Source organism: Schistocerca gregaria, chromosome 2, assembly GCF_023897955.1.
Source record: "Schistocerca gregaria isolate iqSchGreg1 chromosome 2, iqSchGreg1.2, whole genome shotgun sequence".
In the NCBI taxonomy this organism is placed as follows: Eukaryota; Metazoa; Arthropoda; class Insecta; order Orthoptera; family Acrididae; genus Schistocerca; species Schistocerca gregaria.
In genome coordinates this window covers 390,535,600-390,679,778 of record NC_064921.1, presented here as the reverse complement: position 1 = coordinate 390,679,778, position 144,179 = coordinate 390,535,600, and the positions used below count along the sequence as shown (strand labels likewise).

The 144,179-nt window shown below is 40.4% G+C and overlaps 1 protein-coding gene, 1 non-coding gene and 1 pseudogene across 6 annotated transcripts; all 3 read left to right on the top strand.

Moving 5' to 3' along the window:
• The first annotated feature begins 33,791 nt into the window (after positions 1-33,791).
• LOC126321429 (zinc finger protein 37-like) lies at positions 33,792-104,811 on the top strand. 5 transcript variants are annotated; one of them, XM_049994184.1, is made up of 7 exons: positions 33,792-33,846; positions 34,232-34,345; positions 35,792-35,874; positions 41,173-41,698; positions 68,033-68,251; positions 91,615-92,904; positions 103,468-104,811. In XM_049994184.1, the coding sequence occupies exons 3-7, from the start codon at positions 35,810-35,812 to the stop codon at positions 103,912-103,914; spliced, it is 2,547 nt and encodes an 848-aa protein (XP_049850141.1). In that variant the 5' UTR covers positions 33,792-33,846; positions 34,232-34,345; positions 35,792-35,809; the 3' UTR covers positions 103,915-104,811. The 5 variants fall into 5 exon arrangements, with proteins under 5 accessions (XP_049850141.1, XP_049850140.1, XP_049850142.1 ...); XM_049994185.1 differs by lacking the exon at positions 33,792-33,846 and adding an exon at positions 34,046-34,138; XM_049994183.1 differs by lacking the exon at positions 33,792-33,846 and having other exon boundaries at positions 34,044-34,345.
• LOC126337502 (U6 spliceosomal RNA) lies at positions 88,248-88,354 on the top strand. The gene has a single exon (XR_007565079.1). It is a non-coding gene; the product is annotated as a U6 spliceosomal RNA (small nuclear RNA).
• A 39,029-nt stretch (positions 104,812-143,840) lies between the features above and the next one.
• LOC126337314 (5S ribosomal RNA) lies at positions 143,841-143,958 on the top strand (annotated as a pseudogene).
• Positions 143,959-144,179: the final 221 nt, after the last annotated feature.

The window sequence follows — 144,179 nt, the reverse complement described above, 5'->3', positions numbered from 1 at the left end:
GGCCGTACACCTCTGGTGATCGTCGAGGGGACACTGAATAGTGCATGGTACATCCAAACCTGTCATCGAACCCATCGTTCTACCATTCCTAGACCGGCAAGGGAACTTGCTGTTCCAACAAGACAATGCACGTCCGCATGTATCCCGTGCCACCCAACGTGCTCTAGAAGGTGTAAGTCAACTACCCTGGCCAGCAAGATCTCCGGATTTGTCCCCCATTGAGCATGTTTGGGACTGGATGAAGCGTTGTCTCACGCGGTCTGCACGTCCAGCACCAACGCTGGTCCAACTGAGGCGCCAGGTGGAAATGGCATGGCAAGCCGTTCCACAGGACTACATCCAGCATCTCTACAATCGTCTCCATGGGAGAATAGCAGCCTGCATTGCTGCGAAAGGTGGATATACACTGTACTAGTGCCGACATTGTGCATGCTCTGTTGCCTGTGTCTATGTGCCTGTGGTTCTGTCAGTGTGATCATGTGATGTATCTGACCCCAGGAATGTGTCAATAAAGTTTCCCCTTCCTGGGACAATGAATTCACGGTGTTCTTATTTCAATTTTCAGGAGTGTATTTTCCCTTGAAAACAAATCTTGATATTTTGAAATATTTGGATGACACTTTTCCCATTCTTAGTGTTATGGCAACCTTGCCTTAAGATTTTTCTCAAGAACACGTATTATGAATTTTTCTTGGCGATTATAAAACTGTTCTCTTGTATTATTGCTTGATTTTTAATTCTAAAGTAATATTCCGATTTCTTATATCAGAGATGGTATCAAATAACCTCACTTTCACCGAGCAGTAGAAGACTAAGTGATTAACTGACAATCTACCTAATGTAGACACAAGTAGATTTGATGATAACATTCACTTTTGTTTTATTTCACTGATGTCCAGTGCCAGTCGATCTTCAGGGCCTTCATTAAAAGTATTTATTTTCAGAAATAGCACTATTCTGACATGAATACTACTAACAATAAGGGAAAGAGGCGCTCTACCAACTATTTAAGGTCATCTCACATAGGACGTCAGTGGTACTAAATGGAGTGGAAAGGAAGGCATACTGAGCACTGAAATTGAGGTTACATTATACCATCCATTATACAAAAATCTGAAATACAGTATCATAGTTAAGGAACTAGTAACAGTAGAATTTACTGATGCCAAAGCTAAATTAATAAGGATTGTTTTGACAAAGACTGCATGGTAAATTTTAAATATTGGTGAAAAATGAAATAATAGGAAAAATGACATCTGAACATTTGAAAACATTGACATTTACATGCCAAAGAAAATATGTACATTTAAACACATAAGATAATATTTATGTGTCAATATAAGGGCATTTTATTTTATCCATAATGTTTCTTTATTTCCAAGCCCCAAATAATTTTAAAAATTATATATATTTCCCCTTCTGTAGAGCGTTTTCTCGTTTTCTCCTGTTAAAAACAGTTATTTAATGACAATTGTTTCATCAAGTTGCATTATTATCTTTGCACAGTGTATGTAGGTTCTTTACTTGACTAGCTCTTGTAAAACCTAAACTATTTTCCACATTAACATATTTGACCTTTTAAGTGAAAAAACGTTCAGAATGACAAAAACAAGGAAATCTGTAAAATAAAGGTCTTAATAATTGTAATCAGTTTTGCCTCGACTGCTACTTCAGTTATGCTTTATCATATAGATCGGAACACATCTATCTTTTGCAGCTGAATGCTTAATTTCTGCTACTAAACACTTTTTGCTTATTCATGAAAGACTTCATCAATAGTCTATAATATAAAGAAAGTTATTTAACTACACATATTTAGATATGGTTGTGTTGTTTAATAATTACATTCCATTTCTCCTTTTTATATATCCATGTGTTCTTCTGTATGTACCAGATGCACACGAAAAGAACAGAATATTTATTCACCTTTAATAAATCATTTAAAGTTTATATACACTATTCTTACATGGATCATTACCTAATTATATTACAAGAAGGATTTCATGTACATTACTACTTTAGGGAAGCAATGATTGCAAATGTAATCTGTGAATAATAACAATCTCCATATGGCAGACTGGTAACTTTATAAAATATAACGATTTATGTCTTTGTATATTCCCATATCAAAATTCTGAGTCTTCCATTATATGTTCTTCAAGTTCCATGACTGTATAAGAAACTATGCTTTATACACATTTTGTAGTTATGTTTTTAAATTTACTAAGGCGCACTAGTTGAGTATTTTGGATAGTTTGAAAAAATATTTGAAACCAAGATAATTATAGCTGTTGTCGATCTTTGCTAGCCTGGCTTGTCAATTATATGTCTGTTTCGTGTGTTATGGTGGTGTATAGACATTCTGAGGTCAAAGTTGTTCAGGTTTCCTTTGGTGTATATCTAGCAAATATAAATAAATGAACTAAGCACTGTCATAATATTCGATTCCTTGAAGCGGTTTCTAAGTAATTCTCAGGATGTGAGTTTCATAATGCAGCTGATAGCGTTTTTTTAGCATTTATATGAAGTCTTAAACACAGGTGACTTCACTCATAACAATATTCCATGTGTCAGATGGGAACTGAAGAAAGAGAAGGATGTATATTGTAGGAGAATATTACTAATACAGCCTCTCAGCTTATGCAGGAGACATTTCACACGTGAGAAAGTTAGTATAATTTTTCTTCATGTATATCCTAGGTAAGACTTTGATCAATACAGCATCCCAGAAGTTTCACTGATTTCTTTTTCTGTTAGAGAGTCATTAAATTAAATACAATATTTCCCAGTTTGCTACTATTTGTTAGTAATGCATTAGAAAAATGAGCAGGTACACCTGAAATGAGCAGGTAAACCTAATTGTTGTTACTGCTACATTCAGTTGTAATTCATTCAACATGGCATTCTGAGCAGTTAATGTGGTGTTGTCTGTATACAATGTAGCCTGATAGGCAATATAGAAGGCAGCTTGTTTAGATATAAATTGATGGGAAAAATTCACAACACAAAAAAGAAAATTAATGTAGAGTGATAAAATTTCTGGACAACATTTGTCTAGGTAACATGTTTAAGTGATTAACAATGCAAAATCACAGGTTAATGTAAGTGTGAAATAAGACTTTGCAAATGTGAAACAATGGTACATTAATAACAGGCAAGCAAGCAAACATGCCTGAATTCTGTTGTGCAGATGCCAGACATGAGTTTGTCGGATAGAGTTTCGTGCCTGTTGCGCTTGCTATGTCAGTACAGGGATGGTTCATACTGTCTGTCGATGATGCTGGAGTAGCCGTCTAATTATGTCCCCTATGTGATCGACTGGAGACGGATCTGGTCATTGAGCAGATCCAGGCAACATGCCAACACTCTGTAGAGCATGTTGGGTTACAACAGCAGTATCTAGGAGAGCATTGTACCATTCGAAAATACCCTCTGGAATGTATTTCATGAATCACCAGATTGACAAACTAATTAGCAGTCATGGTGAATGGGATAACCAAGAGAGTGACCATAACTCAAGGCGTAGGTCCGTACCAGATCGGGTTGATGGAGGAGATAGAGAAAATCCAAAGAAGAGCGGCGCGTTTCGTCACAGGATAATTTGGTAACCGTGATAGCGATACGGAGATGTTTAACAAACTCAAGTGGCAGACTGCAAGAGTGGCGCTCTGCATCGCGGTGTAGCTTGCTCGCCAGGTTTCGAGAGGGTGCGTTTCTGGATGAGGTATCGAATATATTGCTTCCCCCTACTTATACCTCCCGTGGAGATCACGAATGTAAAATTAGAGATATTCGAGCGCGCACCGAGGCTTTCAGACAGTCGTTCTTCCTGTGTACCATACGCGACTGGAACAGGAAAGGGAGGTAATGACAGTGGCACGTAACGTGCCCTCCGCCATACACCGTTGGGTGGCTTGCGGAGTATAAATGTAGATGTAGATGTAGGTCCAGTGTGCCTATAAAGTGGACAGGTGGGCTGGAAACCCACAAATGACCTCCTCGTAACCAACACACAGCCATCACTGGCACTGAGACAGAACCACTTTCATCAGGAAACACAACAGACCTCCAACCTGCCCTCCAATGAGCTCTCGCTTGACGTCACTGAAGTCGCAAAATGCGGTGGTTTGGGGTTAATGGAATGCATGCTACAGAGCGTCTGGCTCCAAGCTGTCCTTGAAGTAACTAATTTGGAACAGTTTGTTGTGTCATTGTGGTTCCAACTGCTGCTCAAATTGCTGCTACAGAGCCATATATGTAACACAATGGTATCCCCCTCGTTAACCCGCATCTCGTGGTCGTGCGGTAGCGTTCTCGCTTCCCACGCCGGGGTCCCGGATTCGATTCCCGGCGGGGTCAGGGATTTTCTCTGCCTCGTGATGGCTGGGTGTTGTGTGATGTCCTTAGGCTAGTTAGGTTTAAGTAGTTCTAAGTTCTAGGGGACTGATGGCCATAGATGTTAAGTCCCATTGTGCTCAGAGCCATTTGAACCATTTATCCCCCTCGTTAGTGACATATGGTCGTCTGGGGCCTGGTGTTCTTGCGACCACAGAGTCTTGTGACCACTTCTCCCAGCAATCAGGTACAGTGGCTACAATCTGGCCTTGTCTTTCTCCAGTATTGCTGTAGAAACGTCCAGCTTCTTGTAGCCCTATTATACTACTTCGTTCAAACTCAGTGAGGTGTTGATAATCGCGTCATTGTAGCCTTAAAGGCATTCTTGACTGACATCAACTGTACACGCCCAATTTCAAAGGTAACTAACGCTCACGAGCTTTATAGCATGTATTTAAAGCAAATGTGGCACGAAATTTGAAAAGACATCATCACTTAGATGAAGAAATACGCCTACCAATTTCAGTTTACGTCACGTAGCTCCTTCTTGGGTGTGAGATTTTTTTAGTCATGGAATAATAAACAGAAATGGTCTAAGAATGGAGCCCTGTGACACTCCTTTTTTTAACAAGTAAATTACCTGATTTTTGGTTACATACATACAATAAATGTTTCCTATTGCTTAGGTATGAGTGCAGTAGGAGGAGAGGATTCTCCCCTTTTTCAAAGTACTGTAACTTTGTAATTATGATACTGTAGGACACTATGTCAAAGACTTTTCCTAAATACAGTAGCGTTGTACAGTTTATTGACTTACAGTTGCAGCATTTATATATTGTTGTTATAATGTCCTCAATTACATGCATAGTACATATAAAGCCAATGCTTACAAGAAGATATTAGGCTGCTGTATTCAAAGCCTAGTTTATCTCTGTTATTTTAGAGATTCTTGCAACATGTGAAATGGATTGGTAATCATTACGTTATACTGTGCCACCTTTCTCACAGACAGGCTTTTTTATGAATATTTTACTTACTATTTTTGTAAGGGCACTATTATATTTTTCCTTATGTGCTTGATGAAAACATCAGAAAAGCCACATTGACTTTCTGTCTGGGATTTACCTAGCTTAGCTATTGCTTACTGACTGGTCTGAAGTTACATGAGTCCATTGGAAACATTCCATTGCTTTATTGTTAATAGTGACAGTAGTGCTTCTGCGTTGCTCACATCATCACTGATTTTTGTTCCTAATATATAATTGATAAAAACTGTATTAAATATATCAGATTGATTTCTAATATTTTAGTCTTTTTTGCCAGTTTATTTCAGTATTGTTGACTTCCTATAATTGCTTTATTTTTGTTTATATATACATCATTGGCTTTGCAGTTTACTGGCTTTATTGCAGATATTTAGAGATTTTTATGATTGTGTATTCATTCTTATCTGTTATGTTCTGTTGTGGCCTGTCGTAATATAGGAGCATCAATATCTTACATTATTTAGTTGAGGTATATACCGTTGTTTTTTGCTTTAGAATGCTTTCAGTGTTCCTTGTAATACCTAATTAGGACACATTTCTTTAAAGATTTCAATTACCTTACAGTTAAACTATATTTTTATTTTGTTTAACTTGTGTTTATTTATGGAACAGAATTATCTTCACTGAAAAGTATCTGATTTATGATTCAGAGGAACTCTAAACTACAGCCCTTCATTTTCAGAAAAACTAATTTAATTGTATTAAATTGACATCTGCTCAACTGGAAATTACAGACAATGTTACCCAGACATGTGATCAGACTGGTGGGCTTGTCATTATGCAGTAAAATTTTTGTGACCTTAATGCATTATGTAAATAACTTACAGTTCTACTTCTAAGCTTAATTTCTATATTTATGTCACCAAATATTATTACTCTGCAATTTTTATTAATAAGGAATACACAAAATGGCACATAATAATGTACCAAAACCAATTCACACACAAGATTAACATCTCCTTAAAGAGAGACAGCACAGTACAATGCAAATAAGAAAGATAAATACAATAATTCAGGAATATATTAAATAATGTGTAACAGCTGCAACCCTAAAAATATCAGGATGACTGTAACAAGTTTTAATATCACATACATATAATGTCACTGAAGAGTAAATATTCCCATTCCACATATCCAGGGTATATAAAAAAAAATTCACCACCACAGTGGCAAACATGGAAATCTTCTGTCATAAGTACAAAGGAGGGAATGTGCACTCTACAGGAGTATCCCCACTTTGCTCTCATCCTCTACAGCTTCCATGATCTCTCAGTGACCCCTGCAACATGTGAGTAAGACTGTATACAGAGCACTGCAATATATGTTATGTGCAGTGAAATGTTTAAATGTGACCTATCAATCAGAAGTCTGTAGTATTTCCATCTAGTACATACAGATAAACTATAGCACATGAAGTTGAAAGTGAATGTAAGCGTAAGAAAAACAACCACATATTTGTAAATAGATCATTTAAATGAGCTGCCACCCCTCGCTACAGAACTGTTATCAAAACATACCACACAGCAGAGTGAAGCAGGACATATTATCATTACTATTTTGTTGGTGCTAATATATGAAGGGCTTAATTCAATAGTGGTAGAAGTCAATTTTCGTTCATTTTGCGATACAGAGTCCTAAAGTTAAATGAGCACTGAAAAATATGGAGTTGAGATACCAGAAATATTCAAGCATATGGTTTCTTGCTAGAGATGAACCTTTCTTTCTGTTTGTTTGGATCATTAATTTCAGAAGCATTATAGGCAGAAAAGTGGAGGTAATGGACTTGTACCACTATTGAAATAAGCCCTTCATACACCGACTCACTCTAAGGTTAGTCTCTGCATTTAGTTTTGTCCAACAAGGTTTAATAAAACAGATATACTGTGTTTTAAGTTAGTAAGTAGTTTACAGAATATCTTTTCTTTTATACAGGAAAAGGAAAACTATGTGATACCTTCACAAAACTCTCCATAGCTTTGAAGATCACTAATAGAATTCTCATATTAACCATTAGTCTCAGACCTGGTAATGAGTTTATTCAGTTTTTTTCTCATTAATGTATCCACAAGGCTAATTTGTTTAAATAACTGCTGTTTTCGAAGGGAAAGTGAGACATGGTCAGAAATTATAAAACCCTTCTGGGAGTGCTGGACTCTTTAAGCAAGATGAAAATGTAATGAGTAAGAGTATAGCAGAATACTGGAGAAGTGGCAGAAGCTTAAGGAAAATAGCTGATGAATATGATGTTCTAAAAACAGCGTTGGGAAACTGGGTAACTTAAAAATTTAATAAGAAATATGGAGATCAGCAAGTTTTAAGTTAGGAATATAAAGAATTACTAGTAGAAGGGATGCCTAGGCCTTGCCACAGTAGTAACACCGGTCACCACCAGATCACCAAAGTTAAGCTCTGTCGGGCTGGGCTAGCAATTGGATGGGTGACCATCCAGCCTGTCAAGCACTGTTGGCAAGCAGGGTGCACTCATCTCTTGTGAGGCCAACTGAAGACCTACTTGACTGACGAATAGCGGCTCTGGTCTCGTAAACTGACACATGGCTGGGAGAGTGGTGTACTGACTATATCCAGTGACGCCTGTGATCTGGGGATGACACGGCGGCCGGTCGATACCATTGGGCCTTTCAAGGCCTGTTCAGACGGAGTTTAGTTTTTTAGTAAAAGGGATTTTAAAGTGTGCACAATGGGGGTTTCCCCTTTAAAGTGGTGATCTGAGTATTTGATGAAAACTTTTCTTGATCGGCGTAGACATCATGTCTGCAAGTTCAAGGATAACAGACCTGTGGCTGATATCCTAATCTCAAAAAATTTCGTCCATCTGAAAATGTAAATAGGTAAATGGCTGTTATTGTTGAAATAAATCTGTAAAACTTTGTATATGATAGCCTACAAAACCCATATTCTACTTACTGTTCTCTGTAGTGTTAATTTCCTGCAAGAGGGAGAAAAGCAAAATCTCTGTCCCACTTCACTCCAAGAAGAGCCATGTTTGATAGATCTAAATAAAATATTCAACTACAATAAATGGAATGTTCCCTGATATATATGATAAAGCATATATAAGATAACTACTAAGACCACAGAATAGAACAAAACTAAGAACAGACTATTATAATAAGAATAAATATGGCAAGAAAACATTAGTTACCAATATTAACAGATAACCCCACACTTCCCCCCCCCCCCCCCATGTCAACACTTTTTTTCCAAGTATCCTTGACACTGATGTTCCATTCCATTTATGGTCTGTGTGAATAGCGCCATTTGAAATACAATATGGAATGTTTTGTTATTCTGCACCGTAAGTTCAGCATGAACTGACTTTTAAACATTGGCACTAGAAATGGTTAAAGAAGTTTGTACCCCATTAGACTCTGTCTTCGCTATAATCAGGAAATGGTACCACACCTTTAAATTGGGGTGAATATATCGTTTCAGTTCCATTTTATCTAGCATATTAATGTAACATATCACTTGGCATTATGTTTTAATATGTATCACGAAATCGGCATTATTGACATCGACTCACACTGGATGGTGTGGAACAAAATATAAACATAAAACACTCCACAATTCATTTCAAATGGTCACATTCATACTCGTATAGGTCATTAGGAGAATGGTATATCAATGCCAAGGTCCATTAGACAGAATTCCTAGTAGAACATGAGACTGCAGAGCCATATGAAGAGATGGAGTGCTGCTTGCTAGGCAAAGTAAATGGTATGGAACATAAATTTCTGGAGTACAGGGTGGGCTCACGTGTCAGACCTTTGAACTGTTCGTTACAAAAATGAGCAAAACTTGAATGGTCTACTGAATGTCTGATGGCGTTTGATACTTTAAAGTGAGAATTGACCTTGGAGCCCGTTCTGACATTCTCTGTTTCTGGAAAGGAATATATTATATTTTGTGATGCAAGTAATATGGCCCTTCAGGTACCCCTAGGGCGGGATATATATGGGTAAGAGCATCCTGCAGTATATGTATCATCACAGTTGAACAAAGCAGAGCAAAAAAATTCCAAAACTGAGAAGGAGGATTTAGCAGTAACCTATGGTATTATCTACTTCCGCTGTTATCCACATGGCCGAAGGTTGACAGTAGTGATGGATCACACTACTCTCAAATAGTTATTAGGACTGAAGGACCTATGCAGCAGATTAACAATGTGGGCACTCTGAGTGGGTAAATTCGATTATGAGGCAACACACAAGCTGGGGAAAAAGCATGGTAAAGCTGACAGTTTGCCATTGGGCAGGAGCGTTATTGAATGGTGAAAGGCTCAAACTGCTTATCTATCAACAATTCAATTGGCAACCTCAGTTTGTGATGCATGATGGCTTGCTGTGCAGAAAAACACTGTAGATTATGATTGGTCGTACCTACTGGTTTCTGGAACAAAATCTTGGCACAATCCCATGACCATATGTTGTCAGGTCATGGCGGGTGCAGAACAATTGATAGACAAATTGATGACAAATTTTGATAGAGGACTAGAAAACGAGATATCGAACAATATGTCAGGAAATGTGAACTTGTGCTAAGCGAGCTGATCGAAGCCACTAATCGATTCCATTACAGTGTCATCTGGAAGCATCTAAAACATTTGAAATGCTTGGGATGGACACATTAGGACCATTTAATAAAACACCAACATGAAATAAATACTTATTAACTATAATTGAACATTTCTCGTGTTATATAGTAATGACTGCAATTTCTGACCAAAAAGAGAGTATAGTTGCTCAAGCATAACAAAATAATTGGTTGCTCACATTTGGCATTCTGGACATATTAATTACAGACCAGTGTATCAGTTTCATGTCTGACTTGATGAAGCAGTTGTGTCGATTGCTCCGAATTCGCAAGATACAAGAAGGCATCTTCCACCCACAAGTCAGTGGGAGAACAGAGAAGGTTCATCACATGAGTTTGAAGATGTTGAGCTATTATGTGATCAGCAATCATGAAAATTGGGATGTATATTTAAATTTTGTAACTGTTGCATGTAACGCTGAAGTTCATATGGCTACCAGTGCTTCGCCATATAAGATAATACATTGGAGAAAAATGCCTTCATCTTTTGAAGTGATTAAGCTAAAGTTTGAATCCGATGTCGAATTAGTAAAAATGTTTGCTAAGAAATTACACTGTTTCTTAAGAAATTACAAGACATTTGGCAACAAGCAAATGTGAAGGCCTTAGAACAAGAGGAGATACAACAATGTTAAGGGAAGTTACGACAATACAGTGTAGGCCAAAAGGTATTAGTAACGAATTCATGTACAGTCTTAGACATAAAAACTGACTGCTGGCCAGCCGCCACAGAGACTAAGTCTGAGTCGTTCACTTAAGGTGGCCAATAAAACCAACTGCCCCTGACAAAGGTTAAGTCTGGCCATCTGCACAATGTGGCAACACTGTAAGATGCATAAGTGTCAGGAGGAAATGCTATCTACTTTCGAGATGTTGCCGTGCTGTGTGAGCCTATGGTCTAATGGTAATCGTTATGCAGTCTAAACTTACAGTCGGGTGTTTGCGTCCCACCTTTTTTTTTTCCTTACCACTATTCGACCGTTGTCTAAAGATATGAGTCTGATTGAACATAAAAGACAATTTGCTTTACATTCTACCCACCAGTAACAACAAATACTTCCAGAAACATATCCACATGACAGCTGGCAGATGCATCACGACCAGAACAACTTTACGCTCGAGTGCTTCCTCGCACTGCAACGGATACCGACCATCAGCCAGACGCCACCCACTGCCTGAAATCGGGCACCGCCCAGGTGAACGCAGCTCGATGCTATCAGTGTAAGTATCAACTGGCATTTTCGAATTTGAAGTTCTAGTTATCATCTTGCATTGGATTTTGCATAACTGAAAATCATGAACTATGGTTAAGTGCTGTAAAATTTGATTGCAAAGGTAAAAACTGTAACATCTGTTACACAATATTTACTTTTGGTATAATAGAGGGGGAATGCAGAGGAGGCAGCTCAAAAGATTTGAACTGTGTGTGGAGTAAGTGCCTTTGGGAAAAATACGCCAGAAAAAGATATAAGATATTTTTGATTCAACAAAGATCGTTCTGGCATGAATGATTTTCCACATTAAGGAAGTCTCGACTACTGATATAAGTTAGCCATCTGCCGCCAAGCAGTGTGTCAGTAGTGCCCAAGCAACAGCATTACTGCATTTACTAGGCAGTCCTAAATTTTAATAACCGTTTAAATTTTGAGTCGAATTGTTTGTGCTCTCTGTAGATTAGTTCAGACGTTCTTTGCACAACAGTATTTAGCATGGATAGGGACTGCGACTGCTGTGTTTGGATGCGGGCTGAATTGGCATTCCTTCGCTCCCAGCTTCAGGCAGTGTTGGTTTCGGTCACACAGTTTGAGGCTGTTGCCAATGGGCATCACTGAGGGGGTCTGGACGAGGGCTTGTCGGGGATGGCCAGCTCGTCCCACACATCCCCCGATTGGACTATGACTGTGGGTGCCCAGGATACTGCCCACATTGAGGCTGACCCCTCAACTGTGGTAGAGTGGGAGGTCGTCTCGAGGTGTGGCAGGGGGAAAAAGACATTCCAGAGGGCTGAACGAAAGGCCTCTCCTGTTTGTCTGATGAACCGGTTTCAGGCTCTGTCTCCAGCTGATACTGATCTTTGACCGGACATGGCTGCTTGTCCTGTTCCAGCGCTTGTCTCTCAGTCTGCAAGATCCAGGTGGTCGCAGAGGGTGGGCTTACTGGTATTTTGCAGCTCCAACGTCAGGCATGTAATAGGACCTCTTAGGGATATGGCTGCAAGGGAGGGGAGTCATTCCCGATGGGGAGTCATTCCCGATGTGGAAAGGGTCCTTCCGGATGCCATGAAGGGTACAGGGTGTAGCCACCTGAAGGTGGTCGCTCATGTCAGCACCAATGACGTGTGTTGCTATGGGTCGGAGGAAATACCCTGAGGCTTCCTGCAGCTGGTGAAGACTGCTAGTCTCACTAGCGGGATGAAAGCAGAGCTCACCATCTGCATCATTGTAGACAGGACTGACTGCGGACCTTTGGTACAGAGCCGAGTGGAGGGTCTGAATCAGAGGCTGAGACGGTTCTGCGACTGTGTGGGCTGTAGATTCCTCGACTTGCGCCATAGGGTGGTGGGGTTTCGGGTTCTGCTGGATAGGTCAGGAGTCCACTACACATAGCATGGGGCTACACGGGTAGCAGGGGTTGTGTGGCGTGACCTGGGCGGTTTTTTGGTTAGATGGCCTCGGGCAAGTACAGAAAGGGCAACAGCCTCAAAGGGTGTGGGGCAAAGTCAAGAAATACGGGGACCAAGCAGCAATCGGTACTGTAATTGTAAACTGTCGAAGCTGCATTGGTAAAGTACCGGAACTTCAAGCGCTGATAGAAAGCACCGAAGCTGAAATCGTTATAGGTACGGAAAGCTGGCTAAAGCCAGAAATAAATTCTGCCGAAACGTTTACAAAGGCACAGACGGTGTTTAGAAAGGATAGATTGCATGCAACTGGTGGTGGCGTGTTTGTCGCTGTTAGTAATAGTTTACCCTGTAGTGAAATAAAAGTGGATAGTACCTGTGAATTGTTATGGGTGGAGGTTATACTCAACAACCGAGCTAGGCTAATAATTGGCTCCTTTTACCGACCTCCCGACTCAGCAGCATTAGTGGCAGAACAACTGAGAGAAAATCTGGAATGCATTTCACATAATATCAAGTGAATTTAGCAGGATAGTTCTGTGTCATCAAAGAAGTAACTCGTCGGTCAGAGAGTTGCCAAACTTTTTCTGCGTTGTTGGCAGGATACCAGCTGATGTGTTCTGTGAGTGACCTCGGAAGTGACTATAGCTTCGTCTCATACTTATGGGTGGCAAGAGCCGGAATATGATCATTATATGTCAATGTGCCTTTTTGAAATTGCTGTAACTGGGTTTAGGGGCTAGAGTGTAATTACTTGTAATACATCGAAGCACTGAGTGCAAACGAAACGTCACAAATTAGTAACTGTGGCAATTATTTTTACTGTCTTAATCGGAGCGAAACCTCGAAAGCATATTCACCAGACGCGATTTACAATTTTGGAGCTTCTCCTGTGGTTGAGTTGGCAACGTATCTTCGCTAGACAATTTCGCTATTGAGATCATTGTTATTGGCACACCTGCCAGAAGACAGGCATGACCTGGCTTCTTGTTGTCAGCTTTTCTGACGGATATTCTGCCGTTGCTCAAAACGTGAAGACTTAAAGTGAATTCGAATATGGCAGAAGTCCGAAGTTTCTATTCTTCCAACTCCAACATTCAAAAAATAGTTACAATAAGCGGCAGGAAAGCGCCTCTGAACCAACAATTAACGATGCAGTAATAATTAGTGGAATTTGACAAACTCCATCAGTCATCTGACAATTGCGAAAAACTACTCTTTTCATCTGCACAGCACCGCAGTATGAACTCAAGGGTTTCGTAGGATACCTATACTTTCGTTGTGATCGTTTTTAATGGTATTACAGGAGCAACAAAACCATCTGACTTGAAATATACTTTTCCAGCGGGATTTGAATCTTTGGCTACAGTTGCAGTAGCACATGCAGTGAGGTATCAAGAATGTGAGCATTCACTCATTGCTGTAGAGTAGGCAAGGGTAGAAGGAAGCAGGTTTCGCAAACAGTAAACGATGAAAATCACTGTAATTAACGCATAAAGTAACCATCTTGAAAACGGAAATTTTCGAAATCGCTGTCACTTGTTAAACATGAATTGTTCAGAAAGTTACAATATTATACCTAGTGAAATGATTAGGTTTATGCAACTCCAGTCCATCATAGACAACCCTGTATCGCCTCACATTATTTTGTGAGAAGGTTTCTATTTTCTTGGGGTTCAAATAGAGTGGACATTTCATCACTAGTTAATATTCTGATGATTAATGACATATACCAGTTCCAATTGCTCCATGGCACCGTGAGTAGAGTTGTCCGCACACTGTAGTCAGAGCCAAGATTATTTCATTCTCTTGATGACAAAGCGTCTGCTGCAACATAAACAAATCTCTGTGGTACTGATCACTGTTAATCGCTGCACCTGTCGCGAGCCGCGACAAGAGCACACTGTCTTTGCTAACGATATTTTGGAGTTAATACATCTTACTTGCTTAATGTAATATGTATTGTCCCTTTAAAGATGTGTTATTGTCAGTATTATTTTCAAGCGTAGGTAGATCCTCTTCACCACATCCTGCCTGGCACTCCCTTGTTTGTGCGTCTAAAGCTTAACAAGGTTATCAGCTCCTTTACACATGTTGAAAGAAACGAATGTAGAGGTAGACTATATTAGCTTCTATTTTAGTTCCATAGACCCAAAAATGAGGTGACTTTCATGGTTGTGGAATATGTCAGATAGAATATCACAAAAAACATAGAACATCTGAATATAATACTCACTTTCACAATAATTTGTCAGTAGATTGACTAAATATGTGAATACATTACAATAAACTGGAACAGCCAATATTCACAGAATTAATAAACTGCCAGAATGAAACATAGTTACGCACTTTCAATAACTTTATCATACATAAGATACCTAATCTTGACTGTTGTGACCATGTGCTGTCAAAACTGAAATCAAACAGACTTTTTACTTAAACTGATCTAACAGTCTCTGTAAGATCTGTAGAGTAGAAGGAGTTGCCCAACAAAAAGTCTTTCAAACTCTGTTTAAACTGTACTTTATCTGAAACCAAGTTTTTAATAGTTGATGGCAATTTATTAAAAATGTGTATTCCTGGCCATTACACCCTGTTTTGGACCAAGGTAAGTTATTTTAAGTCTTTAGGTATTTTGACCTTACTCCCAGTAATGACAATATGTATTGAGCTGTTGCCTGGAAATGGAGACATATGATTTGAAACAAATTTCATTAAGGAATAAATATACTAAGAAGCATTGGTTACAATACCCAGTTCCCTGAAAGGGTTTCTAGATCATGTTCCTGAATGTATACTAAAAATGAGTCTTATATCACGCTTTTGAATCTTAAAACTTTCGCTCAGCTAGAGGAGCTACCCACAAATATGATCCCATATGACACAATAGAATGAAAATGGCAAACATGCAAGTTTTTTATATTTATGCCTGCTACATCTGACGTCATTTGCATTGCAAATACAGACTAGATTAGGCAGTTAAGCATTTCTGTGGTATGTTCTTCCCAACTGAATTTATTATCGAGTTGAAATGCCAGAAATTTGATACTGTCAACTTCTATCTGCATGAAATCATATGTTGTACTCCAGCTGAAAGGGAATCTCTTACAAGTTTTGAACTGCATGTAGTGGATCTTTTAAAAGTTTAATGACAGTGAATTAGTTTTAAACCATTTATTAATGTCAGTGAAATTTTGATTGGCAGCCATTTCTGAATCTATACTTCACTTGCTATTTACTCCAATGTTTGTATCATGTGCAAAGATAGAAACCTTAGTATAGGCAATCTAACAGACGAGAGGTCATTAATGTAGACAAGAAAAAGCAACAAAGCCAAGATGAAACCTTGAGGAACACAGCATGCAATTAATTCCCAATCAGACATAGACAGGTTGCATACTCTATGGCTATTTTGCAACGAAACTCTGTTTCCTGTTAATTAGGGAAGACTCGATCCATTTTGTCTTTGACACCGTCATGTTCTAATTTATTTAAGAGAATGCTGTGATACACACAGTCAAAGACTTTTGACAGGCTGCAGAAAATGACAGAAGCCTTTAATTTGTTATCTAATGAATTAAGTTCATTCTCACTGTATGTATAAATAGTGTTTTCTATATTGAAATCCTTAAGGAACTAAAATTGCAACACATTGAGGAAGACATATACAAAGCGACACTCATTCACTCGCTCCCACCTCACCCATATTGTCTCAGAAGATCACTGCATCTGTCACACTTTAACACAGTGGAGAAAGGGTGAAAGGTGATACACATGGGATTAAACCAGAAGTAAAACCACACAAGAGCTAAAACAAAGGCACAGGGTAATGTGACAGATTGACCACTTAGAAAAAATTTTGGTGAGCCAGTCACCCTGCTAACACATTAACCACACTGAAATAAAATTTTAGTAAACAAGTTGGACAAATCACAGAACCTTAAATTTCTCACCACATTCATTTGAATGTTACGTAAAATAGAGGGTAGATCTGTCAGCAAATCTGCGACTGCCCTCTGGTCAGAAAATAAAACGCAGTGTAATAAAATGTTGCCCATAGGAATCTGTACATCACAAGCACCACACAATGGAGTTTTCTCTAGCTGGACCAAGAAGCCATGTGGCATGGGGCTGTGGTCTATGTGAAGATGAGCATGGAGGATCTCGTTTGATCAACGTCGCTGGAAAGAGGTGCGCCATGGACATGTTGTCAGCTTTACTAGCTAGAGCTTATTGTCTGTCACTTCCAGCCACTCACCCTCCCATCGAGGCAAGACTGTATCTCAAAAGTGAAGTGACAGCATGTTCGAGAATGGCACACCAAAATAGTTGAGGATCACGACATGCCTCCTTGGCTGTTACTTCTGCCCTTACATTCCTCGCAGTATCCATGTGCCCTTGTACCCAGTGGGGAGACGCCCCCTCCCACAATCACTGTAGTTGGAGCAGGGCATCCTGGATCTTCTGGGCTAGTTTATGTGCTGGTACAAGCGTTGTAGAAAGTGAAGAGCACCCAGAGAATCGGAACAGACAAGGAAATCAGCACTCGAAGAACAGCTCATCTGCTCGAGTGCCCAGAAGATAGCATATAATTCCACGCTGAAGACAGTAAAAATCGCGAGGCAGTTGGGCCATGAGGACACGACCAGGGAAATCAACGAGGCTACCAAATGCGTCCCACTCTTTCGGTCCATTCTGAAAGACAGTTGTAGAGTTGTGGTGCACAGTTAATATGTTCTTAAATAATATATTAAAAATTTGCTGGAGTACAGCCTCTCCTGTACTGCAACTAAATATAAAATTACACAGGGCCTCTGCAGTAACCAGGGTAATAGACAATTAAAAATCTCGATGTGGGGTTGTACTTGCTCCAGACCAAGCGATTCCAGCATACGCCATTAGCAGATCCCAAGAAGACTAGTTGCTCGTCGAAGATTGAAGAAAGGGCGTTCCAGAGACAGACGAGCAACAGTATGGTATGTGGGTGAATTCGGAATTGTGAAGGGCTTTCATGCCTGATGTGCCATGAGAAGTTGCCGTCATACTGTAACTGGTGGTTCACCGGTTGCAGCACAGAGACTGTGTATGGGTCTTGTTCTACAAGCACCACGCACGCCAGCCTAATCCCGTCATGGTGGACACAGCGTCGACGAACTTCATATAAGAACGTCTCGCTGATCCATGCACTGTGCACCTGTAATCTATCCACGAAAGCACAACAGGCCAATAAAACTGGGGCAAACACGCCCTGTCCACTTCCCAAGACCTGTGGTTAAGACACTTTAGGATGTCCAATGACTTCTGGGATTTGGCTTTCAAGTCCCACAGGTATGTCAACCATGACTATTTTGTGTAAAAAAAAATAAGGCCCAGAAACCTCACTGAGTCTTTAAAACACAGAACAGTGTCCATCATATGCAAAGCAGACAAATTAAAAATTTATCGAGAATGATTAAAATGAACACACACACATTTACCTGCAGAAAACTGGAAACCTGTACTAGCACCACACTCCTCTAAACTCTGGAATTGAAGCTACAACTGGCGAGTCGTTGTTACGACACTGGAGAAGGAACGGAAAACAGCAAAATTGTCCACAAATAAGAAGCATTGTACACGACTCTTCATTGTATACATGATACTGTTTGTGGTTATCCTCTTCAGTCTATAAGTGCACATATGTGCACCTTCGTTCGTAAGCTTCTGTCGCTGTCTGTTGCGTGTTTTGTGTACTGGTCACGGTCGGGTACCTTTGTGCTTTCAAATGACGCCGCTTGGAGCGCTCTTCTAGCAGTACTTCGTGAACTACACACATCAGAAGTTTGTTGTGAAAGAAGATGGCGGCCCGACAGCGTCGTAATGACAGTAACTAAATAATACCTAGAGCTATATGTGTTTATCCTCATTGTAGTGAGTGATAAGTGAAGTTGAAAGGCTGGAGAATTATCTGAAATGCAGCAAATGTGTGTTATTTTAATTTTCCTGTGCATTAAATGACGATGTTTCCATGGTACACGTCTGTGTACTCGGGTTCTTGGTGAGTACTTTTAGGATACATCGCTACTTCATAATATACTTGTTTTGCAGCTCATGTGCTAACTGATGAATAGATATCACGCATACTGAATGAAAGTGATGCAGAATGTTCAAATTCTGACTCTGTGGATGACTTATTTGCTGAAATGAATCAACAGCCTCCGATTTCTGACTCTGGATGTGATGCTAATAACGAAATTCAGTCTCAAAACATTGAAGATGTAATGAATGGCGGTGCTAAAAACCCACAAGAGGTTTGAGGTGGAGAGCTACTTGGTTAGTATCGCTATTCATTTTGATGAACAGTAGTTTTGTTAGTTTGTTTCTTTATTTGCAACAAAAATATGTAAAGTGTCACACAATTTTTTTTAAATGTTGGTTTGGTGCCAACCCATAATCTGTTCATTTCCATTTCAACATGCCTGAGATGGGCCCCTCTCCGGTAAACAAACAGTAATGTGATTCCAGTGGACCTAAAGGAGTACTGGAATCTTTCATGGAATACTTTCCAGCTGAATTTTGGGAGCCTGTGGTGTATCAGACAAACCAGAAATCGGTTCAGACTAGTTCATTTAGTTTGAAAACAAGAGCATCAGAAATTTTTGCGGTATGTTGGGATTGTAATTATCATGGGAACGTTTAAGATACCACAAGCAAAAATGTATTCGTCCAGGCTTATCTGCTTTCCTCTCATTACTGAGGCTATGCCCAGGGATCGATATTACAAACTGAAAAGTAATCTGCATTTTGTTGATAACCTAAGTGCTTGGGATCCTAATAATAAGTTGTGGAAAATTCAGCCACTTGTTGATGCAGTGAGAAAACAATGCTTAACATTGCCCAGAAATTCACATTTGAGTATTGATGAACAAATTATTCCTTTTTCTGGGAGGTGTGGTTTCACTCAGTATGTTCCTTCCAAGCCTAACCCACTGGGGCTAAAAAAAATTTGTTCTTGCTTCTAATGACGGACTGCTCCTGGATTTCTGTTTTTGTGTTGGTACTGTACCAGAAGATGATCCAAAGATCCTGGGTTTGGGAGGAGCTGTTGTCAAACTACTGTCAACAACTGTCCCTCAAGATGGCTCTCATGTAATTTACACAGATAGATTCTTTACACGTGTTAGATGTGCAGAAATGTTGGAGAAGAACATTTTACTGACAGGAACAGTTATGAGAAATAGAATTGGTTCACCTGCTTCAAAACTGAGCGATGATAAGTGCCTAAAAACGGTGAATGGAATGAGATTGCAAGGGAAGATGGCAAACTCTGTGTTGTCAAATGGAAAGACAATAAATGTGTGACATTACTTTCCTCTTGTACTGGTAGCAATCGTGTTGGCACATGTAAATGATGGGGCAGAAGATTAATGTCCCCCACCCAGCTGTAGTACAAGCATACAATCAAATGATGAGAGGTGATGGGGGAGGGTGATGGAGCCCCTTAGGAAAATAGCGGAAAGGTTGGGGAAGAAGGCCAGAGTTCACTCTGTCTGCTTGCCGTGGGGTTTCATCCAAGATGTGCAGGAGGCCCTACCGGCGGCGATAGAGAGCACTGGGTGCACCAGACTGCAAATTGTTGCTCATGTCAGCACCAATGACTCCTGCCGTCTGGGTTCAGAGGTCATCTTCAGTTCGTACAGGCGGTTGGCGGAATTGGTGAAGGCGGAAAGCCTCGCTCGCGGGGTGAAATCAGAGCTAACTATTTGTAGTATCGTTCCCAGAACCGATCGCGGTCCTCTGGTTTGGAGCCAAGTGGAAGGCTTAAACCAGAGACTCAGACGATTCTGTGGAGAGCTGGGGTGCAAATTTCTTGACCTCCGCTATCGGGTGGAGAAATGTAGGATCCCCCTGAATAGGTCAGGCGTGCACTACACGCCGGAAGCGGCTACAAGGGTAGTGGAGTATGTGTGGAGTGCACATGGGAGTTTTGTAGGTTAGAGAATTCCCTCCCTAGGCCCGACAAGACGCCTCCTGAGACACGGCAAGGTAGGAGTAGGCAAAATGCAACAGGGAATAACAATATTAATGTGCTAATAGTAAACTGCAGGAGCGTCTATAGAAAGGTCCCAGAACTGCCCTCATTAATAAACGGTCACAATGCCACATAGTACTAGGGACAGAAAGTTGGCTGAAACCAGACATAAACAGTAATGAAATCCTAAACTCAGATTGGAATGTATACCGCAGAGACAGGCTGGACAGTGAGGGGGGAGGCGGGTTTATAGCGATAAGAAGTGCAATAATATCTAAGGAAATTGATGGAGATCCGAATTGTGAAATGATTTGGGTGAAGGTCACGGTTAAAGCAGGCTCAGACATGGTAACTGGATGTCTCTATAGGCCCCTGGGCTCAGCAACTGTTGTGGCTCAGCACCTGAAGAATAATTTGGAAAATATTTCGAGTATATTTCCCCACCATGTTATAGTTCTGGGTGGAGATTTTAATTTGCCGGATATAGACTGGGAGACTCAAACGTTCATAACGGGTGGCAGGGACAAAGAATCCAGTGAAATATTTTAAGTACTTTATCTGAAAACTACCTTGAGCAGTTAAACAGAGAACCGACTGGTGGCGATAACATATTAGACCTTCTGGTGACAAACAGACCCGAACTATTTGAATCAGTTAATGCTGAACAGGGAATCAGCGATCATAAAGCGGTTGCTGCATCAATGATTTCAGCCGTAAATAGAAAAATTAAAAAAGGTAGGAAGATTTTTCTATTAAGCAAAAGTGACAAAAAGCAGATTACAGAGTGCCTGACGGCTCAACACAAAAGTTTTGTCTCAAGTACAGATAGTGTTGAGGATCAGTGGACAAAGTCCAAAACAATTGTACAATATGCGTTAGATGAGTATGTGCCAAGCAAGATCGTAAGAGATGGAAAAGAGCCACCGTGGTACAACAACCGAGTTAGAAAACTGCTGCCGAAGCAAAGGGAACTTCACAGCAAACATAAACATAGCCAAAGCCTTGCAGACAAACAAAAATTACGTGAAGCGAAATGTACTGTGAGGAGGGCTATGCGAGAGGCGTTCAATGAATTCGAAAGTAAAGTTCTATGTACTGACTTGGCAGAAAATCCTAAGAAATTTTGGTCCTATGTCAAAGCGGTAGGTGGATCAAAACAAAATGTCCAGACACTCTGTGATCAAAATGGTACTGAAACAGAGGATGACAGACTAAAGGCCGAAATACTAAATGTCTTCTTACAAAGCTGTTTCACCGAGGAAGACTGCACTGTGCTTCCTTCTGTAGATTGTCGCGCAGTTGACAAAATGTTACATATCGAAATAGACGACAGAGGGATAGAGAAACAATTAAAATCGCTCAATAGAGGAAAGGCCGCTGGTCCTGATGGGATACCAGTTCGATTTTACACAGAGTACGCAAAGGAACTTTCCCCCCTTTTTGCAGCTGTGTACCGTAGGTCTCTAGAAGAGCGAAGCGTTCCAGACGATTGGAAAAGGGCACAGGTCATCCCCGTTTTCAAGAGGGACGTCGAACAGATGTGCAAAACTATAGACTTATATCTCTAACGTCGATCAGCTGTAGAATTTTGGAACACGTATTATGTTAGAGTATAATGTCTTTTCTGGAGACTAGAAATCTACTCTGTAGGAATCAGCATGGGTTTCGAAAAAGACAGTCGTGTGAAACCCAGCTCGCGCTATTCGTCCACGAGACTCAGAGGGCCTTAGACACGGGTTCACAGGTAGATGCCCTGTTTCTTGACTTCCGCAAGGCGTTTGACACAGTTCCCCACAGTCGTTTAATGAACAAAGTAAGAGCATACGGACTATCAGATCATTTGTGTGATTGGATTGAGGAGTTCATAGATAACAGAACGCAGCATGTCATTCTCAATGGAGAGAAGTCTTCCGAAGTAAGAGTGATTTCAGGTGTGCTGCAGGGCAGTGTCGTAGGACCATTGCTATTCACAATATACATAAATGACCTGGTGGATGACATCGGAAGTCCACTGAGACTTTTTGAAGATGATGCTGTGGTGTATCGAGAGGTTGCAACAACGGAAAATTGTACTGAAATGCAGGAGGATCTGCAGCGAATTGACGCATGGTGCAGGGGATGGCAATTGAATCTGAATGTAGACAAGTGTAATGTGCTGCGAATACATAGAAAGATAGGTCCCTTATCATTTAGCTACAAAATAGCAGGTCAGCAACTGGAAGCAGTTAATTCCATAAATTATCTGGGAGTACGCACTAGGAGTGATTTAAAATGGAATGATCATATAAAGTTGATCATCGGTAAAGCAGATGCCAGACTGAGATTCATTGGAAGAATCCTAAGGAAATGCAATCCAAAAACAAAGGAAGTAGGTTACAGTACGCTTGTTCGCCCACTGTTTGAATACTGCTCAGCAGTGTGGGATCCGCACCAGATAGGGTTGATGGAAGAGATAGAGAAGATCCAACAGAGAGCAGTGCGCTTCATTACAGGATCATTTAGCAATCGCGAAAGCGTTACGGAGATGATAGATAAACTCCAGTGGAAGATTCTGCAGGAGAGACGCTCAGTAGCTCGGTACGGGCTTTTGGTAAAGTTTCGAGAACATACCTTCACCGAAGAGTCAAGCAGTATATTGCTCCCTCCTACATATATCTCGCGAAGAGACCATGAGGATAAAATCAGAGAGATTAGAGCCCACACAGAAGCATACCGAGAATCCTTCTTTCCACGTACAAGACGAGACTGGAATAGAAGGGAGAACCAATAGCGGTACTCAGGGTACCCTCCGCCACACACCGTCAGGTGGCTTGCGGAGTATGGATGTTGATGTAGATGTAGATGAGGTATAGATTTGTGTGACAGGTTGCTGGCTTATTATTATTCAAACAAAAAAATTTCGAGTAAGAATATTTAACCATTTTGTTGATGAGGTGGTTTTGAACTGTTGGTTGATATACAGAAGAGCTTGTGTGATTGCAGATTTGAATAAAAAGGATCAGATGCCTTTGATTGCCATGTCACTTATAAAATCTCAGGAACTGTGTACTATCAGTAAGCAGTCACTGGCACACACATAGTGCCATTGATGAAGAAAGTTCCACAGATGAGGAACACTTTACACCAATGCCAAAATACAGGAAAGTTCTAAGTCAACCAGTTTGTTAAGTAAGGTATGATCAATTAGGGCATTTTCCTGTATTTTGTGATGACAAGTTTACATCAAAATGCAGACTCGAATGTTGCAAATGAGGGACAAGAGTTAAATGCACCATGTTTCTTGACATATAATACAAAACAATCTGGAAGCAATAAAAAGTTGTGAAATACCTATTGCAAAATTTCTTATTGTAAATGAAATATGCAGATTGTACAAATACAACATACTGTAATTAATTTTACCTTGAAATACAGTAGGTTCCCATAAGAAAAGTTAAGAAATATGTCCATGACTGAAACCCGAGGTACACAAAGGTGTACCATCAATTTTCAAAAAATGAAAATTTTCTAAATTCAAAACACAACAATACGGTTCCTATGCAACCAAATAAACAAAAAAATTACTGGCATTTTCAAAATTTTTAATTAAACTTGGCACTGGGTCTGAAGAGGCTATGGCAAAGAGGGTAACAATTACACCACCACCCTGAGGGACACCGTTCTCCTGATCAAAATGATCTGATAGTGTCACCAACGTGGGACCTAAAAACCACTTAGATAGGAAATACCATATGAAGATGAAGATGGAGATTACCATAAAACCTCCTCATAAAGTTCCTCTAGAATATTGTGTCCAAGTAGTGCCATATGCCTTACTTACATCAAAGAAAATACAAAGACAGTGATGTTTACATAGTAAAGCCTGCTGAATGGCCACCTCTAGCAGGGTCAGGTTGTCGATAGTGGACCAAAATCTCCGGAATCCAAATTTTGAAAAGCTAAGGAATTTCCAGGTATCTAACAACCATGTCACATGACAGTTAATCATTCCGTCCATCGTTTTTCCGACAAAACTCATTAACGTGATGACCTGATAACTACTGAGACATGGGAGGTCCTTTCATGGTTTAAGGAGAAGGATCAAAATTTTCTCTCTAGAAAAGTTGGGAAAGTGACCTGTCAACTCTATCGAATTAAAACATCCAAGTAGGATTTCCTTTGATGCTATAGGCAGATGTCGAAGTGTGCAGTACCATATTTGGTCGTGACAGGGTGCAATATCACAAGTCTCAGAAGGTGCCGATTCCAGCTCCCACATGGAGAAAGGGTAGTTGTAAGACTCAGAACTGTTGGATCTGAAGTGCAGCTTATCATTCTCTACAGTCACACAGTAGCAGCAAAATGCCAGATCCTCACTGGCATTGATGGTAGTCTGTGCAAAATGCTTTGCCAACGTCTGAGTGATGTATTGGGTGTAGTATAGAGACACCCCTGTTTCAGCACTGTTGTTATTGGTAAACAACTGTGTGTACCAGAAATCCTCCTGATGGCTTCCCATACTTCTGTAGAACAAGAGGAGTGGTTGATGGAGTCCTGGAATGCTCGACAGAACCTTTTCTTCCACTCCTTAACTACGCATCAAGCCTTGGCTCTCTTGACCTGAAAGGTTGTGAAGTTGTCTGCTGTTGGTGTCAAAGAGCCACACACCTATACTGGGTTGTTGAGCGGCACTCACTGATCCACCAAGGTACAGGTTGCCTCCTAAGGTGACCTGACGACATTGAGATGAATAAGTTGTGGCATGATGGATAATTCCTGCAATGTGGTCCACCTATACCTGGACACTGTTGTGGTGTGCACCACATGACTGAATAGCGTCCAGTTAGTCCTGCCGACTATCCATTTTCGTGGATTCTGTTCAGGTAGTGCTCCCTCGAGTGATAAAGTTGGAGTAGAAAGTGATCACTGGAATGAGGGTCAACAATGACTTCCCACAGAGCACAGTCCGCTGGGGCTGGAAAGCAGAATGGGGGTTGAGAGTTACTCAGAAGCAGTGCAGAAATGGGAGGGAATACCTTTGTTGAGGATGCACAGCTTGGGAGACACCATGAGGTTTTCCAAAACCCGATCCCAGGAGCAAGCAGAGGTCGAGCCCCACAAGCATGATAGACACTGAAGTCTCCTAGTAGAAGAAATGGTCATGGGAGTTGTTCCACAAGATCTTTGAGAATCACAGAGTCTATTGCATCTTGCAGAGGTAAATACAGTGAACAAACAGTGAGCCTTGGACACACATGAAATTCAATTGTAACTGTGTGCAGGTCAGTAGCCAAGGAGAGAGCAGAGGAGTGGTGTGTGTTATTTACAAAAATAGTGATCCCTCCCTTGGCCCTTTCCCCTGTCAGGTCATCCTTGTGATAGAGCATATAGCCCCAAAATAGGGGAACATAAGACATTTTAAAATACGTTTTCTGCAAATACAAGAACAGGGAGTACTCCTGTGCAAGGAGTTTCATTTCTCCTTATGTGTCCTGAACCCATTAATGTTCCACTGTAGAATGGGGGCCACCTATGACATGGGTTCCACTTTCATCCTGACTTTCTGCGAGGGAGGAGAGTTTGAGATGAGTGGAGGCTAAGTCTTGGGACAAGATGACTTCCCAGTCTGACATCAAGGACCATTGCCTCTGAGAAGAGTCGAGAGAGGCATCAGAGGGGATAAAGTCGACAGTATCTGACTCTGTACCTCGTGTCTCCATCAGTGGGCATTCTTTGCCTTCGACTTTGATTTTTTATCTGAGAAGCTATTGAGCCACAACTGTGACACTGGACGGTGGACTAGACTGAATCTTTTGAGAGGCAGGGAGTCCCACTGTGTCAACAATCACAGTCTTTCCTGACAGTCAAGGAGGGACAGGGTGCAAAATAACTGCAGTAGCACAAGCCCATTGACAAATGCAGATACTAGTACTGTCACTAGGTACTTCCGTTTGTGAAGCAGCATTGGCTTTCTACACTGGATGTTTAAGAACTGAAGCACAGGAGGTCGCGAGTGATGGGGTCAACATGGCATTATATATCTTTTTGTCTTCACCATATGAGATGCACTTCGTTGTCTTAAGCTCTTGTATCTACTATTCTTCATGGTATACGCAGCAGTCCCAACTCTCAACAGGGTGAGCCACAGAGCGATTCACACACTTCAAAGGAGATGAACAAGCAACTCCTTTATGGATGGCCTTACCGCATTTTCCACATGTGGCTTATCCATGACACACAAGAATAGGATGAGCAGAGTACTGAAATTTTAAACAGCACATTGGGTTTGGGAGGTAACACCTCACACTTAGGCACAGGAAACCTTCCTTAACATGCTCAGGAAGTTTCGTGCTGCTGAATGTCAGGATGAAGGAGGTAGATTTTACGACATCGCCATTCACCCTCTTCATGATGTTTTGCATGTAGACTATACCTTTTCGGGCCTACTCGTTATTCAGTTTCTCCTTGAGAATGTCCAGCAGATCCCTGCATGTCACAACTCCTTTGCTGTAATTTAAGATGATGTGTAGCTCACTTCCGGTAGCATATTCCCCAAGGCACTGAAGCTTTTTGGAAGTTCTCAACTTGTTGGGAACTAAAAGTTTCTACTAACAGTGTCCCATTTGCCATTACACAATCACTTGACTGATTTTAAAGTTCCAGCAATACCCTCTAAGCTCTTTGAATATAAAACAGTGAAACTTCCTCAAAACTATCCTCTTTTTTTTTTTTTACTATTAAAGACACAGTCTGATTACCAGTATGCATTCTGTTACTGCACACAAAACTTTTGAAAGGGACTCCTGAATCAGGAGGACTGCCTATACGAACCCTCTTGTTTGACTGGGTGTTAGTACCTACAAGTGGCCAACCCTTTCTGTTGGGAGGCGGTGAGAATTTCGATGATTCCATCTTGGTCGCATAAGCAGCCCCACGTGCCTAGGTAAGCCTTATAGAACTGAGCTGTGGCAGGTTCCCCAGAGGCTGCCTGTTAATGACTGTTCCATCTCAACTGCCATGCATCTCATTGGTGTGCAGCACACCTTAAGACTGAAGGGTTTTATAGAGGTTTTCAGCAACCTCACAATCTGGGTGGTCAAGCCAAGATCGCCATTCCCTATAACATGCAACGTTCCACTGCCACACCACATGGTTGTCGCTGAAGCATGCCCAGAGCATACAGTGACAAAGAACTGGCTGCGCTTATTAATAGTCCCCAGTTCAGGAATCCCAGGGTTACCAAACCCATACCCAGGAAATTAAGGGGTCTGAGACCAGGTTTCTATAATATTTTCACTCAGAACTGTCCCATGCCATACTCTTAGTTGACCCTGTAGTGAAAAAGAAGTAGACCCTATTTACTCTCAAGAAAAGTGCAGTCGGAATATTGTGATAGGCTGATAATGAAAGTTATTGCAGCAATACCTTCAGGATCATAGGCGTTATTAGACTTGTTTTAGTTCCTAAAATAACGTATGGTTCATAACAAGTGTTAATTAGAGATGAACTGTAGAATTAGGAACCACAATAACTGGTGTTAAACTTGTGAGAATGACAATCTCTGTCTAGAGTTCTGAATGGGGTTTTATATTCTAGTGCAAAAGTCTGGAACAGATTCTCGTAGGCTTCAAGCAGCGAGCTGGAAATCCGACTCAGAAACAAACTAAACTACAAATCACTGGCAACACCCATAATTTCTAAGAGCATACTAAGTTTCAAACACGCCTAAAGCTGTAAAACTATTGTCTGTAACCTTTCAGGATTTGTATATTACAGAACTGAGATACCAATACTTTATCTGCCTTTCTGAATTCCTCCTTCAGTGCAGTATTACATAGCTCTGCATGTGTTGGGTGTGATTTCATGCAATGCTTGTTTCAAAGTGCAATACAGAATCTAGTTCCCTGTAGGGTCTTCCGGTTGCTAGGAATCTTAACTTCAGTGTAATTCGCTCATTTGGAGTAATTAGATGTGCATACTGAGAAACTATACATGTCCAAGAAACTAAACTTTTCAGACAATACAAAAAAACCACTCCAGGTCTTAAAATTATGCCGAAATTACCTGTTTCTTTTAATCTTTCGTGAAAATGAATGCAGAAGGATGAATGCCAATGCTCTGTAGGCAATCCTAATATGTTTTCTTGATGTTGTGTTAAAATTTATTGAGTGAACATAGGGGTTTGTAATAAATAAACATAAATCATTACTTAACTCATACTTTAGTGCTAATATGGACAAAAATCAAACAAATTATGGCTATTTTCGATTCTCATTGGCATACTCCACATATGGTACATTCTTTGACAGGTGTTGGCCAATTGTATGTATCAAAATAGAAGTTATTGGTGGTTTCTTCTTTTGGTGGGAATGGTAGAAATCGCCTTTGGTCGCGCATTTTCTTCTCATTCATTGGCACATGCCCTCAATAAACCTGACTTACAGGGCTTAGTGGAATTACTGTTTGATCAGCCAGTTGGAATGTGTGCTCTTCTGCCCCATCAATGAAGTGTTTAACTTCATAATTATGTTACATGAAAGTCATATTTGTTATTTCTATGTGTAGCCCTTCCTCGAGTTTCAATGGAAATCGCATTCTTTTGGCATGACTACAATCACCATTCCTTAAAATTTAGCACCTCTTCTGTTTCACTTCGAAATTCGTCTTAGTGCTGGATTCTATTATTAAAGCTGCATATTCTTTCAGCAAATATATCCTATCTGCCTTTCTGATTTTCCTTTTCACCATACTGAAGTCTTTACTGCAAGGAAGGTAAAATTGGCCTCTTATTGGAAAGTTATACATAATGAACTGAAATCTTCCCTGTGCCACAAGTATTTAAAAAAATCTCATCATTGTATGTTTTTTTTTATTTTGGCCTCCACAAGAGCCAGAGAACAAGTGAAGGTATTTAAAGTGTAGTCCAAGATTTTCATCCACATAATCAAAAAGAAGTGAACAGATGTAACTGGGGATTTTTGTGCAACTCCTTCATGATAGAGGTAGCACCTAGGTCTTCCATTCCACAGGCTTTCCACGTTAAAGACATTTACTGAAAGCTGTTGCAATTAAAATGCATGTTGTATCGGTCAGTGAGGAAACTGCAGGTTCTGCATAAAATCAAACAAGGGGCCTGCAGTTGTAGAATCAGTTTGTTTTCATTTTAACTGTATCTACTTCGTGAAGAATTTATCAGCACACTTCTTGTGCACTATTGCTGCCCTTTTAGTAGCATCATTCAGAGATGGACTTCTGATTTTTACACGGGGCACTTCAAATGTGCAACATGTGTCCACTTGTGGTTGCCCTGATTCTGAATTAAAATTTCTATGAAAAACTTAGCATAAAATTTTCCAACTTGGTGCTCTCTGTTCGCTTAGTTGTTATGCATTTCATCCATCAACTGGAAATATAATTATGTATTCAATTTGTGAGGGTACAGTATCCTCAAATGGCTATGTATTTCCTGTATGTTATGAAGTTTTCCATTGAGCATGTTGTAGCTGTGGCTACCAGTATAAGTTAATCTTTGCTCGTTGACAGTATGCTGGAGACCTGTTATTGTTGTTATATGAGTTTGTGGCAATTGGACTCTCAGCTAGGACAGAATCAGTTGAGCTTGGTTACTGCATTCGTTGCCACTGCTTGGTAACCATCTCAGTACTTTAATAGCACGTCCGTGGCACTATTGGTCATTACTTAGGCTTCAGTGTGGAAGCAATCGGTAGTAAGCTGTCGCATGTAGCTTGAAATGCGGAATGTTATGAAAAGTGTTAATGTTTACTGAGTGTTTGAATAAATTATAATTCCTGACCCCTTAATAATCGGTGTTCTTACTTGAAACAGTTATCATAGTATCGCTGTATGAATAATTTAATGATATTAGCTGTACAGAAAGTTGTTGGGAATGTAAGCAGAGGCTGTGACCTATTGTAGTGGGCATGGAGTAATATCGACAGAGGCATTATAAATTTAATTTAATGTTCTATATTATTATTATGTTCACTGTGATAATTAAACCTTACATTTTAAGCAATACTAAGTTTCAAATTATAACTCACCTGCAATCATAACCATGATGTTTTGGTAAAACTCTATTCCCTCTCCAAACTGTATATCGTTCATTTTTTACTCCTGCTCGTTTTATGGGTATATGTTACGGAAAAGCCACTTAATTCTTTCTTTTTCATTACTTCCTGACATTTGCTGCTAGCGTCACCACTGTCTGATATTTTACCACTAATGACAATTAAACCTAAGAGTAAGGTCGGTATTGCATTATCATATTTCTTTGACAAAGAAACAAAGAAAAATGATCATATATTTGTCAAATTTCTTTGAAAAAAGATCTTTGATGTGGCGCTAGAAAGGGGTAGTACACTGTCATCATATTTTTCGTCAAAGTTCAAGATGGCGGAAAGCTCAGTTGCATTGTTTATGCTACTGGAAAAGAAGCAGCAGAAAACAGTGAACATAAGTGGGTGTAACTATGGGTCTTGTGTTGAGATAGTAAAAGCATTCATCAAAATTTGTTACGAGAGCTGCAGGAGGAAGACATCAAGTCTTATTTAAATTACTCACGAATGGAAGAGAGTGCATTTTAGTATTTGCTCAGTGAAGTGACTCCTAATGTTCCACAGCAGAATACTCACTTGAGTAATGTTATATGTATAGAAGACACGTTCACCATGACATCGCGATTGCTTGCTACGGGAGAAAGGTACTCTAATGTACTTTACAGCACTCGAATACCATCATGCATATTAACCAAAATAATTCCAGAAATGTGTGAAATGATTTGTAAAGCACTGAAGGAGGCATATCTGAATATCAATAAATGTTAAATGCGCTACATGGGCACCTAGAACTATTTTTACCTTTGAATAATTTAATTAATAATATTAGTGTTCAAACCACAACAAAATTAATGGGAAGTACGCAACAGATGAAGAGGTTTTTAACTAGTGTGATTCAGAGTTCAAAAATAGACAAACAAGAATGGAAAGCTAAATTTTTATTTATTTTAAGAGGTGTCATCCTCTATTCCAGTTTGCTGAAAAGCTGCCTTGGTGTTTACCGATGTAGATATGTATGGTTGTAGCTGTGATTGTGGATTTGAAGTCACCTGCAACATATGTTTCCAGCACATGATTAATTGCATGCATTGTGCCCCTTGATCGCTCCTCTATCTTTGTCGAAGCAAGGTTATTATAAACAGCAGAAGGAACACACAAACTAAACTTTGCAGCCACATTTAGAAACCCATTACATACATCAAATAGCTGTAGAGGTCATTGCAAGCAGTTACATTTCACACAGCAGTAAAGAGATGACGAACGACTTTTCTAGTCAAATCTATGGTAAGGTCTTAGATTTCATCATATTTCTTTGGCGAAAGACAAGATTTGTCAAAGTTCCCTATTACACTATCAAATTTCTTTGACATATCAACCTTGGCATGGAAATATGATATTGTAATATTCTATTTGTTTACAACAGTGCTGAAAACTTCAAATTTTCAATTAAGGTTACAATGCCTGAATAACAATACAAAAATTTCCAGAACGTATGAGATTTCTCTATAATCTCATTGGGCTATATGTTTAAAGTACAAAATAAAAAAATGGAAATGTGGGCTTCCAATATTCCCATTCTATTGCTCTCCTTATACAAGTATTTTTCGTGTTATATTATTCATTATGAGCGTCAGATTTTTTTTCAAATCCATCCACAAATAGTTACACTAGTCATTGGAATCACTCTGCGACTCACTAAGTAAATGTATGTGAGAAAACTGTCTTCACTTAAGCTGCCACTGCTCATATAATTTCACTCAGCATTTCCTTTTGTTGCTTTTTTTTCAGCAAAACATATTCGAACACAAATTAGCCAGAAATTTCTTTTCTAGGTCGACTGATTGTGGGTGAGCAGTTACTTGGAACTTGTTTCGTGTGAAGACATCACGTGTCGTGATTTAATGCATGTACAGACTGTTGTGGAGGGGCTTCGCCTCCATGATACATTGTAAATGTCCCATGATGACAGATTTTTTCCAGGAGTGTTTTTTAACTAATGAGACCTGACATCTTAAAGTGAAAAATGATTTTGGTTTTACAATAACCGGACAAAGAAAAAATTACACTGTTCATAGTAAGAACATAAATTGATGAGACAATTTCCATTAAACTACTTTTGACTATGAAAAAGTCAGCTCTATTTAAGGGAAATAAAGTAGTTGTTATATGGTACTTAAAAACAAAATGTTTAAGTGGGTGTGGTAGGAAGGTTTTATGTGCTGCATTCTATATATTGTAGGTGTTTTTTTCGCTAATACATAAATACGGATGTTTTCAATTGTTCGCCTGACGCTTTCTATTTTATTCTTAACGACTTAGCATACAAACTTTGCAAAGAACATCGGTTATGAATATCAGTTTGGCTACTAATAAACTTTATCATTTTATTCCTAGGTTCTGAATTCTGATGTTATATTCCGACATTGTGTATTGAGGATAATATCTCAAAACCTCACTTTACTAACTAACTACTAAATAATTGAACGAAGGGAAGTGACTGTGTTGACGTTCTGTCTAATGTAAACACACCATAATTTGGCGGTGAGTAGCCTGCTGCTTCATTGATGTCTAGTGTGAGTTGACCATTTTTGTGTTATAGCTACTCTACAAGTCAATTCCCAGTTGACGGAGCGGAACTTCAAAACATTGCACAATGCATTTCAAAAGGCTTCATTCACAGGTTGTCAACGGGACTACTCGGTACATTAATGTGAAATTTTTCGGACAAAATATTAGAGATTGGCGTTTTTGCGGGGATCATGGCGTCGTCTGCTAACATAGGAATATGTGTTCACTTATGGAAAGGAAAATGCCTACACTGCTCATAAATGAGAACATAAAACTGACGACACAGTTGTCATTAAACGACCTTTCTTAATGCTGAGAAAGTCAGTTCTACCCGAAAAGAAAAATAAATTTGGTTTTGAAGTTAGTGGTTACTTAGAAAGAAATATAAATACAACGCACATGTAAAAAGACTCTGGCTTTATTCACGGACTCTATCTCATAACCTTATTTTCAATATTGGACACTGTGCTAATCAAAGTGAGATTGTTTTGATGTTTCGTGTAGTTCCAACACGACATGATCTGATGTCACGCCTCCCACCGTTCCCCTGTTAAGTCCAGTTTGATTCGGCTCTACAAAAAGAAAAGGTTCTTGTGGGTATGTGAAAGGCACTAGAATTGTCGAAAAAATTTAGCTAGCACGAAATATAAGTCCAAAGTTCTGACAATGAAATATTTTCAGCTTGTATGACATAAACAGTCTGAAAATTACTCTTTTATTACATCGCTTTTCTGATCAACGTTCATTAGCAAAGTTATCAACCGATAACGTGACGTTTGCTATGCTTGACTACGGGAGTAATGTCTTTGCTTTGTACAACTTGCCATGTAATCTTTGTGTATGAACAACTTAGAAAATCTACGAATAAAGAAACACTTTCGAATTAACTGTGATTATTGATTGTTACATATAGCTTTTACACTTTTATGCTCACGTTATAACGGTATTCCAATGGATTAATGAACATGCATTCTTCGTTCAGCCTATTACACTGAGCTCTGAAGCAGCGCAGCTCTAGATAGTGACCTTCTGAGCGCCATATTGTTTGTCCAGGGCTGGCAACTTCTGACTGCCTGTTTTTACTTGTTAAAATAAGGTATGTGAGTAACGAATAGATTGTTTTGTGTTACAATAGTTAGATTACTGCATGAGCGTATATGTTTTCCTGAACAAATAGTGTGATGCCAACATTTTGTCGTATCTGTACGAAAATAAGGCACACGGGCGTCCTGTAGTGTTCCTTATAAATTTTATAAAGTAATTATTAAATTACTAAATTTATTTTGTGCATACTCTTATAGTATGTAATCTTTGTTGAAACTCAAATGCCCCTCGGTTAGTATTAACAGTAGTGAATTTAAAAATATGCCAATATTGGATCATTAAAATGGATACACATTCTTCAGTGAATTCTTGCTTTAGTACTGAATGTGTAGGCGATACAAACAATATAAATTTCGTAATTTACTGAAATGTTGAAATACCAGTTTGACAGACAACTATTTAGATATGTGAAGACACTACATACTTCGATTTACCATTGCGCGAAACACTTCAAACGATTTACGTATGTTGCGCCAACTGTTGACATTTAAGTTCGTCGCATAACCTAAGTTGGTTTCTACGTTTAACGAGCTGGTTACGTAGTGTATTTTTCGGCCAGTAGACATAAAGTTCGCGCATTATGATTTATGTTATAGAGAATATATAGCATAATCGAGTTTTATGTTGGATATACAGGGTAATACCCAGAATTACATGGTTCAGAAACATCGCCAATTGAAAACACGAAGCTGTTGTAGATGTGTTGGTAACGAAAGCTTGTTGCAAGTTGTTGGCAGCCTGTATCAATTGTATATTGACAGTTGCTTGTGCCGAAACCATCACACAGCTTGTAAACAAGTATTTTATTGCATATAATAACGGTCATAGCGTGCAGAACAACCCAACAATCAAAAGGCGTTATCCAATCCCACACAGTAGTATCCTGTTAAAAGCAAATACTTCGTCGTTCAAAATCCTGTTGTGTTAATGTTACGCGAAAAAGCGATAGCTTTCGTTTTTGAAGTCATTTGTACATACTGAGCTGTAACATTTTAAAATACAATGCTGTCTTACCTTTGTGAACACTTATATAATTCTACAGTGCATGGTTCTGGCATTTCGCTCCATATTTCGAAATTAAGCCTGATTAAAATTTCGTCAGTAGTCTCCTTCAATAATATTAACTTTCATTTCCATTATGCTCCATGACATTAAATCCTGTCATTCAGTACTTTTTCAGTTTTTGCAATTAAAGCATCGAATATCGTCAAACGCTATTGTGACAGTTTAGTCAACTGATTAGTGACAAACCGTAATAGGCGTAATGTACACTTCGTTATTAGTTATTCACTGTCGCAAATCACAGTTGAGAAAAATGTACGCTTGTCTTTTCGAAATTTCACATTCAGTCAGGTATTTTAAAGAAACCGTATCCCATCTTTAAATTATGATTCTCCTGGATGAATTAGTGTATTTTCAATCACTTCATTATCCATAGGGCCTGCAGAAGTCCTCAATGGCATCTCCAGTGGAAACACAGCACGAAGATCAGGAACATCCTGGGTTCTCAATTTCATACAGGTATATAGTGCTTCATTAATTTAGAAGCATAATAAATGCTCTTTCTGAATAGATTTAGTCTTTGTTTATTGAGAAAGTTTGTTGGGAAGTATATCTGGATGCATTACAGAAGTGTACTATGGGAACTTCATTTAGTTATTGCTTTAATGATGAATGGTTCTCAATGTTGCACATCAACACCTGTAATATTTCTCCTAACCAGTTTAATGTTTGTGCTTCAGGTTGTGTGAGATGGTGCATTTTTTGAAATTAATGGAGGGGTGGCATGAAATGTAATGGTTACTGATTGGTTGTAAAGAGTGTGAGGATTATAGTATTGAATTGTATCATAAGCATGTTTCTTTTGCTTCTATTATTTGTAAAATGTAATTAATGTGTTTGGTTTTCTTAAGCTGTTATATTTTGTGGATCCGTTATGGTGATTAGTTGAACTTCCAATGTTACACCAATAAGCAGATGGACTAGGTAAGATGACATTTAGAAGGTTTTGGAAGATGGTGACTTTGAATTGTTAGAGGAAAATCACAACAGATTACATTCTTCATTGTTGTGACTACATCAACATTATTTGGCCTCAGAATTCAGGTTGCCTAGTGAGATGATGCAGGGAAAGATGCTTCCTGTGCATGAGAAGAGGAGGTTGATTTCTCTTCTGATCCTCCAAATTTAGATTTTTTTGTGCTTCACATATAGAAATGCCAAGACCATTCCTGAAATAGAGCTCAGTGCCTTCCTTTCTCCATTTACTCTCTCTGAAAGCTAATTTTCGGTTTCTTAAGACCTTAAAGAAAAGACTTTAAATTCACACAGCCTTCATTCGGCCCTTTCACAGTTAGTGTAATTTTGGATTTAAAAAAAGAAGGAAAAAATATTGCATCCAAAATGTAAATCAAATATTATAAATTTCTGGGAAAGTTTTTGGTGGTGCCAATTTGCTAAATTTGCATAAATATTAATAGGAATATTACAAGAGGGTTTAAAATAGTGATATTACCATTACCACAATGTAACGTTCACCCATCTTTACTTTTTGTGTAGAAATAATTAAAAGAAATAATGTTGCCAACTCTCTAGTGTGGGGCTGCTACTTTTATGATACTTCAGACGACGCAAACCTTCCTGTTTAATGGAACATGTGGACGATGGTTTGGTGCTACCATTTGCACTAAGTGATTATTTATAGTCCTGCACCCATACAAAACATAGATGTTTAAAGGTGTCTACAAAGAACATTGGCCACAAATCATCTTTAAATTTATAAATATCTTGCACCAGGCACACATAAATAATTATGTAATTATTTTAGTGAATGTAGGTTTTTTAGGAAGATGGGCTGGAACTATTTTCATTTGCACTATGTGTAAGAGTGATTACTTAAATGCTGGCACATTAGACAACTTTCTATTTCCAGCTGGTGGTTGCAAATTGTTATGTTTTGGTTTTAAAGTAAAATGTTACTCGCTGCATTCACATTTGTCGCATGTTGCCTTCTGCAATTCACAAGTCGCCTGGAGGACTGGCCCATTCCATTAGTATTTTTCTTACTTAGTTCTTAGTGCAACATCTACCACTGATATAATACTTTTGTGTTTTATTACTGCATATATATCTTTTTTTTTTAAGTACTTTATAGTCTCTCCAAAATTAGTTTAGGACTGACACTTCACCAGGAGCATGTGAAGGCATGGAACAGTGTTGCCACATCCTGCACAGAACGCACACGTAATCTTAAATTTCATTCAACTAACTCACACAGCGAAACTATTCATTTTATAACTCCACTGATATCATTCCCGTCACCATTTAATGAAGCATCATCTCCCCCACTGAAATTTCAAAAAAGTGTCATTCTCCCATGCTCTGCCCATGATGCTTTGTATATGTTTGATGGGTTTCTTCCAATCCTCAGTGTGGTGTTCTGGATGGCTTCTGTTGTAAGTGCTTAGACGGCAGAGAGGGTAAATTTGTTATTATTCCTGGCATTGCAACCTTTGATTTGGGGCACATATCAAGTCTGTTGGGTTGAAATGGCAGTGGTAAGGTGATAGTCTAATGGCTGTGAACCCATGTTTTTTTGCCAGTTCGTTGATTTCGTGGAGATGGATCTGTGGCCTATAGAGAGAGATTTTTTCCATAAGCTCGACCTTTCTAAGGTCATCACCTACATCAACATTAGGATGCTGAAGGCAGTCAATCATTTCCTCCTTTCTGTTTGCCATGGTAAGTGGCTTGTCAATAACAACTGAATGGTAAGCAGCATTACTTTGAAAAATTGTTGACTGTTTTCCAAGATTTGGTATCCTTGAACCACTTTGTAAATGTAGTGTGGTTCATTTCTTCAAGGTAATCTCCTGTTTTCTTTTATTTAAAAAGCAGGAGACTATTTGGGAGAAAACCTTGCAAGGTACCTACATGGAGAAGGAAAAAGTCCACTCCCCCCCCCTTGCCAGAAGGCATCTGTCCACCTCTGCTTGTCAGTCTGATCAGAACTGACCCAAGTTTCATCAAGCCACACCATTTCGATATTTATGCTACAGATGTCCCTTAAAAATCAGCATCACCATGCAGCTATATCCTCCCTTTCCGTCAACAGCTTACGGCCACAGAAGTTTCCGTAGTGAAAGCCAAGAATGTGTAAAACAGTGGACAAGGATGTGTGACTCCCTTGAAAAAGTCCTAGTCTGTAAGTATGAATAGTAACTTCCTGAGCATCAGATGTTCCTTCCCGCAATAATTAATATAAATGTAATGATGAATCTCAACGTCGCCAGATGAATAAATATTGGTAATCTGCTTCCAATATGACATTTTCCCCAGGTATGTTAGGTTTCTATGGTTCTTAAACTTCCTTTTCATTGTCAAAAAATTCTTTCCCAATATTCAAATAAATGTTTTTGCTTGTATTCAAGGCTGCAGCAGTTCTATCGTTCACTTTTGTATTGGAGAGCAGCAGGCTAACATTAAGTTTTTTATTCTCAAAGTAGGCACATAACGTGCAAACCATTTCTCTTGACTGCCCTCTTACGGCAATCCCTTGGCCAAGACAATGATGTCTAACTTTTCCACTTATAGTGTTCGACGAACTTCCTGTTGACTTCGTTCAGTAACAGAAGCAACAAATAAAAGAATAACTCCTACAACAGTAAAAACTCACACACAGAAAGCCATAGGAGACAACAATCACTCAGGAGAGCTACCTGCAGCAGCTGTCCACTGCAAGGAGAAAGTGTTGTGTGAACCAATGGTTTTGCAACTTTGGGGATTTGCCGCAGCTCCTGGTAGTGTGGTATTGGTGGAAAGTGGCCCGGGCCTGCCGCTTGGGTTCCCCCCCCCCCCCCCCCCCCCTACCACTTCTGTCCCTGCTATCAGTCCCATAATAATTTTGGATAGACTGCAGTGGTCCAAATACATGATGTGACCAATACAGATACAAGGCGATCTTACTGCCAACATATCGTTTACCATCTCAACTGCTCTGTTTCTAGACATTTGTCTGTGGATGTGAAAACTAAGGTTCTATGTAATTACTGTGTAAATTATGTTTTAAATTCAGGTTATGCAGTTTTCGCGAATCACTTTCTATTTGTGAAAGTTTATTGCACAGTTTTTGTTAATTTACTAAGCTGTTTGCAATCACTCTAAAACTTTTAGTTCCAAGCAAAGAAACATTCTTTGACAAACTTAGGCACTGTGTTTTCTTCCTATGATTCCTGTCTAAAATGTGGTAATGTCATATGGTGCTGACCTATGTGGTATGTGCACCAAATGCCAATAAAACAATTTCTCTGACAAAAAAAGGATAAACACCCAGAGGGACAGGAGAGTGAAAGGGAGATTCACATTTTTGAAAGTTATCCAGTTTTATTTCATAATGAAGACAAGACAAACTTAAATACAAGCACATTGCTGGTCCCTTGTCAGTAAAATGGTGCATCTTCTATCTACCTGGATATATGCACTGATTCAACTGTGGTAGATATATACAGCTATTGCACACTCTCCGGGGGTAGTTGTCTCACAAATGTTGCAGATGGTTCTTGATGCTCTTATATTGGGATGAAGTCAGTGACAACTTGTCCTGCATACATTGTTTGGGGACAGATAGGAACATCTTGCTGACCAAAGGAGTATCTCAACATTATGCTGGATGTTCATAGGCACATAAGCCATATGTTGAAAAAGGTTAACACTTGAAGATAATAGATGTTAGGGGGTAACACTGTGTCCCTCCAAACTTTGCCTAAAAGTATCCTCTTCCATGGTGCTGCTGTACTCACAGACTGTGATCTGAGGTAGTGCAGAAACAAGATTCATCATGGAAAATGGTACAGTACCACTCGGCAGCAGGCAATGCTTCTAGTCACGGTACTACAGTGGTGTTAATGACAGCCTACTCATGGGATGTTGATCCAGTAGGCTTGCTGGTCTTCAGTCAATGGGACGGGATGGTATGGGGTGTTGTTGTAAGCCATTGCTTGTGCTTGGATGGCAAGTGCAGACATGAAGGGGTTGCAATGTGGTTGGTGCCCACTGGGGCAATTTTCCCTTCATGTGGGCAGATTTGGTTGACAAGTACCTGGATGCCTTATGTGGTTTCCCCTTCCATCCCCCTTCAGTCAGACATGATGCCTCTTTCACATTCAAATATCTGCTGTTTGCATATTGCAAAATTTGCCCAGCTGGCCACAAGCAGTCTTAAAATGATGCCCCCCATTTGAAACTCTATTAAATGCTGGTTTCTTTATCTTAACAAGTGTGTGGTGTTCTCCATAATCCTCCAAAATTCTTGCTAACCATCTGACGCATTGCACACTCATCATATACTCTGCCAGATTCAGTTCTGCATTGCTAGATAATTGCATAGTGTGTACAATTTAGATGACCATTGTCAGAAATCTTGACATCACTAGATGCTGTGTAACTGTGCTGTGTCTGGTAATTATTGCTCTACCACGTGTCCTCTGCAGGAAAGGAAGTAAATAACATTGCTTATTTGTTACTGGGCCATATGATATGAGACAAATTCCTTAGTAAACAGCCTAGAACTTACAGTATATGTTAGCATCTCATTGTAAATGAAAATGTCCTGCTAAGAATTGATAGGAAAGGAACATTCTCTGCTTGACAAAAGTAACATGTTGATATTGTGATGTCTTGTTATTTGAACATACGTTTCCAAATTAAACTACTGCAGTGCACATTATTGTACCAATACTTGCAAATTGTCATTACTTCACATTCATTTTGTGCATATGCTTGTATGGTAAACGTTAAATTCACTCCACTCCTGTATTTCAGGTTAATTCAAGGAGATATCATGACACCAGATACAGAAAAAGAGCAAAACAATAGTTCAAAGACAACCCATTGTTTGATTTGCAATAGTCGTGTGGCAGTCTCCTCCAGGAACAGCTGCAATATTTTTCACAAGTACACAGTTACTTCCACAGAGAAACCAATATCGTATACTATTGGAACTGTTTTAGGGGTGGAGATGAGTGAGGACACAGTGCACAGTCATGTCATTTGTAAAAAGTGTTTCAAACTTTTTAATGAAATAGATGAAATAGAAGCAAGATTGGAGGAAGTGAAACTTGAAATAACAACAAATTATAACAAGACTTTGAAAATTCAGAGTGAAGCAGAAAAGGAAATTGTTCAGATAGTTGAGGAAGATGAGGAGAACCATAAGTTGCCCCTGGGATCAGAAGATGGAAATGTTGTGAAAGCAAAAGTTTTGCCTCGAGCTCGTAAAAAGGGACTACTTAAGAAAATGAAATCAAGTCACTTAATAAACAGTGAAGAAGAATATGAACAGCAAAAGGTATGTTATAGATGGTGATATAGAAATAATTGCTCAGTGAAAGCATTATAATCTTAAGATATGCCAAGGATTACTGTTAATTAAGGAAAAACTTCATTTTTAGAAACCCTAAAGTCTTGATGAAATTTTATTATTCACCACAGACTGTTTCATGTAGAATACATTGCGCACTTTACAACTAACAATTTAGCTCACCAGTCTCTCCCTACTATCATGTGTAAAGTCCTGTAACGTAAGCTATTGTTGTTTGTTATGTTAAAGCTTTTTTCTGTTACTGATGAATAATTGTCCAAACACAGGTAAGAGGTAAAGTTGAGAAGTTCCCATTGCACCAGTGAAGAAATGCACTTATTTTTTCCTGACACACTCCTTGTCTGTAACTGTTCTTGTGCATATTCCCTCCTTTAAAGTTTAGTGGTGAAAGTTTACTGAAATATTCGTCTACACTTTGTATGGCCCTCCCACTGGAAGGAGGCATTTTAACTAGGCTGCATATTGGGCACTGCCTTTTCAGCCATCGTCATTCGATAAGTGGCTACCCCACCACTTTTTACACATTGCGGCCACGTTTTAACTGTCCGTCACTTCCTAATGGATTGCCCATTTTTTAACTGTTTACGTTCCCGCTTGGATATGCCGTCTGAGTTATTGGCCACTTTAGCAAATGATGTTCAGGCTGGCGACCACATTTACTTTTTATCCTCTGAAGCAATATGCAAAGGCCATTTAATTTTTAGTTTTGGACCTCAGTTTCTGTATTGTGTATTTTTATCCCTTTTCCCATGTGCCTGTTTTTAGCTGTCTCTTGTTATGTCAATTGGGATTGATGTATAGTCGTTTTTTAACTCCTCTCTGTCTTCATGTTATATAGTTTTGACTTGGGCGCATATGACCCCAGTTGTTTTTGCCCTAAAGCAAAGCAAAACCAAAACCAAACTACACCTTGCATAACCTTCTTGTCTATGAACATTTTCCAGCCACAGGATTTTTTACATGTGAAAATCAGTGAAAATCTGAAGATTTAACATTTGATGTTAGGGCACAAGTTTGAACAATTCATCATCAAATAAGATTTCCCATTGCTGAAGTACATTTGTGCTCAGGTGCTATGATCTGATGACATGTGATTATTTCCTCTTCTTTTAACTTCTCCACCTTTTATACAGGGGTCAAAAAGATTTGAATATATTTCCCAATCAGTATGTCACCCTTTCATGGTAATCAATGAGAGGAATCCTTTTTGTATCCCAGATGAATAACCATCACTGTACTTGAGAATATATTGTAAAATTTCTAACCTGCTCGTGTTGCTAAAATACCTCAGTGTCACTTGATGTTGTGATGTCTCATCCTCTGAAATTGCTTTAGTTGGTAGTATCATAGTTCAATAAGAGCTGCAACATAATTGAATTAAGCTTGAAATTCTTTCCCCTTTCTGCAGATTAAAACACTCTTTAGTGATCAGCTCACACTGTCTTTTACATATTTCTATCTGTGTGTCAACAAGAATACCATCTTAGTCTTATCAGTCCTCTTTCATTAGAGATAATAATGCCAGTAAACCAAGTTAGTAACTATGTACAGTGGATTCTAGAGTGACAGTTTCTTCATAACACACTTCCATAATGGTGTCCTATCTACAAATGACACACCTTCACCCAAACATTATTTGAGGGAAGATGGACAATTACAAACAACTCCCTGAGATGGTCACTGGAGTTTTACTAGTGTACTACCACAGAAAAGTTATGTTGACTTCTGCATGTAGACTGTGCCAGATAAGTCTGTAAATTATTCACATTGGCTAATGGTTATCACTTGAATAATTAAGGTAAGTTTCACACTCAGAACTTCATGTGATAGTGAACACTAGCCATGAATTTTTTCATTAAGAAGTTAACATGATGAGATTTAACTACGGACATTGATATAGGGACGTTGGTTTAGTGATTATTAGGTCCAAATTCACACCTAGATGTTAACTTGATAATAACTTAGCGAGGACTGGTGACATATTGTCTAATGGTGGTATATGTAGACAAGTGTAAGAATTATTAGTGAAATTGGTAATTACATTTCACTTTACAGTGATGATAGTCAAATTGAATGGACCATCTCTGTCTTATCAGGCCTCTTCCTTCAGTATAATAATAGCAGTAAACCAAGTTAGTAACTACACACAATGGATTCTAGACAGTGACAGTTTCTTTGTAACATGCTTCCATAATGAAGTCCAAACTCGTATTGGACCAAGCAATAATTTTGTTTATTTATATGTTAGATAACTGTAAAAGTAATGATGTTTGATGTACTATCTGACTGATTCAATGCATACCTCCACAGTGGGTTTACAGAGTTCCAAGTAAATTTCTCAGATATCCAATTTTCCTAATTCTTAATTAGTACCTTATTTGGATAATCAGATGTACTAGCTGAATTAGAAAAATTTGAACTAGAGAAGTATGTTATAAGATTAAATAAGTTCAGATGATGAAAGTCTTTTCAGGTGGTTCAAAACTTAGGTTTCAAATAATTTGTTTGACGACTTCTTAGCATAAATAAAACTACTTATTGGAAACGGGGAAATTATAGTTTTAGAATGAGTTATGTCTTTTTGGAAATAAAACAGTGAGCTCTCAGTACTTTTTATGATCACATGAACTGTGGACATAATCAGTGATTTCTCTTAAATGAAAGCGTTTTCAAAAGGAACTTGAGTGGGTTTTGTTTGAATCAGTATAGCTCGACCAAACCACTGGTGATAGGTAAATCTTAATGAAAATCACCTAATGAAGAATTTTGATATTGTACATAATTATAGTACATCTGCTATTGATACATAAGATAAAAAGTTATTTAAGCAGTAATATTGCAGCAAATAGTTACCTCACTTTGCTACATATCGGTATCATTTTTACTGTTACTACTTTGTCTCTGTTGTGTAGTGAAGGACACGCATCTCATATACTGGAACAAAGCGGTGCACAAAATCATTTCATTCTATTTGACATGTTCTAGACATTGCTGAGAAATTCATTTTCCCTCTTGCCTTTGGTCAACATTTAACAAAGCTGGAATCTGTTTCGCATAAAATTGTCTTTCAGTTAATTCTTTTTGCTCGTTCTCATTTTATGGTTGTGGCATCAGGTAGTTTGTGCGCTTTTGATTGCCGGTCATTCACATTGTGCACTTTGTCAAAATTTCCCTCTGTTGAAGTTTTGAAATGTCTTGTGTGAGTAAGTGCAACCACATTTGAATTCAGCTACCCTTTTAACTTGAGGCAGTAGTCTCCTCGTAAACTTTCATCACAAACATTAGTGAATTCCTATGTGCGACAGACTGATAACGTATCAAGCTCAAATAATTACATGATGGTATTGCATCCTTTTCATTACTGTGCAGTGTTTTCCAACATTACGAAAACAAAATTTTATTACCATTAGCATAGCTGCAATGCCTTGTCGATAACTTTCTACACTTCTCTCTTATGAGGTACTTCTGTGATATTTGATTTTATTACTCCGCCATCTACAGAATCAGAACACTAGGAAATATAAAACATATTATAACAATTTTTGTTGGCTTGTGCTTTAATTTATACAAATACATCTGTTTCATAATTACACTGAACTGTGTTTCATTTTTCTTTGAACTGCTGCTTAAAATGTTCCATTTATTGTGCTTCCATAAAGCATACATTGAATTTTTACAGTTATATTAATGTTTGAAGATATCTAAAACATTATTACACAGTCAAGAGCACCCATATGATACTTTGTGTGTGTGTGGGGGGGGGGGGGAGGAGGAGAGTCGTGAGTATTATTATTTTGGAAGACAAATGGTGACTAGCAACTAGCCATTAAAACCACCCAGTTATGACTCTGTTAAATACCTGTGTAATGCCAAATTTGCAGTCATTTTCTTGAAAGAACATCACCTGTCTGCACTAATTTTTTCCTGTCCGTAAGAAATGGGGGGGGGGGGGAGGCAACCCCCCTTGCCCTTGTAATCAGTAGTCTAGTTAGTTATTTTCAAATTAATTGCTTTAGTTTTGAATGTGAATGTCTGTTATAAGAATATAGCTTCGTGTAGCTTTGAAAACATAAAACTGGCACGAAAAGCTGTTCTGAACCTAAGATATCTTGCACTCTTCTTCCCTTTTTTTAAACCGCTGTGATATTTGTGTTGTAACTGCATGCTGCCCCCCCCCCCCTCTCTCTCTCTCTCTCTCTCTCTCTCTCTCTCTCTCTCTCTCTCTCTCTCTCTCTCTCTCTCTCTGACAGACAGAGAGAGAGGGGGGGGGGCGGGGAGTACTTTATATATAGATGTTTTGTTAAATTGTCTATGCCTGTTGTTATTGTTGAAGGCCAATCATTGTGACATTAGATGCTTTAATGACCCAAAATAATGACCACAGTAGTATGGCAGCTAAATTGTACTTTCTGTAGGGTAATGACCATCAATGAAATAAATCATGTTTTTGTTTTTTGTCACGTCAGATGTACCATTTAATTCTGTGCTGGAACACGTTTACTTCTGTCACGGAGGGCACGTCTCGCTCATGTTGGCTTTATTTGATGTACACTGTATTTATCTGCTTCACAGATCTGACAGTATATTGAATGGCTACAAAATGATAGTACTCTTCTCTGCAGTATGCAGCTGTGCAACTGTTCTTAGAAGCACATTATGTCTCTTTGGTATAGTAATGTGTGTTTGTTTTTATTAAGTTACCAGTTTTTTAGTTTCTGTTCTATTTTCTCTTGGGTTCATTGAACTACTCAGAATAGAGGTTGACGATGGACTGTGTCACAAAAATGTCGCCTCCGCCCCAGGGGCCTCGCATATCTTTCGTGACTACATGCGTGGCCATCACAGAGCCCCAACCTTTGCTCTGCTACTTTCTTTTCCATGCTGCAAGTTTCTTTGTGCTGTTCTTCTTTCCTCTCCATCTTTCCATTAGATGATCTTCGCTACAAATGGACCATAAGAAAACTGTAAGTACAAGTTTTTCCAAATTTATCCACTAATGGCATATAAAAATATACAACCAACTAAAAACTTTGCATTTCTTATACTTCAACAAAACAAAGCAGATCATCATACATTGGAAACATTATTTAAAAATGGCACAGTACAAAGAGAAAACACACTTGAAAATGGGAATCGCTTCCCAAAATATGTCGTATAAAATATAAATAAAACAAAATCTTGACTGACTAGTAGCAGAAAAGTTATTTGTAAATAAACCCATTGTTTTCACAGTCGCAGGCTTAAAAAGGTTTATAATGGACAAAATCAGTTTTCTTAACTTCCAACCTTGTACAGCTTGTTGTTATTAATTATATGTTCCTCTTGTTGGGTTTGACATAATACTTCTCTTCTAAATTTTATGTAAGTGTGGATCATGCAGGAAAGGTCACCCAGCATGGAGTATACCCCACCTTTGTGCCTTTCTCTCTTTACGCTCTTCTTTCTTGCAATGGTACTATGCCCAAAACCCTGCACAGTACCCACTCTGTTGTGAGTAGGGGGGGGGGGGGGGGGGGAGATAATCATGTACCCACATGGTGGTAGCCTCTTGACCACACAGGGATCGTACTGTTGATGATGCCTGAGCTAGAAACTCCCCACACAAGCCAATGAGTATGAGCAGTGGTTTACTGGCCAGGTAACTTGCTGTGACTGAGTGGTGCCGGGGAGAGCCCCTGTTCTGAGTGGGTGGTACCATGGCAGAAGATTTGATTTGTCCTGTCAATAGAAAAAAATTAGTGGAAAAAATGTATATAGTCACTCATTTTTGTACAGTGGTGAGGAAGACTGCCATGAAGAGCATATCTAAGCCCCATATGTGGGTATGTGGCCGGGGGGGGGGGGGGGGGGGGGCATTTAAAGGCAATTTTTTAAATTTTTTTCTTGAGTAACTCTACTGTGGCTTCTGTCAAAAATGGTTGCCATTACAAAATTAAACTACATTAAATTATTTGCAAGAAAGGCCCTAGTCATTTTTTCTCTAGAACTGATAGTTTCCACATTACATTTGATGGAAGAATCACAGATTTTTTAAATAAATAGTGATTTAATGGTATAAAAGTAATGTTTAATGCCCATTAACTGAAAAATAGCAGAAAATCTACGTAAGTTGTTATGAAATAACATCTTTTCTTGATTAGATACGTTTAAAAAATAAACAATTGTATCATCATCATCATAATAACCATTAATTAGGGCTTTGGTTGGGTAGAGCAGTCCATCCTCCCCTTAGCTCTATCCTCACTCAGTCTGAGGTAGCAGGTTTTTGAGCCATTGTTGTCTCTCTAAATAAGTAGCCAAACAACTGTGATTAACAAGAAATGGTGGTGCAAAAATCATTATATAAAAACAGAAAATTAATATACCTTTAAATAGACTCTACAAAGAGTGCTGTTGCACAGCTTCTGTGGTGGCGACAGTAAGTTGAGGTCTGGGTTTGGTTTTGTTGATGCTTTTAAGTGTGTAGCATGCCAGATTTTATGCAGATCTTTCTGATATTCAGGTGCTTGGCAAATATCCAAAAGCATTTTCTCACCAGCCTGTGTGATCTTTTCTGCTGGGGTTAGCAATTTTACTGAACAGCTTAACCATTTCTCATTTGCTTTTGTTGTAAGTGGCAGAGATCACGTTATACCTGCTAAAAACATCTAGGAGGAGGAAGATTTCAGCAAAAGGAAGTTGTTGGAGTTTGTTTGAAAACAATTTGGATTCAACCTTGCCCCTACCATGCTCCATGAACTGTATAGGTCCTGAAAAAGTATTGAGTAAAATAGTAGACTTATTATGACAGTGGGGTGTCAGCAGATTTCTCTTATGTGCATCTCACTATAGTATCATCAGCATTGCCAGTGAAATTACTGTTTCTGTTCCCTTTGCTGTCAATTTATCACTGAGGATTTCTGTAGTACTAAGCCTGGTTCTGTTCTTTTGTTTGCAGGAAAATGCTCCTGCTGAACAGTTACAGTCGTGCTTTCATTAAAAATGAGGTTAGCTGAAATTTTTGGGAGGACTCTTCTGCTGTGCTTTTTTGTACCATTGACACCACCATAACCATGAAAAACCATAATTGCATTTTGTTCATAATGTTGAGTACATAGACTACACATTGATTACCAAGTATGGGAAACTGTGCCTATATTCCATTTCAAGTGACGAAAGAGGAAACCTCCATTTACTACATTGGTGCTCAGGTGTTCTTAGGTCATGAGTTGTCATTGTCCTCTGGAAAAGGTTCATAGAGAGATTATTTCTTTCCTTTCCTCATTCTCGCTTCGTTAGAAAAGGGCAACAGGAATATAGGTAATTTGTATTCTGTAAACTTTGCAATGTCACCAATCTTATGCAGATGCTTGTCTTTGGAAAATTGTCAGATGTTCTACAGCTTCTTTTTCACCGTGCACTTTGATGGCATTGTTCATATTAACCAAAGACAACAGCACCTTCTTCTTAGACAGTTTTATGTTGCCAAAATTACAACCAGTATATCTTTGGAAGGTTTTGTTACCAATTTCTAGCACTTGGTGACAATTTATTTTCAGGTATCCGATTATCCCTTTTGACAGACACAAGTGAATTCATTTCTGGAAAAGGTGGATGGACATTAAACCACTGGTAAATCTTTGCCCAGTCTTGTACATCCTTATTTCGTCGTGTTACCCGTAGATCAACGTCCTGCTTCCCACTTGAAAAAGTCACTTTGATAAACTCTTCTAATGATGAGCAGATGGCAGTTGCTCCAGGGGATCCTCCAACCTACTTTGCTAGAACTAAATCAGTTATGTCGCTTCCGTGTGTCAGACCACTCTTGATGGAGCACATCAGAGTCTGCTCTGTGGCTGTATCTGACCAAACCCCTGCCCAAGGGAAAGCAATTCGATTTAGAGTGAAATAGCCCTTATCTGAAAAATCCTTGGACACTTGGAAGGCTAGTTTTTAATGGTATTATATGTTGCACTTAAAGATGGGCAAATCTTATATATTGAAAAAGACCACTTGCATGAATGGTATCATTTAATTAACACTTGCAATACCAGGGGGGGGGGGGGGGGGGAGTACTTTTGAAAAGATTGATTACTACGCATATTTGTTAAAAAGTTTGTAAAAATTATCTGTTGCCTTTAATGAAGTCTTCTTCCAGATTCTGTGATTTACATTTTTCACTTAAGCTTAATCGGAAAATTTAAGTTTAAGGGAGGTGGTTATAAAGTCTGCCCCACTTGGTGGTAGATGTGACTTCCCACAATGGTCATCTTACTCAATAAATAATAGCGTTAAGTGACGTGGAACACATGGAAATTATATTTCTCCTGGTTGACAGCACCAATGATCTCAACAATTCTTCATTGTTTCTTGTTCCGTGGCACTTAGTCCAGTGTTAGATACAAATGTGATTGAAAATGTAATGACAGTCACTTACTGACAGATAACTATCACAGATTTTGGAAGAATCTGCAGATTCTCAAATTGGATTTGATGAAACTGACGCTGTAGTAAGTGAACCTGAAGAGAAATGTGTTGTGCGCGAGGATGTGGACAATGATAGAGTATCTACAGCTGCTGAAGATGAACTCTGAGCACCTGAAACTGATGAGAACACAGCTTGCAAGGTTAATGACAGATATATTACAAGCACTGGAAAAATGTATAGCTCCTAACATCGTCGCATTAGAATACGAGTAGCACAAAACATAGTGACACAAAGAGAAGCCATAAGAGACGAAGTCAAAGTAAGAACAAAAAGAGAATCATCTGAAAAGATTTTGTCTCCAGAAATTGTCAACATAATAAAGCATACCAACGAAGAGGCATTGAGGCAGAAATTACCCAAGACAGACAGACTTGAATTCATGGCATATATAGGGATACTTATTATTCTGGGGAAGGAAAATGACAGTATGTCATCTGTTATAGATTTATGGTCCTACACTTCAGGAAGGTTTGTTTATACTGCTAGCATAAGCCAAACCAGATTCCAGGAGCTTATTAAAATAGTAAGATTTGATGACAGAGAATCGCAAAGCGATTGCAGGAGATGTGATAAGTTTGCTGCAGTATGAGAAGTTTTTGGTAAAACAAATGAATTACTCCCAAACTATTATTCTGTTGGGATGCACACTGTTACTGATGAAATGTTGGCATTGTTCCGTGGCAGGTGTTCCTTAAGGATCTTCATGAAGAAAAAGAACCTGGTAAATACCATATACTTATACGCATGCTCACAGATGTAAAACCAGGTATGTTATCCGCATGGAGCCTTATGCTGGGAAAAGAAATGATGATACCAACAGTTAAATTCCACTGCAGCTGTGGTCAAATGTCTGGTGGTTCCTATACATAATTTAGGGTGAAATGTCACTACAGACAGATATTACACTTCAATTGTCTTGGCTGAAGATCTATGGAGGAATTGTAAACTAACTCTCATGGGAACATTACTGGCTAATAGGAAACATATACCTAAAGAACTGAAAGATATCTCAATACGAGAATTAGTAAACTGTCTTTCAGTGATACTAGTACTGAAAATATTACAATCTCAATTGTTTCTTATATCCCCCGCGAAAAGCCCAAAAAAAATCTGCTGTTTCTGTCATCTCAACATTTTCACCCTAAGGAGAAAACAGCTGTAAATTTATATCATAAAGAGACTAAAGGTGGCATTGACATTATAGATCAAATGGTGAGGAAATATTCAGCTAAGAGGGTGGCAAGAAAGTGGTCGCTGTCTGTTTTCTATACTCTTGTGGACATAGCAGTCATAAATAGTTACACACTATTTTTGTTGAACTTCCTGGACTGGAATAAGAAAAAAACCTAGTAAGTGATGACTTTTTCTTAAAGAACTGACACTTCAGCTCACAAAACCATGCATTGAAGAAAGGGCTACAAAAATTGTAGGACTGCCCAAGCCTGGAGTTTCAAGTATGGAGGGTATTCTCGGACAGAAAATCGAACAGAACTTCGGTGCAAAGGAAGCTCATGGAGGTAAAGGTAGATCTCTTTTGTGTGTTAGTGAAAGCTATTCAAAAGCAGAAAAGTACTACAAAGTGAACAAAACAACAACAACAACAACAACAACAATAATAATAATCTGCAACAATTGTAAGAGATACACATACACAGGAAAAATCTGTTGTATGCTCCAAGTGTGATGTAGATTCCAAAGGAAGTGGTGAATAATTCTTCTCGCAAAACTGTGTTATGTACCTAAGCTATCTGTATATTACCTCAAGTTTTTGTAATATTTTTTAAAATTATAGTGAAGTGTACTTCAATAGTACTATGAGTTTACTAGTAATTTTTATAAAGATAATTAGACTTAGTAAACTTAAATGACGAAGTTAGTGGAAGATATGATATGCATTTTTGAAAACAGTTTTAAAAGAAATATTCAGATTCTGGATCGTGATTATGCATCAATAGATCCTTCAAAAGTATGGTAATTCAAGAACGATTAATGAATTTGATTTATTTTCTAAATATTTTTACGGTGGACACAAAGTATCACCTCCCCCCTTAGTAATACACGTTACTGAAAATGGCTTCGTATTGCAAGGGTTAATGAAACCAAGTTAAAAAAGACTGCATCCACAAAGCAGCTATTATAACCTTTTAATCACAATAATTGCGTGGATATTCACACTCTCTCTTAGAAACAATAGCTGATCACATGATTACAACTCAGTCTCTCGTATTCGACTGCCGTGCCGTGACATGCGGCCGGCGCCGTTCGTAGCTAGGTGGCGCTCCCGCGCTCAGCCGATTTGCGGAGCGCCTCTATCACCGTTTGTGCGTACTGTCATGGCGGCACTGTTAAATGTCGTGTCACTATCACAACACTTTTCCCACCTTGAAAAAAAAAAAAAAAACACTCACTTACTTGGAGACATGGACAGCGCGGAGACATCCATGGCCTCTTGTGAGGCCCCGAGGAGATCCCGCGCAGAGACACGAGAGTATGGTCGAAAATGTCCAGGACGGAAGCTCGTGCGTGGAACGTTCCTCCTGGATGAGATGATGGGTGAAAACTCCGGAGCAGCATCCATAGGTGTCATGGACCTGAGAGTGTGCTCCAGTGAGATGGGTCCCGGAGAAGGCGGCGTCGCGACTGGGGCCGGTTCCGGCATACTCGGAAGCGGCAGCGACGTCGGCTGCATCAACACGGACGATAGATCGGCAGCAGCGACAGGACTGGCGTCTCGGGCTGGTGGAGGCGAAGGATGGGGCGGTGGCACCGGCGTGGCCACCACTCGTGGGCGCATCTGGTCGTAATGGCGAACAACCGTGCCGTCGCCCGTACGGATTTCACAAAGCCGGTGGCCGCGAAGAGCCTTGACCACCCCTGGAATCCATTTAGGGCAAGATCCATACCCTCGTGCCCACACGTCGGTGCCCACCGAGTATTTTCCCGCACTAGGGGACACAGTACAAGGCCTGACAGGGTGAAGCAGGTGCAGTAGAGTGCGCGGTTGGCGGCCATGCAAGAGTTCAGCAGGGCTGCGATCACCCAGAGGCGTGAAGCGATAAGAACTCAGAAATTGCAGCAGGGCATCATCTGTGGAAAAATCACTAAGGAATTTTTTCATCTGGCATTTGAAAGTGCGGACAAGGCGCTCGACCTCTCCATTCGATTGCGGATGGAAGGGAGGTGCTGTAACATGATGAATCCCTTATCCAGTACAAAAATCACGGAAGGCCTGCGAAGAGAACTGAGGGCCATTGTCCGTGACGATCGTGGATGGAAGACCTTCTAGCGCAAAGATTTTGGACAAAGCCAGCGTCGTCGCCGCAGTGGTGGGTGACGGACATCTAACAACAAACGGAAACTTCGAGAAGGCGTCAATCAACAGTAGCCAATAAGTACCGAGGAAGGGGCCAGCAAAGTCGGCGTGCACCCGTTCCCATGGCTGAGCTGGATCAGGCCACGGAGAGGGCATTGTAAGAGGTGCCGCCAGTTGTTGAGCACACTGGCCACACGCAGCAACCATATGGGCGATGTCCGAATCAATACCGGACCAATAAACGTGCCTGCGGGCCAGGGACTTAGTCCGAGAAAGACCCCAATGGCCTTCGTGCAACAGTTTGAGAACATCTTTGCGAAGAGAGGCTGGTACCACGAGCCGTGGAGATGCGCTATCCGTGGCCAGAACAACAACAACATCATCACGAACAGACAGACGAAGGCGCAAGGCATGGTAGTTGCGAAGGGGATCTGATGCCTGGCCAACCTCGTTGAACAAAACCGATCACCCGACGCAGGACCGGGTCCTGCGCAGTAGCCGACGCGACCTGCGAACCTGTAAGTGGATAGCCCTCGACCGCACGACGTTCTCCCTCATCAATGTGGAAACAGACGAGTTCATCACGATCGAAAACAGGGTCGGGGCCCGTCGGCAATCGCGACTATGCATCAGCGTTGGAGTGCTGGGCCGTGGGGCGATAGTGAATCTCATAATGAAAACGAGACAAGTATAAGGCCCAACGTTGCAGGCAGTGAGCTGCCTTATCCGGAAGTGACGCCGATGGGCTGAACAGAGACACCAGCGGTTTGTGGTCGGTGATGAGATGAAACTTAGAACCATACAAAAAAACGCTGAACTTTTTTAGAGCATAAATGATAGCGAGCGCCTCCTTTTCGATTTGAGAGTAATGCCGTTGCGCCTTGTTGACGGTCTTGGAAGCATAGGTGATGGGTCGTTCCGACCCATCCTCATACCGATGGGCGAGAACAGCCCCTAGGCCATACTGTGACGCGTCAGTCGCCAGAACCAAGTGCTGACCCGGACGGAATGTGGCAAGACAAGGCGCCGACTGCAAATGAGCCTTCAGGCGGACGAAAGCCTGCTCACACCCGTCGGACCAACAGAAGGGGACGTTTTTGCGTAACAGCTGATGCAGAGGATAAGCTACCGCCGCTGTGGATGGAATGAATTTGTGATAATAAGCAATCTTGCCAGAAACGCCTGAAGTTCTTTGACCGTAGACGGCCGGGGTAGAGCGTTAATGATGGCCGCAACGTGCTGACGGAGAGGACGTATACCCTCACGGGACAAGTGGAAACCAAGATACACAATGGAGGGTTGGAAGAACTGTGACTTGTCCAGATTGCACCTCAACCCAGCCGAATGCAAAACCTGAAACAGTGAACGTAAATTACGAAGGTGCTCCTCAGTGGAGGCTCCCGTGACAACAATGTCATCCAGATAGTTTATGCAGCTGGGAACGGAAGCCGTGAGCTGTTCCAAAAACTGCTGAAAAATGGCTGGTGCGCTAGCGATGCCAAATGGTAATCGCTGGTACTGATACAACCCACAAGGAGTGTTGATAACGAGAAATTCCTTGGAAGTAGCATCCAACGGCAACTGATGGTACGCCTCCGATAAGTCAAGTTTGGAAAAGAACTGGCCCCCAGCGAGCTTGGTAAACAACTCCTCAGGACAGGGAAGAAGATAAGTGTCAATGAGGCTCTGAGCGTTGACGGTGGCTTTAAAGTCACCACACAATCGCAGACTCCCGTTTGGTTTAGAAACCACGATTGGCGATGCCCATTCGCTGGAGGTAACCGGAAGGAGAATCCCTGAAGCTGTTGACCTGTCTAGCTCAGCCTTGACAGGTGCACGCAACGCCACCGGAATAGGGCGTGCCCGGAAAAACTTAGGGCGAGCCGTAGGTTTAAGAGTAATGTGGGCTGCAAAATCCTTGGCACAATTGGCACAACCCAGACCAGCAGAGAACACGGACGAAAGTTCAGAACACAATCCATCCAGCTGTTGATACGGAATATCCTCAGTAATGAGGTGCACATCATCATCAATGGAGAACCCGAACAACTGGAAAGCATCATAACCGAACAGGTTTTCAGTGCCCGCATGATCCACCACATAAAACGTGAGGGGCCGAACAACAGACTTGTAGGCAGTGGAAGCATCAAACTGGCCCATGATAGGAATTTTCTGTTTATTATAAGTCCTCAAATTTGTGTAACTGGAGACAAAGGAGGGGAGCCCAACGCCAAATACGTGTGAGAATTAATGAGAGTTACTGCAGAGCCAGTGTCCACTTGCATGCGGATGTCTTTATTCAGAACACGAACAGTAACAAACAACTTATTTGTTTGAGAAAGCACACAGTGAACATCCATGTCCGACGCCTCGTCCTCGTCGACAGGAACTTTATGGGACTGACACAGAAGCAATGTGGCCTTTTTTCCTACATGAATTACATGTGGCCCAACATTTTGGACACACTGCCCTGTCGTGCTGTACGAAACAACGGGGGCAAGATGGAAGTGTGGAACGAACCAGCTTCTGTGGTTGCTGGTTTCGCTGCGAGCGTTGCGGCCCAACGCAACATTGGTGACGCGAGTGAACCGCCGCCACATCATCGTTCTCCTGTGAAACAGGCAAATTGCCCGTGTTGAGAGTTGACTGTACAGCGCCTACATCACACCACGCGTCGATTTGCGCGCCAGCAGCGTGAGACACTTCAAAGGATTGAGCGATGCTTAGAACTTCCGACAATGACGGGTTTGGCGGTTGGAGGGCACGTTGCCGAACTTCTTTATCAGGAGCAAGCCGTAGAATAGCATCCCTAACCATTGAGTCAGCATAAGACTCGTGATGTGTGTCCGTGACAAACTGACATTTCCTACTCAGACCATGTAGTTCCGCCACCCAAGCGCGGTAAGATTGATGGGGCTGTTTACGACACCGGTAGGACGCCACGCGGGCAGCAACGACGTGGGTGTTTTTTCGATAATAGTCCAACAATAAGTAACACATTTCTTGGAAGGACAGGGAGGCATGTTCCCGCAGAGGGGCTAACTGAGATAGCAGCTGATAGACTCGAGGGGAAATCCAAGATAGAAATAACGACTTACACATAGGAGCGTCGTCAACACCGAAAGCCAAGAAGTGTTGCCACAAACGCTTCTCATAATCCTCCCAGTCTTCAGCGGCCTCGTCTTGAGGAGGGAATGGAGGCGGAGAAGAGGAAGACAGACGATGAGTAAGCGACGTCGACAACGCCTGAATCGCTGCCGTCAGCTGTGTTTGTTGAGCCTGAATAGTAGCCGTCAGCTGTGTTTGTTGTTCAATGAGCGCTTGCATAAGCTGTTCCATGTCTGCCCCGTCACGAACACGCAAATCCACAACGCAGTGAAAATATCCCTACCTCGTCGCCAAAAAGTGTTATAACCTTTAATCACAATAATTGCGTGGATATTCACACTCTCTCTTAGAAACAATAGCTGATCACATGATTACAACTCAGTCTCTCGTATTTGACTGCTGTGCCATGACATGCGGCCGGCGCCGTTCGTAGCTAGGTGGCGCTCCCGTGCTCAGCCGATTTGCGGAGCGCCTCTATCGTCGTTTGTGCGTACTGTCGTGGCGGCACTGTTAAATGTCGTGGCACTATCACAACAGCAGTAGTAGGTCCTTTCTCTGTGAGATGAGCCAAATCATTCTTGGATTCATTTAAAATTGATTCTGAACCCGTATCTCCCTCAATTCTATGTACAGTAATATCTTCTGTCTTTCAGTGTAGACCCTACCATTGTGTGACCAATGCATATTTTATATAAAAATCTCTCTTAATTTCAACAAATATGTACTCACTAAACTGAAGGTTACTCTACTATTTAAAAATGAATAAAGTGAAGTTATTTTCTCTACTCATGTAAGAGAACAGTACAGGAAATGCCAGGGAGGGTATAGTTGATTATCCTGTGTGTAAGCTGAAGAGCAGTTCAGATGGTGGGGGACTGAGCTTTTCCAGAAGAAAGCCCGACACTCATACAGGATGACTAACAATCAATTTCCCTATTAGCAATGTAGGGCGGTGTGCAGGGATTTTCGTAGATTCTCTTCATACGTGTAGTATTACTAGTGTCTAATATCTGTTATTTAGTGTTAACAGATTTTGTGGAAAATAGACAGTTGCCAGACAGGTTCACACACAGTGTATTATGTGGCAAATACACTCTCCAGGTGTATGTGTATGCTGCATCACCAGTGATGTACGGGCATGCTGTGGAGGGGTCGTTACGGTTGTGAAACAGCGTGCAGCTGTTTCCTGCAATATAGTGTGTGGAGGGTGAGGACTCACTTGCTCGCTCCTCGTTTTGCACATGCACAAATAAGGAAAGTAAGCGACCTCAGTCTGGTGACCTACCTTCCCTCACATTTTCACCCGTCACTGCCACTCCCTTCCACTGCCACCAGTCACATTCCCCTGAACACAATTTGTCCCTTAGATACAGTACAGTCCTTTAGTATTTGATCTTAATCCACTTCATTTAACAATAACCATTAATTCCATACCTTTAAAACACTATTTTTAATAATTTGCGAGTTTTTTCCAATCCCCCCCCAAAACACAGAAACTATTAGTCCAATTTTGTACTGGGAAACATGTTTGATAGAAACCGGAGTTACTCAAGAAAAATGTAAAAAAGTGATCATTAAATATGTGCCCCCTCTCCCTCCCCCCCCCCCCCCCCCCCCCCACTCGCTATTACCCCAATGTAATACCCCACAGCTGGGGATTTTCAGTGTGTTGTCCATGACATTGCCCCTACCACTGTATGAAAATTTGCGACTAAGTGAACTTTTCCCTATTTGTCCTCTTTTCGTCTGCATTGATTGGGCTACGTAAATTGAACTAAACTTTCTTAAGGTAGTGGCCGCACAGCCCCACCTGTCTCTTATGAAGTTAAGGCACACTTCCCTGGCTATGCCATTGGAGGAATATAAGGCTCATAAGCAACTCTTAGAGTGCGAGATTGCAAAAGGCCAACAATATTTATGGGCTTTCGATGCACTACATATTGTCTTGCCATGCAACCACCGTATTGGCTACTAATGGCAACAGGGTGTGGTACTGGAGGTATCCAATGGTGAGCATAGCACGAAGCAATGGAGCATAGGTGACATGCTTAGCGAACGAGTAACTTGAAACAGTGCTACAGTGCAAGTTGTGTTGATACAAAGCAGAGCGATGTCTATGATAAACAAAGTGGACATTGCATTATATCTACAACAACAGTTGCTGAATTTGGCATTTCGTCAGGAAGGAACACAGGGAATTTCACAGAGCGAGAAAGAATTGGCAGATGAAATATTAGTGTTTCTGCAAGATTAGTCGGTGGAATGTGTGATGTCATATACGCTCGACTCTGTGGACAATGTACTATAGTAGTACAGTGACGACGATGCATGCTTAACAACTGAAAGTGATACCAAAATAGGTGTCGAGTGATGTAATTCATCACCTTTCCAGATAGGGAGCCACATATCCTGTTCCAGTGAAACATAGTAAAGGAGAATTGTTATCCTAGGAGTGAGTACTATACATGATTATGTACATGGAAGATCATCTGCTGCATTAAGAAAAAAGGCAATTATGAACAAATTTTGAATAAGTCTGCAGCAATATGAACATGTAGTGCATGAGAAAAACTATGGGTATTAAAGGCAAGACAAGGTGCACTCTCTACCAAAACTGGTGTTTGGATGTTTCAAGGATGCTTGATACAGTTTACAAGATGTGCACGATAGTGACATAGTAAATTATGGACATCAAAATGCATGACATAGCTTACTGTGATTTCAAGAGGGAAATGGATGGTTCCATAACTTGAAACTGTGCTACGGAGTTCGAAGATGTAAGATAATGAAATTTCATAGAAAGTGTCAACTTGATGATGTACAGCAAACTGTGGAAGCTAGAGGTTCTCTGTCCCATTATGATTCTTTCTTGTGTCTGTAATCTTGCAAAGGCAATAGGAAGTAAAAGTTACAGCAAGCAAGAGTGGGAAAATATATGTAAGAGAACTACAGCTGTGGTATGACCACTGCTTTTGACCAACATCTGGTCAAAGTAACATGCTTTTGCTTGATTCCTGGCCTGCATATAAAAATGAAAACTCCTTTAGAGCAAACTATCCCTCCTCAAAAGTGTGGCTATGCAATTTGTACCACCTGGAGCCATTGACAAATTGAGCTTCTGGATGTTTGTTTTTTTCCATGCCTATAAAACATATTAATACACCATATACAGCTACGCCTTAAAGGATAGCCAGTTTCACGATGAGCTTCACGACAAAGGGTATTGGTTCTCATCATCCCATTACACCAATATGTTTTTATATGCATTCTTCAAGAATGGATACCTAGCTGAATGTCCTGCACTATTTGTAATCCTTGGGAGCTTGTCTTTGATTTTGATAGTGTGAAACTTTGTGATCGTTGTGGTGCACCATTTTTCATTAATTGTTAATGATTTCTTTTGAACATTTCTTGAATGTCGGCAGTGTCCATTTTGTGAAGTGTAACACGTGCATCCCATAAAAAGTTGATCTCTGCAGCTCTTCGGCACTTATTTTCTTTTGCGTTCTTGATGCACATCATGAGTCATTAGCAGCTAACATTTTTCCTGTCATTATTGTTAATACAACACTTTCATATGAGCCTTACTAAAGATTGAACTTGTGACCTCACACTCAAAGGGTTTCTTGTCAGATATGAGGTGAGAAATAGCCTCCCCCCCCCCCCCCCCTTCCCAGTACTTGGTTTGTTTTAGGATGCCCTCGCAGAAGTCTAAATCATTAAAGGACAAGTAGTAGTCTTCCAAAAAAGAGGTGGTTCTGATGGCCCCCTGGCTGCCATTCCCCAAATGCTCCACTTCTGTTGCAGCATTCGTGATGGCCCATATGGCCTGCCCCCTGCCCCCTCCCCCCTCTGCCCCTTGATTCAGAACAAATGTGTATTGATGGTGTATCTTCACAACCATGGCAGTAGGCAGCACTAGGCCTGACATGCTTCCTTGGTGCATTCACAAACCCACGAGATACTGATAGTGTGGTGCTCCAGTGGAACTGTATTGATTTCCTCCAGGAAACTTCTTTCCCAGCAGTGTGGACCCCTACCCTCTGTGGCTATTGAGGCTATTTTAAGAACCACACCGACTAAAAGAGCATCGGGTAGTGTTTGCACATACATTCTAGACTCTCTATGGTAAACACACCTATGGAGACTGTGGTTGTTTGTGTGACAACTTCTCTTGAGTTTACCGTATGTCGCATGTATCTCATTTCCAACGATGAAATGTCCCAGAATGCATTGCCTGCACTGTTTTCTCAGCTCCCTCCACCCTACTTAATATTTGTTGACTTCAATGCCTGCAACCATATGTGGGGTGGAACTATGACCACTGGTCACAGTAAAGCTGTCAGAAATTGCTTGCAGAGCTCGATCTTTGCCTCTGGAATACCAGTTTTTGCACACACTTCAGTGTGCCATATGGCTCTTATTCACTCATTAGCCTTTCCATTTTGAGCCCAGATATTCTCCCATTGAACCGCTGGAAAGTTCATGATGACCTGTGCAATAGTGATCATTTTCCCATCGTTTTGACCCTCCATTGGCATCACTCGCCTGGGGATCCCCCCAGAGGACTCTTTGAAGCTGACAGGGACCCTTTCATGATTGCCATTGCCCTTCACAACCTGTCTCAGAGGTATCAGTGCAGTTGTCCAGAGCACAGCTGCAGCCATTCTATTTTCAGCTGTCTCATTGACCCCCCTCACCAGAAAATAGTAGCTTGGTGAACCCCCAGAATCACCATAGCCATTAGAAATCGCAGGTGGACTCTCCAAATGTGTATGCCATACCTGTCGATGGAGCATTTCATTGCCTTTAAACAGCTCCGTGCCCAGGTCCATTACCTCATTAAAATGACAGTAACAAGAATTCTGGGAGAGGTATGTTGCTACCATTGGACCATGTACCCCTCCTTTGCAGACTTGGGTGAAAATTTGACGCCTCTGTCGACACCAGTACCCCACAGGTATACCTGGTATCTTTATGAACGGTAATGTCCACACTCATCCAGATGCTGTAGCTTTTGCTTTTCATTATGCTCGAGCCTCTGCATTTGAGAATTATCAGCCTGCATTTTGTGTCCTCTAACATCTGGTATAGATACTACCATTACCGTATACTGCACATCAGCTGGAACCTCATAATGCCCCGATCAGTGAGTGGGAATTCTTGTGTCCTGGTCCTTTGCCCTGATGTGGCTCCAGGACCAGACCACATCAACAGCAAAATGATCAATTATCAGTGGATTGCCAATGTCACATTCCTACCCTTTCAACCATATCTGGAGCGAATGTGAGTTCCTGTTTCAGTGGTGAAAAAGGGTGATTGTCCCAGTACTGAAATCAGATAAACACCACCTTGAGTTGGACAGTTATTGCCCATTTAGCCTCACTAATATTCTCTGCATGTTGCTTGAATGTATGGTGAGTTTGAGTCTTCTGGATCTGTCCCAGGGTAGTTTTCGCCAGGTCAGTTTTACTGCTGCAGAGTCTTCTGGATCTGTCCCAGGGTAGTTTTCGCCAGGTCAGTTTTACTGCTGACAATTTGGTCTGCCTGGAGTCTTCTATTTGCTCAGCTTTCGCCTGGCGTCAACATCTTATTGCTGTCTTCTTTGAAATGCATAGGGCTTAAGAAACCACATGTCATCATCACATCCTCGCTACCCTCCATGAGTGGGTCTCCGGGGTCAACTCCCAATTTTTGTCTGAACTTCCTGTCTTGCTGTACTTTCCAGGCTCAGGTTGGTGCTTCCCACAGTACTCCCCTTATACAAGAGATAGGGTCCCACAGTGCTTTGTATAGTGTGTGCCACCATTCCTAGTGACTGTGATTGATCTAGCTGTGCCTGTGGGGTAATGTCACCCTCTCTGTGTACTCATGACTTTTGAATCTACCGTTGTTCCTAAACTGTGAATGAAGCTGAACGCCATCTGGAAGGTGCCATATGAAAGACACAGTCCTGGACTCTCACCAGTGACTTCCATTTTCCACTGCCGAGACATATGCCATGCATTTCTGTTGCCATCGTATTGTCCGTGTCCAACCAGCAACCAGAACTCATCTCGAGGACCGATTGCTGAATGTGCTGGAGTCTTATCATTTTTTGGGATTGGCCTTTGATGTCAGATTTACGTGGATTGCCCTTCTTTGCCAACTAAGCAGACGTGCTGGTCGCACCTTAATACCCTTCACTGTCTCAGCAAAATCAGCTGGGGTGTAGTCCATTATACATATTTGTGGCGCTGCAAAGCTCTGCTTCTATCGCATCTTGATTAGAGTGTCTGGCATATGGCTCAGCACTGCCTTCAACACTGCGGATGCTGGACTCTATACATCATTGTGAGGTCCAACTTGTGACAGGTACCAAGCAAGGTGGTGCAGTGGTTAACACACTCGACTCGTGTTCAGGACGCCGACGGTTCAAACATGTATCCAGCCATCCTGATTTATGTTTTTCCTGATTTCCCTAAATTGGTTCAGGCAAATGCCGAGATGGTTTTTTTGAAAAGCCATGGCCAATTTGCTTCCTTATCCTTTCCTAATCTGAGCTTGTGCTCCATCTATAATGGCTTCGTTGTCGACGGGACATTAAACACTAATCTCCTTCTCCTTGTGGTAGGTGCCTTTTGGACCAGCCCTGTGAACAGCCTACTCATGGGTGCTGGTGTCCCTCCCCTTCAGATCGGGTACCAACAACTGCTACTCATACGCTGCTCTCCTGAGCATATGAACTACTGTGTTCCTATTTCCTGGTTTCCCCAACAGAGGCCAAGGTCTGGAATCACGATTGTAGTTCTACATCTACATATGTACTCTGCTAGCCACCAAGCGGTGTGTGGCGGATGGCACAATTTGCGCCAAAGTCATATTTCTCCCTCTTTGTTCCACTCACAGATCGCACGAGGGAAAAACAACTGTCTGTACGCCTCAGTATGAGCTTTAATTTCCCTTATCTTTGAATGGTGATCATTGCGTGATTTGAAAGTTGGTGGTAATAATATATGCTCTACGTCCTCAGCGAAGATCGGATTTCGCAATTTAACGAGCAGCCCCTTCCGTTTAGCACGTCTTCTGTCTGCAAGTGTATCCCACTTCAAACTTTCTATGAGATTTGTAACGCTCTTGCGATGGCTAAATGTACCAGTCACGAATCTTGCTGTTTTTCTTTGGACCTTCTCAATCTCTTGAATTAGACCAAACTGGTAAGGGTCCCATACAGATGAATAACTCTGAATAAGACTGGATGAACTAACGTATTGTAAGCATTTTCCTTTGTTGGAGGACTGTGTCACTTGAGGATTCTACCAATAAACTGCAATCCAGAGTTCGCCTCGCCCGTTACTTGTGTAATCTGATTATTCCATTTGAGATCATTTTGAATAGTCACACCCAGGTGCTTGACGGACATTACTGCTTCCAAAGATTGGGAATTTATTTTGTACTCGTACATTAATGGAGATTTTCACCTCGTTATATGCAATAGGCTACACTCTTATATTAAGAGATAACTGCCAGTCATCTGCTCTGAACTCCATCTTTCCCCAGTGTTGCCTTTTGTCAGGAAAAAAGACTGTGCGCACCCCTGTGGTGTGTATCTGATTCTCAGATCTGCCTCAACCTCTCCCTTGGACTGAGAAACTTGGTAGACTACATGGTTTTTCGCTGCCTGTTCGTGGACTTCCTTCACACATTTCCATTCTTAGAAGGCTCTATGGTCAACGGATGAACAGATTTTGCCTACACATTGCAATATGCAATGAACTATGTTCCCTGTCAGATGTATGCAGTGTATTTGCTGCAGAATTGGTGGTTATTGCTTGAGCCCTTAGTCAGCTTTGCTCTTGCACTGGCGAGCCATTATTAATTGACGATGACTTCTTGAGTAGTCTTCAGGATGTCGACCAGTGCTATCCTCGACATCCATTGGTTATGACTACTGAGGATCTTCTGTATGACCTCCATCACACTGTATGGTCTGTCATCTTTGTATGGACTCCTGAGATCTATATGATAAGACTTTTAGCAATTTGTCTTCATAGTCTTGCACAGTACCTGAATGAACATTTCAATCACATAAATTAGGAACAGGTATTAAAAAACTTTTTTGTAGGAATAAGTGTCTTGAAACTTGGAGAAAAAGATTCTGCGACACCTTTAAATGACATATCAATATGTGGGTGTTTGGAGTTTGCAGTTAAGGATAATCTCAGAGAATACTGCTGACTACGGGCATCTTGCCACAGCAGAGACACTTAACTCTTCAAATGATAAAAGAAGCTAGAAACAAGGAGACAGGAAGTGAAAAGGAAAAAAAAAAGGAAGAGCAGTTGTTTTAGAATGAATAATGAAAGGTTTTGGACTGTTCTGGTGAACTCTAGTAGAATTTTTTTTTTTTACTTTGAGGTTGAAGTTGGCTATTGCAATAGCAAAAACTAATAATTTCAGTAAAAGTTAAAAGTGTAGTTCATGAGTCAGTTAGGGCTGCATTATAGTTCACTGTTTCTATTATGTCTTCACTAGACAAACATTCATATAATTGTATTCGTAAGTTTTAAATTACAAAAGGAAAAGATTACAATACTTAAATGTCAAATTCACAGATGTGTCGCAAGCAAGGGGTGACATACAAAATAGGTAATCTTCTTCAGTATAAACAGTTCCAAGTCTGTGCTACATAGTGTGCAAGTGAAGTAACTAGAGTTGACACTTCTATCCAAGTCGTTAATCCTAAAGCTGCTATTCAACTTGGACCGTCACCAGTCGGTCGTGGCGCTTTGTCCTCTTCAGAGAGGGGGCTGCTGCTGTCATGTTGTCACCCTGAAGAAGGGTTGGTCAGCATGTGATTGGCTGTTGTCTTCTCACAGTCATCTAACAATCTGTCATTCCCGACTGGCGTGCCGGCACGTGACTTTACGCTGTAACAGTTTCTGCACCATCCCAATATGATACATGATATTTTGTGGACAGCTTTTGCCACTGAGTTAAATAGAAATGGAAAAATTGCTCTACGTAATCCTTTCTTATTGATGACCTGACCTGGAATGACGGTGTGTATGTCAAATACCCCTCCAAACTAAAGCTGGTATTGTGAAAGAGATAATTAGTGTTACTGTATATATCCTAATTTGAGAGAATGTTGACAGTATTTTCCAGTGAGGATTTTCTTTACTTTGGCTATTGTTGATTCACAATAGATTTGATGAGACCGTTAAACCGATAGTGTAAAACTTCCCATAGAAACAGTAATATTATAGGTAACCTTGCATGTAATGTACAAAAAATGAGAGTATTTAATCTGTTGGCACACAGAGTGAAGTAATTTGTTAAAGTGCACTGCTCAGCAAAACTTAAGGATAACAACTTGGTCGAAATGAATGAAAGAGTGGGAGCATGTTGCCAGAGGTCTCCTTGTCATGCACAGAAATGTGGACATCATACAGCATGAGGTCAGCGACTATAGTGCGAATTGGAGCTAGCCCCGTAACATGAAGCAGTTGAAGGAACAGAAAAAGATGGTTAGCCTCAATCAGCAAGCAGTTATGGTGTACTGTTGTGGTGGTCTTCATTGCAGCATGGTATAGAAACAAAGTTTGGATTATTTCACATTGGAAGAATCATCTGGAACAAAAACAAAGTGTGTCTTGTGTAGCTTGGGAGTTTGGCAATGCTCACAGCATTGTTTCTCATGCCTGGGGAGCATTCCAAACCACGAGCCCTGCTGTCCGAATGAGAGGAGGTGATTGACTGTGGTCAACTACAGTAGCAAATGTCTGCCTCATTCTGCAACAACCAAGGAGTAACGACCCATGTCAAATGACAGTGCAGTTGTTGCAATCACATTTAACAGTACTGCAAGGCACACAGTCTGCCACTCCACAGTGGCACAGCAACTGATTGCGGCTGTTTTCGTTTTCGTTGCTCGATGACCAGCACATTATGTTCTATTGATACCTCTTCATCAGCGGCAACCTTTCGCGATTGTGCCAAGAGTATAGGGACTGCACCCGTGAGGAGTAGATCATGCACTCTTCTTGGATAAGAGCAGATTAACAGTGTAGTGCTTCTGGATTTACCCTCATATGGCAAGTGGTGGAATATGTGATGTGCCCAGAAACATTGTCAGACATGATTCTCTTGGTAGTCCAGGTGTTATGATTTTGGGGAGACATAATTTTACATTTCCCAAATCTTTGAGCATGGTACATTCATCGTTCAGTGTTATTGTAATACTGTACTCCTTCCCCATGTACTTATTTGCAGGGGTGCATTCGACCCTGATATCATTTTTATGAATGACATTGTGCAACCACGTCAGTGGAGGTGGAGCAGCTGTGGGAATGAGAGGATATTCAGCAAATGGATTGACCTTCCCGTCCTACCAACATAATTCATATCGAGCATTTGTGGAATGCCCTGTAGACAACACTAGTGGAAGAATGTAATGCCCTACCACAAGTACCTCTTATCAACATTATGGCCAGCATGATGCAGCATGCATTGCTGTTTGTGGCGATCACTCACCCTATTAAGAACCATGTCCTAACTTTTGCAATGTCCAGGGAAACATCATAAATTGTGCTGGCTTTCCAATTTAATTATTATTTTTGAATAAGGTCATATCTGTTTTTCATCATGTATTTCTTTCAGCTATCTTCTGTTCTATACTGTAGCAGTTCTTTCTCTGTACGGTCCAAGTTTCATCGAGTTATGTTACTTGGCAGTGATACACCATGCAAAAGTTTTGCACGCCAATGTATATTACATATAAGAAAATGTAAACTTTTTAGTGTTTTAAACATTGAGAGAATTTCTTCTTTTTTACTTTTAACTGTGGTTAGAGAGGTTGATGATTCCTAGCTGAGTAAGTGAACAGTTTAGTGTATTCCCACCTACAGTTTCCAGCTTCTCTCCTTGGACAAAGGTACTGGATAACATTTCCATAAAAATATGCAAAAGGTCCCTTTAATATCTGCAACTGTGCAGTGATGATAAACTTTTGATGGTGTTGTGCTCTGGTATAAGGATAAATCAGCAGAAGTGGAATATCAAGAATATCATACGGAGCTGTACCCTTTATCTACATATGCCTGAAATTGTGACAGCAGATGTGCATGGAGGCTAAAGTGGTTTTGTTGATAGTACCACTTTTCAGATTCCCTTTCTAGTTTTATTGTGTGGTTCCTGTCAGTATACTGTGCTGAAGTTGCAATGCAGAAACGACCTTTGATTCCCAGCCTCCACTTCCCATCTCAAAAACTTTTTGCGAGAAGATAGGTTAAAATAAGCATTTCGAATATCTTTGTAACAATGCTGTTATCTGGTTGTGTAATATGCTTCTTTAAACAACATAAATGATACAATTTTTAGTTTTTACAATTTACGCATAACTTACATGTTAGTTTAACATCTTCTGTTCTAGGAAAATAGTGTGTGTCAGATAGAAATATCAGATCCTGATAGTAATTATGCCACTGAGGTAATAGAAAACAGCGAAATCACAGATAATAATGGCGATGTTATACAAATCAAAATAGAACAATCTGAAGAGTCTAATTCGAGGGAAGTACATAGAAAACGTGGAACGAAAAGGAAACAGAAGACTGCTAATGAGCCACAAGATTATGATGCACAGGACAAGGTTTGTATAATGGGTTGTATCAAGTTTAATTGTAACAAAAAAGTTAAATCTGGGCATTTATTCACTCTTAATAACCTGTCTTTGTGTGTTGCTCCAAAAGAACTCCTAGGCTTCAGGTAGTCTAATATGTAGCATAACTGCTTAGTGTGAATTAGCTTCTTGCTTGATGTTATTGATTTTGCTGTTTCCTGATTGTGACATAAATATGGCGTTTTGTGTTGTACATCGATGTACTTGTTGCAGATCATCTGAAAATCTCTAGTTAATGCTGTTTTGCATTTACTCGTAAGATATAATAGTGGAACTCAGTATATTTCTGTCATTTACGTTTACTAATTCTGCTAAGATTAATTTACCTATTCATTGTGTGGTTTTCTGAAAAGATCCTATTCAGTGTGGGATATATTTTAGTCCTATTCAATAGGAGATGTATTTTAGTGTAACCATTATAGTCCCAAAATTACCAACTATTGAAAAACCTTGATAACACTTACTTTGAGTGATAGGTCATGGGTGCACAACATGCAGGAAGCACCTGCTTGGATAACAGAGCTATCGCAACATGTTGCAACGCCTGCAAGGAAATGTGAGAAGCAAACTGCCTGAAATGCGGTGGGACAATTCATGGTTCTTGCATTACAGTAACACAGCTGCACATTTATCCCTGGTGGTGCACGACTATTGCATAAAAACCAAAATCACTGTACTGCCTATAAGCGATGTGGCACAGTGAATAGCACACTGAACTAGCATTTTGGAGGACAACAGTTCATGCTTCAGGCAAATGCTAGGATGATTCCTTCTATAGGGCATAGCTGACTTCCTTCCACATCCTTCCTCCAATGGGACTGATGACCTCGCTGTTTGGTCCTCTTCCCCAAGTCAACGAACCAACTGTTGAACCACCTGATGGTGGTAGCTCTGAAAGATAGTAACACTCCCTTGTTTTAGTTGTTGGGCTCATTGATGACTTAACACCTCAAATAACGTGGTTGTTACTTTTACTAATCCCACAGCATACATTCTATGGAGAACATGTCTTAAATTATTTTACTGTGTTTCATTTAACTGTCCCTGGAAACTGGGTTTTGTACCAGCACAGTCTGAGCTCCTAATAATTTAGGGATCCGTAACAACTTGGGAAACTCCCTCTTGGTGCCAGAGCTGCAAGCTCCCCATGTGCAGGCCTAGGAATATGTGCTTTTCAACTTTGGGATACAATGATTCTGAGCAAAGGTTACCATGCCAGGCAGAGGAATAATTACCAAGGCAGGCAGCCATTGCTGTGCGGCTGGGGTGGGAGGGGTTAGCCATGGGGAGAGTTCCCAGATGGAATGGGTGACACAGTGGCAAATGATCTGCAATGTGTAGGATCAAAACATTGCACCTTGGTGGTTGTGTGGCCTCTGTAATATCACCAGATAGAACAGTATATTCAGTGCAGAAAGGTACAACTCAAAGCACTTTCCTTCATTGACCACATCTTTGTTGGAAAGCAAATTCAATAGAAATGGCAACAATTATTCCCCTCAGCTTCTAAATATGTACACTTTTTGCATACAAAACCAATAGAAAAATGGTAGGCTGCATCCTCTTTAAAAGAGTGGCACTTACTGAGTCATAGACATTGCCTCCTGTGAGAAGCTTGGCGACATCCTGTATTGCAGTCACAATGCCCACACACCCTCTATGAAAGAACTTCAACATGCATCTCACATTACAGGCAGATGAAGAACTGCATACAAACTAGAAAAATGAAAAAATGGGATGTCCATTTTGTTCTTTGTATTCAACAAGCACCAAAGGATAATAGAGTGGATAATGGAGCTTTCATTTTGGCTTTTGAAAGGGAAGTATTACTTCAAAAGGTCAAACTAATGGTTCACCCCTGTCATGTAAAGCTGTTCCTGATTTTACAGTTTATATTGCCTGCAAGGTCATTAAAAACAACATGGACAGCAACGGTCCCAACACACTTCCGTGGAACACACCCGAAGTTACTTCTGTCTCTGATGGTGACTGTCCATTCAATATAACATGCTGTGTACTCCCTACCATAAAGTTCTCAATCCATTCACAATTTTGCTTGATACTCCATATGATCACGCTTTGGTCAATAAACATAGATGCAGTACTGATGGTGGTGGTTGTTGGGAAGTTTAAGGGGGACTAAACAGCTAAGGTCATCAGTCCCCCTGCAGTACTGAGTCGAAGGCTTTTTGGAAATCAAGAAGTACTGCATCTATCCGGTTGCCTTCATCCAAAGGTTTCAGTATGTCATATGAGAAAAGCGCGAGTTGGGTTTAACATGATCAATGTTTTGGAAATTCCTGCTGGTTGGCTCTGAGTAGGTCATTTTGTTGAAAATACCTCATTATGTTTGAGCTTGAATATGTTCTGATTCTACAACAAATCAATGTCAAGGATATTGGATGCTAGTTTTGTGGTTCTCTTTTACTACCATTCTTGTAGATGGGTGTGACCTGTGCCTTTTTCAAGAACTGGCACAGTTTTTTGTTTGAGGGCTCTACAGTAGAATATAGTTAAGAGGGGCTAACTCAGCCACAAATTCAGTATAGAATCTGACAGGGATTCCATCGGGGACTGGAACTTTGTTCAGTTTTAATTATTTCAGCTGTTTCTCAACACCACTGACACTAATACTTAAATCGTTCATCTTTTCAGTGGTTGTTGTTGTGGTCCTCTGTCCAGAGACTGGTTTGATGCAGCTCTCCTTGCTACTCTATCCTGTGCAAGCTTCTTCATCTCCGAGTAACTACTGCAACCTACATGCTTCTGAATCTGCTTAATGTATTCATCTCTTTGTCTCCCTCTACAATTTTTACCCTTCACGGTTCCCACCAGTAATAAATTGGTGATCCCTTGATGCCTCAGAACATATCCGTTCTTTTAGTCAGGTTGTGCCACAAATTCTTCTCCTCAGTTCTATTTAGTACCTCCTCATTATTTATGTGCTCTACCCCTCTAATCTTCAGCATTCTTCTGTAGCACCATATTTCAAATGCTTTTATTCTCTTCTTGTCTAAACTGTTTATCGTCCATGTTTCACTTCCATACATGGCTATACTCCATACAAATACTTTCAGAAAAGATTTCCTGACACTTTAATCAGTATTCAGTATTAACAAATTTCTGTTTTTCAAAAATGCTTTCCTTGTCATAGCCAGTCTGCATTTTATATCCTCTCTGCTTCGACTACCTTCAGATATGTTGCTCCTCAAATAGCAAAACTCATCTACTACTTTAAGTGTCTCACTTCGTAATCTAATATCTTCAGCATCACCTGATTTAATTTGACTATATTCCATTATCCTTGTTTTGCTTTTGTTGTTGTTGTTCACTTTATATCCTCCTTTCAAGACACTGTCCATTCAGTTCAACTGCTCTTCCATCTCCTTTGCTGTCTCGGACAGAATTACATTATCGTCGAACATCAAAGTTTTTATTTCTTCTCCATGGATTTTAATTCCTACTCCCATTTTTTCATTTGTTTCCTTTACTGCTTGTTCAGTATACAGATTGAATAACATTGGTATAGGCTACAACCCTGTCTTACTCCCATATCTACCAGTGCTTTCTTTTCATGCTCTTAGACTGTTATAACTGCAATCTGGTTTCGGTACAAATTGGAAATAGCATTTCGCTCCCTGTATTTTACCCATCACCTTCAGAATTTGAAAGAGAGTAGTGCTAGAAATGTAGGTTTGCCTTTCTTTAATCTATCTTCTAATATAATTCATAGGGTCAGTATTGCCTCACAAGTTCCAACGTTTCTATGGAATCGAAACTGATCTTCCCCAAGGTCAGCTTGTACCATTCATTTGTCTGTAAAGAATTTGTGTTAGTATTCTGCAGCCATGACTTATTGAGCTGACTATTCAGTCATTTTCACACCTTTCGACACCTGCTTTCTTTGGGATTTGAATTATTATGTTCTTCTTTAAGTCTGAGGGTGTCTTGCCTGTCTCATACATCTTCCTCACTAGATGGTAGAGTTTTGTCGTGGCTGGCTCTCCCAATGCTGTCAGTAGTTCTAATGGAATGTTGTCTACTCCTGGGGCCTTGTTTCGACTTGGATCTTTCAGTGCCCTGTCAAATTCTTCATGCAGTATCATGTCTTCCATTTCATCTTCATCTACGTCCTCTTCCATTTGCATAATATTGCCCTCAAGTACATTGCCTTGTGTAGCCCCTCAATATCCTCCTTCCACTTTTCTGCTTTCCTTTCTTTGCTTAGGAATGGTTTTCCATCTGAGCTCTTGATCTTCATACAGGTGGTTCTCTTTTCTCCAAAGGTCTCTCTAATTTTTCTGTAGGCAGTAGCTATCTTACCCCTAGTGAGATAAGCCTCTACATCCTTACATTTGTCGTCTAGCCATCCCCGCTTAGCCATTTTGTACTTCCCGTCAATCTCATTTTTGAGATGTTTGTATCCCTTTTCACCTGCTTTATTTACTGCATTTCTGGATTTTCTCCTTTCATCGATTAAATTCAATGTTAACCAAGGATTTGTACTAGCCCTCGTCTCTTTTATCTACCTGATCCTCTGTTGCCTTATTTATTTCATTTCTCAATGCTACCCATCCTTCTACTGTGTTTCTTTCCCCTGTATTTGCCAGTCATTCCCTAATGCTCTCTGTGAAGCTCTCAACAACCTCTGGTTATTTCAGTTTGTCCCGATGCCATCTCCTTAAATTACTACCTTTTTGCAGTTTCTTCAGTTTTAATCTACAGTTCATAACCATTAAATTGTGGTCAGAGTCCACATCTGCCCCTGGAAATGTCTTAAAATTTAAAACCTGGTTCCTAAGTATCTGTCTTGCCATTATATAATCTATCTGAAATCTTCAAGTGTCTCCAGTCCTATTTCACATATACAACTTCATTTCACGATTCTTAAACCAAGTGTTAGCTTTGATTAAGTTATCCACTGCACAAAATTCTACCAGAAGACTTCCTCTCCCATTCCTTACTTCCAGTCCTTATTCACCCACTACTTTTCCTTCTCTTCCTTTCTGTACTATCAAATTCCAGTCCCCCATGATTATTACATTTTCGTCTCCCATGACTATCTTGATAATTTCTTTTATCATATCATACATTCCTTCAATCTCTTCATCTGTGGAGCTAGTTGGCAAACAAATTTGTACTACTACGGTGGGCATGGGCTTCGTTTCTGTCTGGCTACAATAATGTGTTCACTATGCTGTTCATAGTAGCTTATCCACATTCCTATCTTTTTTTTTTTTAAATTCATTATTAAATCTACTCCTGCATTACCCCTATTTGATTTTGTATTTATAACCCTGTATTTACCTGACCAGAAGTTTTGTTCCTCATGCTGCCACGAACTTCACTAATTCCCATAATATGTCCCTTTAACCTTTCCATTTCCCTTTTTAAATTTTCTACCCTACCTGGCTGATTAAGGCATCTGACATTCCATGCTCTGATGTGTAGAATCCCAGTTTTCTTTCTCCTGTTAATGATGTACTCCTGAGTAGTCCCCTCCCAGAGATCCGAATGGGGGACTATTTTATCTTGGGAATACCTTACTCAAGAGAAAGCCATGATCATTTAACCATATAGTAAAGCTGCATGCCTTCAGTGACGTGAGGATTAAATTGGCGCAGTTCTCCTGGGTTTTCCCTTATAAAGGAACAGTTGAAATCGGAGGAGAGAATCTCTACTTTTGCATTGCTGCCTTCAATTTTAGTACCACTGTCATCAAAATTACCTGATGCTAACTTTGGTGCCACCAACAGGCTTTACATACAACCGGAATTTGTTTCTGTTCTGTAAAAGATCAATTGACAGTGTTCTGGTGTGGTAATCATTGAAGGCATCATATATTGCTGTCTTGACAGCCAAATGTGTTTCATTCAGTAGCCCTACAATTTGCTTTTCACCTGTTATGTGGTAATCTCTGGTGCTTTTTTTCTTTCCTTCCCCAGTGACTGTACACCATAGAGGTTCCCTCCCATTATAAACTGTTCTACAGGGTACACAACTATCCAGTGCATGGTCAACTATTCTTTTAAACTTTAGGCAGACTTCCTCTTCGTGCTCCTGCCCTGTGCTGAAAGTCTGAAGTTCCTCATTGGGATATGACGCTACTGATTTTTTTTATCAAGTGTACTGAACACACACACACACACACACACACACACACATATATAGTGTTTGTTGGTAATGAGGATCATCCTGTGGCTAAACAAGCGTTGGTGCACGGCCAGCACATCTTGGCACAGTGTTGAACCGTCCGGGTTATCTGGATACTTCCCACCAACACCAACCTATCCAAACTCCGAAGATGGGAACTTGCCCTTCAGTATATCCTCTCTTCTCGATATCCGCCAGGCCTCAACCTCCGCTAATTTCAAGTAGCTGCCGCTCATACGTCACCTGTCTTTCAACAACTTCTTTGCCTCTGTACTTCCACCTCGACTGACATCTCTGCCAGAACTCTTTGCCTTTACAAATGTCTGCTTGTGTCTGTGTATGTGCGGATGGATGTGTGTGTGTGTGTGTGTGTGTGTGTGTGTGTGTGTGTGTGTGTGTGTGTGTGTGTGTGCGCGCGCGCGCGGAGTGTACACCTGTCCTTTTTTTTCCCCCTAAGGTAAGTCTTTCCGCTCCTGGGATTGGAATGACTCCTTACCCTTACCCTTAAAACCCACATCCTTTCGTCTTTCCCTCTGCTTCCCTCTTTCCTGAAGAAGCAACCGTCGGTTGTGAAAGCTAGAAATTTTGTGTATGTGTTTGTGTGTTTTATTTATTGTGCCTGTTTACCGGCGCTTTCCCGCTTGGTAAGTCTTGGAATCTTTGTTTTTATATATATACCAAGCGGGAAAGCGCCGGCAGACAGGCACATGAACAAAACACACAAACACACACACAGAATTACTAGCTCCCATCGGTTGCGAAAGCTAGTAATTCTGTGTGTGTGTTTTGTTCATGTGCCTGTCTGCCGGCGCTTTCCCGCTTGGTAAGTCTTAGAATCTTTGTTTTTAATATATTTTTCCCATGTGGAAGTTTCTTTCTATTTTATATATATAGTGTGTGTGTGTGTGTGTGTGTGTGTGTGTGTGTGTGTGTGTTTTAATTGTGCTTTGTACTTTGGTAATCATTGTTGCCACAACTACATCGTGATCACTGATACAAGTTTCGATCTGGACATCCACAAAGAGGTCAGGTAAAGTTCCACAAGATGTCTTATCTCGCTCACTACTAACAAAACTGTAATTTTCCCAAATAATCATTGGAGGATTGAAGTATCCACCAATGATTACAAGATGATTGGGGATTTTATATACAAGTGAACTGAATTTTCTGTGTTTTCGTTTTCATCAGGGGATGAGTCTGTTGGGGTGATAGAAGGATCCAGTTATCATTTTATGCCCAACCCTGATACTGAGCCTTACCCAAACCAATTTACATGCAGTTTGAATTTTTTCTACCTCAGTGAATTTGAGTTTCTTGTTTACTGCGACAAGTATGCCACCTCTATTTCCGATTTGCAGATCCTTTTGATGAATACTTAAATTTTCCCCAGAAATCTCGCTTGCCTTCCCCTCTGAACCACAGACATAAAATTATGTACACTAACTTTATTCCCACCGAACATGGGTTGTAGGCAGAAACATGAACCATCTTACTGCTTTTTTCCCATCTCCCTTTAGTACCCCTACAACCATCATCTTGTAATGGTTACATTCATCACATAGCAGAACTTGGAAATGTAGTTTCCTGTCATCAAGCAGTATGTACAGTCCTTTGGGAAGCTTGATCCCTTGAAATGTATATCCATATCCTACATAAGCACTGTGCTTATTTTAAAAAATAGACCTGGCTCTGAAAGGGCATCAGTTTGTGTCTCTACATTGGTGCTTGCAGACACTTTATCAGTGCCTACTCAGTACAGCTGTAAAGGCTGTGGCTGTGCACATATGGACAACAACGGATTTTACCATCAAAATACCTTTCTCTTTCCAGGTAGGGAGCTGACATATCAAGATATTAGTTGATTTGTTAGCTACCTCTAACTTTTCTCCTCTTGGACAGTTTCAGTGCCCGCAACCCATTGGAGGATGGTGAGGGAACACATACTGAGGTACTTTAATGGAACAACTGATCGAAGACCAAAGTCATTGACTTATGTGTATGAAACAGTGAGAAACCGACTCATTTTAGTGTGGCACATATACAGGAATTCTAGCACGTACTTAAATTTTACAGGAGCTTCAACCTGTAGCAGACCTTCTGATGCAGCTGGTACTACAGAAGCAGGTGTGACACCTTCAACTTAAAAAAAAAAAAACTGGCTGACTAAACAGTCTTCAATGCACTCACTTTTATTATCAAAAAACGCCACAAAAGCTGAAATTTTGTGGTTCTTATATACAATCGTTCATCATTCAGAAGTTCTGTTGCTCGTATATCATTATTTCTGGAAATGTTTACAGATAGCCAAATTGCAGCAAAAATGCAATTGCAAAGAACAAAAATTGGATATAGTATTGTTTACAGTGTTGCTCCCTATCTTCATGGCAAATTTGCTGACTTGGTTAAACAGTGTGAGTATGTTGTTATTGAATTTGATGAGAGTTTAAACACTGTTTCTCGTAAAACGCAAATTGAAGACCCCCCCCTGCAGGTCCAGGGGTTATAATAGCCCCAAGGTATTCCTACCTGTCGTACAAGGCGACTAAAAAGCATTTCACATGTTTCAGCCTTTATGTGATGATCCCCTGTAGGGTGTGACCTCCATTCTTCAAAATTTTCCTGAAGAGCGAGCCAATTGGGGAAGGGCACCTTACGAGGTGCATTGTGTCCATTGTGCATTGAGATCTTTAGCCCACTTTCTCGTTGTCACATTGCAGTCCTGCCCATTCTCCATCTCTTGGGCGAGGACATCTTCCTGGGTGCGTTTTCCACCGTGCACTATGCGGTGTCGATTTCTGCGTCGACGATGACTTTGGACTTCTTTGCATCTGATATCCAGCACGGTAGCCAGTCCGTTGTGGTGGGACCGCCATGTACCCTGTTGGTTGTCACCCCTTGACCACACAGGGATCGCTCTGCTGATGTCTGCGCCGTTAACTCCCCTCGTATGCCAAGAGGTAGATGCCCAGCCACCGGGGGGCATCGGGATTCCCAGCAATGGCCATCCTGCCAGGTGACCTTTGCTGCGGCTGGGTGGTGTCCGTGGGGAGGGCCCCTGGTTGGAGTGGGTGGAATAAGGGCAGATGACATGCGATGAAGCGTAGTCAATCATCCCTTGCTGGTGGTGAAACACCAGCAGTCTCTAACAAGGGAACCTCCCCATCCACCCCCCTCAGATTTAGTTATAAGTTGGCACAGTGGATAGGCCTTGAAAAACTGAACACAGATCAATCGAGAAAACAGGAAGAAGTTGTGTGGGACTATGAAAAAAGCAAGATATACAAACTGAGTAGTCCATGTGCAACATAAGCAATAAAAGGATAATGTAAGATCAAGAGTGCCGTGGTCCCATGGTTAGTGTGAACAGCTGCGGAACGAGAGGTCCTTTGTTCAAGTCTTCCCTCGAGTGAAAATTTTACATTCTTTATTTTTGCAAAGTTATGATCTGTACGTTCGTTCATTGATGTCTCTGTTCACTGTAATAAATTTAGTGTCTGTGTTTTGTGACCGCACCGCAAAACTGTGTGATTAGTAGACGAAAGGACGTGCCTCTCCAATGGGAACTGAAAACATTTGATCGCAATGTCATAGGCCAACCCATTCCTCCACAGGAAAACACATCTGATATATTCTATATGACACTGGTGACAGCATGTGCGTCACATGACAGGAATATGTTGCCGACCCACCTAACTTGTACACTTGGCGAATGGGTAAAAAGAATCTTCTAAGTTGCCCCATTTAGGTTTTCTTGTTGATGTGATAATCACTCCCAAAAAGTGATCATATAGGATGGACGGACGGATGGACGGACATATAATAATTGTCTGAAAATAAAAAATTATAACTTTTCACTCGAGGGAAGTCTTGAACCAAGGACCTCTCGTTCCGCAGCTACTCACGCTAACCATGGGACCACAGGGCTCCTGAGCTTACATTACCCTTGATGTTGCCTATCTGCTCATGGTCTACTCAGTTTGTATATTTTGCTTATTTTTTTCATAGTTCCATACAACTTCTTCCTGTTTTGTCGATTGATCTGGGTTCAGTTTTTCAAGGCCTATCCACTGTGCCAACTTATAACTAAATCTGAGGGGGGTGCGATGGGTAGGTTTCCTTATAAGCAATCTAGAGCTCAATTCAATGCACAGAAGTACAACCCCAAATTATCCTCTCCCTGGCCACACCATGGGAGGAACGCCAGGCTAAGGATGGCAGTGGATCTTATTCGCCCCGGTACCTTGTATGTTCGAGAGCTGGTGGGAATCTTTAATGACGATGAAGCCTCAGTTTTTGTTGAGCATTTAGACAAGTTTAGGAAGGTGGAGGGCTTGTCCACAATTAGATCTGGGTCAGTCTTGATCAAAACAGCATCCTCTGCCCAGTCACGGGAGTTACTCGCTTGTGGTAAGGTGGGGGGATGTTTCTGTAACCATCATGCCCCATAAGAGCTTAAATATGGCCCAGGGTATCATATTTCACAGAGACGTTTTGTAATCCAATGAGCTGCGCGCCAGTTTAGAGTGGCGAGGTGTATATTTTGTCCGGCGTGTCCACTGGGGTCCGAAGGATAATCAGGTTGCCACCAGTGCCTTCATCTTGGCCTTCGAGCATGATACATTGCCCGAGATGGTCAAGGTGATGGTCTACTGGTGTGGTGTAAAGCTGAATATCCTTCCCCCAATGCGATGCTTTAAGTGCTGGAAGTTCGGCCATGTCTTCCCACTGTACTTCCAGCGTCACATTCAGAGATTGCGGACGCCCGTCATATCCCAATACTCCATGTGCCCCGCCTCCCACCTGTCAACTGTGGAGAGCACCACTTGCCTTGCTCGCCTGACTGCAGGATGCTCCAGAAAGAAAGGAAAATCATGGAGTACAAGACCATGGACTGACTGACCTACACTGATGCTAAGAGAAAATTTGAACGCCTGCATCCTGTGCATATGACATCTTCGTACACTGCTGCTACAACAGTTCTGGCACCATCAGCTCCGCCAATCCAGGTCATCTGTCAGAGCCGGAAGGCTACACCTGTCCTCTTGATGGTGGGGCATTTCCCTCCCTGTTCCACCTGCACCACCTACTTCGGGAGCAACACTCCCCCCTCCCCCTCCCTCCAACCATCGGGGTCAGATATCCCCACTTCTAAGCTGGAGAAGAGTAAGTCTTCTTCGGCTTCTCTCGCTAGGAAGAGGTCCCTTCGGTCACTCCCTTCCCAGGTTTCTTCTAGTGGGAAAGATGACACCCGTCAGTGGCTGAAGAGCCCAAAAGCAGCTGGTCATAGGGCTTCACGCTCATCCTCAATCCCGGAGGCTGAGCCAGTGAAGTCCTCCCAACTAGGGAAGCCCAAGGAGCTGTGAGAGAAATCCAGAAGGAAAGCCCCTAAGACCAAGGAAATTGCGGTAGCAACCACACCACCACTACCTACAAGCTGTGCAGCTGAGGATGGGGTGGTGATTTTGGGGTCCGCTGAGGACCTAGGTCTCGCCAGACCCTCGGACACAGTGGATATAGACTGCTCAGGCAATAAATCGGTGGCAGCAGGTGACTCTGAGGTGTAAACTGCCTCGGGTGAGCTACGGCAACTGTTAAGCTTTACAACTGCTATTTGCATTGCTCTCCAGGAAACCTGGTTCCCAGCAATGTGGACCCCTGCCCTCCGTGGCTATAAGGGATATTACAGGAACTGTTGCGACTATAATTGAGTGTCGGGGGAGTTTGCGTTTCTGTCCTAAAACCGATCTGTAGTGAACATGTGCCCCTTTAACCCCCTCTTGAAGCTGTGGCTGTCAGAATGACGACGGCGCAGGAAATAACTGTCTGCAGTGTATATTTTCCTCCAGATGGTGCAGTAGCCCTGAGTATATTAGCTGCACTGATTGATCAACTCCCTAAACCTTTCCTACTTCTGGTAGATTTTAATGTCCATAACCCCTTGTGGGGTGGTACCGTGCTTACTGGCCGAGGTGGAGACGTCGAACTTTGACTTTATCCATACTGTATCAGAGGTCGTGGTTGTGAATGTCAATGTAGTGTTTACCACTATAAACAAGTGGTTGAGCCGATATATTTTTTAACATAGAGATGTCAAAACTTTACTGTCGCAATTCGACCTCTGCCTCTTAAATACTGGGGCCACAACACATTTCAGTGTGGCTCATGGTAGTTACTTGGCAATTGATTTATCAATTTGCAGCCCAGGACTTCTCCCGTCCATCCACTGGAGAGCACATGATGACATGTGTGGTAGTGACCACTTCCCCAACTTCCTGTCACTGCCCCAACATCAGGCACATGGACACTAGCCCAGATGGGCTTTGAACAAGGTGTATTGGGGAACTTTCACCTCTACTGTCACTGCTGAATCTCCCCCACACAGTAACATCGATGTGATGGTTGAGCAGGTGACTAGCACAATTGTTTCTGCAACAGAAAACGTGATCCCTCGCTCTTTAGGGTGCCCAAGGCATAAGGAAATCCCTTGGTGGTCGCCGGAAGTCGCTGAAGCAATTAAGTAGCATTGGTGAGCTCTACAACGGCATAAGTGGCACCCTTCCCTGGAGCACCTCATAGTCTTTAAATGGCTCTGTGCCCGTGGCTACCTTATCAAACAACAGAAGGAGTGGTGTTGGGAGAGATAGGTCTCCACCATTGGGTGCTACACATCACCTTCTCAAGTCTGGGCAAAGATCAAACGCCTTTTCGGGTACAAGGCCCCAACAGTTGTCCTCGGTGTTACCATAAATGGCGAGTTACGTACCGACAGAAACGCGATTGCTGGACACTTTGCTGAGCACTTTGCTCAAGCCTCTGTGTCGGAGAATTACCCCCCAGCCTTTCGCACACTCAAACGGCAGCTGGAAGGGAACGTCCTCTCATTCACTACACGCTACAGTGAATCCTATAACGCCCCCTTTACAGAGTGGGAGCTCCTCAGTGCTCTTGCACATTGCCCCAACACAGCTCCTGGGCCTGATCGCATCCACAGCCAGATGATTAAACATCTCTGATCTGACTAAAATTGACATCTTCTCATCACCTTCAAGTGGCTCTGGTGCGATGGAGTCTTTCAGTCACAATGGTGGGAAAGCACCATCACTCCGGTGCTCAAACCAGGAAAAAACCTGCTTGATGTGGATAGCTGTTGGCCCATCAGCCTCACCAACTTTCCTTGTAAGCTGCTGGTATGTCAGCAGTTGGGTTGGGTTCTACAGTCACGTGGCTTGCTCGCTCCATGTCAGGGCAGCTTCCGCAGGGTCACTATATCACTGATATTCTTGGGTCCATCGAGTCTGCCATTCGAACACCTTATTGCCGTCTTTTTTGACTTGCATAAAGTATATGATATGATATGACATGACTTGGCGATATCATATCCTTGCCACATTGTATGAGTGGGGTCTCCGGGGACCACCCCCAATTATTATCCAAAACTTCCTGTCGCTCCACACTTTCCATGTCCAAGTTGGTGACTCCCATAGTTCCATCCATATCCAGGAGAATGGAGTTCTGCAGGGCTCTGTATGGAGTGTCTCTGTATTTTTAGTGGTCATTAATGGTCTAGCAGCAGCTGCCAGACTCTCCGTCTCATCTTCTCTGTATGCAGACGACTTCTGCATTTTGTACTGCTGCTCCAGTACTGTTGTTGCTGAGCGGCGCCTCCAGGGAGCTATCCACAAAGCACAGTCATGGGCTCTAGCTCACGGCTTCCAGTTTTCAGCTGCAAAGTTGAGTGACGTGCACTTCTGTCAAGTGTTGTACCGTTCATCCGAGACATATCAATTCCTAGGACTGGTTTTTGAAGCTTGACTGACTTGGTTCCCTCATGTACGTCAGCTTAAGCAGAAGTGCTGGCAGCACCTCAATGCCCTCCGTTGCTGAGTAACGCCAATTGGGGTTCCGATTGCTGTACGCTGATGCAGCTCTACGGAGCCCTTGTCCAGTCCCGAATTGACTATGGGAGTGTGGTTTATGGTTCGGCAGTGCCTTCAGCACTGCATTTACTCAACCCTGTGCACCACTGTGGGGGTTCTATTAGTGACGGGAGCTTTTAGGATGAGTCTGGTGACCAGCATACTGGTGGAGGCTGGTGTCCCTCCACTGCAGATCAGACATGAGTAACTGCTCGCCAGTTACGCAGCACACATTCATAGTTCCCCAGAGCATCCAAATTACCGTCTCCTTTTCCTACCCGCGGCAGTCCACCTCCCTCATCGGCGTCCCAGGTCAGGGCTAACGATTGCGATTCGCGTGCAGTCCGTTCTCTCTGAACCGGAGTCTTTCCGTTTACCACCTCTGCTTGTGGTCCGTTCATGTACGCCTCCATGGTGTATCCCTCGACCGCAGCTTCGTGTGGACCTTTTGCATGGCCCTAAGGACTCCGGTAACCCAGCCACTTTCCGCTGTCACTTCCTTTCAATTCTTGACGTGTTCCAGACTCTGAAGTGTTTTACACAGACAGCTCAATGGCTGATGGTCATGTAGGCTTTGCATATGTTCATGGAGAACATATTGAGCAGCATTCCTTGACAGTTGGCTGCAGTTGTTTCACTGCAGAGCTGGTGGCCATATCTCTTGCTCTTGAGTGCATCTGCTCATGCCCTGGCAAGTCATTTCTCCTGTGTACTGACTCATTGAGCAGCCTACAAGCTATCAATTAATGCTACCTTTGCCACCCTCTGGTAGCGTCCATTCAGGAGCCCATCTGTGCCCTGGAACAGTCCCGCCATTCTGTGGTATTTGTGTGAACCCCAGGACACAATAGAATCCTCGGCAACAAACTTACCGACAGGCTGGGCAAACAGGTGACGCGTAAACAGCTTCTGGAGATAGACATCTCGGAAGCTGATCTCCGTTCTGTCTTACACCACAGGGTTTTCCAGCTTTGGGAGACGGAATGACATAACAGCATGCACAACAAACTGTGTGTCATTAAGGAGACTATGAATGTGTGGAAGCTTTCCATGCAGGCCTCTCGCAGGGAATCAGTTGTCTTCTGCCAGCTGCGCATTGGCCATACATGACTAATGCATGGTTACCTACACCGTCGCGAGGACCCACCTCAGTGTCGCTGTGGCTCCCAAATGACAGTCGTCCACCTCTTGCTGGACTGCCCACTTTTAGCCGCTCTGCGGCAGACTTTTAACTTTCCCAGCAGCCTGCCTTTGGTGCTGGGCGACAGTGCCTCCACAGCAGCTTTACTTTTACATTTTATCCGTCAGAGCGGGTTTTATACTTCTATGTAGGTTTTAGCGCATGCCCTTTGTCCCTCTATATCCTCCACCCAAGTGCTTTTAGGGGAGGTCTTAAAGTGTTGCAGAGTGGCTGGCTTTCCTGTTTTATTTTCGTGGTTGGCCAGCCACTGTAATCTGCTTTCATGTTTTACTCTCTTCTGTTTCCAGCATCTCTCTGTTGTTTTCTTGTCCTCTTTTGTTCCTTTTAGTGTTCATTGCCTTCCCTTCGTTCTTGTGGCTTTTCGTTTTGTGTGTGTGTTTTGTCCGTTTTATTCTCTCACTTATGGCACTGATTTATTAGGAACAAGGGTCGATGACCTCGTAGGTTGGTCCCTTCTCCCGCCTTTAAACCAACCAACAAATTGAAGTCCTTTTTAGGTTTTGGAATAAAAATAAGTTAGTTTTCAATTTAATATTTTGACTCTGCTTTCACTCAGTGCACAAGGGTCAGTGACTTACTATATACTTTGAAAGGTTCTTTTGGCGTGAAGAATCTTCCAGAAGTTTTGAATTTGTCAATGAATGGACCAAAAGTGAATTTTTAAGTTGGGAATGACATTTCTTATAACATAGAACTCTTGCAAGTAGTTGGAGCCTGCATGTAGTTCATGGAACTTTCAAAACTGGCCTGTGACAAACAAATTGGGAAATTGCACCATTTTTGGAGCCTTACTTGTTTCAACAGTTCTATGGCACAAGATGGATCGAAAATATACGTGTGGCTGAACAAGCCTTAAAAATTTTTCCACCTCTAAGAACATACATTTCTCAGCAGCTCAAAATAAAAGTCTTACCAAAGTCGGCAGTTAGAGACAGATTCTTAGGTCCAAAATTGCCTTTTTTTGCTGCAATAGTGCATGTATTCAAAGATTTTTGTTTGATTTTCAAAGTAATGTGTGTGTGGCTCCTTTTTGTACAATGAATTGTTTCCTCTTACCACGCCGTTAATGTAGTGAATAGTCAGATCAGACAGTTCAGTAAATGAAAAATCTTGTGAAGATTGACATGAAGGATAAGAATAATCTGGTCACTAAGCAGTACTTTGTAACAGAAAGTTAAGGACCTGACTTACACCTTGAGGCATAAAGAAGAAATGCATTCTAGTGTTATTGGTGTGGCACAAAAGCTACTTGAAAGATCACCACTGAAATATAAACGTACATGTGCCATTTCATGTATCAATAGCATTAAATTAAGAAATGGCTGTTAAGAGGTTGACATCATGCCTTGAAATTCTCATGCCTGCTCAAAGGTTATCTGGTGTAAAAGCAAATTGTGTCAAACTAGAATTTTTCAATATTTGTAGCAATGCTCATATTAAAAAAGAAACAACATTGTTCGTAAGTAGTGAAACTCATTTGGATGAATGTCACTGTCACAAAAAGAATGTTGTAACTTTGTAGATTTGCTCAATATTATTTCAATATTTTTGCTGGGGAATGTTGTACATACTTCTGCTCCAATCTATGATGATGGTGGTTTTGGCAATTATAAAATCTACTGAAGTTTAATGCTCTCTAGGCGTAATGCGAGTTCCTTGTATAAATATGATAAAAAGAAACAAGTAATTGAAATTGAAAAACAAAAAAAGGACAGTAATTTGCCAGAAAAAGAATAAAATATGAAACTGACACATTAGAATCTAAATAAATAAAAAAAGAAAAAGTGTCGGCTGAAGCAGCCAAAATTATGGCAGAAATTGAACATTTGAGAAAGTTGTTTTCATGTAAATATTTTTGTTGGTTTTTGATCATATTCTTCATGACACAGTATGAACTATAGTGCTTTATAAATGTTCAAAGTTATTTCTGGAAAGTGTTAATTAAAGTGCTAAAACAGAATTTTTGTTCATGAAATATAGATAGATTTAATTATTTTTTTACATATAATGGCTTGTAGACAGTATATGTATATTTCAAGTGATTATATAAAATATTATTAAAAAAAGAAAATAATAAAAATTAAGTTATACATAAGTGTAGCAAACTCACAGTTACCCATTATGCAGATTATCTTTACACATTTCAGTGTCTTTCTCGAACTGTTAAGAATAAAAAGATGGAGCATCTTAATTACAACAAAATAATGTTTCAGTTTAAAATGCACTATTGAACGTGTAACTTTTGCATTATTGCCAGGGGACACTGTATAAGTCTGAATCCTACATGTCCATTGTTCGTGAAATGGTTTTCCATTTCCCATTGCATCTTGTCCAAATTCCAGAACTCTGCTCTCGCAATATTGTCCATTGGGCCTGTGTGTTATTACACACCCAGAGGCATTAAAATTTTTTAATCTGTTACTAGAATTTTGCAGGACAAAAAATGACTACATTGTATCCTTACCACAGTATTCACAAATGCATTTAAGCAGTCATTCTTACTGTGCTCCACAGACAAATGGATTAGGAAAACCGTAATAACTAATAGAATGGTAAGTGTTCTCTGCATGCACTTCACTGTGGCTTGCTGAGTATGGGTGTACACGGCTTCTCCTGAACATAAGCTTTGATTATAAAAATTGGCCCTTAATGATAGAAATACGTTTGTTTTCCCAAAGTGTCTCACCTCTATGCTTTGAAACCAGGGAAAGGGAAAGTGCCCGTACTTGTACAGAAAAGCGAAAGAAATGAATTGGAAATTGAGAAGGAAGAATGTTGTGATATTTTTCTCCTTTTATTGTGCAGGTGTTAAGATGTACGTTAGAGTGAGACAAAGTTGCTATCATAAAGTTGAATAATCTATATTTAATGAAAATGGGTTGGGGCGGGGGGCTTATTGATGCAATATTTCAAAGCTATGCTGATGAATTAAAGAAAGTGTGTGTAACTTGCCTTACACATTTTATTTCAGTTTTAATATTTTAAAACATCGAGATACTTGATGTAAAGTAATACAGAAGCTGTTTTAAAGTAATTGGTTTTAGAAATTAAACAAAGTATGTGTAACTTGCCTTTAACAGTTTATTCAGGTTTTAATATTTAAAAGCATTGAGATCTTTTACAATAAGTACTAGTATAAACCATTATTGTTACTCGGGAATGTGGAGAGATTAGAGAAAACATATGCTGTGTTACAAAAAGCTTTGAAGCAAACTGTGTTAAATGGGATTTGTCTTCCAAATAAAATGTGCCTTGCACAGATAACCATTGGAAGATGGACTTTTGCGACCTGTGGACATGTCGTTTCAGCATGTCCGTCCTTCAGACACAGGCATTGTTACTCGGGAATGTGGAGAGATTAGAGAAAACATATGCTGTGTTACAAAAAGCTTTGAAGCAAACTGTGTTAAATGGGATTTGTCTTCCAAATAAAATGTGCCTTGCACAGATAACCATTGGAAGATGGACTTTTGCGACCTGTGGACATGTCGTTTCAGCATGTCCGTCCTTCAGACACAGGCATTTGAGGTGTAAACAAAGTTTTCAAGACATACACTTGGGGGCCATGACATAGTGTCTTTGACATGTATGAGGTAAATTAGAAACATACACAGGAAAGTATGTGGACCAAGTGTGCAAGACATATTATGATGATGATGATGATGATGATGATGATGATGATCAGTTTGTTTGTGTGTTGGTAGCAATGTATATTTTTCAGAAGGAAAAACAATTAGTGACAAGTTTTTGTGTAATTTGCAATAAAATTACAAAGAATTCCCAACTTGTGGCACCTTCAAGAAATGTTGATTGTACACTTGTATAAGAAACTTTGTGACGTATTTAGCAAACGCGTTAAATAACTAACAAGTGAAATTTTTTTGCTGAATATGCTTGACTACTTTCAGTGGTGTCAAATCTTGCAGTGTTTATATCTAAATTATGGCAGTGTTAGTTAGCTGTAAATTTCGCTTGGAAAGATTAGACAACAATGTTGTCAGTCTTGTACTCCTATGAGAATACGAGGGCTCTCTTTGACGTGGGCTCACACTTCCCAATAGAATTTTTGCCTCTCTGTACCCTTTCTTGACACCATTTCAACATGTAAAATTTAGTATTTTTATGTTTCTTTTTTTTGTGACTCTCTTCGTCATTTTGTTTATACTGGATGGTTATAATTACAGGTGTTCAGAGTGTTGCAGTGTGCGCTATATACATTGCAGGACGCAGAAACATTGTATACATGTTCGTTAATCTGTGTGCTACCGGAGTATGCTGGGGGGGGGGAATTGTTCCACTTTCTGGACCGGGTGAAAATATGGCACTGTAAGCAGTCAGAATGTGGTACAGGTGCAGGAAAAGGGGAGGAACCATCACACACATGATAATGGTGGTTCTGCCACATTTATTGGGATGTGGTCACAAGTTACAATGTGTATTCAGTATATGTGTATTGTTCGCATCATATGCGATACAATCAGAGCAATGGGTCTTCGTGTGCTATCCTTCAGATCACGAAGAGTCCAGGTACATCTATAATAGACATGATCTTTCAGATAGCCCCGCAACCAGAAGTCACTTAGATTTAGGTTGGGGGATCTGGAAAGCCAATCATCTTGAAACTTTGCAGTTGTTAGCAAGCAAGTCTTTCGCATGGCAAGCAACATGTCGCCCCATCTTGCATGAAAATAATGATGTACTCACGTTGGTGGTACAGACACTAAAATTGGAACGATACAGAGAAGATTGGCATGGCTCCTGCACAAGGATGACATGCAAAATTGTGAAACATTCCACATTTTTTGCAGAATAGGGTCTCGCAAGACTCTGTTGAATGTATCTCTATTTTTAGTGGCCATTAATGATCTAGCAGTAGCTGTAGGGTTGTCCATTTCATCGTCTCTGTATTCAGACGACTTCTGCATTTTGTCCTGCTCCACCAGTACTGGTGTTGCTGAGCAACACCTACAGGGAGCCGTCCAGAAGGCACAGTCACAGGATCTAGCCCATGGTTTCCAGTTTTTGGCCACAAAGTCTGATGTTATGCTCTTTTGTTGGTGTCGTACCGTTAATGCGGAACCAGAACTTTACCTTAATAACGATCCACTCACTGTAGTGGAGACATATCGATTCTTAGGACTGGTTTTCGATGCCTGATTGATTTGGCTTCCTCACCTCCATCAGCTTAAGCAGAAGTGCTGGCAGCACCTGAATGTCCTCCACTGCCTGAGCAACACTAACTGGGGTGCAGATCACTCTACACTGCTGCAGCTCTACAGAGCCCTTGTTCAATCCTGTCTTGACTGTGGGAGTCCGGTTTATGGTTTGGCGGCACCCTCAGTGTTGCGTTTCCTCAACCCAGTGCACCACTGTTTGTGGCATTTGCCTAGCGACAAGAGCTTTTAGGATGAATCTGGTGACCAGCGTCCTGGTGCAGACCAGAGTCCCACCATTGCAGGTTAGGTTTGCACAGTTGCTCTCCAGTTACGTTGCATCCGAATTACCATCTCCTTTTCCTGCCCATGGCGGTTCATCTCCTGCATCAGCGGCCTAGGTCAGGGCTTACAATTGCAGTTCGTATTTGATTCCTTCTCTGTGAACTGGAGTCCTTGCCATTACCACCGATACTTGAGGTTTATTCACTAACACTTTCATGGTGTACACCTAGGCTGCGGCTTTGCCTGGACCTTTCACATGGCCCTAAGCGCTCAACTAACCCTGTGACTCTCCACTGTCACTTCCTCTCAATTCTCAACATGTACTGGGGCCATGAAGTGGTTTACACCGATGGTTCTATGGCTGATGGTAAAGTTGGCTTTGCCTGTGTTCATGGAGGGCATATAGAACAGCAGTCCCTGCCAGATGGCTGCAGTGTTTTCACTGCAGAGCTGGTGGCCATGTCTCGTGCTTTTGAGCACATCCGCTCATGCCCGGGAGAGTCATTTCTCCTGTGTACTGACTCCTTGAGCAGCCTACAAGCTATCGACCAGTGCTACCCTTGTCATCCTTTGGTAGCGACCATCCAGGAGTCCATCTATGCCCTGGAATGGTCCAGTCGTTCAGTGGTGTTTGTCTGGAGCCCAGGTCACATCGGAATCCCAGGCAATGAACTTGCTGACAGGCATAAACCGCTTATGCAGATCGACTTCCGTGAAACTGACCTGCATTCTATATTACACAACAAGTTTTTGTGGCTTTGGAAGGTGGAATGGCATAACCTCAATATGCACAAGCTGCATGCCATTAAAGAAACTATAAATGTGTGGAAGACCTCCGTGCGCGCCTCTCGCAGGGACTCTGTGGTTCTCTGTCGGCTCCACCTTGGCCATATGTGGCTGATGCAAGGTTACCTTCTCCGTTGTGAGGACCCAACTCGGTGTCGCTGTTGCTCATGAATGACTGTTGTCCATCTCTTGCTGGACTGCCGACTTTTAGCCGCACCGCGGTGGACTTTTAACTTTCCCAGCACCCTACCTTCCGTGTTTAACGACAATACCTCCACAGCAGCTTTAGATTTATGTTTTATTTGTGAGGGTGGGTTTTATCATTTGCTCTAAGTTTTTAGCAGTGTCCTTTGTCCCTGTGTGTCCTCCACGCTAGTGCTTTCAGGTTTGGGGTTTTAATGTGTTGCAAAGTGGCTGGCCTTTCCTTTTTATCGTCATGGTCAACCAGCCATGGTAACATGCTTTCTTGTTTTAACCTCTTATACCTGTTTCTTTCGTCTTTGTGGTTTTCTTGTCCCCTTTTGTCCATTAAAGTGTTTATGGCCCTTCAGTCGTTGTTGTGGTTTTTCCTTTCATTCTGTTTTGTGTTGTCTCATTGTCTTAGTCTCAGCCTTGTGGCATTGTTTCCTTTGGAACAAGGGACCAATGACCTCTTAGTTTAGCCCCCTCCTGCCCCTTTTTAAACCAACCAAGCAACCAACCAAAATATGGTGTGACTAAGTTGCGTACTTGGGAAGCTGGAATAAAATGTTGCACAAAGTCTTTATAACATGAAGATGTCACTGTACAGCTAACAGACCACAAGGTGTCATCTGCGCAGAGAAAAACAGATGGACAATGAAGGAGCTTGTGAAATGACACCACACAGTCACACAAGTTGGGTGCAGTGGATGTTCCTGCACAACATGTTGTGGAGTAGAATCCAATATGCAACAGTTCTGTGCACCATGCTGAGTAAAATGTGCCTTGCCCGGCCAATGAATATTCCTTGGCCACACGTCATATATTTCCATGGGTGCCAAAAAACAAAAGACAAAGTCACGGTGTTGTAGCTTTAGGGCTTCATTTGATGCAGACTTTGAATCTTGTAGGGATACCAGTGTAAAATGTGCTGCAGAATCTGTTATCAGTTGACCAGGGGAGAGAAAATTCCCATGACACAGCTTGAGCACTGTCTGTGCAGAGTTTGAGCCATATGCTGCATGTTCGGTTATAGCAACAGTAACTTCAACAACTACTTCCATGGAAAAGGGTCACTTCTGTCTCCTTGCTGCACCCCTAATACTCCTCTTTCTTCAAAGTGCTTGATCATATTCTTTAGCCCATTTATTGACATGGGGCCTCCTCGCAGCTGTTTCTTTTGGCAATATTCCCGCAGTATAGCACTGCTATTGCTGTCGTTCTGATGAAATAACTTTACCAGCAGTGCACGGTCTTTCTTGTCAATACCACTGTGTTTCGAACAGAAAACTTCAATCTTCTTAATCATTTACACCAACAGTCACTTCACAATAGATATCAACATGTACCGCCAAGCCACAAACAGCATACTGATGTGAAAACAGGAAATGTTTCATGTTCTGACTTCTTACAGTGCCTAGTTTTTCAGCTGGTAGCAGAAAGTGAAGCTTTTTTCCCCCAGCGAACCTCATGAGCACAACAATTTAATGAACATACGTACTATGTTTCAGCAACCTGTTATGTATACAGCCCACACTGCAGCAATTGGAACAACATCAGTTTAATTATGACCACCCGGTATGTTTTTCTCATGCTTTCATTATTGAACTGAGTGCTATACATTTATATATATATATATATATATTTTTATAATTGCAGGTAATTGAGAGAGATGGACAGAATTACACGTGCTTGTTATGTGATGAAGACCAGAGGGCTGTAGGGGACATGAAGAGCATATCATCACACACAAAAAATGTACATAACATCCGTGTTTACATTTGTGATATCTGTGGTCAGGACTTCCGCAAACGAAATGAATTATCTGCTCACTTAGATGAGCATGCAGCGACCGAGGATGGAGACTATCAGTGTGAAGTGTGTAATCGTATATTCAGTAACCTTAGACTTTTCCGTGTACACAAACGTATGCATTATCCACAGTCAAAGCTGTGGACATGTGAGACTTGTGGCAAACGGTATAGCTCTCGAAATTTGCTAGAAGAACATATCAATACACATACTGGAGTGCGACCTTATGTGTGTGAGGTGTGTGGCAAAGATTTTGCATCAAAATACACATACAGGGCTCATGCAAAGACGCATGAAATACGCCCTCGACCTTTCACATGTAATGAATGTGGGAAGACATTCCTGAGTGCACAGAACCTTGCACAGCATGAACGTACTCATAATGGTTCTCGTGAATACATCTGCGAGCAGTGTGGAAAGGCATTTGGTACACCTCGAAATCTGGAAGTCCATTCAGTTGTTCACTCAGGGTGTAAGCCTTTCGTATGTCGCACCTGTGGTAAAGCATTTGCAAGAAAGGCTGAGATACGTGATCATGAACGAACACACACTGGTGAGAAACCGTATCAGTGTGAATTCTGTGGTGCAACATTCAGTCAGCGTAGCAACTTGCAATCTCACAAACGTGCTACACACCTCCAAGACAAACGATATAAATGTGCTGATTGTGGTAAAGGTTTCAAACGACGCCGTCTCCTAGATTACCATGTAAAAGCTGCTCACACAGGTGAACGACCATATAAGTGTCCCACGTGTGATGCAACTTTTGTTTATCCCGAGCATTTCAAGAAACATCGCCGTATCCATACTGGTGAGAAGCCTTTTCATTGTGAAGTATGTGGTAAAGCATTCAACAGCCGTGACAATCGCAATGCTCATAGGTTTGTGCATAGTGACAAGAAACCTTATGAATGTTTGTGTTGTGGAATGGGTTTCATGCGCAAACCACTCTTATACAATCACATGCAGAGCCAAGGTCATTTAAATGACACAATTGTAGTGAACCAGCCAAGGCTTACTTCAGATGATGATTTAACTAGAGAAGCAGTAGTTGCTACTGCTGGTGAACTGTCTGCTGGCGCAGAAGTAGAAATGACTGTCGTTGATGGCAGTCATGTACCTGAGCATGAAACCAAGGTAAATTTGGGATATGAAATTATTATTATTATTATTATTATTATTATTATTATTATTATTATTATTATTATTATTATCCCCATTTTGGTATTTACTGTCTACCCAGAACTTTCGGGTATTAAATTAATAATTTGCAGCTGTTTTTATGTTGTAAGTGTTAATCTAATATCACAGTTAAATATATTGAAGTCCTAGCACAGAAGTAATAATGCAAGGAATTATTTTATGATGGAAAAAAGGAAAAATATTCATTCTTGCATACTCTGTTCATGGAAGTGCATATAACTTAGTGTGCATTATTATAGTACCTGAAACGTTCTCATTGTAAAAGTAGTTAGAGCTATAGGAAATTTTTTAGTGATGCAAGAAGAAGTTAGTTTGGAGAACAGTCAACGAATGGCGGCTAACCCACCTAAACTATTTTCTGAACCTTAGGAAGATTGTGAATCATTAAGCATATAACTAATTAAATTCTGAGTGAGTAATTCTGCCTGAACTGGCCTCAGTAGGCCCAATGGGATTGACTGACTGTCATGTCATCTTCAGCTGATAGGATGCGGCTATGGAGGGGTACGTGGTTAGCACATAACTCTCCTGACCATTCTTAGGTTTCTTGACCTTAGCCCCTATTCCTCAGACAAATAGCTCCTCAATTGGCCTCACAATGGCTCAGTGCACCCTGCTTGCCAATAGTGCTCAGCAGGCCCGTATAGCCACCCTTCCAAGTACTTGCGAAGCCCGGCGGCTTTTAACCTTGGTGTGCTAACGGGAACCAGTGTTACCAATAATGGGAAATTGACTAATAAGATTCTGTTTTGGTCAGAAAGACATTGAGAGTACCAAATGGAAAATGGACTGATGATTTAAAGAAACAAGCTGGGCGAAGTTGGGATATGAAAAGCTAAAGATCATAATGAATGCAGAAGTCTGGAATAAGCCTATATCCAGTAGTGGATGATAAATTGTTGATGATTGCAATGATCCATCTCAGATGTAATATTACTAATTGGATTTTGAATTGAGAAGAGAATTTTAAATAACCTGATCGTTACATAAAGAGGACAGAGGGAATAAACTGTTAAAATAAAATTTATGGGTACAATGCACAGACATGGGTTTTAGTAAATGCTTTAATCAAGAGTAGTATGTTATAAAATTGTCTTTCTTTCATCATTGACATATTGTTCTCACTTCTTCTGTCCCAGAATACAAAAAACATTTACCAAAACTGTCATGTTTACCATAATGAAGTTCGTTTATCCAATATAAAAATATCATAATTATTACTTTAAAGGAGATAAAATTTTTTATTCCACTTGAACTTAAAAGATTATGAACATAACTCGAGCTTCATCTTACTATTAGTATCGGTCTTATATAACTCAATGAAAAAGTGACATCAGTGTTAGTCCTCTTTCATATTCTTTCCTGTTGGACAGTGGCTGTCTGCTACGGATATGTACTAAGTGTGATACTCTCGCTTTTAACAGCACGCATCCATATTGTGTTGCATAAGAATTTCAAAAAATAATTACCTATTATTAATAAATGATTTACATTGAATATTATCCTCGATAGCACAGCAATACGTTGTTCTAAATTTTTAATCAGGCTCTTTATTTACATTGTTCAGACTTAATTGTGAACTTTGGCATTTGCGAGTTCTGCCCCCTCGCACATGTGGAGTGGGCGAGTGGAGAAAGAAGGCAGGGATTGGGAGGGAGTGTTGGGGCAGAGTGGCAGATTGCTGGGAGGGAAGGCAGCAGGTGCAAGGGATAGGAATGTGCTGTCAGAGAGCTTGTTCTGGCTATAGGCAGGGGGAGTTGTGCACATTGCTCAATGATACAGAGTAGTGGATGTGGAGGACGGGGAAGGAACTTTGAAGAAGAGGGTGTGAGTGCAGAATAAGTGAAGTAAGATCACGGAACAGGGGTGGAGGCAGGAGCTAGCAAAGTTAGAGGCCAAGAGGATCACGGGATTGAAGAATACTTTTCAAGGACAACTCCCATATATATGTCAGAGAAAGTAGTGTTTGGCAAGGACCCAAATGGCATTAGTTGTGAAGCAGCTATTGAAATTGAGCATGTTGTATTTAACGGGTTCAGCTACTGTTTGATACCTACCCAGTACATCCTACTAAAGCCCCATCACAGGCCTATGCTACCTTATAGTACCCTGTCATATCCTATCGGTGGCATGGGCACCTTTGGAAAGCAGTCATCTTGTATACCAGCTTCGCTGTAATTTCCGCACGGCATTTCATGTGAACATAACATCCAACTAAGTGTCCATCCAAATAAATGACTACTGTCAAACTGTGACCAGTAGCAAAATTGACCACCCAGTGAGCATGCTGCTGAGCAAAACATGCTCGATTTCAATTGCTGTTTCACACCATATTTTTAATTGTATTGTATCCTTACTATCCACTTGTCATGTTGTGTGTGTTTTACAGCGATTTGTAAACACTGCTATTCATTTCTCCTCATTTTTAGAGTCACTGTATATTACTTAGTAGCATAAATGTCACTTTACTTTAATATTTCTCTGTTTTCTGTCTGAACGTGACTACAGAAGGAAGTAAAAACACTTAACTTCATCCTTTTTACAGTTACTGTAAGCTGTTACACAGGGTGGTGCATGAAAAACTGGCCCTGAGTGCTACATTGCTCATTGTTGCCATCTGTTGTTTCAAACATGTTGCGACTCTGTTTTGTATTCTCAGTATGAAAGCCATTGCAACTTGGTTAAGATGTGTTAAGTAAATATCTCAGCGAGGTGTATCCTGTTCAAGAAAGAATTGTCACACAGGAGGCATACGTGACTACCATTTCATGTTAGGAAATGCGGGACATTTTTTCAAAGAAGTTTACTGGCATTTCCGTAGTAACAAAGAGCAGTATACAGCAGTATGGTAACAAAGTGGCATACTACAGGGTCAGCTGCAAATGATGTTGTTGTTGTGGATGTTCGAGCACAAATGGTCCAGAGTCCAAAGAAGTAGAGACGTAAATTGTCACAAAAAGTGACTTTTTTGCACAGGTTTTGTCGGTATGTTTTACACCATTTAGGGATAAACCCCTACAAAAAGAGATGTGCCAAGGAACTCAGAGGAAGATAATACAAATTTATGAATTACTGTACATGGCTATGTCAAACAATTGAGACTGGAATGCTGGATCCGCTGCTGTATTTCATCAGTGATGAAGACCGGTTCCACCTGACAGAACAGGTGAACTTCTAGAACACCACATACTGGTCAACAAACAATCCATGATTAATGAGAGACCCCTTCACGGTGAAAAAATTGGAGTGGTGTGCTGTCAGAAAATCAAGTAGTGAGTCACATACTCCCCCCTTCACTATAAACATACCTATACTGTCTTTCAGCAGGATGGTGTATTCTGTCACACTTCACGTGACTCAGTATATCAAATTTATGAAAGATTTATAGAAGAAAGGACTGTCAGCAAAGGATTGTGGCTGCTGTATTCACTGGACCTAACCACATATTACTTATGTCTGAGGGCAGTCTAAAGGGGAAAATGTAAGCAAATAAGCCAATAATGTTAGAAGATTTGGAGGACAATATTCATAATGAAATTTTAAAAACTGATATGTCAGAGTTGTTCAAAATGTGTATTAACACATTAGGCATGCAAAAGTGGTTTGAAGCACAAGGTGATCGTTTTCAGCACTTAATTTAATGTAAAACAAGATCAGTTCATTAGGTTAGCTCACTTTCTATTTATTTATAATCTAATTATTACATGTTTATCTTTTTGCTGTTGCATCTTTCCTGCTGGGCAACAATTCGTGCATAGTTGGTGAGAATTGTGTACTTGGGACCAGTTTTTATGCACCATCCTTTACTTTGTACAAGTAAACGTTATAATGTTTGGCAATATTAATTTGGGTATTTCTATAGATCCCCCCCCCTCGAACCAAGCACACACAGTGACTTCTTCATCCAGTACTCGGAGTATGTGCAGTGGTATACTTTCTTGAGTTTACTTCCACAAAAGTTTTGAATGTAGGCAAGTGCTTGTTAAAAGAAGTTACTTTTCTCCTGAAATATATTTTCTTGCCCATAAGTTCAATTCTTGTACTGAGTTGTAAGGTTTTACGGCTTCTTTCTAACTTCTTTTTTCACTGTGCCTAAATTTTGATGAAACTGTAATTTAGCAGTTCACTTAATCTAATACCTTTGTTGCGAAAAATCCTAGACGTTATTTTCTACTTGTGTCAACCAGGGACCCAACTAATTTTTCAGAGCAGTTATCCCTATAGTTCAAGCTTGTCATTTAAATTGAGAGATCTGCCTTTTAACCTCTCTTGTTCATATTCATGTTATGGAGTTGCTCGCAACTTTGTGGCTGTTAGATGTTCCATTATTTTGATCCTTTCATCTGATTTATGTACTGTCTTATATCCTTGATCACACTCTTCTATAACTGATCTATATGGCCATTGAATTGGCTCGACATATTTACCGATTCACATTGTTTTTATGCTCTCTCGTATCATCCAGTTTTGCACCCATACTAAGCTTTTGTCCATTGATACCAGCTGTTTCCTCCCTAACTACTCAGCTGATTCCATAAACAAAGTTAGTTACATTTCACACTGCCATACAAATCTATATACTACTAAGAAAGATGTATCCTACTTGATAAAATTACAAGTAACTTATTCTGTTTGTTCAGAAGGAAAAGTATTTTCAAGAAAATGCTAATTAGAAGTACTCAAAATGAACTTCTTAGATCATTACAGTTTAATTGTAACTTGGACAGGCAGACAACTGGACATTGTGCTTCGCTCTGTCAAATGTCTTTAGTGGCTTTCTGAACAGTTTTCCTCTTCACTCCAAACCCTTCAGAGACAGTGACAACTCAAACTGAAATAACTTACTGTAATTATATGATGCAGCTGCTGCAGGAGGTCTGTGTGGTTACAGTGGGAAGTAAAGTAAGCCCTTTTGAGCTGCCTGCTCCTTCTGAAGCCAGTTTGACCCTACGGGTGGAGAGGGCACCGTCCCTTACGGTCGCTGCAGCCCACTGGAGGAAGATACACTACGAAGTTGTAATGTTGTGGCTCGTTACTCATAAGTGCCAACAAGAATCCCACCTGATGTAATAGTGCCAGTACAACTGGCCAAATTTTTACTGCCTAGAAACCCACAAGATTATGTGGCTGTCCTGATGTTAATGTGTCTTGTGAGTATGTCAGCTGAAATTCTGCTCAATACTATTGCGATGACTCATTGTTTAAAATCCTCTCAATCCGCGCAGGCTGACAAAGGGCGTCTGGTTAGGCACATCTAAATCTACTTCAATATTGCACACAATCCATCGAAAGGCACATGGCATGGGTATTTCGTACCACTACTAGACATTTCCTCTCCTGTTCCAATTGCATATAGAACGAAGGAAAAGTGACTGTCTGTACTTCTGTATGAGCCCTAATTTCTCACATCTGATCTATGTGGTCCTTATGTGCAATGTTTGTTAGAGGCAACAGGATCGTTCTACAGTCAGCTTCAAATGCCGGTTCTATAAATTTTCTCAATAATGTTCCTTGAAAAGAACATTACCTTCTTCCAGGAATTCCAATTTGAGTTCGCAAAGCATCTGTGTAACATTTGTGTGTTGTTCGGACCAATCAGTAACAAAATCGGGCAGCCTGACTCTGAACTGCATTGCTGTCTTCATTTAATCCAACTTGGTAGAGATCCCAATCACTGGAGCAGTATTCAAGAGTTAGTCACACTAGCATTCTATATGTTGTCTCCTTTACAGATGAGCCACACTTTCCTATAATTCTCCCTGTAAACCGAAGTTATCCACTCGCCATTCCTACCACTGTCCTCACATGCTTGTTCCATTTCATATAAATTTGCAATGTTACGCCCAGTTATTAAAATCATGTGATTATGTGAAGCAGGACACTACTAATGATGTATGACTTACCCAAACATTGTTTTTCCTACTCATCAACATTAACTTACATTTCTCTACATTTAGAGCTAGCTACCATTCATCGCCCCAACTATAAATTTTGTCTAAGTCATCTTCTTTCCTCTTACAGCTACTCAACTTCGACATCTTGCCATATGCCACATCATTGTCAGTTAACAACTGCAGATTGCTGCCCACTCTGTCCACCAAATCTCTTTCCACTGAGGACAGCATACTGCATTGTATAACTTGAGAAGTCTTCAAGCCACTCACATATCTGTGAGCCTATTCCATATGCTCGTACCTTCTTTGACACCCTGTAACTGGGCACCATGGCAAATGCTCTCCCGAAATCTAGAACTATGGAATCTGCCTGTTGCCCTTCATCCATAGTTTGCATTATATCATGTGAGAAAAGGGAAGCTGAGTTTGCACAAGTGATTTTTTTCTAAAGCCAGGCTGATCCATGGACATCAGCTTCTCGGTCTCAAGAAAATTTATTATATTCAAACTTAGAATACATTCAGAGATTACGCATAAAACTAATGTTAGGGGTATTAATCTGTAATTTTGTTGGTCTGTCATTTTGCCCTTCTTATACAAAGGAGTTACTTGCACTTTTTTCCACTCACTTAGGACCTTGCACTGGGTTAGAGATTCGTGATAAATGCAAGCTAAGTAAGGGGCCAATGCCATAGACTGCTCTTTGAAAAACCAAATTTGGAGACTGTCCGGACCCGGTAACTATTTGTTTTAAACTCCCTCAGTTGTTTCTCCACACCAGGGATGCTTATTACTATGTTGTCCATACTGAAGTCTTTTTCGATGGTCAAACAGCAGTATATGGCTTTCATTTTGCTATTTTCAGTTGCCACATCAGACTGGTCAACAAGTGACTGGATGGAAGCTTTAGACCCACTTAGCAATTTTCTTTGGTTCTCTGCCATATCTGTTACTAACATATGATGGTGGTAATAGCTGTATGCTTTGCGCATAGCTCTTTTCACAGCTGCATGAATCTCTGCTAACCTTTGTTTGTTGACATTTGTGCGTGCTCTTTTGAACCGAGGGTGCAACAGCCTCTGCTTCCACAGCATTTTCCAAGTCATGTTATTATACAATGGTGGGGTCTTGTCAGTTCAGTTCACTTGTGTAAGTGGAATGCTAACAACTGCTTATCAGCCGTTTCTAGCAGAATCACTCTCCTAGTCTTCTTAACTGTTTTATTAACTCGTGTAACTGTAGTTGCTATAATGGCATCATGATTGCTAATCCCTGTTAATGTACTTTCATTGTCAATAAGGTCCAGCCTGTTTGTAGCTACAAGGTCTAATATATTTCTGTTGTGTGTGGGTTGCCAAAATAGCTGCTGAAGATAGTTTTCAGAAAAAGTGTTCAAAAGTGCTTCACACGAATGACTGTACCCCCTGCAGTGAATCCATAGACATCCCAGTCCATACTTGGTAGGTTAAAGCCACCTCCTACTAGTAATGATCTGGGTATTTATGTGCTGCTGACATTAAACATTCTTCGAATGACTGTAGCTTTGAATGACTAGAAATGTCACAGCAGAATCGGACGGCCAGGAAAAACATCAAACAATTAGCTTGGTTTCACCTAGACCTGTTACACGCAACCACATAACTTCATTGTCACACTCAACTTTGACCTCAATAGAGACAATATTTTTGTCAACCACAATGAACACTCCCCTCCTATGGCCTCTAATCTGTCTTTCCGATATATATTCCATGACTCGCTAAATATCTCTGAGCTTTCCACTTTGGGTATCAGCCAGCTCTTGGTCCCGAGAATAAATTGAGAGTGAGAACTTTCCTAGAGGGCAGTAAATTCGGGAACTTTGTTGCAAATACTTCAGTAATTTACTGATAAAAGTTTGACAGTTAAAGTGTCTTTACTCCTAATGCAGTATGACTTCCCTTGCTGCTTATCAACTGATGATTGTTCATCAGAGTACTCCAGACTCCCTCACATGCAGTCCACAAGTAACCTGGTACCTGAGTAGCTGCTTCCTTTGTATAGTGCACCCCAGACTTATCAAGCTTGTTGAAAGCTCTGTCACCAAACTGTGGCAGCTCGCGGTACGTAGCTGTTGGCTACAAAAAAACTCACTCAACATGGTCTCTCTCTTCACGTTTCTTCTTGGAAAGTATATATAATTCATTTTTCTTATACCTACTGTTCATACTACTCTGAATAAATTTGATTGCAATTCGCTACTTTCTTTCTGTCAAACGCTTACAAAGACTTTCCCGGTTTGCTGCAAAACCAGCTTTTAATTTCCTCGTATGTGGAAAATTCAGAAAGTTCCATGATTAAATGATTTCAACTCCCCAAACTTCCTTTATTTTAATTGGCCTTTCTTCTCAGTATGTTTTGTAATGTTCCCACGTTCAGCTGTGGATTTTAAACAATAAACTACTCCCAATGCAACATTGTTCTCTTTGCACACAATATCGGAAAACCACAATTTCAGTGCCTTGGAACCCATCCCTACCCCAATTTCTCCTGTCTTCTTTCTGAACTAGGCAGCTGTCAAATAGTCTTCTTTACTGGTGTAACTTGCTTTCTAGGTGTTCAAAAATTTCACTTTAAACTTCGTATTTTATCTTCTTTGTTAACTGCGGCAACTCTTATCCAATTTTGCTGGTTTAATACCTAGATTGCACAAATGTACTCCTACCTGACAACAGCTTTGTGATTTTGCTGCATTAGAAATATTCTGCCTTTTAATTCAGAATAATGTGTTGTATACTACTCTTTTCAGCCCAGCTTTCGTTTAGCTGATGAGACCAAGACAACCTTTAATGCTCCTGTTTTTGCTACTTTCTTCTATATCAGTACACTTTTTTTCTTCCAACTGTGGTTAATTTATTAACACCTTTCGTCCATTATTGACTCCTAATGCAGTATGACTTCCCTTGCTGCGTATCGACTGATGATTGTTCATTAGAGTACTTCAGACTACCACCTAGCCCTAAAAAAAAAAAAACAAAAAACCCCTCACATGCAGTCCACAAGTAATCTGCTACCTGAGTAGCTGCTTCCTGTATAGTATATTGCCATTATTATAATTTTTATTTTTGTGCATACTCACACCTTTATGATCAGTAATAGTTTTTACCTACTTCATCATAAGTTGTCATTTATAACATCAGTGACATACAGGAAAATTGCTTTACGAGTAACAGAGGTACTGCAGAGTTTCTTACCTGCAATACAGTAGATACACTTCAATAGTGGATGTGAGGATTGCTTTATAAATACTGTGCATGTTGGCAACTCTTAGGATTGGGTGATGCGACAATAGTAAAAATACTGCTAGTTGCAATGAGTGGCTTCAGGAAAAGTTGTTTTGGTTTATGCTCTGGTTTTAAGTAATGCAAATGTGAAATTAATAGAGAATGTCTGGGTCTTGGGTACTATTACCGTTGACCAATGATTGTACATAAAGATCAAAACATTATTGCTCAAAACATGATAGAAACTCACAGACAGTCAACAGTAAACTGTCATGCAGTTTCTCATAAATTTCTTTTTTGTGGTGGTTGTGCGAGCACAAATGGTGAACCAACAACATAATTACAGAAGACTTTACATCATGTGACACGTTCTTGAAGATCATTGTGTGTGAATGTGGAGAACATTGTGAAACTGTCCTTGAGGATTTTGAATTCTGACAGTGATTTAAACAAGAGACCAATTTCTGTGCAGTGCATCCCTCATTGCCAGATAGCTGACTATAAGTAGAAATGTCTGGGCATCGCAACAGTCTCGTGTGTAATGAATACAGGCTTTCAATGGGAGTTCAACTTCGAGTAAAACAGCAAAAGAAAATTGGACAAGCTGAGTCAAAGGGCAATGATTATTACAGACAAGTTTCATTGCAGTTTGTCTCCTTGTAAAAAAAACTTAAAAGTTGACAGTAAGGACACATTTGATGGACTAAAACAAAACAAAATTGGTGAAGTGTGATTATGGCACGTACATTGAAGGTTCCATATGAACTATTATGTATATAGACAAATCAGCCATTCCGGGAGTCAGTTTTTTTGCCACTTATTGACACTGGCTCTGGTCCCAGGGATTCCAAGGCTATTAAGAACATTTTAATTTAAAATTTTAATTTGAATAACAAATGTTGGGAAAATAATTTTTTTGTTTGATAAAATTAAAAGTTTCTGTTTTTGCCTTTACGTGACTGTGAAACCTTTCTTATTGCGACATTTCATGATTCTACATCAAGGGTAAGGGCCCTGTAGGTTTAAATGGGTGAGTTTGCAAGTATCAAAATATGTGACATAAATGACTGAATCTTTTGATTGCATTGACTTAAAAGCTTAGTATGTGACATAAATTTCAACTCTATATGTCTAGCAGTTTCTGAGAAAAAGGATTTTGAAAAGTCGGATCAATGAACGGACAGGCAGGCAGGCAGGCAGACAACATAAGTGTTACATGTTTACTGATTAACCTACTAAACCCTAAAAATGAATATTTTCCTAACTATTATTATTATTATTATTATTATTATTATTATTATTATTATTCAGGAATCTATTAAAATAAATAAATTTTTTTCCAGGTGTACATTGCGGAACTGAAGGATCATGTGATTATCCAACAAGACAGCGATGATCGCTGCTATGCAGAAAAGACAGTAGTAGTGGAGGATGCCGACACAAAGAGCCAGACTGTCCAGGAAGCAGTGGAGCATCTTATAATTGATGGACAAGTTCACTTTGCAGACCCTTCGGAACTGGCTGATATTCACACTGATGTTGGTTCGGTAACGGAGATCACAACATCGTCTGGTGATACAAGCAGACACACGCTTGTGGTGCCCGCTACTCCAAACTTAGGGGCAGCTGCAGCTGCATATGAGCAGGATGCTGTTGCTACCCTCAGTGGATCCGTACCTGCTATTCAGACTAGCTCTGGCCCTGTGCATCTTGTTCAAATTAGGATACCCTCATCAGAGCACCTAGGAGCTGGTCGGACGTGGTTTAATGTGGTGAATGCCAGCCAGTGAACTTTAAGTATGAATTGCAATTGAATGTGATTGCTCTGGTGTGATTACACTATGGAACTGTGCTATGCTGGAAGTGATGCCAGTATTCCTTGTTTGTCGAGATATTTGTAAATTTTCGCATGTATAGTATGTGTGCATGTTAAATGATGTACGGTCTAATGTATCCTTGTACACTATTGTGGTCTGAAAGTAAAATGAAAGTCACATATGGTGTGTGTGTGTGTGTGTGTGTGTGTGTGTGTGTGTTTTTAGATATGCGCTTGCTTGTAATTTTTCTTTGTAATTAATGGTGTGATTGAGTTTGTGATGTGTGTATATTTCGTTGTAATAATATTCATTGTTTGTGTACTCTGTTAATATTACCCAAGAATCATGTCTTCAAAAGCACAGTGAGCTGAAAGCAAGTATTTCCCTTAGAGGCCATTGAATTTCGTCGATGTTTTTTATGTATGAATTACTGTTGCAGAATTGTATAATGTACATAATATGCGCCATGCAAGCTGTTATCTTGCATAAATGCATGATTGACCAACACATTTTGTGATAAATTGTTTTTTGTGATATTGTATTGTCAGATAACCCAAGTTAGGGAAGAAATATCTACTTTTTTATTTTCTGTTCTTTTCTAGTGATGGCCTGATGAATGACATTGTAAAAGTTATTTTTCTGTGTAACTCACACTAGACTGTCATTACAGATGATTGCAAAACAGAAGAAAAGAACAGATGAACCATGCAATATGAACATTTTGCCTATATGCTCCACTGTTTTACCTTAACAGTGATTAAGGACATAAAAGCAAAATTAAAATTTTAGTACTGTTGTGTGCTTCAGTTATTAGTTTTTCATATTAACTACTCTTATTTGGTTACTAAATAAAATGTTACCATCCCATAATTTCTTCATATTCTGGACTTCGATTTTAAGCATTAAGTTGTTGACACTTGATTGAATAAAGGAGTCCTTACGTGTTGTACAGCCTCACCAAATGGACTGGTGTGCTTGGCACCAAGGGCAGTGCTGTATTTGCACTTCGGGAGGAAACACCAGGAGTTGTTTGTGTATGGAGGGCAAATGAAAAGTGAAACAGACTTCAGTATGTCAAGTAATTTAATTCAAATCTGGAAATACATGTTACTTTGTTACCAGAAATTCAGAGCATAAATTTGTCAATGTTCACTATTTATCTTGCTTGCAGATGACAATACCATGTCAGGTTCAGCAAAACCAGCATCATAAATCATAACATTTAGAGTCTACAGGCTCGTGGTCAAAAATGCATCACAATTTTAATATAGTATATGCTGATGATTCAAAGAAATAAGTTTCTGATCTCTGTGATTTCCTCAGTGCCCTACTACCCAGCTTAAGCACTTCAGCTCTTAGTCTGTAGATTTTGGTTATTTTGCAGAGTGACATGCTCATTTTTCCCATAGTGATCAGCCACCACAAATGTTTTGTAATATTCTTTCTAGCCCATACCAACATGGCCTTAATTGTATCTCCATGAAGGGATAACTTTGTAACACGATTATTATTGATTAGAGGATATGGGACATAGAAAAAAATAGTGATCACTCCAAAATGTAGAAAAGAGAATGCTTTGTGGAGTAGGGGAGGGGGAGATAGTTAATGGATTAGGCTGTACAGAGTGTAACCAATGAAAACTTATCTGAATGGACATACTGGATTTGACTGTTACCATCAAGTATATCCCATATTTACTCTAATCTAAGCCACACTTTTTTTTCCGGTTTTTGTAATGCAAAAAACCGCCTGCGGCTTAGGATCGAATGCAAAGTAAGCGGAAGTTCTGAAAAAATGCTGGTAGCTGCCGCCACAACTAACTTCTGCCGTCTAATATATGTAGCGCTACACAGGCATGCTTTGCAGGCACAAAGATAAATACTGGCACCAAAATCTCTGTGTCAGCAAATAAATTAAAAGAAAAAGTAGAAGAACTTAAACATTATGCTGTGTATTCTTTCGTATTTGCTGCTACCTCATTTAAATCCTGTCTGCCTAATAAACTACGAAACTAGAGTGAGACAACAGCGAACACGGAAGAATATACATATCATGTCATGTTTATATTCATATTATTCTTATGCTGGATAGTGATAGTCACAAATGAAGCACAGCAACTGACTAGATTTTTATATCTAAGATGACAAATTTCTGTGCAGAATGTAATGTACTAAAGAGGCATCTGCAAAGATTTTCAAATGGAGAAAAATTTTCACTAAACTCTCGTTCAGAACATCTATCATACACAGTATATTATTTGGTTCTTGTTGATCATTATCAAAGAAAGCAGCAGTGTAAGTAACAACAAATAGCAGTCTCTTGCCATTGTTTCGCTTATGAGACAATTCCTCTCTCTTTTTTTAATTGTTAGCAGTGGTAGCGCGCACAAAAGCGAGCCAGGCCGCGAGCGGCTACAGGTCATAAACACTCAATATCAGAACGCGACAAACAATGCATGACAGTACAATAATGCATTTTCAGCTTAGAGGGACATAAAAAACTATAACAAAGAGAACAGCACTTATCATATCAAAGCACAATAAGCAATCGACTCAAACCAGAAGCAGCACGTGAAAAACGAAAGGTTACCAGTGTAAATACGGACACGTAGCAATGGCTACTTGGTAAATCTTGACTGTTAAGCTTACGACTTGAACCAAATTACTGTAGCTGTATCTTCATCCATTCGACTTGAATTGTCTCATGTTACAAAGGACCAACTTTGTTTCGATTTAGAGGTGTGGTCTAAAACTTTTCTCTCCCCTTGAATTTTGAGTTTCAAATTCCAGGTGCGTCTTAGATTCGGGAATTTTTTATTTATTTATTTATTTTTTCCCATGATTTCGAGTCTCATTTTTCAGGTGCGGCTTAGATTTGAGTAAATACGGTATTTTGCTGCACTGTATCCTCAATGGAAATTCTTCTTGCGGAAGAAGTGTACTCTTCTAGGAACTTATACTTTCGGCCATAGTTGATGTTTGTGTCCCCTTATTGTTTCTGTGGTAAGTTAGAAGTATTTCGAAAAACTGAGGCAGGATAAATTGAATTTCACTAGTGGAATGAAATGTGGAGGTACTCCCGTTTTTTAAAAAAATAAGGTTTATCCATAAAACTACAGGCCTGTTTTGCTGTGTTAGCCTACTGTAGAATTTTACAACGTACGTCGTGCTCACATATATTGCCGACATCAGTCTACTGTAGAATTTTAGAACACATTATGCTCACGTATTATGACCTTTCCGGAGACAAAATGTGCTTTGTATAAGACCAAGAAGCCAGCAGGTAAAGACATCCAGTTTGATGATGTGTTTCTTGGCTTCTGCAAAGCATTTGATACAGTTTCGTACCATCGCACAGCCATTGTGGTGGACTGAAGATTTCCTACCAAATAGAACACAGTAGACCATCTTAAGGTAGCGAACCCTCCAGACATAAAAGTAACTTTCGACATATCGCAAAAAAATTCTAAGAGATCTATTATTTTGTTAATACACAATGGCATAAGAATCATTGGAAGGAATCACATCCATTAAATATCTGAATGTGTACATACCGAACAGTTTAAAGTGGAACAATCGTGTAAAACTAATAACGGGTAAAGCAGATGCCAGACAAATCCATTAGAAGAATCCATAAGAACTGTAGTCCACCCTTGAAGGAGGTAGTGTACAAAAAAAGTTTGGCTGATACTTGAACATTGCTCATCAGTTGGGAATAGAACTTATGGAAGAAATAGTAAAGATCCAAAGATGAGGCACATTTTGTTGCAGGTTCATTTAGTAAGAATGGAAGACCGACAAGAGGTGCTCGTCCATACCCAGTGACAGGCATTACAAGAGAAGCAATGTGTATTGTGGTGTGATTTATTGTTAAAATTTTGAGGGCTTCTTTTAAAGAGGAGTCAGCCAATATACTGCTTCCTTTTAAATGTATCACATCAAAAGACCGTGAAGGTAAAATAGAGTGAGATAAAATTCCATCAACAATCGTTTTTTACTACACTCCATTTGCGCCTGAAACAGCAAAAAGGAGAAGTAACAGTAGCAGACAAAGTACCCTCCGCCACACAGTAAGGTGGGTAGCTGTGGGTGCCTCCATTTATTTTGAGATATTCATCCAGTGTAACTTTGTTGGTGAAGAAATGTACTTTATACAATACCAATGCATTTTCATACTAGTTTTATTTCCTGTGTTCAGTTGTGATATGTTCTGTACCAATATGGCACTTCTGTGGCATAAACAAGGGATATGATTACTTTATCAATCATAGATATTGCCCTTATTGATTTAGTTATCTAGTCACACATCATCACCCACCTGAAAACCTATTTTCCCCAACTCTTCAGAGGCTGTTCTGCAAACGTGTAGATATTGCTCATTGATCGAAAGTGTTTGGACAACCCAGATTGTGAAAATATTCACTCTGAAAGGCAACACTTTGAATCTTCAAGAAGCTGCTGCCAAGACCTAATTCATTCAAAATTTTCCTGTATGATGAAAACCTTACATTGACAGCACAGATGATATTGAAGCAGAACACTTGCTGACAAGTGCTCTCGGAATGTTTTTTGATTACCGTAACAAGAACACCTGAAGCCAAACCCACACAGAATTTAGGTCTGTACTTTCCACCTAAGACACAGACAGGCACGAGGGGGAAAAAAAGTACTTTCAGAAACATTGAGCTGAAGTATTGTTTTAAACACAAATAACATGGAGTTAACCAAGTTGCAAGCCAAAAAACACCATTTGGAAATTTGTTTGTTAGTATCTGGGGGTGCCCAAACTCAGGTTGTCTGAACATTTGCCGTGTCTCTGTGTTTCTTGGCTGGTGAATGTTCTTGTGCAGTCTGGTATAAATACACGCACATGAAAGAAGACATTGCGAGGTTAAATTGTGGTCAGCCAAATAAGTAATCTCCAAGAAGGTGTAAAGTCAGCAGAATGCTTACGAGCTGAACACAATTTAGTGTAGATCACATGGACATCACTGAACAACTTATGAATGGGGATGCTTACGAGGTCCGTAAGTGTTGAGAATTACAGACTATAAAACATCTTTCTCAATGTTTTCAATTGCCCTGATTCTTGCAGCAAGGAGGAGGTTTTAAATGCACAAGAAAATACTGTAGCAGTTTCTTGTTTCTGGGCAAAAATTATTTATTTCAGTTTCATATGTTTGTAGCCTATATGTGTAAATTCTGTGTATTTCCTTAGCTGAAACTGTAAATTTATAGAAGCCTATGTTTGTGCTTCTGATTGGAGTAAATTACATTGTGTACCCTGTTAGTGTGAAATATTCATTTGTGTGTAACTATGTCACGATTACTTCAAAAGTTGGGTGCAACTGTCTTTCAAAGAAGCTTGATCGCAAAGTACTTCATGTAAAGTGACAAATGTTCAGGGTAAAGGGGAATTTCTAACTAGCCAGTTAAGCATCATTGTGTGTGTGACTAGAAAGTAGGAATTCTTAGTGCTTTCTTCATTTGAACATCTGATTTCTGTTGACATGAAATTTAATTCACTCTTCTTTGAGCAGATAAAGGTAAACATGAGATTACACACACACTGACAGGGAGTAGCAATAATGTTGAATTAGTATAAATCTGTTCTGAATGATTTTGTATATTGAGGGTTAAGATGTATAAATATAAATAACCTTGTGGCAGAATGATATTAAGTGATTTGCACCCTCATGATAATCGATTTTCTAATATGGGTATGCACTGCAAATACCCTTCAGATTGTTATGGTATTGTTGCCTTTACTAATTATTTTATTTTCATGCCCACTAAATTCCAGGCAGTTGGGTTGTGTGGCATTAATGGAAGAACATTATTATTACTGTTATTATTATTATTATTAGATCAGAGAGATATTCACTGTGATCAAAGGAATGTTATTAGTGAAGCTGCAAAAATTTGCTTTACAGAAGTTTTACTTTAGTAAATACAGTACCTTTTTCTTCATTCTTGCAATTGCTTCGAGTGTAATTGTTTAGGCAGAAGACTTGGAGAGTACTTTCCTTATATAGGTAGGTGAATAGAGGTGAAACATGCAAGGTCACAGAACTTGTTTTTGTTGCCTTTATAGGGCTCAATATGCCACTGAATTTATCCTCTTTGAAGCAATGTTACAAACAGAGTTTACATAAATGTTGACTGCTTTAATGTTCGTAGATTACTTTCTGTTTTTTATGCTTAGTTTGAGCCCAGGTCCATCTTTGAATGATGAGTTAAATATTTTCTTCATTTCACCTCAACTTCCTGCTTGATGGCAATCGATATGGACAGACAGATGGTGCCATCATGGGATATCCTCTGTTGCAGGTTCTGATGAACTGGTTTACGAAAGATTTCAAGGAGAAGGTCCTGGAGCAAGTTTAACTGAAGCCCAACATATTTCTATCATTACTGGATGACACATTTGTTGTTTGGCCTCATGGATGGGACATCTTAGGTGAATGTCACCATGATGTCAACTTGCTTCACTCCAACAAATAGTTTACTGTAGAGGTGGAACAAGATGGTGTCCTTCCACTTCTTGATGATGTCCTGGTGAATTGGAAACCAGATATAAAGCTTGGACACAGTGTTTGCAGAAAGACTATCACACTGATTTGTATCTACTAGCCTCCAGTAGTCACCACAACTCACAGAATGAAACTGTTTCCAGCACACTTATTCACAGGTCATGATCATGTGCAAACTATACAGCCTTCCAACTGAGCTGAAGCATCTGGAGACATTTGGAAGGAATGAGTAAAACGATAAACAGACAAGGCATGTGTTTAGACAGGTTGTACTTAAGAAGCATGAAGAAAAAGTGTAGCACAAATCACAAGCATGCATCCTGTTTGTCATCAATACCTCAGGAAAAGTCTGCAGGAGCCTGGAGCAACACAGTATCATATCAGTATTTCACCCATCCTCTAAGACCTCGACATTACTAGGTATAATTAAGGATGATCTAGGCTCTTGCATACCTGGATCTGCTAAGTCCCCTGCCATTGTGGCAAGGCATTCAGTGGGGAAATTGTACACATGGTAGAAGAGGATTACCTTCAACTTAGATACCATGACGAATTATGGCAGACCACGAGGTAAGCAATGGCTGAGTATAGTGTAAAAACTGCCCATACTACAGGTTGCAACTGGAATTGCATAATTAAAGAGGCCATTGAAATTAGGGTCAGTATGGTCTAATATACAAAGATAATAGCTTGTAACTGAGTCAGTTGTGGGACCTTGTACTGAGCTGAGAAAAAGCCAAGTATAGCCTTACAGAGATGTCCTCACCTGGCAGTGAAAGCACAGAGACTGAAGACCTTAGTTCACAGACAGTCATCACAACTGCCACCTTCCATTATGATGGCAAGAGGAGTGAAGTGGTGGAGGGGGTAATGGCCAATGTATATAGGATATCGACCCAAGAGCAGCAGTCATCAGGAACTACAGACCTATATCACTGACGTCGGTTTGCAGTAGGGTTTTCGAGCATATACTGTATTCAAACATTATGAATCACCTCGAAGGGAACGATCTATTGATACGTAATCAGCATGGTTTCAGAAAACATCGTTCTTGTGCAACGCAGCTAGCTCTTTATTCGCACGAAGTAATGGCCGCTATCGACAGGGGATCTCAGGTTGATTCCGTATTTCTGGATTTCCGGAAAGTTTTTGACACCGTTTCTCACAAGCGACTTCTAATCAAGCTGCCGGCTTATGGGGTATCGTCTAAGCTGTGCGACTGGATTCGTGATTTCCTGTCGGGAAGGTCGCAGTTCGTAGTAATAGATGGTAAATCATCGAGTAAAACTGAAGTGATATCAGGTGTTCCCCAGGGGAGCGTCCTGGGACCTCTGCTGTTCCTGATCTATATAAATGACGTGGGTGACAATCTGAGCAGTTCTTTTAGGTTGTTTGCAGATGATGCTCTAATTTACCATCTAGTAAGGTCATCCGAAGACCAGTATCAGTTGCAAAGCGATTTAGAAAAGATTGCTGTATGGTGTGGCAGGGGGCAGTTGACGCTAAATAACGAAAAGTGTGAGGTGATCCACATGAGTTCCAAAAGAAATCCGTTGGAATTCAATTACTCGATAAACAGTACGATTCTCAAGGCTGTCAATTCAATTAAGAACCTGGGTGTTAAAATCACGAACAACTTCAGTTGGAAAGACCACATATATAATATTGTGGGGAAGGCAAGCCAAAGGTTGCGTTTCATTGGCAGGACACTTAGAAGATGCAACAAGTCCACTAAAGAGACAGCTTACACTACACTCGTTCGTCCTCTGTTAGAATATTGCTGCGCAGTGTGGGATCCTTACCAGGTGGGATTGACGGAGGACATCGAAAGGGTGCAAAAAAGGGCAGCTCGTTTTGTATTATCACTTAATAGGGGAGAGAGTGTGGCAGATATGATAGGCGAGTTGGGATGGAAGTAATTAAAGCAAAGAAGTTTTTTCGTCACGGCGAGATCTATTTACGAAATTTCAGTCACCAACTTTCTCTTCCAAATGCGAAAATATTTTGTTGAGCCCAACCTATATAGGCAGGAATGATCACCAAAATAAAATAATAGAAATCAGAGCTCGAACAGAAAGGTTTAGGTGTTCGTCTTTCCCGCGCGCTGTTCGGGAGTGGAATGGTACAGAAATAGTATGGTTGTGGTTCGATGAACCCTCTGCCAAGCACTTACATGTAATTGCAGAGTAGTCATGTAGATGTAGGTGTGATATGCGATTTATTCATCTCATTACGTACAATTTTCATATCATTTGATTTGATCTGCAGGAGACATGTCAAGGTCTACAAAAGAAACTTTATTTCTATTTTTTAAGAGAAATACAAAAGTTTACATTATATTTTATATTTCTAAGTTACAGCTACGCAAGTACATAAAATAATAAATGCAATACAATCCCTGTTTTCAGACTTCGAAGCTTCGACAGAATGGTAACACAAAAAGAGTAAAGAGCAATCTTTTTCAGTGAACCAAGCTCCACCTCAAATATATTACTGCCTTATATTTTATTGAAAATTTTTAACCACATATACTCTGGAGTTAGGGCATAAAGTTTTAAACAATGTTTTGGAAGTCTGAAATTATCTCTTCGGCTAGTGCTATAGTTGTGGTCAAAATGGAAAGTGTCTAGTGTACGTTGATTTTTATATAGGGGGGTGAGGCGCCAAGGGGTACAAGTGACAAAAAACTAGTTTTGAGATAATCAAATTTAAAGTTAAAGTTGAGTAGTTAATCCTATGACATAAACATAGAAAACATTATTGCATATCATTTGAAGATATAGTTTTATGTTTATCTCCCTCATATTTCTACAGCAAAAAAATTAGTCATTTAACAATTGTCATTGATAATTTGATGACATGTATCACTTGTACACCTTGGCTTCCAAGTGAGAGTTAGAAATGTATGATCTCAAAGAAATATTAAAAGAATTTTCAAATTACTTAGTATATTATGAATCATAGTACATAATGCACATTAAATACAGTAATAATTACTGTTGAAAAAAATCTAGAAAAAAGTTTCTTTGCAAATTATACAAAAACTGAAAATGCCTAATCTTTCTTTTTGATTAAAAAAATAAAATAAACTAAGTAAAGTAATGGAAAAAACTGTAAAAATTTTCTTCTTATTATTGCATTCTTAATCTGAATCACTGCCAAAAATATTGTCAATCTCACCTTCCGAGTTATCATTCTTTGTTATCGACTGTTCTTGATGGTGTGCTGCACATGCTGCTGACAAGGGCCGACACTTATTAGTTTCTATTGGGGTTTCCCTCTAGACTAGAGGATTAATCGATTTTTTTCCTCTTGTGGATGGACTGCAGAACTGAGTTCTGTGTAAAAACTGTGATGCACAGGGGGCACAAATGGTAGAAGGTTCAGTAAGTCTTTTTGGTGGAGTTGTTCTGTGAGTTAGTCTTGGGAATATCTGAACATGTCTTCCAATGCTTTTTGCTTTCATATTGTAGGTGTAGAATTCAAAATCTTCATTGAAGGTACATTTGTAAAACAATGTCCGTGGTTCATCTTTTTTGAAGTGCAACCACTGCATTTTTTGAATCCCCTTTACAGATTTTTTTTTTAAAAAAATAGTTCAATCACGTCTAATGTGACAAAATCCTTGTCACCCATTTTCACTACCTCAAAACGTCTTGAGCCTTGGTGATTACATCAATCCAGTCTTGAGGAACGCAAATACCCCTTTGTGAAAATTTTCTACTGCGCTCAATAATTCTAAAGTTTCTGTCACAATCATTAAATGAATGCCCAGAAAGTGAAACTTACGGTCAACAGTCTGAATGTGGGCGTTGTTGACTATATAGAGCCACAATTTCACTATGTGTTGAATTTTGTTTTGTCCTCCTGTATTGTCACTAAATCCAGTGAGATGCGTGACGGTTGTCGGCAAAATGATAATAAATTACAGTAGGCAAGACATTATCTCTTGACATCCTCTTGAAGCTTGACCCTCATGCCATATAAACATGAAGTCCACAATTGTCGAGAGTAATAGGCTTGTGAACATGTCAGAACTGGTGTTGGGAGCATTTTCTGTAAGTCAAAACATACAGCCACATACCAAGCATCTTTAGCAACCAGATTTTTTGCATCCACCACTTGTTTCCGAGCACTTTCTGCTATCCTTAGATGGGGTTCCTTTTCAACAAGAGCACCCTGTTTTTCGTCAAGCAATCCATGATCAATGGTATTTTGCAGCTTGTCAAATGTAGCACGTGTCTATATACGGCCTGTGGAAGCAAAGATTAAAGCATGTGTTAAAAACATGGCTGTAAATCTTTCCCCGTACTGGCTCCGTTTGCTTTTCTTTACAAAACTCCTTATAAAGCTGATACATTTTCTTGATGTTGAGGTTTCCTGCCAGATACTTCTTATTAGGTGTTTTTAGCGTGAATAGTGGCTACTGTACTTTGGAAAACTTTTGATGTGTTCCTTTAAAAAACACACTTTAGCTTCATCAATCTTATTTCGAGGGGATTTATGGTGTCGCTTGTCCTTAGGTGAAATATTTGTAGTTGGAGTGGTTTTCTTTTGTACCACATTTGTTACCCTCTTGTTAGACACATCTAGGGTCCTCAAAAAGAACTCTTTGCAAACTCTTTTGCCCTGAGGAGAATATTGGCAACTAATAGATTTTCTTTTTGTAGCAGTTCCTTTCCTTCTATTTGGCTCACTGACAGTAACAGAAGAGTATAAGAAGGAGGTCTGCAAGTCCCAGTTACCAAGACTCCAATATTCATAAAATACTCCCTGTCTTGTTTGTTGACAGATGTTTTGATTGCACCTTAACAGTTGTGATTGTACACTCTTCTTTCTTTCTTTGTGCAACTTTCTTTGCGATCCAAATGTTCTTTGCCTGCATTACGTTTTGTAGATTATACTAATCTTTTCCATAAATGAGTCCTTCGTGTTTTTGATTCTCCCCACATGCTTTACTCTCTTAGAAGCTTTGTGTCCTCCACTGTTTACCTCTCTTTCATCAGACCCCTCATTTTCGTCTGAAATCAAGAAGCATGGAGGAGTACGTTAACCTGGTTAGTTTTACTTTTTCAGGTAATGAAAGTTGTTTTGATTTCTCATTATTTGTTAATTAATGGTAAATACACAGCTTGTAAAACGTATCTGGGTAGCAAGGCGAAAATGTGAACAAGAAAATGCACCAACATGGCTGTGGGGTGAGGAAAGATGAGGGGAGACAATTCTGTGTAGTACTGTTAACTTCACATTAATAATTCACTATGGTAGAAATTAACGATGCGCAGCACTAACAATGCTTCATGAAACCATAATATTATACAGATTTTCACCGTCAAAGTAATGTAGTTCTGAGTAGTGTTAACGAATGTGGAATTAATGAATAAATCTTTCGTAGCACTTATAATCAGTTGCTTACTACGTTTGGCAGAGTCTGCAAGCAGAAAACAGCACAATGCACTCGGACTTCCACCGAGAAATATCGATCAGAAGAAAGGAGCTACTCTGCTAGGAAAATCTTTACAAACTGTAACTTAAGTTTACTGCTCATTTTGCATCGATTATAGAGAATTACCTTCATCACTACAGTTCTCCCTAGAGTCAGTGTCTACACTATCTACCTCTAGTTCATACGAAATATCATCATCATCTGTCTGGTCTGTCATTCTAGCGAATAATATCAACAGCTATTCACTTTAAATAAAAATATACGTATTTTTGAAGTGTTTTATTTAAACATGAGACAATAATATTAAGGTGTACTTAATTACTCAGCTTTGGAGCTCTTAGAAAAGTCCCCTCTGGAGATGGCATAGTTAACTGTTCTCTCTCGTATTTTCTGTACAATTTACAATAAAAATAATATTAATATTCGTATTTATTGATGAAAGACAGTAAAAGAAGTTTGTTTTACCACTTATATGCAATGAAAGAAAGAACTTCACTTCGTAACAGTAGCACTGCATTCATACACATGCAACATCATTATTGCCGCTCCTCATATACACCTTGGCCGCCAAACAATAAACCCGTTTCTGCAAGTAGTTAAATTTTCTGCCATCAGATTGCAGCACCAGACAGAGATGCACTTGTACCTCTTGGCCACCTAATTTTACATATATTAGGAACCAATTTCTGTACTTAACTCATTTTTTCCGAAATGTCACTTATACCCTTTGGCTTCTCACCTCTTCCTATTAGACCACCACCTCATATACGTAAAGTGGGGGGATATAGAGTGTTTTTAAATTTTTTAACAGTGGTCAACAGGATTCTCCCTTTTTTGCAACACACGTTTCTAATTACCTGCTTTTGTAATACTAGGAGCCTAGTGACATTTGCTGAATTTCCCCAGAAGCTTATGCCATAACAAATAACTGACTCAAAGGAGCAGTGATAAACTATCTTTCTGGTATCAATGTTTGTGGCACCTGACAAAATACACATTGCAAATGCCAAGCTCTTCAGTTAATTTGCTAAGTAATCTATGTGTACCTTCCAATTTAAATTTTTATCGAGATTTAGGCCTAAGAAGTTCACGTGGTTTGCTTCTGTGATATCTTGATCATTGCAAGTTATCTCTATCTCAGTCCTTTCTATTGATTTAGCTCCAAATTGCATCATTTTGGGTTTAGTCACATTTAGTTTTAGTCCGATTTGATGGTACCAGGATTCGAGTTTTTCTAAAGTATTTTTGGCTTTTTCTGAAATACTGTCAAAGGCCTCATTTTCAATTAGAACTGATGTATCATCAGCAAAGAAGACTAAGTGAACATCAATAGCAAGTGGTAGGTATTTTCGTAAATTTACATAAAAAGGAAACAGATAGGGGCCCAATATCAAACCTTGTGGGACTCCTTGGAGAACTGTTTTCCAGTCTGAGGAATAAATGGTTCCATTTGAAGGTTAAACAACTCTTTGTTTTCTATGTGACAGGTGAGAGCTAAACCATTGTAAAACAGTGTCCGTGATTCCATACATCTGGAATTTGTGGAGGAATAATGCATGGTTCACTGAGTCAAAAGCTTTAGTTAGATCACTGAATATTTCTATGACCTTTCGACTCTTATTTAATTTGGAGCATATTTTTGCATAAACTCATTTATCGCAATCACAGTGCTTTTACCCTGTTAGAATCGAAACTAGTTTTTAAAAATATCATTTACAGTAAGAAATTAATTAATTTGTTTTGCTGCAACCTTTTCAAACACTTTAGGGAAGACGGGCAAAAGATAGATTGGGTGGCAATTCCCCATATATTCTGTCGATCATTTTTTGAACAGAGGTTTGATCTCGGCATATTTCAATACATTTGGAAAGCATCCCTGTTCAAAAGACTGATTTGTAATAATTGACAGTAGTTGAGAAATAATATCATACACAAACTTGATTACAGATGTGGTTATTTCATTCCACACATGTGAGGTTTTGTTTTTTAGAGATAATATTTCCATATCCTTTTTTTTTCAAATTGTTTAAAAGATGTGTTCTGGCCATTTTCCATATTTGTGCTGCCTTGATAGAATGTCATATCGACATCTGATCTTACTACATTTAGGAAGAATTCATTGAAACATCCTGATGTCTGGACAGGATTTACTATAATTTCATTTCCATGTCTAATTTTCAAAATGTCATGAATTTTTACTTTGGAAACTAATTCAAACTGAACAACTGACCACACTGCTTTTGTCTTATTTCTGTGTTCTCGTATGAATTTATTATTTGCCATTTTTTTAGCTGTCACTACAACTTTCCTAAATACAGCTTTATACTGTTTGACATAAGTACCAAAATCCGGATTTCTGTTTGATTTTAACTCATTGTAGAGCTCTCTCTTTCTGGCACTAGAAATTTTTATTCCTGTTGTAATCCATTTGAGTTTACCATTTACTTTCTTTTGCTTAGATATATGAGGAAATGATTTATTAAATACTTCTAAGAAACAATTAAAGAATTTGTCATGGTTTATCGAGCTTGAACTATTGTGATCTACAGGCCAGCTTATTATACTTAATTACTGCGGAATAAATCCATTTTACTTTTGCTGAGATCCCTATTTCATCTGCACTTCTGGAGGCTTTAGGTTATTTGCTTTTGGGAACTCAATAAACAGAGCTGTGTGATATGAAATACCCAAGACTAAGCAGTATTTATGCTTATTTCCATTGTCAAAATTTGCAGTTGGTAATATTATCAATGCAGGACACTGATCTGCTGTTTTCCCTAGTGCTTTCAGAAAAGTTTAGCTTGAAACCAGATTTCTGAATGAAGTCACGAAATTTTGTGGGATCATTCCTTTCAATTAAGACATTTACGTTGAAGTCTGCTGATATAATAACTTTTTTCTTACTTTATTTCTGGAGTTTTTCTAGGAGGCATTCGAATTTGACTAAGAACACTTCTGCTGCCACACATCCAGAAATTCTGAAGATTGCTACATCGAATGTGTTCACATCACTTAGTTCTACAGAGCAACTTTCAAACACGCTCGCTTTATTTAAATAATTAAAACTGTCTCTTACTTTATAACTTACAGACGAACTGACAAGAATGCAGATTTGCTTATTCTACAAAAGCTAGCAGCTACCTTAAAACTATTAATACTTTTATACAATCTTCTGTTAACCAGTGTTCGTTTAGGCAGATTATTTTAACAGTTACAGATTTTGAAAGCAGAAATTTTAGTTGGTCGATTTTTGAGTATTTACGATTTGGTAGTTCTGCCCCTAAGCCATTTATATTCCAGCACATCAATAGATCATTTTTGTTTTTGGTTATTTCACATATATCCTTTATTGGGTACATAAACTTTTATTTTAAGTTTGAGTCTCGATTTCTTCCTCACTGTTACAATCGATGGAGTTTGTGCCCACATGGATTAAGACACCTCTGCCTATAATCGTCGGTACTTAAAGTTTTGTTACCAGTTTCGCCCGTGTTTCTTTTCATGCACAATACATTCTTAAAATGTAAGTTGAGTTGATGTGGTGGAATTCCAGGTGACATCGATCTTACAGTCTGGCACAATAACATTTTTAAAATATAGAATCACCTATTAACAGAAAATCGTTTTCGTCATCTTCTTTGTTCGTTGCACTTTTATGTTCTTTTTTCTTATTATAGGAAACCGTTTTCTAATTATACTTATCGCTTGTTTCACTGACGGACTTATCGGCGGTATTATTCACTGTATTATAAATTAACGAATTTTTGCCATTTTGTTCAGTATTGGTTGATTTCTACACACAATGGATTTTCTTTCAGTAACTAGTTCATAATTTTCTTATTTCAGTGCTAAAATACGTGCCTTCAGCGTTTCAATGTCACTTTCAAGTAATTTAATAATTTCTTCTTTTGAGTACACAGTACTTACGAGTTCAGCCGTCTCAATACATAAACAAAGCCTTCTCAATACATAAACAATGTGGACACGACCATGGAAAATCGTGTTGTATGAGTTTTAAATTCATTTTCGCCCATTTTTCGTGAAGCTAGTAGTTACATTTCACACAAAAGATGCCTTTCATGGCGCGTTTCGAACATTCCCTACAAGGTGAACTATTCAACATACCCTATTTTGAGGACTGAGATGTGTCACAGCACTCTTCTATCGACGCCAACTTGAAACCTAGTATTTGTTGAAATATCAAGGAAAACCTTCAGTGTGACCCCGGTGGAAACTCGAGGATTCTATAAGTTCGAAATACTCCAGGAAAACATCATCAGTGGTGCACCATACAACAGATAGTGATTCCATAACAGGAACTCCTAGAAGGAGCATATGCAGGTGCAATGTAACAGGTGTTCAGAGGATACCGATAGCTTCATCTCCATTACACTATGAAGATACAAAAAGATAAAAAATAGAAAAAAGGACAGAAAATGTTAAATCAATGGGCTATCTTTATGGAATAACAATATTAATTAGGATAAATTGTTAGTCACCACACACAGGAGAGACTAAGTGGAAGACATGCACATTTAAAAGTAAACTGTTGGATATTATTCAACTACTGGAAAAAGTCCTTCATCACGCACACCCATGGCAGGTGGGGGATAGGATAGCTAAGGTTGATGCAAGCGGGTTATGGGAATGATAGTTATGCTCCATTGAGAGTTTCCAACTGTGCAATTCAGACAAACTGGTGGTGGCAATGGGAAGAATCGAGATGGCATGGGCATAGAATTCACCACCCTCATTGCACAGTAACTGATTGGTCCACCTATTTTTTGCCACAATTTGGAAGTGGCCATTGATGTGGACAGGCACCTTGGTGGTCATGCTTACATAGAATGCCACACAGTGGTTGCAGCTAAGTTGACAGACAACATGGCTGTTTTCAAAGTTGGCCCAGACTCTGATGATGCTATAGGAAATGCCTGTGCCAAGATTGAAGTAGGTGGTAGTGAGAGGATGTATGGGACAGGTCTTGCATCTAGGTCTTTTAGGAGAGTAAGAGCAATGGGCTGAGATAAAGGGGTGGGATAGGGATAGACTTTGATATTGTGTTTGTTGGGTTGGTGGCAGAACACCTCTGTGGGAGGGATGGGGAAGATATTCCTCATTTTAGGGCATGATGGGGAGTAGTAGTCGAAATGCTGTCAGAGAGCGTGATGTAGTTCCTTTAATCCTAGATGGTACTGAGTCATTATGGGCTGCTCCTTAGAGGCCAGCTGTTGAGTAGTGTGGGATGGTAGGTGACTGGAAGACAAACTGTTGGAGATCTATTTCTTTATGAGGTGTGAAGTAGAGTCCTGCAGGAACATGGCCAATCACAGTGATCTGGACCCTGCTTTGGTGTTCAAGAGAGCATGAATACACTTTGTATACCTTGGCAGAAGTTGCTAAGGATGAATGATGGAAGAACTCAGCTCAGTGAGCAGTTGTCCTTGGCCATCCAGATGTCATGCACACAGTCACTTGCACATAGGCTGCGAATTTGCAGTGCTTGTGTGTACGTGTGCAAGTGCTTCTCTTACCACCAGAGTTGGACAAAATTTATTCATATAATGAAGACAGATCAAAGTTATTATTCATTATTTATGAATAACAAATATTTGTTTCAAGCACTATTCATTTACATGGGTAAGAACATTAATTTATCACCTGTGAATAAAAAGTGTTAGGAATAAAATAAAATTTATTATGAATGAGATAAATTTGAACGCCAATGACATTTATTGCTCAAATTGTTGGTCATTTAGCAAACACACTTAGGTATGTTTTGTTACCTTTAAATTAGTTTTCAGGACACCTTTTTTCCCACAAACATCACATTGAAAATCTTGTTTGGTTTTTGAAGATCTTTCACTGTCACACTTGCCTGTGGCTATTGCAGTTATGCCTCTAATTTGTTGTACACATCACTTAGTAGTAGACAGCAGTACAGATGAACTATTTGTTTTTAAGTTGTGGGTAAGACAGCTGCAATGATTGCAGTTGGTGTACGATAATAAAGTTGCCAGTGTGCTGCAAATATCAGAACCCTTTTATGTTTTCAAACCCAGAATCTCTTCTGAATTATTTCAATTCCAAAGCTTTGTGCAATTGTGCATAGACACATGTCTAATCAAAACACTATTCCATCTTCTAAAGGAAAATTTGCTAAGAGTTAAATGTAAAACACTTACATATCGCTTTGTACATCCACCAGTATTTCATAGACATTTAGGAAAGTTTATGATCTGCAGATGTTAATCATTAGCAACCACCGAGTTCTTATTTTTTGTGCTCATTCTGCAGCACTATAAATATGAATTAACTGCATAATTATATATCTTGATACAATGGAGAATAGTGTTGCAAATTACTAGGCATTATGTTTGTCCTTGTCTTCCTCCCACCTCTGGACTGACTTATGCAGCCAGTTGGGGAGGGGGGCGGGCTTTTAAATCTACATGTGCTCTGAAACACAGTGCAACTTGACTTGCATTTCTTCATTGCTGGAGATGAAGGAAGTGAGAAGTAAGAGAGAAAATATAGGAACAGTGGGTGATCATGCCCCAGATCTTTAGCTTTGTAATCTGGAACAAACATATTTTATTCATCTTCCCCTATAGCTGCCTGTTGCACTCATCAACTGCCTTTGTTGGCTAGCTTCTTAGCTTTATGAACTGCAAGAACTTTTATTGACACTTGTGTATTCACTGAGGCGCATTTCAGTACAAACCACTAATAAAACAATGGAAACTCTAGATTCGAATATCAGAGCGATAGCATGCGACTCAACATAGAGAGTTGTATGCTTATGTTGATTCGCAGACACAACAAAACGACTGTTAAGCATTGAGCTTTCGGCCAAAGCCTCCTTCAAACACACTCTCACACACACACACACTCTGAGGAACAAATAATTCACGTCTCCAGTGCAGCCAGAATGCAACTGTTGTGTGGAATAAAAGCAGCAATCCATAGTGGGAGGGGGAAGGAGGAGGTACAACAGGGTACAGGGGACAGAGGAGGTGGGGGGCTGAAGAGTGCTGTGTGGTAGCAAAACAAGGCTGTGAGGGAGGGAAGGATGGGGAGAAGTGAGAAAAGACCATTGGGTATGTTGACAGGGAATGGTGGGCAATGAGTGTGAGGGTATCCAAGAGACCTCCAGACACTTTCATCTAGTTCTTATGCCAAAAATTTCCACTGCTTTCTGCAGATACCCTGTACGACCATTTCGTATCCAGATTTTACCATATTTTTGACATGTTTTACCATTTTCCCTATTTACCTGTATCTTGCATATTTTTTTCCATTTTACCATATTTTCCTGCTTTTCCATATTCTAGATGAAAATGTACAAGTGTATGTATGCTCGTATAGCTTATATTAGCAGGTGTGGTTTCCTATTTTTTACCATCCAATTATGATACAGAATCTCAACCCACCTAGACTAGTTACAAACTATACTTTTTCTAAATGGGAGCCCACATAACCACAAACTGCTAAACTAACTAACTAACTAACAAACTCTGACCGAACAGGCCTTGGAAGACCCAACGGTACTGACCGGCGCCCGTGTCATCCTCAGCCCAAAGGCATCACTTGATACGGATATGGAGGCACGTGTGGTGAGCACACCACTCTCCCAGCCGTATGTCAGTTTCCAAGACCAAAGCCGCTACCTCAGTCAAATAGCTCCTCAGTTGGCCTCACAAGGGCTGAGTGCACACTGCTTGCCAACAGCGCTCAGCAGACCGGGTGGTCACCCATCAAAGTGCTAGCACAGCCTTACAACGCTTAACTTCGCTGATCTGATGGGAACCGGTGTTACCGGTGTTACTACTGTGGCAAGGCAGTTGACACTAACTGTCAAAGCAAGTGTTAAAACAAATATATATACATATCTGTGTGTGTGTGTGTGTGTGTGTGGATGTAGTGTGTTGCTGTTATTCTGTTGTAAACAAACACACAGATCAATTACACTATTTTCTATTTTGTGTGTCGGTTACTGGACCATGGGTGGGGGAGGGGGCACCACCATCTGGAGTGGGTTTGGGATAGAGTTTCAAAGTAGTCTGAATTTGGATCCACCTGTAATATACCTGGATTATTGTTGGGTGTGGATTCATCAAGGTTAAGTCAGGAGTAATGTCAAATGCTACATCCATTAACATTACACCCAGGATATTTTTTTGGGACAGATGCACCTGCATTATGTCCAGGAAAGAGTCCAAAGATGGATCTGCATCTGTTAAGTCTGGGGTAGCATCCAAATATGAACCCATATATATGGACGCAATGTAAGGTGGCATGATTCAGTAAACGAAATGTGTTACACATAGACCTCACTTTATTACTGTTAGAGAAGAAATTATGAGAAGTTTGCTGATATAGGATAAAAGCTCTGTGCAAATAATGTATTTGCTGATAAATAATTCGTTGCAATAAGAGCATATACCCAGTGAATCACCTAAAACGTATTGAGAAAACAGAAAGTGCTATTGGTGTGTGGTTTTTCACAGAATGGATTGGTAATCAGGGGTTCGTATTGTTAGCCAATAAACAGATTGTAACAATACTTATAAAGTGTATTTTTTGTGCAAACGATCACCTTTTTGAATGGAACAATTCCTCTTTACATTAACAAACTAAAAGTAGGATAAATCAGAATGCCAGTGGTGTTTGTTGTAGGATTCTTGTGTAAGTCATTTACAAGATATTGTATTTTGAAAAATTTCCACACTAACACCTATGTGTGCTATTCAACCTGCATAGTTGCTAGATATGATGATGTTATATTTTCTTACATTGTGCTTGTTTGTTCCTCGAGTGCATTGTGAGTTTATAGTCAGTTAGTGTGAGACAGATCAAGCAGTAGGTCTTGAGTGGACATTGGCATTTATCATTGAATAAAAAGAAGACATTCTTATGGTTTATGGAGAGCATAGGAGGAATGTAGTTTTCTCTAGTATGGTGTATGCAGCAAGATATACCAATAAACGCAAACCATCTCGGCATTTATTTATCAACTTCTGCAATAAGATATGTGAAAGTGGTAATGTAACACCTAGGCACGAACAGAAGAAAGGAAGTGATGACAGAAGAAGGGGAAATCAATGTTCTTGCTGCTGTTGCAGTTGATCGCATGTTAGCTCCCGTGCAGTCGCACAAGGAAGTGGGATGAGTCAGGCAAGTGTCCTACACACTCTTCATTGACACAGGTTCCATCCCTATCACATTCCTCTCCATCAAGAGCTTCATGAAAACGGTTATGAGAATCGTGTTAACTTCTACACATGAGCATTAAGAGGGGATACTCCAGATACCTCATGTATTTTTTTTTACTGATGACACCAATTTTACCACTCACAGCCACGTAAATCGCCTCAGCATGCACTATTGGTCTGTTGACTTCCCCCATTGGCTTCGTCAGGTGGTACGTCAGTGTCCATGGAGTGTATATTTGTAGTATGTTAGAGCGAACCATCATCTCATAGATGGAACATTGAACACAGAAGTTATAAAACCTCCTTTAACAGACTATCTTCCACGGATGCTAGAAGACATTCCTCTACACACAAGGAAGAACTTATGGTACTAACATAATGGCTGTCCAGTCCATAGCGCACGAAGTATACAGCAGGTCGCCACGAATTGTTTCCAAATCGTTGGAATGGACGCAGAGAACCTATACCTTGGTTGGCTCTTTCCCTTTTAGACTTTTTTCTGTGTGCAAAGTTGAAAGACGCTGTCTACAAGAATATACCAACTACACCCAATGATACGCAGCGGTGTATTACTGCTGTTTGCTCGAAATTTCCGCTGAAATGGTAGCACATATGCAGCAGTCGTTCCATACCAGACAGGAAGAGTGTATTGCCACCGGCAGTGGCCATTTTGAATACAATTTGTGATCGTCAATTGTTTTTTACTGATCAGAATCCACATAACTAGTGTACACACTTTGTAGTCCTTTAGTATGTGGTACCACAGGTATTGTACTAGCGTCTGTGTGGAAACTTTTCAAAATACAACGTCTCGTAAACGACTCGCACAAGAATCGAAAAACAAACATCACTGACATTTTTATTTATCCTATTTTTGGTTTGTTAACGCCAAGAGGCATTGTTCCATTTAAAAGAGTATACGTCTGCAAAAAAAATAAAAAAATAAAAAAATTACAATCTCTATTATTAGAATCTTTCGAATGGCTAACGATACGACTCCCTGACTACAATTCCATTCTGTGAAAGCTGCACATCTATAGCACTTTCCATTTCCGCAATGTTTGCGGTCCAAATTTTTGGTGATTCACTCTGTATATTCTTGTACATTTACTTACAGACCATGGGAAATAAGAAAAAAATCGTGAAAAATTATAAAAATTTGGAAAACTACGTAAAATTGTGGAAAATATGGAAGTACGCGAAAAATATGGAAAATGAGCATACTTACAAGTCTCACTGGGGTTTTTCTCGAATGAGTAATATTAAATTCAATTTGTTATTAACAAATATCTGCACCCCTACCCTCTCTCTAGACCTTGAATGATTGAAGTTATTTAATTACAAGATAAAAGTGATTTGTAACACATTTCGACATCCTTGTTCCCCTCCCCCCTCCTCCTCCCCCACCCCCTAAAACCTTGAGTGATATGACTTGGCACTATTACAATAAAATTAATTTGTTATTAACAAATAGCCACAACCTGCTCCTTCCCCTATAGCGCACAACTCAAGAATGAAGCCACACACCCTAGTATTCTAGTTATAAAAGCAGGAGGGGGCAGGAGGTGCTTGAATCGTATGGTCCAGGGGATGGGTAGGAGAGGAGGAGAGGGGAGTGACTAGAAATATGTGCTAGTATGACCAAGGCCAACTGTAGCCTGGTATTGGAAGTCCCTATTGGAAGTATGGACACACCTGGGAAGCATGGGCAGGGGAGAGACTTTGAATCTGGGTTCATACTGGCAGTACCTCAAATGTGTGGGCAGGTGTGGATGGATGGGGAAGGGGAGTGGACTGATTTTGAATCTGAGGTCATGTACCCAATTGTGTAGCCTGATACTGGAAATGACATCATCGGTTACCTTGAAGCTGGGCTTGTACTGTTACTGGTATGCTACTGACTGATACTCCAGTATTTCCATGCCTGTGATATGTGTTGAATCAAACTGCATGTTTACAAGAGATTATTTTTGGCACAGGACAAAGCTATGGCACAGATGAAGAATGATGCGAGTACATGATGACTATTAGGTGTGTTTGTCATTAGTGGAACTATTCTGATGCAGATTGCAACACAATTAGTCGAGAGGATGCATACGTACAGCTTATTGCCATCATCTGGACTTTGAGAAAGGTCGAATCATTGGCACGCATCATACTGATAGACAGTTGGCTACAGTATGAGTGGTGACAGGATGGGCTCGGAACCACAGTATGGCAAGAAGAATAGGCACAGGTCTTTCCAAAAAGATTACATTTTTCATACCATGACATGCACCCACTCATCCAGGTTACTGTGAACGGAAACCAGGACGTTTCTCTCAAAATTCTTCTACATCCATCTCTAATGACTTTGGTGCGGGCGGTACGTTAAACCCTAATCTTCCTCCTTTCTTTTTTTTTATTCCTTTACAACTTCCTGCTGAGTTTGCAGAGAACGCTCCCATCTTCCAATATGACAACAGCCATGCATACGCTCCTGGTTTGATGAACACTCACGCACCCTATCGCGCTTCGTGTGGCCCTGTATGTCAGCCGATCTTAATGCCAAGGTAACTTTGTGGGACTATTTGGAACAACAGGGCGTGAAACGTAGCAATGAACACCCCTCCAATCTGCTTCCTCTACAGGATCGTCAGTGAGTCGCTTTATTTGGAATATGGCATGCGCAACTGTCACATCACTAACTGTTCCATCAGTATCTATAAATTTACTGACACTACCAGTAACAGGAGCTTAAAGTTGTTACATCGCCAAGAGACCGTAGACTTTAGTATACGGCAAATTTCAGCTTGTTACGTCTACCCGTTCCTGAGAAAAAGGGTTCTTAACAGTCAGACAGACAGACGGACAACAAACTGATCCTAACAGGGTTTCGTTTTTACTAACCATAAAAACGATAGATTAATGATGCAGTGCAGTTCCTACGTGTTGAACTAGAAGGTTACTGCAAGTACCTTCATTTAACCACGAAAGTCGCAATAATTACTGCAGCAATGATAGGAAAATAGTGCAGTGAGGGAAACAGAATCTCACAGTAGGCAAGTTCGTACCTCCTTTTTTGGGAGACAGAGAAAGGTGTTTTCGACTGACAGCAAATACCACGTGGTCATTATTTCGTTTAAGAGCGCGCTCTGCTATGCCCACGATGATTTATTACATTGCGACACACTGTGTCCAATCGTTATTTCATGAACTTCGAAATAACAAATGTAAATTGTTTTCAGACGACGTTCTTACTCCATGATGTACCTCAATGGTCACCTTGTACATAACTTAATATAAATATATGAACTGTTCCAGCATCACTTTCCCAAATTGCAACTCCGAATTGTAATTTCCTGGGTAACGTGATGGAAGCATGTGTCAAACCACCAGTGCTGCAGCGTACTACTATGACTTTGAAATGGCTTAGAAAACTGAGCTACCCCGTCCTGAGTTACATTCCGTTTACATGAACTCCTAAAACCGGATTCCGTAAATCGACTTACCATTACCGCTTCTGGCTGGCCATAGAACACTTCAAAATCGTATCTGAAAACTGCCTCTGATTGCCGGTTTTCCAATTCCACAATCGATTTTCGCTCCCATTTAAACGCAGCCGGTTTTGAATTGTGCTTGGAATGTTAAATTTTGTCTTGTTTTTAAGAGTTTTTTGCTAATATGGACGGAGTGGCTTTATGTACAGTGAAGGGTAAGCAGAAATATTAGACTGGAGCTGTTTTCATCTCGTCTAATGGAAGAGAAACAGCGACTGTGTTGACTAAATCATGAACTGTATCAGTTGGTGTATTTAACTGCCGTATTTAACTGGGCTAGCAAATCCGCCTCAGACCTTAACATGCAATACGACAGCGAAAAACGGTTTCCCAAAAGTCGGTTTTCGTCTCCCGGAAGATGTGTCGCATGTAAACATAGTAACAGTGTTTTAACTGCTGTCACTTGTAGCGCTTTCTGAAAACACTGACAAGGTAACAGTAATTTCAAACGACTGCACAGTTTGTAAAATTTCGTCAAGAGATGTAGTAGAATGACAAAAGTGCACATATTTTATTAAATGATAAAACAACTCTGTCAAACAATAAATTACTATTTTTAACTAACAAGCAAACACACAAATCAAACAAACGGACGTATACATACAAACGAACTGAAACATTCAAACGACCATGAACAAATAAACGAACGAAAACTAACAAAAACAAACAAACAACTACAAGTAAGCAAATTAACAAACAAAACAATAGTGACCAGGGAAAGAAGCGACGGGTGCTCTACGCTCTCGTGCAGTGCCTGGAAAGCTTTGAGTCTTCCTTACAACCGGCGCACTCTTCGCCTCATGAATGGAAGAAACAGAACCAGCAGCCTATGTTCACTTCTGCGGTTGTTGATATTATTATTGTTGTTGTTGCAATAGGGCCATCAGCTACTACTTACGTTCCTCTTCTTGCTGAAGTATTTTTTCATTTAAATATATACGTAGCTTTGGAGATCTAACGGCCGGTCACTCTGCTAAAAAATAAATAATTGACATACAGTACAAAACAAATGGATAAATTAATATTAGAACATACAGGTACGAGTTTAACAAAGAGCTTTTTAGGCCTCTGTTGATTGACATATACTTAAAATGTTGCAAAATAATTTTCATTAATTTAAAGGTGAAGATAACAACATAACAATGTTAACGATTGACAATAGTGTTGTGACACAAATATAAACACACAAATATACGTTTAACAAAGGTAGTTGATACGGCGCTCAAAATTGTACAGGGTAATTTGACAAAGGCAGTCGTTCTGTCGCCACAGATCCAAGAACTAAAACGAAAAGGAACGGGAACAACAGCGACACAAATGTTCAATGTCTAAGTTGAGGTAACTGTACATAAAAAATAAGCATTAAAATGAAATGGCTGTGAACATAGCTCCTAGTGCTGCCCCATTATTACAAAGATATCTTGGCAACTGGTAAAAATTTAAAAAAAAATCTCTTTTCTTACATGCGCCTGACTCCAAGAAAATAGAATAGTGATCCTCGTGAGAAACTCTGTTTTCAGACAATATAAATGTTGCAAGTATGATTGTTGTGTGTCTGTCATTTTACGTGAACAAAGAAGATGTGATTGATGTGACGTTCTATAATGTTGGCGCAGTCACAGGACGGAGTTAGATTCCAAAGCGGTGAAGGTTCGTCGAAAAACATCGGTGGTCGAAGCTGGTGGATGCGAACAAAGGAAAACCAGAGTCCAAGTCGAATAAAAGCTGAACATAGGCGTAATATCTTCCCCTGAATAATTGAGATAGCGTCCTAGTCTTCTTGCCGTTGTTAAAAGGCATTTTTTGTCGCCAGCCGAAACAGTTCAGAAGACGAAAATGTGACATCGATTAAGGTTCCGGATTTTGTGGCTTTTAGCAAGAATATCAACTTCTTCATTATGAATTATACTGCACTTTCATATAATCCAGCTGAACTCTATCTTCTTATTTGAAATTCAATACTAGATGCATTGCCAACGACACTGAATAAGTCCAAAACCCAATACGTTTAATAAGTTGGGAGGATACGAGATCAACAGTAACGGCTGCGACTGTTACTATGTCGGCCAGACTGACCGCTCCTTTAATGTGCACTTTAAAGAACATATCGAGTATTGATTTAAGTGTCAGGAAGTCGTTTCTGAAAGTTTTTGTATGGAGTGTAGCCATGTATGGAAGTGAAACATGGACGATAAATAGTTTAGACAAGAAGAGAATAGAAGCTTTCGAAATGTGGTGCTTCAGAAGGATGCTGAAGATTAGATGGGTAGATCACATGACTAATGAGGAGGTATTGAATAGAATTGAGGAGAAGAATTTGTGGCACAACCTGACTAAAAGAAGGGACCGGTTGGTAGGACATGTTCTGAGGCATCAAGGGATTACCAATTTAGTACTGGAGGGCAGCGTGGATGGTAAAAATCGTAGAGGGAGACCAAGAGATGAATACACTAAGGATTCAGAAGTATGTAGGCTGCAGTAGGTAGTGGGAGAGGCTTGCATAGGATAGAGTAGCATGTAGAGCTGCATCAAACCAGTCTCAGGACTGAAGACCACAACAACAACCTATTCCCAAAACAGGACAGCTTTTGGTATGCATCTCACTATGGATAGACATAGTGGATGATACTGAGCGCGGCCTAGGGGTGTTTCATAGTGTGCGTAAAGGAACGACAATGGATTTACTCGAAGAATTGGAGATCTATAGCTGTATGAAGAGGGCTCCCCATTGAATACTAAATGAGCACTAGGGGTTTAAACAGTATTATTTCTTAAGTATTTTTGACTAACTACTACAGAACGTTTTGGCTCGTTATACTGATGATGGACCGCAATATTTGTGCCTGCGGAGCGTGTGCTTCCAATGCTGTGTCCGTATGTACGACTGCAAGGATGATCGCCTACACGTAATATGAGGTGGCGTCCAGTCCAGCCTGCATCAGCTGGCGTCTCCACGTATCTGTTGATATGATTTTTTTGGTACGATGTATTGCCAATATAATTTGATTATGTAATACAACATGTTGTCTATATGTTGCCTTACGTTGTGGCGACATTCAATATTGCTGTTTCATGTTCTGCTTGTATTTTTGTCTTATCTACTACTGACTCGATTGTCTGGCCTATTTTTTTATGTACATAATCAGATTTTATGTCCATTATTTTTAATTCTTACATTGTTCTTTCTACACAAATTTCAGCTATGTTCCCCTTTATTGTTTTTATATGTCGATCTATATAACGATATACATTTGCGCTCCACCTGCCAGCTCTTTTGCAACTTTCGCTTCGGCCTGCACGAGTGCATGCAGCATTCATTTATGCTATGGCTATGAATGGATAACAGTCAAGGTAGTCATACTGGACAAATAAACATTTTATTCTGCTATCGTTACATGGTGTAAAGATGACCTACGATTTTATTACCCACGATATGTTCATCCCTTTGAATATTTCACAGCTTTTAACGTTAGATTTAGTTATTACTGTTTATTATGTATTAGTTTGATTCGTTTATTCCTACAAGTGCACAACTAGTCTTATTACTATTGTACAATTATAACCAAATTTTTTGTAATATAAATTGCCAAGTGCAAGCTATTTCATGATATGGCTGTTGATGGAACATTCAGTTTTGGTCAATTTGCATCTCATTTGAGCATAGTATAGTTAAAATTATTATCTTTAGTGTAAAACTTCATAGTTGTTCGTAGTTCACGTTCATGTAATATTTATATGTAATGCTAGTTCCGTACATATATGCTGACATTTTTACCACGAGAATTAGGGTATTACTTTTGTATTTGTGTTTTCCGTCAAATATTTGAAGCGTGAAGGTTATCCTGTAAAAAAGGAATTTTCTTGTGCCGACATTGTTTTTTCTGCTTGTTTTCAGATCTGAGCGTGGTTCTATTGACAACTAAAAATTAATCTTCTCATAATATTTTAATTTCTGTAGAAGTATGCGACCTAGAGAATTACATATTTTTGAAAAAACTTAATTATTAAGATATTACATTGTTATTGTCACGGGCCCACGATGACTAAGAATCGAGCTTGCGATGTCACTGGGTAATAGTCAGAATCTAGAATCATTTTGACGGAAATTCGAGAATAGGAAGCTTCGAAAAATACGACGATTTGTGACTTATCGGTCGAAGCTCTCATGTCGTGTGCTCGGAGCCAGTCTTCCACATAGAACAAGGCTGACGAGAATATAGTTTCACATTCCGCAAATAAATGGAAGTGAATATACATACATACATACAGCATATATGTGCTATTTAAGTTGATATGGGGAGAACTGTTCCAGTTGTGTTCAAGAAGTAGTAAAGGACAGGATAGCCCGTTTGGGAGGCCAGTAGGGGCAATGTGAGTGACTCTCATTTTACTCTGGAAACCGAGGAAAACTTTTCTTTCCGAATTCATACATCCTAGTCCATAAACGATTTTTCCCTGTTACCTATAGTTCTTAGTTAGTGGAGCAAAATATCCTTGTTTACACTGTCACGCACTTCTTTCATACACTATGTGATCAAAAGTGTCCGCACACCTGGCTCAAAGGGACTTGTAAGTTCGTGGAGCCCTCCACCGGTAATTCTGGAATTCAGTATGGTGTTGGTCCACCCTTAGCCTTGATGACAGCTACCACTCTCGCAGGCATATGCTCAATCAGGTACTGGAAAGTTTCTCGGGGAATGGCAGCCAGAACTTCACGGAGTTCTGCACTGAGGAGAGGTATCGGTGTTCCAAAACATTCCAACGGTGTTCTATAGGACGCAGATCAGGATTCTGTCAGGCTAGTCCATTACAGGCAAGTTACTGTCGTCTAACCACTCCGCCACAGGCCGTGCATTATGAACATATGCTCGATCGGGTTGAAAGATGCAATCGTCATTCCCGAATTGCTCTTCAACAGTAGGAAGCAAGAGGGTGCTTAAAACTTCAATGGAGGCCTGTGCTGCGATAGTGCCACACAAAACAACAAGGGGTGCAAGCCCCTCCATAGAAACACGACCACACCATAACACCAGCGCCTCCGAATTTTACTGTTGGCACTACACACGCTGGCAGATGACGTTCATTGAGCATTCGCCATACCCACACACTGCCATCGGATCGCCTCATTCTGTACCGTGATTCGTCGCTCCACACAACGTTTTTTCACTGTTCAATCGTCGAATGTTTACGCTCCTTACACCAAGCGAGTCGTCGTTTGGCATTTACAGGCGTGATGTGTGGCTTATGAGCAGACGCTCGACCATTTTCTCACCTCCTGCTTGACTGTCATAGTACTTGCACTGGATCCTGATTCCTGATTCCTGTGTGATGGTCTGCATAGATGTCTGCCTACTACTCATTATGACCCTCTTCAACTGTCGAGTGTCTCTATCAGTCAACAGACGAGGTCGGCCTGAAGGCTTTAGTGCTTTACGTGTCACTTCACATTTCCACTTCACTATCACATTGGAAACAGTGGACCTAGCGATGTTTAGGAGTGTAGAAATCTCGCGTACAGACATGTGACCCAAGTGGCACCCAATCACCTGACCAAGTTCGATATCTATGAGTTCCGCGGAGCTCCGCATTCTGCTCTCTCGCGATGTCTAATGACTACTGAGGTCGCTGTTGTGGAGTACCTGGCAGTAGATGGCAGCACAATGCACCTAATATGAAAAGCGTTTGTTTTTGGGGGTGTCCGGATACTTTTGATCACACAGTGTATCTAGGAACATAGGTCTTTTTATTCTTCGAGTAGTTGAGTAGATATCTGTAGACAAAAGTGTGATACAGCCAATTGTGCCTTTTCTCCTTCTAAATTCAAACTGAGAAGAAGAGATTCCGTCATTCCATGTGCCACTCCAATCCTTTTTTTTTTTTTTTAGCTAATCGTTTCTGCATTTTACTAATGCCGGAGGAAAGCGCAGTGCGTCGGTACGATGTTACTGGCAACTGTCTTTCCCTTTTTCCAGGACTGGAACTATCCTTTGTGTCGTCCAGTCTTTGATGAAGTCTGTATAAACCCGGAGTAGTAACGCATCTGACGGCATGTTGCCGAATAGCATAGTGGACACTATCGATGACTGAAGAACTGTGTGTGTAAACCGAGTGAACTGCCCTCTTCAGTTCTACTAAGGTAAATATAGAAGCCAGGCGTCATCCACGTGAAGGTGACCTGATGGACCTGTGATTGGTCGCGAAAATACTGAAAGAGGAGTGATTCGACCGACAAATTGTTCTCATCGAGGTGCTCCCATTGCAGGAGTGTAACCACATCGCTTATTCCTCAAGTTCTTGATTTTACACCGTAATTCAGTAATACTGATTAACTTATTTAAAGAAAAACGAAATGTTATTCAACTTATCTTCTTTTCGCACTGTGACGTTAGACTCTTGATATTCAGGAAATTAGCGATATACTGCGATACTCACTTATACTCGTAACCTTTGGCGTGGCACAAGGGAGTGTTATGGGACCTAGTAGATAGTGTCGGAAGTTCCATGCGGCTTTTCGCGGATGATGCTGTAGTATACAGAGACGTTGCAGCACTAGAAAATTGCAGCGAAATGCAGGAAGATCTGCAGCGGATAGGCACTTGGTGCAGGAAGTGGCAAGTGACCCTTAACATAGACAAATGTAATGTATTGCGAATACATAGCAAGAAGGATCCTTTATTGTATAATTATACACTCCTGGAAATGGAAAAAAGAGCACATTGACACCGGTGTGTCAGACCCACCATACTTGCTCCGGACACTGCGAGAGGGCTGTACAAGCAATGATCACACGCACGGCACAGCGGACACACCAGGAACCGCGCTGTTGGCCGTCGAATGGCGCTAGCTGCGCAGCATTTGTGCACCGCCGCCGTCAGTGTCAGCCAGTTTGCCGTGGCATACGGAGCTCCATCGCAGTCTTTAACACTGGTAGCATGCCGCGACAGCGTGGACGTGAACCGTATGTGCAGTTGACGGACTTTGAGCGATGGCGTGTAGTGGGCATACGGGAGGCCGGGTGGACACCGTTAGGCCGTCTTCCGCTCACGCCCCAACATCGTGCAGCCCGCCTCCAGTGGTGTCGCGACAGGCGTGAATGGAGGGACGAATGGAGACGTGTCGTCTTCAGCGATGAGAGTCGCTTCTGCCTTGGTGCCAATGATGGTCGTACGCGTGTTTGGCGCCGTGCAGGTGAGCGCCACAATCAGGACTGCATACGACCGAGGCACACAGGGCCAACACCCGGCATCATGGTGTGGGGAGCGATCTCCTACACTGGCCGTACACCTCTGGTGATCGTCGAGGGGACACTGAATAGTGCACGGTACATCCAAACCGTCATCGAACCCATCGTTCTACCATTCCTAGACCGGCAAGGGAACTTGCTGTTCCAACAGGACAATGCACGTCCGCATGTATCCCGTGCCACCCAACGTGCTCTAGAAGGTGTAAGTCTACTACCCTGGCCAGCAAGATCTCCGCATCTGTCCCCCATTGAGCATGTTTGGGACTGGATGAAGCGTCGTCTCACGCGATCTGCACGTCCAGCACGAACGCTGGTCCAACTGAGGCGCCAGGTGGAAATGGCATGGCAAGCCGTTCCACAGGACTACATCCAACATCTCTACGATCGTCTCCATGGGAGAATAGCAGCCTGCATTGCTGCGAAAGGTGGATATACACTGTACTAGTGCCGACATTGTGCATGCTCTGTTGCCTGTGTCTATGTGCCTGTGGTTCTGTCAGTGTGCTCATGTGATGTATCTGACCCCAGGAATGTGTCAATAAAGTTTCCCCTTCCTGGGACAATGAATTCACGGTGTTCTTATTTCAATTTCCAGGAGTGTATGATAGCGGAACAAACACTGGTAGCAGTTACTTCTGTAAAATATCTGGGAGTATGCGTGCGGAGCGATTTGAAGTGGAATGATCATATAAAAGTAATTGTTGGTAAGGCCGGTGCCAGATTGAGATTCATTGGGAGAGTCCTTAGAAAATGTAGTCCATCAACAAAGGAGGTGGCTTACAAAACACTCGTTCGACCTATATTTGAGTATTGCTCATGCGTAGGATCCGTACCAGGTTGGGTTGGCAGAGGAGATAGAGAAGATCCAAAGAAGAGCGGCGCGTTTCGTCACAGGGTTATTTGGTAACCGTGATAGCGTTACGGAGATGTTTAGCAAACTCAAATGGCAGACTCTGAAGAGAGGCGCTCAGCATCGCGGTGTAGCTTGCTGTCCAGGTTTCGAGAGGGTGCGTTTCTGGATGAGGTATCGAATATATTGCTTCCCCCTACTTATACCTCCTGAGGAGATCACGAATGTAAAATTAGAGAGATTCGAGCGCGCAGGGAGGCTTTCCGGCAGTCGTTCTTCGCGCGAACCATGCGCGACTGGAACAGGAAAGGGAGGTAATGAAAGTGGCACGCAAAAGTGCCCTCCGCCACACACCTTTGGGTGACTTGCGGAGTATAAATGTAGATGTAGATGTAGATCGCAAGACAGCGTTGTTCCACTGCCTTAGAGCAGGTAGGGTTCCATCAAACAGGAGGGAGATTTTTGGCAACAACAAAAATTTCTTTTGAGGACTGGAAACACAAGCCGCGTCGTTAATGGCATGATTAGCATCTTGTAGACAGACTGCGGCAGCTGATGCTCTGGACTGATTCTTGTTGTACCGAAGCGTACTGTGGCCAGCAGCCCTCTTTAATATTTAATAGAGTAGATGTAAAAAGTATTCGAGTGTAATTTATATGAATTGTGATCGTTACCTCAGCTTGGAAGTGTTAAGATCTTAGCAAGTCCGTTTTGCTCCATCATTAGCAGAAAAGAAGCGTCTCAGTTTTCTGTTCGCCGTGCAATCCAAGTGCCTTCTGAACTTCCTCTCTCACTATCTGACGAAGAACACTTGCGAAATCAGTTTCTTCCTCCATTACATAATAAGATACGACTTTTGGAAGCAGTTCAAACTTCTTGCGTGTAATTCTTTTTTTATGCATTGTCTCGATATACTGGCACCATTTTATGAAGTCGTCTGCTGTCGAAACCTCCTTCAGGTGTAGGGCTTGATACATGTCCTCAGTAACACCCTTCATGAGATGTGCAACCTTATCTGCCTCCTTCATTGTAGGATCCACTATTTTATACAGCTCCAAGACGTCTTGAATTTAGGATGCTGTCGTTTCTCCTGGAAGCTGTGCCCTGCACATTAATTTATCTTCGGTCTTGCACTTCTGTCGTTGTGTGTCGCCGAAATACTTGCCCAGTTCCGCCTGGAATACTTCCCAGCTTGCGATCTCGTTGTTTTCATACCAATCCTTGGCAATGCCCTCCAAGCAGAAAAATAAGTTAGCCGAACACACGGTGTTATCCCATTTGTTAAATTTGGCTATACGCACATATACCTTCAGCCACATGTTTGGATATTGGCCATCGTCACAAGAAAACCCGGAAGGGTGTCACACAGTTGCTGTCATCGAGACGTCCTCTTCTTCTTTTGTCTCTGATAGATTGCGATCTGTTGAATGTGGCTCGAGTTCGGGTTCTCACCACGTAAACGGCGGCTCTGTCGTGGCCTGATGGGACCCACTGTGTCGTCGATAATGTGCGCTATCGCAATTTCCAATACCCAGCGTCTCCACCAGAGTAATGTCACGTAGAAGAAGGTGTAATCAGATAAATGACGAACACTAACTTCACTTAACGAAGATGTGTTCAGCACTTGCACATGCAAAAGCGCGGAGCGAACTGCGGTCAGAACACATACGGTATATATACAGCTACAAAACATTCCAGTACAATGATTCTTGACATTTGTGGATACTTCTAGAATGTACTCGAACCGAATATAGAAATTAGAAGCTTAAAGTATAGGTGAGTTGTGAACTCACGACTCTCCATGTAACAGTCTAGTATCATAACCACTACACCACGGTGACTGTGCTACTCAGGTTCTGCCTTCACACTATTTCCCAGGAATTTCGTTCAGTGGAAGAGGAATCAAAATAAGCGAACATGTGTCTCGAATTATCAGCAGACATTAGACCAGTTCTGAAAAAACGAAGATCACTATTTTCAGGGTACTTTATGTGCCTTTTACCGGATGATACTATCGGGCGAAATGATGGTTCAGTGGTTAGCATCGCAGTTTTTTCACTCTGCGCCCTGTATTCGAAATCAGGTTATTGTTTTTATTTATTTTCTTTTTATTTCTTTCATATATCTCCCAATGCCCGCAGAAGGTTAGTGCACGAATGTTTCTTATCAAATTACATGATACTAGGGCATTATAATAATTGTAAAACTACAACTGGATTTCACAGAATGTGTCACACATTATTACATTATGTATGTTTGTATGGTATGATGGTGGCCTCGCGGGAAAAATATTCTGGAGGTAAAATAGTCCTCCATTCGGGCGGGGGCTACTGAGGAGGACGTCCTCATCAGACGAAACAAAACTGGCATTCTGCTGACCGGAGCATGGAATGTTACATCCCTTAATCGGGCAGGTACATCAGAAAATTTAAAAAGAGAAATGGACATGTTGAAGTTAGATATAGTGGGAATTAGTGAAGTTCGGTGGCAGAAGGAACTGTACTTCTGGTCAGGTGAATGCAGGATTATAAACACAAAGTCAAATAAGGGTAATGCAGGAGTAGGTTTAATATTGAATAAGAACTGGCAATGCCGGTAAGCTGCTATGAACAGCGTAGTGAACGCATTATTGTAGCTAAGATAGACACACCCACAACAGAAGTACAAGTTATTTACCAACTAGCACCGCAGATGATAAAGAGATTGAAAAAAATGTATTATGAGATAAAAGAAATTATTCAGATAGTTGAAAGATACGTAAATTTGATGCAGGGGGGGGGGGGGGGGCTGGAATTCGACAGTATGAAAAGGAAGAAAAGGAAAAATAGTAGGTGAATATGGACTGGAGAAAGGAATGAAAGGGGAAGCTGCCTGGTAGAATGTTGCATAGAGCAAAATTTAATCATCTCTAACGCTTGCTTTAAGAAACATAAAAGAAGATTGTATACGTGGAAGGGACCTGGAGACACGGGAAGGTGTCAGACTGATTATATAATGGTTAGACAGAGATTTAGGAACCAGATTTTAAATTCTAAGACATTTCCAGGGGCAGATGTGGAATCTGGTCACAATTTATCGGTTCTGAAATATAGATTAAAACTGAAGAAATTAGAAAAAGGTAGGAAATTAAGAAAATGGAACCTGGATAAGTTGAAAGAACCAGAGGTTGTTGAGAGAGAGTTTCAGAGGAAACATTAGGCAACAGGTGGCTAGAACAGAGGAAAAGAATACAGTAGAAGATGAGTGGGTAGCTTTAAGAGATGAAACAGTGAATGGAGCAGAGGATCGAATAGGCAAAAGACATGGCTTTGAAGAAATGCCAAAGAGATATTGGATTTAATTGATGAAAGGAGAAAATTTAAAAAAGTAGCAAATGAATCAGGCGAAAGGGAATTCAAACGTTTAAAAATGTGATTGACGGGAAATGCAATATGACGAAGAAGGAATGGCTAGAAGCCAAGTGTAATTAAGGGACCTTTGGGGTAAAGAGCAGCATTTGATGAATATCAAGAGCTCAGTTGGAAAACCAGTCGTAAGCACGGAAGGGAAAGTTGAGGGGTGTTAGGAGTATATTGAGGGCCTACACACGGGAGGCAATGTTAGAGAAAGAGAAGATGAGATAGGAGATATGATACTGCGAGAAGATTTTGACAACGCTCTGAAAGATCTAAGGTGAAACAAGACTCCGGGGGTAGATGATATTCCATCAGAACTACAGATAGCCTTGGGAGAACCAGTCATGGTAAAACTCTTTCATATGGTGTACAAGATGTATGAGACAGGCCGAATACTCTCAGACTTCAAGAAGAACGTAGTAAATCCTGTTCCCAAGAAAGCAGCTGCTGACACGTGTAAAATTACCGAACTATCAGTTAGTAAGTCATAGCTGCAAAATACTAACACGAATTCCTTAAAGAAGAATGGAAAAACTGGTAGAAGCCAGCCTCGGGGAAGATGAGTTTGGATTCCGGAGAACTGTACGAACACGCGAGGTAATACAGCCCCTACTACTTATCTTAGCAGTTAGGTAAAGGAAACACAAACTTAGAGAAATTCTGAGGGAAGCTACGCTAAAATACAGGGAGCGAAAGGCTATTTACAAACTGTACCGAATCCAGACGGCATTTATAAGAGTCGAGGGCTATTTAAGGGAAGCTGTGGTTGAGAAGGGAGTGAGAAAGGGTTTTAGCCTATCCCCAATGTTATTCAATCTGTACATTGAACAAGCAGTATAGGCAACCATAGAAAATTTGGAGTAGGAATAAAAGTTCAGGGAGCAGAAACTAAAACTTTAAGATTGGTGAAACAGCAAAACAGAAGACCAACTGAACGGAATTGACAGTGTCTTGAAAGTAAGACGTAAGATGAACATCAACAAAAGCAAAACAAAGATAACGGAATGTAGCCGAATGAAAGAATGTGATGCTAAGGGAATTAGATTAGGAAACGAGATACTTAAAGTAATAGGTGAGTTTTGCTGATTGGGCAGCAACTACTGATGTGCCGAAGTTGAGAAGATATAAAATGTAGACTGGCAATGTCAAGAAAAGCATTTCTGAAGAAGTGAAATTTGTTGATGTCGAATATAGATTTATGAGCTAGGAACCCTTTTCTTAAAGTATTTGTCTGAAGTCTAGTCATGTATGGAAGTGAAACTTGGACGCTGAACAGTTTAGAGAAAAAGATAGTAGGAGCTTTCGAAATGTGGTACTACAGAAGAATGTTGAAGACTAGAAGGGCCGATCACGTAAATAATGAGGAGGTACCGAACAGAAATGGGGAGAAAGAAATTTATGGCACGAGTTGACCAAAGAAGGGATCGGTTGATAGAACACATTCTGAGACTTCAAGGGATGGGTGGTAAAAAGCGCAGAGGGAGAGCAAGAGTTGAATACAGTAAGCAGATTCAGAGGAATGTAGGTTGCAGCAGTTATTCGGAGATGAAGAGTCTCGCACAGGATAGAGTAGCATGGAGAGCTGCATCAAACCAGTCTTTGGACTGAAGGTCACAACGACATTTTAAAATCTCACATTCTGATATTCCAACTTCTTATTTTATTCAGGTGTTTATTTTTCAGGAAGATTTGTGCATTGCCTTGGATGATATCGGTCGTAGTAACAGTCGAAACACAGGTACTTCGAACACCACGAGCATCGCGTGAAGGCAGGTTTTGCCACTATGACGTTTCTTCGTATGAATCTCACTCGGGAAAGAAACGTCAGCAACACTCGGAAAGTTTCGCGCGTTAGCAATAATTTCGCGGCAAACCATGCATAACGATTCACTTTTCCGCAAACTGACGCTTACAATTGATTACGAATCTTGATACTGTACAGAATCTCACCGAAAAGAATTTCAAATAATTTTGTCATTCTTTTTTTGTTTTAATTCATTCATCTGACACTGATTTAGTAGGCGAATAAGGACAACGTTATACCAATACAAACTGAAAAAAGATCCATGTAGTAATCGTCTGTAGACAAGGGTATATAAATGAAAAACAAAAATAAGTGATATAATTGGTTTTCGAATCGGGGGCGCGAAATTAAGAAGCCGCGGCGTTAACCGCTAGCTCATCATTTCGTCTGAGATTATCAATCGGTAAAGGCACATACAGAATCTCGAAAATATCTCGAAAACTTTGACTGCCGTTTTTTCAGAAACGGTCCAGTATCTACGGAGACACTTGTTCGCTTATTTTGAATCCTCTTCCACTGAGTGAAGTTTCTGGCAAACCGGGTCATGATGCTTGCCGTGTTCTCCTCTCCAGTTTTATACAAATAGACTTTACCTGTCCAAGCAGTTCTACTGAGCAAAGAAATTGGCACCAGTAGATGACGCGACTGTGTAGAGGTTCGTTGTTTACAGTTCTGTTCAGTTGTGGTTTCTTTTGTATGGAAGTAGGGCACGCCGCAAAAGAAGGTAATACACGCAGCGAAAGTTATTTAAAAGGGCACCATAGTGCCAAATTTCTTATGATTCACGGGATTTGCACCAAGAAGCCAATAGTGTCAGAGAAATGTCAAAGAAGTTGAAGATTTCCAACAGCGAAATAGTCAAAACCATACACCGGCATCGATCTACAGGTTCCTACGATGATCGTCCTCGTTCAGGGGCACCCAGGGAAATAATAGAATGCCACGAAAAGTATTTAGTAGAGACCAGTAACTGCAGTAAATTAAAAACTGTCCGTGAACTGGTTGCTGAAGTGATCACAAGTAGGGATACACCAGTGAGTGAGTCACCAGGAAGACGGCGCTTGACAGAAGACAATCGCCAGGGTTACGTAGCAGCAAGGAAACGATTGTTGCGCTCTGTTAACAAGCAGAGAAAGCTTGAATGGGCTACGACACACCAACACTGGACAGCTGGTGATTGGGAAATAGTGTGATTCACTGACGAATCCAAGTTCGAAAAATTTGGAAGTAAACGGCGTCAATTCGTACGTCGTTTGCCCCACGTTCACTTGAATCATCAGGTGTATTCCAACTGTTAAACATGGAGGCGATTCTTGGAGGTAATAAGGTCGGGGATTTGGTGAAAGTAGATGGAAAAATGAACCTTTTCTCCAGCGACAACTCAAGACATCTGGTTAGTATCTGTTTGGGACAGGGTTTGTCTTACAGTAAGAAAACGACCCAAAACACACATCCCGATTGTGTCAGAACAACGTGAAGTATCTAAAGGCACAGAAAATTTTGATACGCATTGAATGGCCTTCCTAGTTACCTGATTGTAACCCAATCGAGGTACTATGGGATAAGTTGGACAGAAGTACTCGAAAACAGGTAATCGTGAATTGGACACACTTGTGGGAGATCCTGCAGCGAGAATGCAGACTAATTCCAACTGAAACCCTGAAGAAATTGACCCATCACGTGCTGAGAGTATGCAACCCAGTAAAGGGTGGCTATTTTGAGGAATTTAAGCTTTAATAGTTGCGTTTGCCTATGTATTGTTTGAGCTTGATAAACATTTACAAAATAATAAAATGCAATATTATTATGTATTTATTTTCCATTGCAGTAATCATTTGGCGTTTCCAAATTTATGGAGGGTAGTGTATTACTGAGGGCAACGGCCTTGCCGCAGTGGATACACTGGTTCCCGTCAGATCACCGAAGTTAATCGCTGTCGGGCGTGGCCGGCTCTTGGATGGGTGACCATCCGCGCCGCCATGTGCTGTTGCCATTTTTCGGGATGAACTCAGTCTCGTGATCCCAACTGAGGAGCTACTCGACCGAACAGTAGTGGCTCTGGTCACAGAAAACCATCATAACGACCAGGAGAGCAGTGTGCTGACCACGCGCCCCTTCTATCCGCATCCTCATCTGAGGATGACCGGCGGTCGGATGGTACCGATGGGTCACTTGTGGCCTGAAGACGGAGTGCTGCTGCAGTGTATTGCTGGA

Bases quoted from the DNA above. Each gene is read 5' to 3' on its own strand.
- LOC126321429 (XM_049994184.1), top strand. From the start codon at position 35,810: ATGGCATCTCCAGTGGAAACACAGCACGAAGATCAGGAACATCCTGGG. The intron at 35,875-41,172 runs GTATATAGTGCT...CCTGTATTTCAG, and splicing joins GGGTTCTCAATTTCATACAG to GTTAATTCAAGGAGATATCA. The intron at 92,905-103,467 runs GTAAATTTGGGA...ATTTTTTTCCAG, and splicing joins TACCTGAGCATGAAACCAAG to GTGTACATTGCGGAACTGAA.